Raw genomic sequence first — 134,212 nt, 5'->3', positions numbered from 1 at the left:
TCAGTTTCTCCAAGCATCTGCAGAGATCTGGAAGGAGGAGAAGTGGAGAGTGACGGAGATTCTCAAATCACAGAATCGTGGTATAGTTTGTGTTGGAAGGGACCCTAAAGATCACAGGGAAGCACTTCTAATATCTCACCGCAATCTCCCCTCTGTGAGCTTGAACACATTCCCCCTTATCCTGTCCTTACAGGCTCCAGCCAAAAGCCTTTGGGGTTGCCTCCCACCTTGTGGTACTTCCACTCCACTGCATCCTAAATCATCCTGGAGTTATAGAACAGGGCCTACTCAGGGTTCCTAGCTGTGTTCCTAGATTAGTGTTGCTGACTTCAATTAGTTTAATAACCAATTATTAATCTTTATACTGGACTAGTGGCATTTATTAGTTCTTGAGAGACCAGGACGAGGGCTGAAAAATGTGTCACCAGAAGTGTTCAAAGTCAAAACAGTCACAAAAAGGTGAATAAGAAACAAACCCAGTGTAAGGTAACAGATGAGCATTTGAAATTACTTTTATTAGGATACAACTCAGACTATGTAATAGGGAAGACTTGCAGAAACATGGTTATCGATGCAATTTCCCCTGACAACACAGGGTTCCTGGTCTTAGACACTTCCCAGTATGAAATAAGCTGTCTTGGGAGAAACACCTCTTTTTAAAAAACTGCTTTCACATTTGAATTTGAACTACATAGCTGTGTTCCTAAATGAGTTCACATTTTTTATCATTCTGAATACAGGTGAAACTTAATATTTGCTGATACAGAAAAAAAAAGTAAGTTATCCTTCCTTACACCATTAAAACCTGCAGAGCTTTTATGCCACTCTTTTATACATAGAATCATAGAATAGTTAGGGTTGGAAAGGACCTTAAGATCATCTAGTTCCAACCCCCCTGCCATGGGCAGGGACACCTTACACTAAATCATATCACCCAAGGCCTCGTCCAACCTGGTCTTGAACGCCACTAGGGATGGAGCATTCACAACCTCCCTGGGCAACCCATTCCAGTGCCTCACCACCCTAACAGGAAAGAATTTCCTCCTTATATCAAATCTAAACTTCCCCTGTTTAAGTTTTAACCCGTTACCCCTTGTCCTGTCACTACAGTCTCTAATGAAGAGTCCCTCCCCAGCATCCCTATAGGCCCCCTTCAGATACTGGAAGGCTGCTATGAAGTCTCCATGCAGCCTTCTCTTCTCCAGACTGAACAGCCCCAACTTCCAGCCGGTTCTTTATCCACTGAGTGGTCCAACCATCAAATTGATGTCTCTCCAATTTAGAGACAAGGATGTCATGTGGGACAGTGTTGAACGCTTTGCACAAGTCCAGGTAGATGACATCAACTGCTCTACCCCTGTCTATCAGTTCCATAGCCCCATCATAGAAGGCCACCAAATTGGTCAGGCAGGATTTCCCCTTAGTGAAGCCATGCTGGCTGTCACCAAGCACCTTGTTGATTTTCATGTGCCTTAGCATGCCTTCCAGGAGAATCTGCTCCAAGATTTTGCCAGGCACAGAGGTGAGACTGACTGGTCTGTAATTCCCTGGGTTTTCCATTTTCCCCTTCTTAAAATGGGGGTTATATTTCCCTTTTTCCAGTCGTCGGGAACTTCACCTGACTGCCATGATTTCTCAAATATGATGGCCAGTGGCTTCGCAACTTCATTTGCCAGCTCCTTCAGGACCCGCAGATGGATCTCATCAGGACCCATGGACTTGTGCACATTCAGATTTTTAAGATGTTCTCGAACCAGTTCCTCTCCTACAGTGGGCACAAGGTCTTCATTCTCACAGTCCCTTTATCTGCCTTCCAAGACTTGGGTGGTTTGGTCAGAGCCTTTGTCAGTGAAGACCGAGGCAAAGAAGTCATTCAGAACCTCAGCCTTCTCCAAATCCTGTGTAGCCAGCTCTCCCGAGAGCTTCCAGAGGGGGCCTACGTTCTCCCCAGTCTGTTTTTTATTTGCTACATACCTGTAGAATCCCTTCCTGTTATCTTTAACACCTCTAGCTAAGTTTAATTCTAACTGGGCCTTAGCTTTCCTAACCTGGTCCCTAGATTCCTGGACAACATCCCTGTACTCTTCCCAGGCCGCCTGTCCTTCCTTCCACTTTTTATAAGCCTCTTTTCTCATTTGAATTTTCCTCAGGAGCTCCTTATTCATCCAAGGAGGTCTCCTGGCCCTCCTGCTGCACTTCCTTCTGGTTGGGATGCAACACTCCTGAGCTCGGAGCAGGTGATCCTTGACTATCAACCAACAGTCTTGGCCCCCCCTGCCCTCTAGGGCTGTATCCCATGGAACCTTACTAAGCAGGTTCCTGAAGAGGCCAAAGTCTGCTCTTTTGAAGTCCAGGGCAGTGAGCTTGCTGCACGCTCTTCTCACTGTCCTGAGGATCTCAAATTCGAGCATCTCATGATCCCTGCATCCAAGGTTGCCCTGGAGAGTCACATTTCCAATGAGCCCTTCCCTGTTGGTGAGCACGAGGTCAAGCATGGCACCTTTCCTTGTTGGCTCCTCTGTTACTTGCATGTTTTAGAAGTGTGAAGGAAATTGATTTAAATCGTTTCAGCTGAACTGGACGGCAGGCAAAGGGGTTTAGGCAGCTGTAAAGATAAGGGTAATTCTGCTCTATATGAACTTTGTCAGAAAAGGAATACCTTTTAGTGTCTGAAACATGAGATATTTACAACAATATATTTTTTTCCTGAATATGAAGCTTATGTTCTGTGTCAGTACAGCAGGTTTGGGCAGCATAGAATCATAGAATCACAGAATGGTTTGGGTTGGAAAGGACCTTAAGTTTCGACCCCTGCCATGGGCAGAGATGCCTCACAGTAGACCATGTTGCCCAAGGCTCTGTCCTGCCTGGCCTTGAACACTGCCAGGGATGCAGCATTCACCGCTTCTTTGGGCAACCTGTGCCACTGCCTCACCACCCTCACAGTAAAGATCTTCCTTATGTCTAACCTGAACTTCCCCTGTTTCAGTTTAACCGTCACCCCTTGTCCTATCACTACAGTCCCTGATGTCAAGAGTCCCTCTCCAGCATCCTTGTAGGCCCCCTTCAGATACTGGAAGGCTGCTATGAGGTCTCCACACAGCTTCTCTTCTGTAAGCTGAACAGCCCCAGTTTTCTCAGCCTGTATTCATATGGCAAGTGAACCAGCCCCTGATCATCCTCATGGCCTACTCTGGACTTGCTCCAACAGTTCCAAGTCCTTCTCATGCTGATACCACAATTGCACACAGTGCTCCAAGTGGGGTCTCATGAGAGCAGAGGGGCAGGATCACCTCCTTTGACCTTCTGGACACACTGAACTACTCTCCATCACTTAGAAATGGGGGTGGGAGAGGGAAGGGAACTCTGAATTCGTGTCTGATAAACAGTGCCACAGTCATTTGGAAGCCGCTGGTTTTCCTTATGGCCTGATTTCCCCCTATGCCTGAATCAGCAACAGCAGTCATTTAAATACCTTCATGTTATGACGTGGGGGAATAGCCAGTTGGGAATAGAATCTTGATTGTTTGCATCACTCTGTGATTTCATATTATGCCATTGATCTAAGCAGGTGTGTGTGTACATACATACATATTTAGTTGTCATATTGTTCAGTCCATCCCTTGGTAGACTATTGTTTATTTAATTACCTCTCTGTAAGTAAACCCTCCCATTCTCCCTTGGTTTTTGGAATGCACCTTCGTCCAGCTTACATTCATCCCTAATTTCTTTTGTCTTTAATGTCTGCAAACTTGAATAACTAAATTTGTTTTTCTCGGAGACAGGACACCTTTTTAGCCCTTTACTACTCTAAATTTCTGCATTCATCTGATGGATAAGCCAGAGAAAATACATTATTTTTTCCTGGAAATCTTTTTAAGACAGCAAGATGTTTTTCCCTTGAAGAGCAACAGTTGGAAGATGGTATCACTAAACCCAAAGTAATATTTTCTGCATTTCTGAGTGATGTTACACTTTCTTTATCCACAACAGCCTTGTGGACTTCAAAATTCTGGCATTACAGAGGGAAAAGCTATTTTGTGCAGCCAGAAGTTTTCAAAGTTCAGAGATATTTTTCTCTATGTCCAAAACTTGAACACTTAACATCCAGTTACAGAGGAAGCAATAAAGAGCAAGGACAATCCTTGTTCACATTGATTCACTTTCCTACGATTCCTATCACAGAAAACAAGGCTAGGTTATAAGGATGAGGCAAATTCATCTGGAGACAAATGTGTTGTTATAAAATGTACTGGTTTCGTACTGCAGCAGATGCTGTGCTTCTTTCCACCCAGCCAAACATGTTTCCCTTTAAGCACAATCCACTTGAAGTTAAAGCAGAATACAGGCTCCTGTAGACTGCAGGGGGCTTACTTGGGTTCCGCACACTCATCCTGGGGTTAAACTTCCCACTGGGAGCTGACTTTTCTCCCCTTGCAGCTGGCTGTGAACTCACTGCATTGCCAGTGGCTCTAGGTCCATCAGATGTGTTGAGGCACTTGAGTAATGCTCATTTTTGCCACCCTACAGGAAGTTACAGAATCTCTAAAGTAACCAGGAGGGGAAGATCTCAAAGCAGCTGAGGTTTGTATTGCTCTCCAAAGTGCTCACCTCTCATTGTTCAGTCTGTCAAAGAGCAGGGATCAAATACTCATTTCCTACCTGTCTGTAGTTCTTTCTGCCATGCTCCAGAGTGATCAAGTGATAAAATAACAGTGACAAATGCCTCATTCAGTGAGAAACTCCCTAGTGGCCCTTCTGTCCCGTGGGTTTCAAACTATCAGCTGTAGCAGCAGGATCTTACATTGCATTGCTTTCTTCTGCCTTCTCTGACATCTGGAAAGCCACTTCGTAATCATTCTTGTCTCCTGTGGGAGATTTCACACCAAATAAGCAAGAGAACCTTAAGAAAAACCGAGCTAACTTCAAGCTGTACCTCTTGTGGACTGGAAATTCCAACTTTTGGGTAGAACAGGCATGGTCAAAATCTGAAGGACAGGTGTTTGTGGGATTTGGAAAGTATTCTGTGCAGAGCTCATAAAATCACAGACAACATGTCCTTCTTCCATGCTGATACAGCTTTTCAAAGCTGTCTGTCTCATGCTTCTCCAACTAGGACAAATTCATCCCTGTGCATTCACTTACCACTGACTGGCCTTGCTGTGAAGTACAATGTGATTGTCCTGGGTTCAGCAGTAGCAGTCATTTTTAATCCTTAGTAGCTGGTGCAGTGCTGTGTTTTTGACTTTCAGCCTGGGAACAGGGCTGATAATACCGATGTTTTTAGTTGCTGCTCAGTAATGTTTACTCTGACCAAGGACTTTGTGAGTCTCCTGCTCTGCCAGGGAGGAGGGAAAGCCGGGGGGAAGCAGAGACAGGACACCTGACCCAAACTAGCCAAAGGGGTATTCCATACCACAGCACGTCATGCCCACTATGTAAACTGGGCGCAGTTACCCAGAAAGGGTAGATCGTTGCTTGGTCAGGCTGGGTATTGGTCGGTGGGTGGTGAGCGGTTGTATTCTCTTCCCTTGTTATTTCCCTTATCATTATTATTATTGGTGGTAGCAGCAGTGGGTTTGTGTTATACCTTAGTTACTGGACTCAACCCATGGGAGTTACATTCTCAACCCATGGGAGTTACATTCTTTCGACTCCCCTCCCCATCCTTCTGGGAGCAGGGGGAGAAAGGAGAGGAAGTGAACAAGCAGCTGCGTGGTTCTGGGTTGCCGGCTGGGCTTAAACCATGACAGTTCTTTTTGGCGCCCAATGTGGGGCATGAAGGGTTGAGATAACAACAGATCTGACCAGAGTGTGTCTGATCGTATTTGTGGTAAGTGTTCATTGTTTTGGATTAACAGTCACTCATCACAATGCTGATTTATTGGCTCTCAAAGTTGTTGCTCTTGATCTCAGAATTTCAGCATGTTGTACCTTACTTAAAGACAGTTTTTGTTGGTTTAGTGTTTATTGGCTGGGGGGGGGCCTCGGCTAAGATTCTAGTTTCACTGTACTTTATGGTAATGATTTGCAGTACAATAGATTAATTGATCATGAAACTGGTCTGGCTTGCTTTCCCAGTGTGGTCATCAACTCTATACTTTGGGAGATATAGAAGGGAAGTGTTTAGCAATTATACATCTTTTTGCCCTTCTTGGGTTGTCAACCTATGAAGCAGACATTCCCTTACAGTCCCAGCCTGCCCACCATACTATTTACAGCATCATTTGAGAGTCCTGAAGGTTTCGGATGGCCTTTGGGTACCCTTGAGACCTGCCTGCTGACTGTGATGGGGATCACCATGCTGGCACACATACAGAGTGTGTTTTACCCACAACCATTTCGTCTGATCTCAAAAGTTCAGCAGAGTTGGGTTTGGGTCTCGTCTAGGGTTAGACAGCAATATAGGAGGACCACGAGATTTTTCCTGAGGCTGGACAGTCATGAGTGGCAGGGCGTGTGGGACAGTATGAGCAAGTATCTAGGTCAGTGGGCCCCTCCAGTGCTTTGGAACTTCACCACTGAACAAATGCAAAATCCAGAAGAACTAGTGAAACATGTAAAATAGATGTGTTGTCATCCTGGTCATACCAGAGAGGGACAAATCATGGCAACGTGCCGGGGCTTGACCTATGCTTACAGAGCCGTGTTCAACACTACCCAGAACCTTCAAAGGGAAAAAGATGACTCTGGAACTGATGGCAAAGCAACAGACAGTGCAGCTACTCCAACTCCAAATACAGCAGATACGCCAATCCTAGCGACAAGTACAGCAGCTACTCAAAGCCACGTCTCTGCTCTGACTGCGGCTGAGTGAGCCCGGCTGCCAGTGCCAAACGCAGCTCTGGGCCCCCACATCTGAGCCCTAAGTGCAGCTATATGATCCAGGTGTGAGTCCCCAGAGCACAGGGCTGGTCTCTGGGTCAGGCACCACCCAACAGGACCCAGACCCTGCTCTGGGCACCAAATCACAGCTCTTGGTCTCTTTTCTCAACTCTGAGCCCCATGAGCCCGTTTTTTCAGCCCCCCCCCAAACACAGCATTTAGCCTCATTGTGTGTTCCAAAATGCAGGACTGACTTACTTAATCTCTGGTTTTGAGCCCTAAATCTGGCCAAATGAGCCTGGGTTTGAGCCCTCCAAATGCAGCACTTACTAAGTAGGGTTTTTTTGTGCATGAGCCCTAAAACTGGCTGACTGACCCCAGTTTCACACCAAAACTACGACATCTTTGTTTCTGAGCCCTGCACCTGGCTTCCAAACCATGGGCTTAGTCTCTCTTTCTGAGCCTTAAACCTGGCCAAATGAGCCTTGTTTTGAGTCCCCAAAATGCAGCACTTAGTTGTTTTTTTTTCATTAGTCCTAAAGCTGGCCAATGAGTCTGGTATCAAGCTCCCAAACTCAGGACTTGGTCTCTCTGTGAGCCCCCAAACTGGCCAAGGGAGCATAGGTTTGAGCCCCCCAAAGTTCAGGACTTAGTTTCTGGTGCTGAGCAGCAAAAGGCAGGACTGGTCTGTTTCTGAACCCCAACAGAAGCCCAGTGAGCTGCCTCATGTTTAGACTCACACATGACTGCTTCCAAGCTCTAAACCTGGTTTTTGAGCAGCAAAGCACATGACTTGAGCTCTATTTGAGCCCCAGAACTGACCACATGAGCCGGGCTCAGACACGTGAGGCTTGGTCTCCATTTCTGCGCACCAAATCTGGTTCTAGTGACCCCGGTTTCGAGCCCCCAAACCGCAGGACTCGGTCTCTGTTTCTGAACCCAAAGCGGCCCCAGGAGCCGGTTGGCTTCCAGACTCCAACGCTCAGGACTTTGTCTCAGCTCCGAGCCCGGTTCCAGGCCAGGCTCAGCCCTCGGTCTCCGCTCCCGAAGCATGTGCCGGAGCCCGGGGTGCCCTCCTCGGGGATCAGTCCCATGCTCTCAGGGAGCCGGCGTCCAGCCCCACAGGGCTCGGTTCTCCTGGGGAGCTGGGCCCGAAGCCCCGCGGCAACCACGTCCCGCTCTGCTGAGCCGCAACCCCCTCTGAAGCTCCAAACCAGCCCCAGTCCCGGGCCCTGGCAGCGCTCGGGACACGACCGGGGCCTGCAGACGGCCGAGACAACAGCGCCGGACCCCGTCCCTCCGTGCCCTCTATCCCACGAGCCTCCCTCACCCCCGCTTTGCCCGCACATCACCCAGTCCCACCTCACCGCCCCTCCTCCTGTAGCTGTAACGCCACCACTTCGCCCCGCCCCCTAATTTCACAGGCCCTCCCCGGGGCCGCCCCGGGTCCCGCCGCCCGCCCCTGCGTCCCTGCAGCCCCGGCCCCCGCAGCCGTCGTCGCCGTACTCGTCGGCGCATCTCTCCTCTTCCTTCCTACCCGGGCAGAACACGCGGAGCTGGGGGAAAGTGTCCAGCCAAAGCCCCGGCGACGCCGGTTCCACACCGGTTTCCCCCAGGAGCGCTCCTCTCTTCCCGTTTAACCCGGCTATGGCTCTCCCTGGGAGGGCGGCTTCTATCCGCCCGACACGGCCCCGGGACCCTCCACCGGGACCCATCACCGCCCGTCGCGTCAGCCGGAGGCCCACGGGGCCGGTTCTGGGCAATGATTCGCTACGGAGTGCCCCTGGCAGCAAAGCCCCTGAGATGCAAAGCATCTCCTCAGACACAGATCACATAAACACCAGTGGGCCTCAGGAACCGCCGTGCAGCACCAGCCCCGCGGCCCCTCTGCTCGGTGCCGCTGGTTCCGCAGCAGGGTCCTGGAGCGTGGTGTCCCGAATCGGCCTCGGGCCAGGGCCCACAGCACAGCCCACGACGGCTCCTTGGGGATGGTGGGCACGGTGCAATGCTTCCCATGGCCGACCCCAGCAGCAAGGAGTCGGCTCGGCCCAGGCACCAGCCCACCCCCAGGGGTCTCACCCTGACCCCGTTAGACCCCAGCAGACCCAGTGCTCAGGGCAGTGCTCTCAGGCAGCCCACAAACCAGCTTGCTAAGCACAAACGTCCAGCACCTGCTGCTAAATCTAAGCTGCCGGGACAGAAAAATGGTGTTGGGCATCACTTATGCACAGTGACCTCTGAAATAGTGCCACCAACATGGATATCCACCCTTGTTTTGCCACCGAAGACTTTTTCTGTATGCTGCCTATATAGTGCGCACTCTCAGGCACCCCATAAAACAGCTCTGTAAGTACGAATGTCCAGACTCTGCTACTAATCCTAAGGTGCCCATACAGATAGCTGGTGTGGGGCATCACCTCCACATGCTGCTCACTGAAATGGTGCCACCAGCATGGCAATCCACCCTTTCGTAGCCACCTAAAGCTCCATCTGTGTACGGCCTCGCAGGGCAGTACTCACAGGTTCCAGACACCAGATCCTGAAGTGTGAATGTCCAGGCCTTGCTCCTAAGCCTAAAGTGCCAGGACAGAAAGATTTTGCTGGGCATTACCTACATGTGGTGACCTCCAGAACAGTGCCATCAACATGACAAAACACCCATGGCTATCACCTTGAGTTTCATGGTGAGGAGCCTTGTCACACCGAGCATGGAAAGTCACGTCCTCCGGTTCATTACAGCAGCTTAGCAATGGTCTGGGGCAAGGGGAGCATGGGAAGGTCTCTCTTCTGGAGAGACGATGAAGTCCTTTGGTATAGATGCTAGAATCCAAGAGATCTTGCACCCGTCTGAGGGTGATCATAGTTTTGGTATTTGGGTCCAGGACCTGTGTACCATCAAATACATGAGATTAATTTATTGAAATATACTATTATAATTTTATTTCAGCAATACCCATGCAAGTTTCATGTTTAGTGCAAAGCAGTCACCCTAAGAGGAGGGAAAGGAGGAGCCATGACTGTTCCCTACAGAGTAAATCACTGTTCTGTTATCTGTGTGTACATGTGGGTTGAGCACCTGCCCAGTTTCAAAGGGGTTCTGTGGTTTCCTCACCGTGTGGAACATGGGTAAAAGAACAGGCTAAAATATTGTATGTTTTACCCAAAAGAAATGGCATAAACCCTATAAAATTAATGCCAAATGACAAGCAGAAAGGTTATTACTCATGCATCTCCTTCAGCAGTGCACAGACACCACAGTTCTCCTGTCCCAGATGCTGGGGACCCTCCAGTCCTTGTTCCACCCAGCTGGAAGTTTTCTGGGTGATAGCACAGCCAAATCCTTTTGGAACTGCAGTCATCTCCAAGTGCTGTAAAGCATCCCTGGGGTGTGTGGGTGGGGTTCCTGCCTTCACTCCACAGGAAACTAGGCAATCCATGTGTCTCTCAGTGAGATGCACAGCATCTGGATGGACTGAAAAAAATAGGGCAAAATACAAAACACACAAAATACCTCCTCACCCGCACCCTTTTTTATTTTTTAGAAAGTTCTCTACTGTGACAAATCTCTGTCACTAAAAGTAATCTCTCTCCAGGCAGCCTGGGAATCATCTTCATCTATGCAGAACATGCTCCATAAATAGGGATGGGGATTTCTCTTCTGTGTTAGCACAGTCACAGGCACCTAAAACTAAATCATTCCAACAAAGCCCCACTGCTCAGAACCTGAAAGACAAGTAATAAATCAGAGCAGATACTTCTGTGGGTTGGCAGATGGGGGTTTATTTGAATAATAACATGTGATTTTACTGATTGATCCTTCTAAAGTCTTGTTCGTCCTGCACACGATCTTTCACGTACCTCTAATTTCCCAGCTCTGAAAACCCAAAATTGCTCTCTTACCTTCTTCATTCCTGCTGGTGCAGCAGCAGCTGCCTTTCTTTCTTCCAGGGAATGAGGGAAAAATTAGGAAAAAAACCTACATGAATGAAAGTGTGAAGCCCCCAAAAGAAACCAGACCTGTTTTACACTGCATTCATACCAAGTTATTGTTGTGGTTTAAGCCTAGCTGGTAACTCAGAACCATGCAGCTGCTTACTCACTGTTCCAGAGTTCGAGGATTCCGGATAAGAGAAACGAGACACAAATAGAGAACTCTCAACTAGTTTATTAATACAGGGAAAATATAGAGGTAACAAAAGATACAGTAAAGGATACTTCTGGTGTTTGGTCATCTCACCAACCCCAAGGACCTTGTGATGACGATCAGGAAAAAAGCTCTGAGAATCCTTACTGCAGTGCGGGGTGGCAGGCTCAACCTTAGTGGGTGTCCCCGCGGAGCCAACGCTGACCTGGGTGGTACAAGGGTCTGCCTCCTTGCATCACTTGAGGCTTGGGCTTTTATACTAACGAAAATGCACACACATTCTGATGCAGGCGGCCAGCCTATGTCGGAAGAAGTGGCCAGCAGTATCTAGAAAGGCCTCCGGGGGTCGGGACTTTTCCAGGGATTTTTAAAGCAGGACCTACTGGAGAGGAACTACCACAGACAAACAGTACCTTTTGTTTTGTATGTTCCACCTTTCACCACGGACCATTATCTAGTGTCACGGACACACTCATCCCCCCCACTTCTTCCACCTCAAAGCTCCCAGAGGGATGGGGAGGAGAATTGAAAGAATGTAGCTCCCACGGGTTGAGATAAGAACAGTTTAGTAACTAAGGTAGAATACAAATCACTACTGCTGCCACCAATAATAACGATAAGGGAAATAACAAGGGAAGAGAATACAACCGCTCATCACCCACCGACCAATACCCAGCCTGACCAGAGCAGCAATCTGGGCCTTCTGGATAACTCCCTCTGGTTTCTATACTGGCCATGATGTGCTGTGGTATGGAATACCCCTTTGGCTGGTTTAGGTCAGGTGTTGTGTCTCTGCTTCCTCCTGGCTTCTCATGTCCCTCTGCACTGGCAGAGCATGAGACTGAAAAAGTCCTTGAGCAGGGTAAGTGTGGTTTATGATGTCACAGACTCCATGGAGGTACAGAATTGTTTATTTAACAAAGCTGCTTGATTATATACTTTAAATTTACAAGGGTGTCATGACAACCAATAAAAACCCACCACACAAATATTCCTCTGCAGGCTACTCAACCACCACTTTTTGTAATCATTTCCTTGTTACTGTTTCTAGCTGATATGTGCTTTAGATGTAGCAATTTATGTTATTCCTTAAGCAATCACAACTCTTACAGACTATGTTCCTTTTTATGACTACCTAGCGGTTAAGCACAAGATAAATTCTGCTCCCAGAACTTCCTATTTGAAACAGTCTACGAGGAACAAACATTATTTTTCTCTTTGGTCTGCTTACACCAGCACTTTGTGGTTAGCCTCGCAGGGAATTACAGACCCAGGGAATTACCCAGGGAATTACAGACCAGTCAGTGTCACCTCTGTGCCTTGCAGGATCATGGAGCAGATCCCCCTGGAAGGCATGCTAAAGCACATGAAAATCAACAAGGTGCTTGGTGACAGCCAGCATGGCTTCACTAAGGGGAAATCCTGCCTGACCAATTTGGTGGCCTTCTATGATGGAGCTATGGAACTGACAGATGGGGTAGAGCAGTTGATGTCATCTACCTGGACTTGTGCAAAGCGTTCGGCACTGTCCCACACGAGATCCTTGTCTCTAAATTGGAGAGACATCAATTTGATGGATGGACCACTCGGTGGATAAAGAACTGGCTGGATGGCCGCACACAAAGAGTTGTGGTCAATGGCTCAATGTCTGGCTGGAGACCAGTAACGAGTGGTGTCCCTCAGGGATCAATGTTGGGACTGGTCTTGTTTAACATCTTTGTCGCTGACATGGACAGTGGGATAGAGTGCGCCCTCAGCAAGTTTGCCGATGACACCAAGCTGTGTGGTTCAGCTGATACGCCGGAGGAAAGGGATAGGATCTAGATGGACCCTGACACGCTTGAGGGCCAATGCCAATCTCATGAAGTTCAACCAAGCCAAGTGCAAGGTCCTACACCTGGGTTGGAGCAATCCCAGGCACAGCTACAGGTTGGGCAGAGAAGAGATTCAGAGCAGCCCTGGACTTAGGGGTGTTGGTTGATGAGAAAATGAACATGAGCTGGCTTCAGTGTGCGCTCACAGCCCAGAAAGCCAACTGTATCCTGGGCTGCATCAAAAGGAGTATGACCAGCAGGTAGAAGATCCTGCCCCTCTACTCTGCTCTCGTGAGACCTCTGCTCTCGTGAGGGTGGTGAGGCACTGGAATGGGTTGCCCAGGGAGGTTGTGAATGCTCCATCCCTGGCAGTGTTGAAGGCCAGGTTGGACAGTGCCTTGGGTGACACGGTTTAGTGTGAGGCGTCCCTGCATATGGCAGGGGGGTTGGAGCTAGATGATCTTAAGGTCCTTTCCAACCCTAACTATTCTATGATTCTATATACAGCTGCATTGTGTTCTTAAAATGGTGCTCAACAGGTAAGCGTTACCTGGCAACACCTTAAAACATCAGTGTGTTATCAGTGTTGTTCTTAGACTAAAGTCAAAACCACAGCACTGCACCAGCTTCTAAGGAGAAAAATGACTGCTACTGCTGAATCCAGGACCTAAACCAAACTCCCTTCATGCCTTTGAAAGACCTAGTAAAGACTTCTATTTCAATAGAGATCTTCCCAAGATGCTGGTTAAAGCTGCTGGAGTCTCTGCCATGGTTACAATTTCAATGATTCCAGGCTCAAATTGTCTTTTCAAAGATATTTAACAGGAAGCTCTCATCTGGCAACACGCTTAAGTTGCAAGAGCAGCTCAAGTTTCTATTTCCCATTCAAACAGACACCTACCAGGTATTGCCATTCCAGAAGTGGAAAAACAGTGTGGTTTACAAGTGCTGTTATTGACAGTTACAAGCCATGTACCCTAACAGTCCACATGCTGAGCTGGAATTAAGATTGGTTTTTAGCACTCTCAAGTGACTCTTAAATGGCACTGTAAGACTCTTGCTTATGAAATACCAGTATTGGTGCTCTTGATGAGAATTTGAGTTCAACTGGACACTTACTGCAGATTTACTTGCCCAGCTCAAAACTGTCAAGAACATAGAGGATGTAATTTTTGGCAGAATCACATACTGGTTTAGACTGTCAGTTTAAAGCCATTCCCCCTTGTCCTGTCCCTACAGGCCTGTCTCAAAAACCCCTCTCCAGGTTTCTTGTAGCCCCTTTAGGCACTGGAAGCTGCCCTAAGGTCTCCCTGGAGCCTCCTCTTCTCCAGACCAGACAAGCCCAGCTCTCTCAGCCTGAATGTAGCATGAACAAGGATAGGTACAGGAATATTGTATAGCAGAAGTTCATCTGAGACCTGAAGCCAAACTGAGTGATACAAACTTCTTTTGTCAATGCAATGGGTTGGAAATTTATGTTGTATCTTCTCAGTATTAATTTTCTGGGTTTTGTTAAAAAAAAAGGGGGCAAAAGAGGGGGTTTACTTGACAGAACTGTGTGGAATTCTTCTGTCCTCCCCCAGGCTGCAACAGTCATGCCTGGGATATAAACAGCCCTTCATTTTGCAGAAGACACAGCTTGAAAACGCAGAAGCTGGATCCTCCCATGTGAATCAGACCAGAGAAAGTCATCCTATGTGAAAGATTTTATTGTTACGTGCTCCCCATACAACAAACAGTGTCAGTCAGTAGTGTACATTTGACAGAAAGAGAAATTAGCTAGGTAGAAAAGAAATCCAAGAGGTACAAGGATTATCTACACCCAAACTGTGTACGAGTAAAAGACAGAGAAAAGAGAATTTGCCTTTGGGGGAATTGTAAAGAAACAGAAACATTTCTGTTTCTGTTTGAGGCTCTGCACCATCTGCTTAAAGCTGATTTCTTGGCCCTTCAAAAGTCCTGTTGAAAGGCAGCAGCAGTTCTGTAGGGGTGTCAGTACTTTGGTAGGTTAGATGGCATACTGCATGATGTACGCTATGACCCTGGGCTTCCGCCAACAGCATCAACCTACCGATATTCTCCTTTACTTTGAAAGTCTTCATCCTTCATTTTCCACAATTTTCATCCTTATTGCTTCCTGGCAACTCTGCATAATCACTACTGATGTTTCTATAATGTCATCTCTGGGGTCCTGATCCACTTGATAACATTTTAGGGGGACATACTCATTGGCATTTTAAATGGGTGGAACATGAGGGCTCTTTATGGGGAAGCAAAAATTGCACATGAAACTTTAATAACCTGTTCAGAAATTAAAGATGCTTGGAATAAAAAAGCTGTCATAAGACTTACTTATTTTTAAAGCAGAAGATCAACGATTTCTCTACAGTAGTTTAGTTAGCTTAAATTTCTGTTCTATCCATATGACATAAGATGTACACATGGCTAATTACACATCTCTGTTTTATCTTAGCAAAAAAGAATAGGCAATTGCCCTTAGTGTAAATATTTAGTACATAAAATACTATCAAGAAATCCACTTTTAATAAATATCTTTAGTTCTCAATCCTATATACAAGTACTTTACAGCAACACACAAGAGAGAGTGTGATTGGGTGGACTGTGAACAAGATGGGTATTGACATAAAGTACTAGCACGTTCTTGCAGTCAGATGCATTGTGGTTGTGGAGCTTTGAGGTGAACCCTACTGAAAAATAAATACCTCTCTCACCTTGAAATCAATGCTTCCAGTTGGAAAAACAGTAATAAATCTGATTTCTTCTCACAGCTATTTCTTGCTAGTGCCTATTCTAGCTCTGTGATGCTTTTTCAGCTTCAGAAATTACAAAGAGATCAGCTGGAGAACAGAACTCATGTTTGACTGGTGAACACCACAGTACTTACAGTATTTACATGGCTTCTTCCTACTCCAGTCCGACCCCTTCAGGAAAGGGAGACCTACAGGACAGCACCACTGCCCTGACACCGAGGCGATGCCAGGTCAGTGCTCATCTCGCAGGCACATAAAATGCTTTTTCCAACCTGTGACTGGAATTACACTAAAGTTTCTAAACCTACTTTTCATGGGCTAGAAGTAAACCTTTAGGTTCATGCATTTTCCCCAGTTTCAAAAGAAAGCATCACACTGTTCGTAAACACCTTTTCCTAGTGTCAGGAGATATAATTAATCTGAAAATGGAACTCCTCCTTTCATGACAATGCTGCTTTACACATCAGCTCCTGGAATGGCAATAAGGCAGCACTCAGTGGCAGGCACCTAGCACTTGTCTAGAATGCAACATAGATCAACAGTTGTCTGACCGCACAAACCTCTTAAAAATAATACTGCTTTTCTGTAATATACAGGATTTACACAACGGTGCAAAGTTGCTCGTACAAGATCCGTCCCTACAGATAAATTAGCAAAACAAGTCTTACAGATTCCCTTGTTCCATTGCAAAAGTATTTTGTAGAGTGTAAACATCTGGTACCTCTTGTGGTAGGGCCTTTTCTATATGGGAGTGTTTAGAACCCTGAGGTCAGGGCTGCTTTTCTGTACTAGAGCTTGACTGATGCTCTCAGCAACATCTGCTCACCATGAGAAGTATCCTTTGGTGCATTCCTCCAATGTGTTCAATCCAGCCAGGTAATGCAGGATGGGAGAAGAACAGGAGGAGCAACTAGAAAGTGAACCAGCACTTCTCGTTCTTTGTATTTACAAGGAAAATGAGTTGATGACCTGCAGTGTCTTGCTTGTGGAAAGCAGCATGCACCATAGTGTCTAGAAGTAAGGAAATGAAACCCAAAGCACCAAACCAAGCGCCTTTCCAATGCTATCCTTCTGAGGCATTCAGATTCATCGTTCCACAGTGGAGGACCTTGAAGGCCATCTTTTCTCAATATGCTTTGCACTCTTCCTTGAGGTTCTTGATAGAGAAGGAGCCCCTGCTATGGTGTTATTAGCTGCCACAGCAGGAATGGCCGCTGCCAACCCAAGGGCATGGTGAGGACTGAGACTGCTGCTGTTGGCAGGTAACTGGTGCAGCAAAGCCAACAGCCTAGAAGTCTTCTTTGCTGGAGGGACTTTCCATTGCGGGAACTCAGCCCCACTGGGCTTGGTGTTGGATGGGGAGATGTGTGGATTGGCATCTTTGTCTCCAGAAGGAAGCCTGCCCAGATTGCTCCTTCCAGACAGGAACTGTGCATGGTGGGGCACTACCAGCGTTGGCATCATCAATGCCCCAGGCAGGTGGCCCTGATCAAATGTTGCTTCCTCTTCAGTTGCAGCAACTTCAGTGAGGATTGGTGGTGGGAGGGTGCTGCTGCGTTTACCACAGGACTCACAGCACAGCTTGTTGTAGCCAGGGATGGAACAGTATCGTGCAAGCACCTCCATCTGACAGAAGATGGATTTGTCTCCCAGGCAAGGCTCATCTGCAAAACAAATGTCATGTTGATGGCAGATCTAGTGAAGGGCACTGAAATTCTCCAACAGCATGTTTCACAAATGATAGTCTGCTCTAAACAGACAATCTGAGATGCTTCATGCCCTGAACCACCCTCAAAACTAACCCTAGTTTGGAACCAAAGAAATTGGTCATCACTTGGAAAACATCAGGTTCCGCACAGATCAGAAGCGAAGAGTTGTGGAAAGGCATATTATATTTGGGCTACAGACAATTTCCAGTGCTGACCTACTAGTTCCCACATACCAGGCCAGATATAGTTCTACCCACCCCCAGGTCACCTCTAGCCTTAGAACATACCTAGCAATAGCATTCAAAACAATTAAATCATCCCCTAAAGAAGTAAATCCCAAGAAGTATCTCTCAAAGATGCCTTTTAGATGATGTCTTAAAATGTCATAGTTGGATAAAGCTTGTTTGCATAGTCTGAGTTTTTCAGTGACTGGAGAAGCGAAGGAAAGATCTTAACAGATAGGGGAGATGCACGATGCCTTGAAGTTAAGTGTATGGCATTGCTTTCAGTCAGGGAAAAGATCTTTCATAGGTCCAAGATCTGTCAGAGATCCCCAAAATGTCAACATTTCTTTAGGCATTTGCTGGACACTTGTTCCACAAATGGAGAAAAGTACCAAGGTACAGTCAGTCCATACACAGTCAGTACCCCATACTCTGGGCAGTTTGGTATTCTGTATGGGAATGTGAGCTGAAATTTAAACTTCACTCTCATTTCACAGAAAACAAGTCCAATTCTCAGTTAGTATGTGAGCAGAGCTGTGTCGCAGCATGGAGGAACCTGGAAGGTTGGCTCTGGGCATTTGAAATGAGCTGCATATTTTACAATTAGGACGTTTAATACTTCCTTTTTATTCTCCTCCTTGACGCTAACTCATCCTACTGCTCATTTAGGCTGTTATTTATCGATGCAGTTCGGAATACTGTGCACCTTGGCAGCATGAATGCCGAACTGAGTGACGAAGGAAGGCCTCTCAGAAGGCCACCTTGTCCAGGCCTGCAGCAGGGTCAACACCAAACAGAAGAGCATCTTCCTGTTTTAAAATCAGTAATTCCCTTCCCACAGACCTCTCCAAGGACCCTCAAACAGGCTATGTGCTGCAGTGTCGGGTTTTACCCAAACATGTCTCCCTGTGAGAGACCAGCAAAGAGCTTTCACTAGCAGAGTTTTTCCCAGATAACATGGCTGGCTTGAAATGCTGTTGATGGATTTCACTTACAATATAGTATGCAAAATTCTAATGTGGAAAGCCAAAAGTTAACCCCAGCTATTGAGAAACTCTGTTCCAAGTTTGCTTCCATTCACTGTTAGCAGTTATGTAGTCAACATCTCACTGAGCAACAGATGGCATGTGACACGGCTTATTCAGCTCTGAAATTAAATTTGCTTTCTGTACTGTGGTATTTTGTCACCTGTGTACAAATGCTGCCTCACACATGTCAACACTATGTGAGGCGACCAAGTTTTCCTGTTTTCCTGTATTAACTGGAGCCCAACCTCTCCGTCAGTGTCAATCAGTTTTAATTCCACTGAACTCAGTTGAACTCTACGCATACATTACTGGGGTTGTAGGATCTTCTTTAGAAATAGCAAATTATATGACTGGCAAGTCATATAAAAATTACCCTTGCTTCTAACCTTGATGTGCTTCCTTGGATAGATGTTTGGTGGTTCTTGCAAGCTTAGCATTAAATCCACAGCTTTGCACAGGGACATACTCATTGCTGACAATTTTCAGCAGGAATTTCGCATGAATAATACAAAGGCAAGGACACCTTTCACTAGAGCAGGTTGCTCCAAGCCCTGTCCAACCTGGCCTTGAACTCTGGACAGGGATGGGGCAGCCACAGCTTCTCTGGGCAACCTGTGCCAGGGCCTCAGCACCTGCAAGAGGAAGAACTTCTTCCTTACATCTAAACTAAATTTCTCCTCTGCTACTTTAAAGCCATTCCCCTTGTCCTGTCCCTACCCGCCCTTGTCAAAAGTTCTGACAACACTTAAAGTCAGATTTTTCACGGGGAAAACCAGGGGTCTGAATCTTGTACTTGTTTAGTCACAGGTAGTGGTTTGCTCCCACCTAGTGGGTAAAACATTCTATAACTTTTTAGAATTGTTTTCTGCCTGAGTTCTTTCACTGGCAGAAAACAAGAGCAAAAGCAGACACCTTGACCAGACTTAGGGAAACAGTTAGAATCACTCTTTGGGAAAGCACGTTGCACCTTCAAAGAATCCTTACTCTATTTTTTAATACCAGCTAGTGATGACTACCATGAGGGATTTAAAAACCAACTAACCCCCAAATCTCAGACAGTCAAAGGAAGAAAGGCTTTGTTGTCATCAAAAGCTTAAAAATCTGTTCAGAAAACACTACGACAACAATGTAATGAGATTCCCAGGAACCTTATCAGTGCTCTGTGCCTCCGTTTTTATGAAGGTTTTTTTTTTTCATTTCCTCAATTGGTGGCTTGCAAAACTTATCCTGGGATTTAGATGTCAAGCAGGGTTGAATTTGGATTGACCTTCACCAACATTTCAGCCCATGCACCTCGGGCTGATGTGTTTGACCCCCTATTTTATCATCTTTACAAAACAAGTGTGTGAGAAGCACAGGACACCTGCAGCTACTGTATCAGTAATGTGCTGGACTAAACAACAGGGAGCCTTTAGCCGGAAAAAAAGTGGGGTAATTTCCAACAAAGGATGCCTAGCATCTCTACCCAGCACTGTGCTCTCTTGACAGGCTGCACTGACGCAGGAATGTCTGTGACCCTCATCCTATAAAACTGCTACCCACCACCCATAAAATACCCACAATCATTTTGAGACATTCTCTTACCATTACAGGGAGCGAGTTTACAAACCCTCACTGCTTCTGGCTTTTCTCCATTGCACTGATCACCGGCACGGCATATGACCTGCCGGCTCTCAGTTCCCTCCCCACAGGTCACGGAACACTATGGAACACAAGACAAGACAGGATATTGAGCTTTCACAGCCATGTGCAAAAATTCATGTGTCTGAAATAGCCCAAGGTTGGCTTTCAGGTCAGGCTGCACATTCCAGAAATTGGTTTCGAAAGGAGACTTGGGTGAAGGCTGACATTATGAAGAAGAAGGCAAAAGAGGATGATTTTTCCTTTGGTTCTTGCTTTCTGTAATGTTAAATTTATTATTAGAGCATACTATGAATTTTCCTACTTTTTCTTCCTCTAAACCAATCCCTGATCTTGACAACACAAGGTAAAGAGAATACAAAGGGCAGAGAAACTCAGTGTTCACTGAGTTAGCTGTAGGGTTCAGCTGTTTGCTCTGAAGTCATTACAACAGTAGCAACACTTGCAGAAACTCTGATTCCAGAACAGCCGAAGTGAGTAAAAAATGCTATGTGACCCTCAGAAGCAGGGAAGTGAGAAGTAGGCAACTTGAGAAAAACAAGCAAACTTCCAGCATTCCTTTTGCAGGACTGTGTATCTGACGATACACAGAGTGTTTTGGGTTGAAAGGGACCTTAAAGCTCATCCAGTTCCAAGCCCCTGCCACAGGCAGGAACACCTTTCACTAGATCAGGTTGCTCCAAGCCTCGTCCAACCTGGCCTTGAACACAGCCAGGGATGGGGCAGCCACAGCTTCTCTGGGCAACCTGTGCCAGGACCTCACCACCCTCACAGGGAAGAACTTCTTCCTAAGAAGATCTTATCTCAATCTCCCCTCTGTCAGGCTAAAGCCATTGCCCCTGTGTCCTGTCCCTGCAGGCCCTTGCCCAAAGCCCCTCTCCAGGTTTCTTGTAGCCTCTTTAGGCACTGGAAGCTGCTCTACGGTCTACCCGGAACCTTCTCTTCTTGATTCTGAACAAGTCCATCTCTCTCAGCCTGTTTCCAGAGCTGAGGTGCTCCAGCCCTCACAGCATCTCCGTTGCCTCCTCTGGACTTGCTCCAACAGCTCCATGTCCCCCTCGTGTTCCTGCCCCAGGGCTGGATGCAGGGCTGCAGTGGGGGGTCTCCCCAGAACACAGTAGAGGGGGAGAATCCCCTCCCTTGACCTGCTTCTCACACTGCTGGGGATGCAGCCGAGGACATGGTTGACTATTGTGAATGTTTTCCTTGCTGGTTTCTGGAGAAGTCTGGAGAGCTATAGAAGCCCATGAAGCTCAAAGGCATTATCTGCTGCAAATTTCCATGTTTTTGGAAGCTGTCTGGCACAGACCTGACTTGGGATGGATGGGATGTTCACCCAGGTGCGAGGCCCGCTCATGGCTCACATACCTCAGACCAGGGTCCAGCCTTCCACTGTGCAGGGCATGGTACACGGTTGCATGGCCGGCGGCTCTCGGGGCGGTCTCCACTGCAGTACTTGGAATGGACGGAGCGGTTCACACCATCATGAAGGGGCTGGATGCAGCGCACTGTACGGAGCTGGTACCCAGAATTCCCACAGCTTTTGGTGCAGTGCTCCCACTCATCTGCTGCCCAGCTGGGAAGAAACAAGGAAGAAGATGCCACAACAAACTGCTGCCAGGTTGGGCAGCCATTAGTACACAATATTTTTGAGATGAAACCATTCAATAAGATAAATAACCTTTCTTCCATAGAAAAAAACAACCACAACGCAACTCCAGCCTAGAAAGCTATCAGCATCCTACCTACCCGATTTGGCCTGGGTCACCTTCCGACTGCAAAGCGCAACCATTTCTATCCTTAAGTACTTACTTAAGGCATACTTACAGAGGCTGGGTGCATTCCTGCAGGTTGCACATTCTACGGATGGGCTTGGGCTTTTTGCTGGCTTCACAGAAGCTGCGATGAACCATTTTGTTATCGCTTTTCCTGCGACACCCGTATTTGGTGTACTGAAACCCTGAAAATAGTTCAGAAAAAAAAAATTAGGAAAAACAGGTCCTCATTAGAATTTATGGCTTAAATATCAGTTTCTGGACAACTGATAACATGACACTGCAACAGGTCTTTAAGGCCAGAAGGGACAGTTATGACCCCTTAGAGAAACCTCTGCACTACACACAAATCACACCACAGCAGGGGAGAAATTACCTCCTTAACATCAAGCAGTGGGTCACCAGCTAACATGGGAATGAACCCGAGTCTCCTTTTAGTACTTTCGCTACCACAACACATCATCTGTTCAACACAGCACTGCACCAGCTACTAAGGAGAAAAATGACTGCTACCACTGAACCCAGGACATGTATGCAAGAATTAAAGTTATTTTGACATTTGCATTCCGTATTCTTTACCCAAGAGTGATGTACATGCCATAACTAAAGTGAATCCTCAGTAGCATGAATGTCTGAGTCTGTACTTCCACAACAGATTTGGGTATTGAATTTAAACACCTAAGAAAGACTTTTTCTTCCTAGACTGCAAATGTGACACACAATTATCAGCTATGTAATAAGATATTTTAAGCTGGGGCATGCAAAATAACAAACTACTTTTAAAGAAATGGAAGGCCAAGAGTTGTAAATTATTCGCTTCCCCCACCTTTTACTTTTCCGCTTTGGGTAACTGGTCATTCATGACCAGAAGGTGCTAAACCATCTGTTTACCTCCACCACAGGGTTTGGAGCACTGTGACCAACTCTTCAATGCCCACTCAAAAGTATCTTCTTCCTGAAGGACATTGTTGCTGTTGATAGTTGGTACCGAGTCCTCATGAATGATGTACTTGTAAGTCAGGCTGGATCTTGTGTCATTCTCCCGAGGAATGATCTATTAATAACCAAAAGTAAACAGTGGTACAAAACCAGAGCTATTATTTATTCCTCTGCAAAATAAAGAAAGCGAGGCCTGGCTTTTTGGGGAAACATGAAAACTGCTAGTTAACTCACTGGGGAAGCAAAATTGGGGTTTGTCTTGACAGTTAGAACTAACAAAAGTAAGATCAACATAGAGCCATTTAAAACGAGACACATTTCTAGGCTAGAGTTCTAAGCTGGTCAAGTGGGAGAGCATTATCCAGGATGAAAGGAGGGCCACAAAAATGATCCTAGGGCTGGAGCACCTCTGCTCTGAAGGCAGGTTGCGAGAGCTGGGTTTCTTCAGCCTAGAGAAGAGTAGGCACCAGGGAGACCCTAGAGCAGTTTCCAGTGCCTAAAGAGGCTACAAGAAACCTGGACAGAGGCTTTGGACAACAGCTTGCAGGGACAGGACTAGGGGGAATGGCTTTAACCTAACAGAGGGGAAATCGAGATGAGACCTGTGGAAGAGGTTGTTCTCTGTGAGGGTGGTGAGGCCCTGGCACAGGTTGCCCAGAGAAGCTGTGGCTGCCCCACCCCTGGCAGTGTTCAAGGGCAGGCTGGACAGGTCCAGGTCTTGGAGCAACTTGGTCTAGTGGAAGGTGTCCCTGCCTGTAGCAGGGGTTTGGAACTGGATGAGCTTTAAGGTCCCTTCCAACCCAAACCCTTCTGTGATTTTATGATTCTGTGAAAGGGTGGTGTAGCCCCATCATTATCTGCCAACAGAGCAGGGCTGGTCTCAGAGAGGGTTTGACATGCAACGTCCTTTTTCAGTCCACTGAAAGCATCCCAGTGATGTCCAACAATGCAATATGTTTGGCTGCTGCTGACATGCTACCACTGCACGAACAGGCAGCAGTTTAGATGAGGGTAACAACTCATGGGAAAAGGCTTCAGGGTATTAGCCACCTCCTTGCATGCACTCTTCAGGAAGTCATCACACCACAGAGATTTGTCTCAGCACAAACTCCATGCTGGCCACCCACTTTTTATAGAAGACAAACCCACCATATTCTCACTCTGTAATATGTAACCTACCAGCACAACCACCGCATCATGCAAGGGCCCATCAGTGTGGACAGTCTCAATGTCATCTTCGATGTTGTACTCCCACTCCACACCCAGGTCGATGAAAGATCGGGATCTGGCCTCCTCCCCTTTCCCGTTCAGAATGTAGTGTCCTGTAGCCTGGTTCTTAATTGCTAAAAGGATTGAAAACAGGGCCAGTCATGCCTCCCGAACAAGTCATCATGGGCCCTTATGTGAAACTTGACAGGAGATATTACAGCAGGACTTGTGCAAAAATACCCCAATGTGCTAGCAAGCCAGGTCTGGACTTTGAGCAAGCTGGTCTAGTGGAAGGTGTCCTTGCCTGTGGCAGGGGGATAGGAACTAGATAAGCTTTAAGGTCCCTTCCAACACAAACCACTCTGTAATTCTATGAACTGCTATAGATGTCCTGGCTCAGAGAAAGGCCCCCCAAGGCTGTCTCATGCAGCCTTCAAATCCCCGTTTGATAACAGATGTTTTTGTGTGTTTGCTTCAATTCTGTATCTCCTTATCCATGTGAATTAGACACAGATCTAGAGCTAGAGCTAGACTGAAGCACCTCTTCCCATGTAATGTTCACATTTCCCATACTAGCTTAGCTCCTGAGAAGCATGGGTAGTAGCAAGGAACTCAGGTCAAATCTTCACGATCACCTGCCTTCCTTATTTGCCCAAGACCAAAATCAGTATTACCCGCAATGTGCAGTAGTATAACAGACACTCAGCAGACTCCAAGTACATTTCTTATTTTCCTCAGTTTATGAAAATGACAGCTTCATCATGTTGTAGTTTCTTTTGTATACATATATGTGTACCAGATGCTAAAATCAGTAAGTAAAGAGCTGAGGCATTGGAACTGCTGGGAAACTATGTGGTTTTGGGTTCCTAGACCACACCTTGAAAATTAGGTAGTGTGGGGATGATGATGATAATGATTAGTAGTAGTAGTAGTGTTATGCTCCAATCAGAAGCCAATACATAAGATATGTGAAAGACAGACTCTTATTTTTTCTTTTGTACAATTCTTACCAATGCATCATAAAACATGAGAAGACAAACTATGCAGAAATCTTACAAGTTCCTATGATTATCATAATCCAAATGCAGGAGCTGTGAGTACCTGGTGAATAGCTTCACGAAGCCACTTACTGCCAAAGCAAAGCTATGCTTCTCTGAAAGTTACTATCAGGCTATGCTTGGTCCAAAATGCCGCACTTGGATCTCAACATCAAAATTTCTTTATTTTTCTTTTTTTTTAATTTTCCCTCTTTTCTTTTCTATTCTTAATTATTTTTAGTTACTAATCCAACTCTGCCTGAAGGGTTTACAAAAGACATTGCCCTAGCACATGGACAGCTGATTAAAAGACCATTACCATGGAAGATCTCACTCTTCTCCCTTAAGAATTAGGAAATGGTAAGTAGTAAGATACAAACTGATTGACAACACTATGAACCATCCTACGTGAGAAAAAAATAAATAAATAGACTGCAAATATAGCAGAAGTTCCTCAATCTTCATTTCATTAAACCAGCTGTTGCTTACAATCTGCAGCAAATAAGAATAATTACAGATATCAATTTTGATTCACATATCAGTAAACAGAACTTTTACCCTGGAAGTGCCCATTTAAATGTGAGTGATGACAACCTTTTGTTAGTAAACATGAAAACTGGGATCAGTTTAATATTTCAAAGGATTCAAATGACAGGTAAATTTTTGCTTGCTGAGCTGATGCTGTAGAATGCAGTCCTTAACATGCAATTCTGAGTGTATGTATTTACCCAGAATACTTGAATCTGATTATCTCATTGCTCAAGCTCTTCTGTATGACTGCCCTGTGCTTCTCATCATGCCTCAAAGCCAACCCCGAGGAGACAAACACTTACCAAGAAAATGAGGAGAAGCCTCGTCTTCTTGGATAAACACATGTCGAGCACCGGGAGGGATGTCAAACATCTTTAGGTACCCTTTGGCATGTGTAGTAGTCAATGGAGAAAGCAGAGACGGAAAGAAAAAGTGACAGCTATGGTTAGGAGTGTGCTACGTGACCCAGATTCTACTTGCAGAAGAGGGCATCCATCACCAAATGAGAAGCAGTGTCAGAAAGAAACAGAGCAAATAGTTTTGTAACCTGTTTGGCAGGACTTCCTTGTGTTTTTCCTCTTTCAGAGGGAGAAACCAGTTACAAATCTATTTGTCACTTGACTAGCTACACTGCTATAGGCTGCGTCAACCAACAAGTTAGGCAAAAATGTTTCCTATGCTTTCTCAGCACACAAGGTGAAAAACACAAGTCCTCCTGTTTATTTTTTCCAAATCACTCATCAGCCAGGCTGTTAGAGTGGAACTGACTTATTGACATATTATTAGATGTTAATGTCTGAAGTGTGTCTGCTTACTTCTGAGACATCAAAGAGTGGAGGGAGGAGGGTGTAGCATGGAGGGTGTAGCATGAAGTGTGTTGCCCCTACACATCAGAAAAGGCTCGTCTGTATGGAAGCCAACACAAGTTATTTACAACTGTGAATGTAAAATTGTCCTGGGTTCAGCAGTAGCAGTCATTTTTCTCCTTCTTAGTAGCTGGTGCAGTGCTGTGTTTTTGATTCTCAGCCTGAGAACAATGCTGATAACACTGATGTTTTTAGTTGGTACTCAGTAATGCTTACTCTGATCAAGGACTTTCTGAGTCTCATGCTCTGCCAGGGAGGAGGGGCACAGGAAGCCGGGAGGAAGCAGAGACAGGACACCTGACCCAAACTAGCCAAAGAGGCATTCCATACCACAGCACATCATGCCCACTGTATAAACTGGGGGCAGTTACCTGGAAGGGTTAGATGGGTATCAGTCAGCAGGTGGTGAGCGGTTGTATTCTCTTCCCTTGTTATTTCCCTTATCATCATTATTATTATTGGTGGCAGCAGTAGTGGTTTGTGTTATACCTTAGTTACTGGACTGTTCTTATCTCAACCCATGGGAGTTACATTCTTTTGATTCTCCTCCCTGTCCCTCTGGGAGTGGCAGGGAGGAAAAAGTGGGGGAGTGAGTGAGCGGCTGCGTGGTTCTAGGTTGCCGGCTGAGCTTAAACCACAACAAAAATGCATCAATTACTTTGCTGATTCTTTAAGTGAATTCAACTCTCTACAGCTAAAAGTAAAAAGCTGTTCCCAAAGAACATGATCCTTATTTCAAATTACAATGATTCATCAGTCCAAACCATTGGTTATTAGTATAACATTAAATACTGTCATTAGGAAAACTAAAATCTCTCCTAGGGATATGTCAAAAGGTACTGCTACATCAAGTTTTACTCAAAAGCATCACAAGCACTCTCAGTGCACAATATTTTAATAGTTCTATTATTTTCTGTTTACCAAATGCAGATTTAATGGTGATAAATCTCTGCAGATCCCTTTTTAAGAGCTGAGCAAATTTCCCTTCTGTTTTTTACTCTGCTCCATTTCATACTGGGGATCTTGAGACTAGTGAATACACTGGTAGCTTGTTGTGCACCTGTCATACTACAGCTCCTTGGAAGATCTAAGTGACAAAAAGGAAGAGCTAGGAAAATGTAAAATCATGCTCTTGGCTGATGAGTGACTGTGCAAACAGCACATGCCAATCTTTTCACTGATCATCCTTTAAGCATATGAAACATAAAGCTTTTGCCTGATTTGGTGTTATCTGTCAGTGTCAGAACAGAGATGTGAACTGCAGCAAGAACGAGAGTTGCCATGGATGCCTCTCATCCTACAAGCCTTTTAAACTTACTCAGCATGTTTTTATACTCTTGTTTCAGAGAGGGAAATATTGTGAGCTCCTTTAGGCAATGTAAATGCTCCTCTTGTCTTCCCTTAAACAGAATGCCTGTAATTAGTGCTATGGGAGCCAAGGCTTGTGGTTTCATTGACTATGTTTCTCAGCCAGATGGTCTTTCCAAGTGTAAAGTATAAGTGACATTGTGTATTCAAATGAGTTTTAAGCAGAACTAGACACATCCAGCAAACATTAATAGTCAATGAAGGCCAGACCAGTCAAAATTCAGGTAGGTGATTTTAAGTTGGATACTTGCAGATTTCATTTTCCAGAAACTTGAATTCTTTTTGGCACCTCTTGCTTAAATGTTTTCCTGTTGGAAGAGGTCAATTAGTCTTTTTTAACGACTAGATTGCCAAAGTTATGGTAAAACAATAAACATTTCATAAACACTATCACTTCCATAATAATTTGCAACTAAGTGGCTGATTAACAGCACTCTGCCCAGCTGTTTTAGTCTTGAGCCTCACTATGAGGCATAAGTTACACTCTTAAGTGCATAACTCCCCAAGTCTGAATAATTCTTGCATTATTCTGTGTCCAGTCCACCAGCCTCCAGGGAATTATCCTTTTCCGAAAGGCTCTCTGCTGTAATTTTATAAGTACAATCAGTAAATCTGAACATTACAATCAGTATTTTTTTCCAATTGGTTTGTAATAATTAATAAGAATTTCAGCAGCATATTTTATGTATTTCATTTCCAGTTGCACACTAACTTATCTTGGTCCAAGTTTAATTTAGCTGCTTGCTGTCTAAATTTAATTATTAATGCTTCACGGCAGCAATTAACCAACATCTAAACCATTAATGCAGATACTGGTGTTATCATCTTGCCCTTAGCCTTTCTCTCCTGTCTCCTGAAATACCTGCTCCCAGCCATACAGAAGATACATTTCCCTGAGTAGCTTCCTTAGACTGGAAAACAATAAAAAGCAATACAGGAAAGCCTTAAAATAGAAATATTCACAACAAAATGTTTCCTTTAGTCCTCCTACAGACAGAGGCTGTAGTGTCAGATGATGTTTTCTGCATTTCACTGCTCATTATTGTTTAGCAAAAATCTGTGTATCCTTACTCATCACAAACATGGTCTAGTTGGGCTTCAAAACTTCAAAAGAAGAACTAAACATGCTCTGCATGGTGAGTATTTCTCCATACACTGAGACTGATGAAGCTTTCTCCTAACAGTTCCTTTAAAGGACAGAAATACTGTCCTGTCATTTTAAAGACAGCATTTCTTTATCAGGGACTAAGCTGGTTTTGCACATCAGCTTACAGCTTGTGTTTTGCTACCTAAAAGCAGGTCTGCAAAGACAGTAAGTATGACAGACACACCAAAACTGTATCCAGATGCAGGAAAAGGCTATTCCTACCAAGCTTTTTGGGAGTGCGGGTGAAAGTTCTCTTCACAGTCCGGCAATGAGAATTATCCCCGCCGCAGACGCCGCACTTATCTTCAACCTTATTGGAACCAATTTCCTTGTCACAACCCACTTTCTGCGGAAGGAAGAGCAAAAAAACCACAAAAAATCAAAGAAGGTTTTGTCACTGGTTGTCAGTTTTAGCTATGGTGGGAAGCAATCCCAAAATTAATGCAAAGAGGGAATTAACCACCCAGCGCTGATCTATTTTATTTAAACACCAATTACTTGCAAATCTAGTGCTGGATAATGGGTTTCATGTGATAAACAGGAGGTGACTATTGCTTTATGTTCACTACCCATCAAGATGTGAAAGACAAAAGAATAGACACAATTCTTTTCTGACATGAAACAAAGCGTGAAAAAAAGGGAAAGGAAGTGATCAGTTGAAGAAAAGTGGAGTGTTTCCATGGACCAGGTCTGTGCCATTGCTCTAGTTTAATTAAAATCTCAAGGCCTAATGAGGAATATGATGCTGCAAATACTTAATTCAGAAACATTAGCAAGGTTTATCTCTGCACACTGAGCTGTTGTGATTGATTCTACCCACTGTGTGCCACAGCCCAGCTCCAACTCAGGGATGACCTTGGGAAGCATCACTCACCACACATTCTCCACGAACACAAATGCTGTAGGGATCTTTATAGGAACAGCGAGTCCCATCGTGTGCCAACTGTTTCATATAGGCAACACCTCCAGTTTCTTTGGACTGGCAGTACAGGTGGCATCTCTTATTAGCTGTGTAGCAAGGAAAGGGAAGGAACTGCATAAACTAAGAGCAATCTAGATGTACTTCAGAAAAATATTCCACCCAAGGAGTGAAGAGAATTTAAGAGAGCTGGAAAGGACCTTTAGTAGACAGGGAAAAAACCAGCTGAGAATTATATGCTACCACTTTGAGATGCTATTCCCACAGAAATCAGTGCCCTTAGAAAAACACTCTTAATAATACTTTCATCAGCTGCTATAAAATGTTGACACATTGCACTCAAGTGCAAGATGAAGAGTTGTACTGAAGAGAGGGTAAGAGACCCAACCAGCAGCTTTCCAAGCTTTGCCCCAGTGGCAGAGAGCTGGATCTGGGCAGTGCAGCATGTTGCATGCAATGGGCATCTACTAGCTAGTCCAACAGGAGCTGTGAGCTTCAAGCCTCTTGCTACACCATGTTCTCACCAAGAGCAGGATGAAAGTGAAGGGAAGCTAGTTGGCCTAAGGTGGGGAAACTACAACTGTTTCTACTCTTTCCTTATGGAGCCATCTTTTTTACATAGAATCATGGAATGGTTCGAGTTGGAAGATAGCTTTACAGCTCATCAGTTCCAAGCCCCTGCCACAGGTAGGGACACCTTCCACTAGACCAGGTTGCTCCAAGCCCTGTCCAACCTGGCCATGAACACTGCCAGGGATGAGGCAGCCACAGCTTCTCTGGGCAACCTATGCCAGTGCCTCACCACCCTCAGAGGGAAGAACTTCTGCCTAATTTCTAATCTACTTTCTGCTTTTGTTTTTCTGCTCACCTATACAAGGCTCATGCATCAATTATTTTTGTTCTCTGCGTGGCTCAGGAACAAGACTCATGGGGATGCCAGGACTTACTTGTAATCACGGCAAATAACAGAACTTACAGTCGGGGTGCTCGTATGGCAGCCAGTGGTGCTTGCTGCTCTGATACTCAAAGTGGGAATTGCGTTGCTGGCATTGCTGCGCTCTGAAGTCCTCGAAGTGCTTTGGACACTCCTCTGTATTGCAAAGTTGAAACTCAAAGTTGACGCCAGCACAATCCTCACCTCCATTAATGGGCCTGTGATGAGAAAACATTCAAAACATTCTAAAACCCTCTGGATATGAGCTCTGGGGATTTTTCTTTTGTCTTAGGTGAAACTTCATACTCTAAAAGAGACAGTCTCACAAAAAAGGGGTCGGAAGAGACAGGAATGGGAACAGAGAAGTTACACTGTGGTGTAACCTCAGCATGTGCCCATGCATCCCCAAGGCACACACTCAAATGCACCAGTGACATGTATGCACATCTATGCTATCAATAATAGTTAATTTACAGCTAGAGGTTAACTAAGTTGGTCCTGCAGCTTGCTGAGCTCACACACCATGTACTCTTCACTCTCTTACGTATCAGCTAAATCTTTGGGATGGTTTTCTGCAGTCTTTCCTCTGGAAGTTCTTGGATTCACCCAAAATGATCCTGGCTCCCTGCAGAAAGGTCCATTTCAAGGGGCTTGAACAGAATATGAATTTGGGCAGACTCCATCCACAATGTAAATGCCATTTAAACTGCCACCTGTAATGACTGCCCCCTCACTGGACCTGCCACGAAGCCAGAGGACCTACATTGGATTGTTGCACTGGCGAGTCCTAAAGCGAACTCCAGTCCCACAGGTCCGGGAGCAGGAGCCAAATTTTGTCCAGGGTCCCCAGTTGCCATCCTGCTTCAGCTGGTTAGCGTTCTTCCACATGCAGTGACCTTTATAGCACCACTGGCAGACATCAAGCAAAGAGAAAGAGACGAGATAAGAAGAGAAGCAAACCCCAAATCAAATATGTAATTGCAGTGACATTTAAAGCACACAGCAGTGAGCTCATAGGCTGGGAAGGGGCATCTCAGAGAATCAACTGCAAGAAGAGACTGTCTTGGGGACAGAGGGATGAGGGTCCATGTACTCTGGCCCCTCCCTGAAGGCCTTCTGCTCCATCAATGAGCAGGCAGTGCTAATAAACCCAAGCCTGAACCCTGCCATGGGCAGGCGTGCGAAGCTCAACATGTTCCACCCTCCTCAGGTCTTTGTTTTATCTGACTCTCAGTCACTACCACTTTTTGGAAGGGATTTTAGTGTTCTGAATATTAGCAGGATAAAGGTTTTGCTGAGGATTAGCTGATTTCTTTCTTTTTTCTTTTTTTTTCCTCATACTGGCCAAATATCACACTTATCCAGCAGACTGGAACAGAGGGCTAGTCACTGGGCAGGATGTTGTTTTGCTGCTGGCAAGGGCACATTCAGATGGTCTGAGTGGCTCTCCTGTATCTCAGAATACATGGAGTTTGCTAAACAAACATTTATCTGAGTGTAATTTTATAATTAAAAATAAATTAGCAGCAGAACACCCACTAATGGGCATATTAAAAGAGAAACATAAAGAACTAATCCTAAGCCTACACAAACATGTAGCCACAGGATGTCTGGACCACAGGCTTTAAGAAGTGGTCCTACAGTGATGGCGTTATCTGCTACCATGGATTCATAAAGACACTTTATGTACACTTTGCAGATGAGACAAGAATAAAAAAAAAAGATAACAAAAAGGCCACAGAAGAGGCTGAGGGTTACAGCTCAATTGGAGTTTCTATGTCCATGATTTACTTCCTCTGGCTCCAGAGGATGCCAGGCAATTCCCTGTTTTCCTCTGTGCCCTTTAACCAAAATGAATGTAATTGGCTCTTTCCAGTATAAACACAGTGAAAACACCTCACTCACTTTTCCAGGGGCACATTCAGTCCCATCAAGTGGAGGTCCCTTCTTAGTCTTACAGAAATATGGGTTATCTGGATGGCTGCACCACAACTGCTTGCATGGATCAAAGGTTCGGAACTGAAATGCAGGACATTTATGAGATGAAATTCAGTGTTAGATTACTAATATTCTTCAGATAAGGATTCATCCCACCCAGTCAATTCATCTCACATGCACAGCTGTCGGTAAGTAGAGTATCTTCAGGGACAGAAGGGCAAACGTATCTTCAGAAAGAGAAGGGCAGTGCTTATCCCCTGCATCCTCTAGCTCTAAGCTGGTGAGAAGAGGAAAGGAGCAGACACCCAGAAATAGGAGAAAAATGAGATTTTTTTTCCCCTTCTTCTTTGGGTTCACTACCACAAGTCTGTGTCACGTGGACTGTGCTGCCATCCACTTGATCGTTAAACCAAATGACCCATACGACTGGGTTTCACCCATAAATATCTCACTCCTCTTCCTAGATCTGTTTAAACTACTCCACTAAGTGCTCTTCAGTTATGAGAAAATGCATATACTGCAGCTTTTAACTAAGACCAAGCACCAACTTGCTGCCTGGCCTTTTGTCTTTGCAAGGACTTCCTTGGACGTACCGCTGTGCACATTTTGTAGCCAACACCAAAATCAAAGCGGCACTGTTCATCCATGGAATAATTGATGCCTGGCAGTTCAGGAAGCTTGGGCCAGTCATGTTCGAAAGGGTCATCAAGAAGACAGTCATAAGAGCTGTGGAAAGGCAGAAATAAAAATAATGAGATGTAGTGATTTGGGGGTTTTTATCAGCACAATTGAAGTACTTATTTTTAGCAAGGCAATATTAATTTTCTCCAACCTGTTTTCTGACCTGTTGACACAGGTATTGCTCTCCAAAGCACAGAAGGACTCTTTCCACTGACTTGATGGAGCTCTGAAACAGGACAGTAGCCTGAGAACAGGCCTTCTTACCTGACATCTCCTGCATTCATGGGGATGAAGCCCTGACTACACCAAGAGTATGAATGAGGCTTGCTTTCTTCTCATTCCTGTTTAACTCTGGTGCCTTAAACCAGGAATATTGGTGGGCTGGGATATTTCACTTGAAGCTCTAAGGTCTCAACCTATTACTATTTTATGCTTTATATTATGCACAGGGTTTCTTCTGTAGGAGATGTGGGTCAACCCATTACATTTTTACTCAGTTTTTACTGACAAAACCAGGTATTTGCACTGGAGAAGGAAGCCTGAGTAAGAAATGGATGAACAGGTACATACATGGAATGATACTACAATAGTGTAGATATTTGTAGGAATTCTTTTCTCCCTAATTCAGACATGTGCATACATGTCACCACCTATCTTCCACAACTTTTGTAAGCTCCTTTTCTGAATTTAGGGCTTCATCCCGACAGTTTCACAGCATAACTCCTAGAGAAATCAAAAACCCTGGGAAAACACCAGCTATCTGACATGGAGCCTCCATCACTGTCATGGAGAAGGCAACAGGCTTTGAGAGCAGCCCTATGTGAGGAAGCCTTACAGCTTTTCTAATATAGATTTGAAGGGGAAGAGCATGGAAAAGAAGATGATTAGAAGTGATGGTGATGTCTTGCTGCTGCCCCAAAGCCCAGAGCATCCTACTGGGGTGCCTTTAAAGGCAGAATCCCTTTGGGCCACCCTGGGGTATCCCATTCCTCAGTACCCCTGTGTTTATCAAAAGGAGCTCCCACAGCCAAGGGTTCCCTTTATGATGCTTGTGCCTGTTCCATCACACTGGGATGGCCTCTCCTCTCTGCTGGCTAGCAGAGGGCAGCACACTGGCTCCACATCCCAGAACTGCCAAGACTTTGATTTCCTATAGGAAAACAACTACCGCCAAGTGCTGTCAGGTCCTTACTGTATGTATCTTTTGAGTTCTTGGCCGCTGCATCTGGACCAGTGGTAACGATGAAAGGCAGCCTGCACCAAGGGAGCCATCACACTCCCCATGGCTGTCTCATCCCCACATCTGTTCCCTTGCCCATCGTGCTCCATTCCCAGCCTGTAACAAAGAATCAGCCATCAGACCCCAGGCAGTTCCTGTTCTTCAATGTATAAAACAACTGCGAAGAGAACAGTTTCTCATGCACAAGTAATCATGCAAAATGAAATTGTTTTTTGCATTCTACATACACCACATGCATTTCAAACTGATCTTCTCTGTTACCAAAACATATGGATTCTCTCAGTACTCTTTAAGTTATACTTTGTTGTATTTGTGATTTCATTCAGGAATGAAATCACTAGATGATGATGATGATGACGACTTCTTATGCTTCAGAGAAAGAAAAGCAACAATTCAGCTCATTAGGGAGCTCTTCATTCAGACACTGAATTGTTCACATTCGTATATTCATTGACCCAAAGCACCTAATTAAACACAGGGTTAAGAGTTATCCTTTTGCATTTTCAAAGAGCTAATGCAGTTACCATGTTTCATCTCCAAATGTGAACCTGAAACAGGTTAATATGCAAGTGGTCTGGTCATCTCCGATGGGGCTAAATTCCCCGCAGTGAACTGAATAAGCAGCCTGTGCTGCTTAAGGAAGACAAAAATCAGATCCTCAGTACCCTGACGTTAATTCATTCAGACAGCTATCAAAGACCTTTGCTTAACCAGTTACCCACATTTTATCATTCCTGATGAGATGCCAAATCTGACAAATTAGCACTTTCAGTCAATGAGAAGAAAGAAGTTATGGATGCTGGATAAGCTTCTGAATCCACTGCCTGGGCCTTCCACATTCCTCACCCACCTTTGCCTCGCCCTTGAGAAAACAAAACTCCCCCTCTCTCTTCTTCTTCCTTTCTTTCCTGACTACCTCTTCATTCCTTAAATCCCTATGCATTCCAAGGGAATGGAGATAAAATCAGGATACCTTTCATATGGACATTAAAATTAAACCACCTGATGCAAGCAGGAGATGCAGTACCAGATTTTGTTGGCAATCTAACTGTAAAAGTTAAGACTTACACATGACCCGTTTCATGAGCGACAACAAAAGCTGATGAAAACCCATCCTCGTGGTTGAGGGTACAGCTTCGGACCGGGTGACACATGCCAGTAACAGGGGCATATCCTGTTGAAAGAAGTCACATTTGATTCTTTTGCCCATTATATTTACTGTAAACGAGACCCCCCCCCCATAATCTTACAAAGTAAGAAGAACCTAGGACTATTTTCTGGACTATTTTCTTTTGGTGGTTATTTTTTCTCTGCCTTTGCAATTGCTGTCAGAGTAAATGGCTAAAATCCTTCTGAAGTCTGCCTGACATCTCAGTTTCACTTCAAAGCCTGGACTCAAAAGAGAACTCAGACCCTCATCTCCCCTGCAAGGTAAAGGGACCTCGGAAGTACCAAACACAACTGGACAGCCAAAACATGGTCTAATCCAGATTCTCCTTTATCTGCATTGATATAAATCACATGCTGTGAATTTACTTCCTCTTTCTTGAGTCATAAAGATTAATGCAGGTACCAAGTAGCTGGTGTGCTGTCTATAAAAACAAATCTACAGCCAAAACAAAACAAAACAACAAAACAAAAGCAAAGTTGAATGCAAAGTGCTTGGAGTGTTCCTACTGATCCCTGCACACACACACACACAAACACCTGGTGTTTAGAGACAGTAAATAGCTGGTTTTATACAATGTAAAGTAGCTTTTTATATAATAATAGTTGCTATTTTTATTATATCTAATAATAACAAGAGCCTTTTCTAAAGCCAGATGAGGAAACTGAAAGTTATGATCAGTCTATCTGCTCACCCCAACAAGATCAATCTTCAGTACATCTTTAAAATTGAACACTTAAGTATTTGCTGAATAAAAGCCTACATTGCTTTTTGCCTCAGGATCACATAACAGCTTTGATGCTCCCAACACAAGAGAGACGTGGAGCTGTTGGAGCAAGTCCAGAGGAGGCCACGGAGATGCTGCAAGGGCTGGAGCACCTCTGCTCTGGTGATATGCTGAGAGAGCTGGGTCTGTTCAGCCTGGAGAAGAGAAGGCTTCAGGGAGACCTTAGAGCAGCTCCCAGTGCCTAAAGGGGTTACAAGAAACCTGGAGAGGGGCTTTGGAAAAGGGCCTGTAGGGAAATGGCTTTAAACTGACAAAGGGGAGACTGAGATTAGACATTAGGAAGAAGCTGCTCCCCGTGAGGGTGGTGAGGCCCTGGCACAGGGATGGGCTTTAAGGTCCCTTCCAACACAGACCAGTCTGTCATGATTCTGTAATAACACAACTGTCAAATCTCCCTCTTTTCTGACAGATGCTAGGCAAGAAACACCAAGCCCAGACAGTTCTGCTCCAGGTCAGCATTACCTTGCATACCAGCAGGCCCAAAATCTTGCCTGGTTAAGAAGATGGCATGATCGTGGTGCTCAGAGTGGTTGGGGTCCGACTTCTGCTGCTGATGTGCCCAGCGGCAAACGTTCTCCAAGCTTCTGGAGGGATTCCCCCTTTCAATCAAGCTAATGGACTGAAAAAGAGCAACACATTAGACACAGAAGCTTCTAAGGCAGGGATTTCAGACAAGTCTGGATTTTCTTGGAGCACCAACCATGTCCTCATTTCTATTTTCCTAGTGCCCTATCACTGTAAAGTCATGACAGTCTTCTTTCCTGTGAGAAAAGAGAATGGGTATCTTAACAGTGACCATGCACATGTAATAGTACATCTTTAGGGCTTTTTTTTTTGTCATGGTTTAAGCCCAGCTGGTAACTCAGAACCACACATCCACTCACTCCCCCCACCGCGGCCCCTCCCTCCCCCAACTCCCGGAGGCATGGGGAGAACTGAAAGAATGTAACTCCCATGGGCTGAGATAAGAGCAGCCCAGTAACTAAGGTATAACACAAACCACTACTGCTGCCACCAATAATAATAATGATAAGGGAAATAACAAGGGAAGAGAATACAACCGCTCACCATCTGCCAGCCAATACCCAGCCCGACCTGAGCAGTGATGTGGGCCTTCTGGGTAACTCCCCCCGGTTTCTATACTGGACATGACGTGCTGTGGTATGGAATACCCCTTTGGCTAGTTTGGGTCAGGTGTCCTGTCTCTGCTTCCTCCCCGCTTCCCCTCCTCCCTGGCAGAACATGAGACTCAGAAAGCCCTTGGTCAGAGTAAACATTATTTAACAACAACTAAAAACATCGGTGTTATCAGCGTTGGTCCCAGGCTGAAAGTAAAAAAACCACAGCACTGCACCAGCTACTAAGGAGGAGAAAAATGACTGCTACTGTTGAACCCAGGACAGTATCCACCCCTTATTCCATACCATTCACGTCATGCTCAGATCCCACATTTTTCAATATACCATAAATCACTCTTGTCTCATATACATATATATACATATATACATATATATATATACACATCCACGCAGACACAAAGAGAGAGATATTCCCTAGTGCATGGACCAATCCCTATAAAGCTGCTGAGTTCATCTGGTTCATGATGTCAGGCTCCGTCTCTTGTAACAGTCTTTCAGAGCAGGAGAGACAGTGTGCAGTGTGGGATTGTTGCCTGCTGATGACATCGCAGAACTTGTCTGGTCACTGCTGAGCTCCTCTGGTTTCATCATTCTTTGTTGGGATGATGGTCGAGGGAAGTTAGGGCCAGTCACTGGTGACGTGAAGACATCTAGCTGGTGGGCCACAAAAGTGCTACATAGCAGGCAAACAGCATACAGTTGAGTTCATTGGCTGTTTTCCCCTAAAATCAAATCCCCTTGAGGTACACATCGGACTTCCCTAGCTTCCCACATTACCCACCAAGTATATCCGGGTCCCTGAGCAAAAGCAATCCCACGAGTGGGTTTGCCTTTACCTGAAGCAGGAATAACCCAGACTGTCTTCCCCAGCAAATTCCTTATGTGCACCACAGGTCACTTTATCCCCTTCTACAGTATGTAAAAGTTCTGATGGGGCTGGACCAGTGCTGTTGGCAGATCCTCTGATGTTGACCAACCAAGTGGCCTTTGGTAAATGTGTATCCCAGTGTTTGAAAGTTCCACCATGTTACAAAAATCTACCCAATCTGTTTTAATTGATTTTCATTATAATTAATATCGAGAGACAATAAGCAAGCAGCGCTGGGTGCGCTGGGGAGTCTCCGCTCTGTCCGAGACGCACAAGGGGAACTTCTAGGGATAGTCTCTTATACTTTTTGGTTTCCCGGGCTTCTTGGGTTTCAGCCAATCCTGTTGTCTTCTTTTCCCGGGCTTCTCCACCTGTTCTTAGGGTCTTGTCTCCGGGTGAAGAAATATTATGTCTATCACAAGTCTGACTGCCATCTTAGCCCCCATAAATTCCACTCCTTATGTGTTTATTTATTCAGCAAACAGATTTCACAACATTCTGTAACAGGACATACCTCTAAGTTACCTCCCCCCCCTCCCCCCCCAGAACATTCATGCAATTTAAACAATGAACAAAACGTTTCTCTGCACAATGTTGTGGTTGACCCAGGGGAATTATTCCCTTGTTTCTTCTTCCCCCTCACTGTGGGACACATCATAGCCTTTGCACATAGCACAGTGATCACAAGGGATTCCATCTCCACACAAAGTGCAATGATCACTAGGACCCCTGAGTTGCTGACATGAATCACTCTGATGTAACTCACACACCACCCATTGCTCTCAGTGTAGTTTTTAACAGCCCATTGTACCGTTTGATTTTCCCAGAGGCTGGAGCATGGTGGGGGATGTGATATACCCACTCAATGCCATGCTCTTTGGCCCAAATATCTATAAGGTTATTCTTGAAATGAGTCCCATTGTCTCACTCAATTCTCTCTGGGTTGCTGTGTTGCCACAAAATATGTTTCTCAAGGCCCAGGATAGTGTTCCGGACAATGGCGTGGGGCACAACGTATGTTTCCAGCCATCCAGTGGTTGCTTCCACCATGCGCTTGCCTTGGCGGGTTGGGGGCAGTATGATATAGTCAATCTGCCAGGCCTCCCCATATTTATACTTCAACCATCGTCCTCCATACGAAAGAGGCTTTAACCACTTGGCTTGTTTAATTGGAGCACATGCTTCACACTCATTAATAACCTGGGCAATAGTGTCCATTGTTAAGTCCACCCCTCGATCACGGGCCCATCTATATGTTGCATCTCTGCCCTGATGGCCTGAAGTGTCATGGGCCCACCGGGCCAAAAATAATTCACCCTTGTGTTGCCAATCTAAGCCCATCTGAGCCACTTCAATATTAACAGCTTTATCCACTTGTTGGTTGGTCTGGTGTTCCTCAGTGGGCTGACTCTTGGGGATATGGGCATCTACATGACGTACCTTCACCACCAGGTTCTGCACCCGGGCAGCAATATCTTGCCACACTGCACAGACGAGATGGGTTTACCTCTGTGTTGCCAGCCGCTCTGCTTCCATTGCTTCAACCACCCCCACAGGGCATTTGCCACCATCCATGAGTCAGTGTAGAGATAAAGTACTGGCCACTTTTCTCGTTCAGCAATGTCCAGGGCCAGCTGGATGGCTTTCACCTTGACAAACTGACTCGACTCACCCTCTCCTTCAGCAGTTTCTGCAGCTTGTTGTTGAGGACTCCATATAGCTGCCTTCCATCTCCGATGGTTTCCCACAATACGGCAGGACCCATCAGTAAACAAGGCATATTGCTTTTCACTTTCTGACAGATGATTATATGGTGGGGCCTCTTCAGCACGCAACACTTCCTCCTTTGGTGACATTCTGAAATCTTTGCCCTCTGGGCAGTCCATGATGACTTCTAGAATTCCTGGATGACTGAGATTTCCTATTTGAGTTTGTTGTGTAATTAGTGCAGCCCATTTACTCCATGTAGCATCAGTTGCATGATGTGTAGAGGAGACCCTGCCTTTGAACATCCAGCCCAGCACGGGCAGCAGGGGTGCCAGGAGGAGCTGTGCTTCAGTGCCAATCACTTCCGAAGCAGCTCGAACCCCTTCATAGGCTACCAGTTTCTCTTTCTCAGTTGGGGTATAGCTGGCCTCAGATCCTTTATATCCCCAACTCCAAAAGCCAAGGGGTCCAACCTCGAGTCTCCCCTGGACCTTTCTGCCAGAGGCTCCAGGTAGGATCATCCTCGCTGGCTGCTGTGAAAAGCACATTTTTTACATCTGGCTCAGTCTGGAAAGGTCCAAGGGCTACTGCATGAACTGTCTCGCGTTTAATTTGCTCAAAGGCTTGCTGTTGCTCAGGGCCCCATTTAAAATCATTTTTCTTCTGGGTCACATGATAGAGAGGGCTTACAATCGAACTGCAATTTGGGATGTGCATTCTCCAGAACCCCACAGCACCCAAGAAAGCTTGCGTTTCTTTCTTATTAGTTGGTGGAGACATTGCTGTTATCTTGTTGATCACATCTGTGGGGATCTGTCTACATCCATCTTGCCATTTTATTCCCAAAAATTGAATCTCCTGTGCAGGTCCCTTGACCTTACTCCATTTTATGGCAAATCCGGCTTTCAGCAGGATTTGGATTATTTTCCTCCCTTTCTCAAAAACGTCTTCCACTGTATCACCCCACATGAGAAAGTTGGGGCTGTTCAGCCTGAAGAAGAGAAGGCTGCGTGGAGACTTCATAGCAGCCTTCCAGTATCTGAAGGGGGCCTATAGGGATGCTGGGGAGGGACTCATCATTAGAGACTGTAGTGACAGGACAAGGGGTAACGGGTTAAAACTTAAACAGGGGAAGTTTAGATTGGATCTAAGGAGGAAATTCTTTCCTGTGAGGGTGATGAGGCACTGGAATGGGTTGCCCAGGGAGGTTGTGAATGCTCCATCCCTGACAGTGTTCAAGGCCAGGTTGGACGAAGACTTGGGTGAGATGGTTTAGTGTGAGGTGTCCCTGCCCAAGGTGATGATCTTAAGGTCCTTTCCAACCCTAACTATTCTATGATTCTATGATTCTATTGCCGGTGTTCTGGAGCTTGCCCCTGTTCCACTGCAGTCTGGATCAGTCCATGGCAGATGGTAAGGCCGTGTTTCCACCCCTGGGGCAGTCAGTTCCACATGTATTGGATGCCCCTCCAAGTAAAACTGAACTGTGGCCTGCACTCTGCACTCAAAGGAATTGAGAAAAATGCATTGGCAATATCAATTGTGGCATACCACTTGGCTGCCTTTGACTCCTGTTCATAATGAAATTCTAGCATGTCTGATATGGCAGCACTCAACGGTGGTTACGACTTCATTCAGGCCACAATAGTCTACTGTTAGTCTCCACTCTCCGTTAGGCTTTTGCACTGGCCATATGGGGCTATTAAAAGGCGAGCGGGTCCTCTGATCACTCCTTGGCTCTCCAGTCTACGGATCAGCTGATGGATGGGAATCAGGGAGTCTTGGTTGGTGCGATATTGCCGCCGGTGCACTGTTGTGGTCGTGATTGGCACTTGTTCAGCGGTGAAGTTCTGTCCTGGGTTCTGCAGTAGCAGTCATGTTTTTCCTTTGTGTTAACTGGTGCAGTGCAGTGTTTTGACTTTCAGCTCGGGAACAGAGCTGATAACAAGAATATTTTGGTTTGGCCAAGGACTTTGTGAGGCTCATGCTCTGCCAGGGAGGAGGGGAGGCTGTGAGGAAGCAGAGACGGGGCGCCTGGCCCGGGCTAGCCGGGGAGGTATTCCATACCACAGCACGTCATGCCCGGGGTGAGGGGTAACTGGGAGTTACCCGGAAGGACAGGGGCTTCCGGGTGGGACTCGTTTTCTTGGCCGGTGGTATCGTATTCTCTTCCCTTGTTATTTTCCCTTATCATTGTTTTAGCTGATAGTAGCGGTGGTGATTTGTTGCTGGACTGTTTTTGTCTCAACCCGTAGGAGTTGCACTCTCTCGATCCTCCTCCCCGTTCCTCCGGGAGCGGGGAAGGGGAGAGCCCCGGTGCGGGGAGGCGGTGGGGGGGAGACGGACACGGACCTCGATTGTTGTCAGCTCGGCACCACTCACTGGGAGTGAGTGAACAAGCTACCTGACTGGGTTTAAACCACGACAGTTCGTTTTGGCGCCCAACGTGGGGCACGAGGGGTTGAGATAAGAACAGATCTGACTGGATTAATAGTCACTCGTCACAATGCTGATTTATTGGCTCTCAAGGTTGTTCCTCTTGATCTCACAGTTTCAGTATATGATATCTTACGTCCATCCGGTACTTGCTGTATTAGTGTTTTTCAAGTGTGGGGCTTGGGCTAAGGTTTTTATCCCAATGTACTTTATGGTAATGACTTGTAATACAATAGAATCATTGATCATGAAACTGATCTGGCTTATGTTCCCAGTGTGGTCACCACCTTTATACTTTGGGAGGTATATGATGGAGGTGCTTAGCAATTACACATCTTTTTTCTCCTTCTCAGGTGCTCAACCTGGGAAGGAGACATCCTTTTACCCTCCTAGTCGTCCCCCCAGACCATTTACATTTGAGAGTTTTGAATTTTTTGAATGGCCTTTTAATGCTGTTGAGACTTGTTTGCTGATGGTGATGGGAATCACCATGCTAACACACATACAGAGTGTGTTTTACCCACTACTGATTTCAAGAGTTAAGCAGATTCAGGTTTGGGTCTTGTCTGGGGTCAGACGACGATGTAGGAGGACCGAGAGATTTTCCCTGAGGCTGGACAGCCATGAGTGGCAGGGTGTGTGGGATAGTATGGGCAAGCATCTAGGTCAGTGGGCCCCTCCAGTACTTTGGAATTTCACTACCGAACAACTGCAAAATCCAGAAGAATTAGTAAAACACTTAAATGAGGTGTGTGGTCATTCTGGCCATACCAGAGATGGACAAATCACGGCAACGTGCTGGGGCTTGGCGTACGCTTACAGGGCCTTGTTCAACACTATCCAGCACCTTCAAAAGGAAAAGAATGTCGGCGGATCTGAGGGCAAAGCGACAGTCGCTACTCAAACTTTGGCTGCAATGAACAGCACAGCTACCCCAGTGGCAAGTACAGCAGCTGCTCAAACTTCAACTGCAACAGACAGTGCGGTTACCCCAGCTCCAAGCACAGTAGCTACACCACCCCCACAGGATATTGCGATATTGCTACCGGTGCACAGTGTACCCTGATGCCATCAAGCTGTCAAGGGGTGGAACCCATCTATATTTCTGGAGTAACAGGAGGATCCCAAGAGTTGACTGTGCTGGAGGCTGAAATCAGCCTGACTGGGAGGGAATGGCAAAAGCACCCTATTGTGACTGGTCCAGAGGCTCCATGCATTCTCGGCATAGACTACCTCAAGAGAGGGTACTTCAAAGACCCAAAAGGGTACCGGTGGGCTTTTGGTATTGCTGCTTTGGAGACTGAGGAAATTGAGCAGCTGTCCACCTTGCCTGGTCTCTCAGAAGATCTCTCTGCTGTGGGGTTGCTGAAAGTTGAAGAACAACAAGTGCCAACTGCGACCACAACAGTGCACCGGCGGCAATATCGCACCAACTGAGACTCCCTGATTCCCATCCATCAGCTGATCCGTAGACTGGAGAGTCAGGGGGTGATCAGCAGGACCCGCTCACCCTTCAATAGCCCCATATGGCCAGTGCGAAAGTCTAATGGAGAATGGAGACTAACAGTAGACTATCGTGGCCTGAATGAAGTCACACCACCACTGAGTGCTGCCGTACCGGACATGCTAGAACTTCAGTATGAACTAGAGTCAAAGGCAGCCAAGTGGTATGCCACAATTGATATTGCCAATGCATTTTTCTCAATTCCTTTGGCAGCAGAGTGCAGGCCACAGTTTGCTTTTACTTGGAGGGGTGTCCAGTTCACTTGGAACCGACTGCCCCAGGGGTGGAAACACAGCCCTACCATTTGCCATGGACTGATCCAGAATGCACTGGAACAGGGGGAAGCTCCAGAACACCTGCAATACATTGATGACATTATTGTGTGGGGCGATACAGCGGAAGAAGTCTTTGAGAAAGGGAGGAAAATAATCCAAATCCTGCTGAAAGCCGGTTTTGCCATAAAACGGAGTAAGGTCAAGGGACCTGCACAGGAGATTCAATTTTTGGGAATAAAATGGCAAGATGGACGTAGACAGATCCCCACAGATGTGATCAACAAGATAACAGCAATGTCTCCACCAACTAATAAGAAAGAAACGCAAGCTTTCTTGGGTGCAGTGGGGTTCTGGAGAATGCACATCCCAAATTACAGTTCGATTGTAAGCCCTCTCTATCATGTGACCCGGAAGAAGAATGATTTTAAATGGGGCCCTGAGCAGCACCAAGCCTTTGAGCAAATTAAACGCGAGACAGTTCATGCAGTAGCCCTTGGACCAGTCCGGACCGGACCAGATGTAAAAAATGTGCTGTACACTGCAGCTGGGGAGAACGGTCCTACCTGGAGCCTCTGGCAGAAAGCTCCAGGGGAGACTCGAGGTCGACCCCTCGGCTTTTGGAGTTGGGGATATAAAGGATCTGAGGCCAGCTATACCCCAACTGAGAAAGAGATACTGGCAGCCTATGAAGGGGTTCGAGCTGCTTCGGAAGTGATTGGCACTGAAGCACAGCTCCTTCTGGCACCCCGGCTGCCCGTGCTGGGCTGAATGTTCAAAGGCAGGGTCTCCTCTACACATCATGCAACCGATGCTACATGGAGTAAATGGGCTGCACTAATTACACAACGAACTCGAATAGGAAATCCCAGTCATCCAGGCATTCTAGAAGTCATCATGGACTGGCCAGAGGGCAAAGATTTCGGAATGTCACCAGAGGAGAAGGTGATGCGCGCTGAAGAGGCCCCACCATATAATAAACTGTCAGAAAGTGAAAAGCAGTATGCCTTGTTTACTGATGGCTCTTGCCGTATTGTGGGAAACCATCGGAGATGGAAGGCAGCTGTATGGAGTCCTGGACGACAAGTTGCAGAAACTGCTGACGGAGAGGGTGAATCGAGTCAGTTTGCCGAGGTGAAAGCCATCCAACTGGCCCTGGACATTGCTGAACGAGAAAAGTGGCCAGTACTTTATCTCTATACTGACTCATGGATGGTGGCAAATGCCCTGTGGGGGTGGTTGAAGCAATGGAAGCAGAGCAACTGGCAACGCAGAGGTAAACCCATCTGGGCTGCTGCACTGTGGAAAGATATTGCTGCCAGCGTGCAGAACCTGGTGGTGAAGGTACGTCATGTAGATGCCCATGTACCCAAGAGTCGGGCCACTGAGGAACACCAGAACAACCAACAAGTGGATAAAGTGGCTAAGATTGAAGTGGCTCAGATGGACTTAGATTGGCAACGTAAAGGTGAATTATTTTTGGCCCGGTGGGCCCATGACACTTCAGGCCATCAGGGCAGAGATGCAACATATAGATGGGCCCGTGATCGAGGGGTGGACTTAACAATGGACACTATTGCCCAGGTTATTCATGAGTGTGAAGCATGTGCTCCAATTAAACAAGCCAAGTGGTTAAAGCCTCTTTCGTATGGAGGACGATGGTTGAAGTATAAATATGGGGAGGCCTGGCAGATTGACTATATCACACTGCCACCAACCCGCCAAGGCAAGCGCCATGTGCTTACCATGGTGGAAGCAACCACCGGGTGGCTGGAAACATACGCCGTGCCCCATGCCACTGCCCGGAACACCATCCTGGGCCTTGAGAAACAGATTTTGTGGCGACACGGCACCCCAGAGAGAATTGAGTCAGACAATGGGACTCATTTCCGGAATAACCTTATAGATATTTGGGCCAAAGAGCATGGCATTGAGTGGGTATATCACATCCCCTGCCATGCACCAGCCTCTGGGAAAATCAAACGGTACAATGGGTTGTTAAAAACTACACTGAGAGCAATGGGTGGGGGAACTTTCAAGCATTGGGATACACACTTACCAAAGGCCACCTGGTTGGTCAACACCAGAGGATCTGCCAACAGGGCTGGCCCAGCCCAGTCAGAACTGTTACATATTGTAGAGGGGGACAAAGTTCCCGTGGTGCATATGAAGAATTTGCTGGGGAAGACAGTCTGGGTAATTCCTGCTTCAGGTAAAGGCAAACCCATTCGTGGGATTGCTTTTGCTCAGGGACCTGGATATATTTGGTGGGTAATGCGGGAAGATGGGGAAGTCCGATGTATACCTCAAGGGGATTTGATTTTAGGGGAAAACAGCCAGTGAACTCAATTGTATGCTGTTGCCTGCTGTGTAATGCTTTTATAGCCCATCAACTAGATGTCTCCAGGTCACCAGCGACTGGCCCTGACTTCCCTCCAGCCATCATCCCAACAGAGAATGAACTTTGAACATCATGGACCGAATGGACTCGGCAGCATTATAGGGATTGGTCCATGCACTAAGAAAATGATTTTTTCCTCTTGGTCTGTATGTATATGGATGCATATATGTGGGAGAGCGATGGTGTATTGAAAATGTAGGATCTGAGCACGACGTGAATGGTATGGAATAAGGGGTGGATAATGTCCTCGGTTCCGCAGTAGCAGTCATGTTTTTCCTTTGTGTTAACTGGTGCAGTGCAGTGTTTTGACTTTCAGCTCAGGAACAGAGCTGATAACAAGGATATTTTGGTTTGGCCAAGGACTTTGTGAGGCTCATGCTCTGCCAGGGAGGAGGGGAGGCTGTGAGGAAGCAGAGATGGGGCGCCTGACCCGGGCTAGCCGGGGAGGTATTCCATACCACAGCACGTCATGCCCGGGGTGAGGGGTAACTGGGAGTTACCCGGAAGGACAGGGGCTTCCGGGTGGGACTCGTTTTCTTGGCCGGTGGTATCGTATTCTCTTCCCTTGTTATTTTCCCTTATCATTGTTTTAGCTGATAGTAGCGGTGGTGATTTGTTGCTGGACTGTTCTTGTCTCAACCCGTAGGAGTTGCACTCTCTCGATCCTCCTCCCCGTTCCTCCGGGAGCAGGGAAGGGGAGAGCCCCGGTGCAGGGAGGCGGGGGGGGGAGACGGACACGGACCTCGATTGTTGTCAGCTCGGCACCACTCACTGGGAGTGAGTGAACAAGCTACCTGACTGGGTTTAAACCACGACAAGTTCCAAAGCACTGGAGGGGCCCACTGACCTAGATACTTGCCCATACTGTCCCACACACCCTGCCACTCATGACTGTCCACCCTCAGGGAAAATCTCTTGGTCCTCCGATATCATTGTCTAACCCTAGACAAGACCCAAACCCAACTCTGCTGAACTTTTTAGATCAGACAAAATGGTCGTGGGTAAAACACACTCTGTGCCAACATGGTGATCATCACCACAATCAGCAAGCAGGTCTCAAGGGTACCCAAAGGCCATCCAAAACCTCCAGAACTCTCAACTGATGTAGTCTGGTGGGGGATCTGGGAACATAAGGGAATGTCTCCTTCATAGGTTGACCACCCGAGTAGGGAAAAAAAGATGTGCAATTGCTAAACACTTCCATTATATACCTCCCAAAGTATAGAGGTGATGACCACACTGGGAATGCAACCCAGATCAGTTTCATAATCCATAAGCCTATTGTATTACAAGTCATTACCGTGAAGTACAGCGAAACAAGAACTTTAGCCCAAGCCCCCCTGCTGATAAACACTAAAACAGCAAATACCAGCTCTAAGTAAGGTACGACATGCTGAAACTCTGAGATCAAGAGCAACAACTTTGAGAGACAATAAATCAGCATTGTGATAACTGACTATTAATCCGAAACAATGAACGCTTATCACAAATACGATTAGACACACTCTGGTCATATCTGTTGTTATCTCAGTCTTTTGTGCCCCACACTGGATGCCACAAAGAACAGTCAAGGTTTAAGCCCAGCCAGTAACTCAGAACCACGCAGCCATTCATTCTCCCCCCCCAGCCTCTTCCTCCCCCCACTTCCAGAGGCATGGGGGGAATAATCGAAAGAATGTAACTCCCATGGGTTGAGATAAGAACAGTCCAGTAACTAAGGTATAACACAAACCACTACTGCCACCACCAATAATAAGAATGACAAGGGGAATAACAAGGGAAGCGAATACAACCGCTCACCACCCACTGATACCCAGCCTGACCTGAGCAGCGATCTAGCCCTTCCAGATAACTGCCCCCAGTTTATATAGTGGGCATAACCTTCTGTGGTATGGAATACCCCTTTGGTTAATCCGGGTCAGGTGTTCTGTCTCTGCTTCCTCTCAGCTTCCCCTCCTCCCTGGCAGAGCATGAGACTCAGAAAGTCCTTGGTCAGAGTAAACATTACTGAGCAACAACTGGAAACATCGGTGTTATCAGTGTTGTTCCCAGGCTGAAAGTCAAACACACAGCACTGCACTAGCTACTAATAAGGAGAAAAATGACTGCTACTGCTGAACCCAGGACAACAGTTCAATGAGCTTTCATAACATCTATGAAAGTAACTGTCTTTTTGTGTATAGCCTGTAGTGTGCATGACTTGATATTCGGACTGAATAAAGACATTTCTTTCACTGGAACTTGCTTTCATTCTGGACTGTCCGATGCCAATGTGACTCAGTTGAGGTGACTGAGCACATAGTGACATACAGCCTATGTGGAAGAAGCGAGTAACATAATATAAACACACAGGACAATGCCTCATCTGGTGTGAAACACCCCAAAGCCAGTACATGTGTGCTGGTGAGCCCAGATTAAACATCTGGCGCTGTGAAACTTCTGCTACAACTTACTGAGCCTACAAGCTCAGTAAATATAATTACAAGGGAAGCATCAAACTGGTCTTTGACATGGCCAAATACAACTGGTTCAGAAGCTTGCTTACCTTTGCGTACCCCAACATGATCATCCGGACCAGCATGACATTTATGTGAATGCCGAGGGATTCATCATGGTAAATTTCATTCACCTGAGGAAAGACAAAAAAAAAAAAAATTAAAAAGAAAATCCCCATTTATGATACCAAGGGAATTTCCAAGACCATGTAGATGTTATTTCAAGTGCTTATACCATTACGCTCTTCTCAGAAGAGGACTCAAGTCTCAAACCATTTCCATGCAGTGAGAAATGTAGATGACACTTCCCATCATCACATGTCAAGACTTCTCTCAAGTAAAATGGCCTTTGGACCAGGGCCACTAGAAAAGGTGATCAAGGAAAAGGAGACTTCAAGTTCAAACCCTGCACATATGTATCTGAATGCCTGATGTTACTCATTTGATAAACACAATGAGGGAGATGAGGTTATTCCTGAAAGCAAGGTTATACAGTGTGTTCAAGTTCCCTGAGGGATTTAAAAGCAGATAAGAGTTTGCTTTAACAACAGATAAACCCATCACCATCCATCACACGTGGCCACCTCTGCTGTGCCATCTGGCCACTCTTAACTGCAGATGAATTTCAGGCTCAGTTCCTATTTGTTTCATGAAACATTTGTTTCACGAAACATTTGTTTCACTTCCATCAGTTTAAACACATGGGATGAGTATTTTCACAGGGAAAGTGTGTGTATTTTTGTTCATTTTGTAAAAGATTCTGCTGCCAGCAGCTCTCACTCAAGAAAATGTGCTGTCAACTTCAGCGTAAGTTTGTCCTCAGAAGATACTTGAGGATTTGACTTAAAGCCATTTTTGTGTTCTGAAGCTCTAGGTTGGGAAGGCAGAATATTGAGACAATGGCATGAACAATAAAGCTCCACTTCATAGAATTACAGACTAATTTGGGTTGGAAGAGACCTTAAAGCTTATCCAGTTCCAAACCCCTGCCACAGGCAGGGACACCTTCCACTAGAACAGGTTGCTCCAAGCTGTCCAACCTGGCCTTGAACACTGCCAGGAATGTGTTTAGATTTGAAAATGTGAACAGTACTCCTGATTCTAAATCAATCTTAATGTTAACAGGCAAAGCATTTCCAAACCCCAGAAATACTTAAGAAATTTTCATCTGAAAGTTTTGAAGTCAACAGTGTTGCCAGAGACATTGACGCTATTGTGCACCTTACAGGGTAATGGTATCTCCAAACACACTTGATTTCTGCAAGTCAATGCCTGCCATTAAAAACATTAACTACATGAAAGCACATAGAGTTTATGCAGTCTGGAAAGACTGACTACATTGAAAACAACTGCTGGCCTGAGAAAACACCCATCCATAAGACAACCCCATGAGACCTCAAGACTCTACTCCTAGTTTACATCCCATCAGGGAAGAGCCAAGCCACAAGACAGAAATCCTGAGGTATCACTCCAGTTCCACTGCTCACTGAACCACTGAAATAATTCATGGTGAGTTTCACTTTGAAGAACTTCTTTTTTAGAAACAGCTAATACCGTTGTTCTACATTTTAGAGATAAATTAGAATTATGTGGTCACTTTTGTACTAAAAAGAGTGTTTGTGGAAGTGAAGCCAAAAAAAAAAAAAAAAAGCCAACCCAGAATTATGCAGATGGGTCAAAAATTGTTCTTCTTGAGGGCCTTCCTTGTGTCTGGGAAGATGAGAAATGGCCTGCCACCAGAGTATACATTAAGGGGCTAAAACATCTGCAGATTCTCAATAAAGTTACTCATCCCCTTAAAAACTAAATAAATACTATACTATGGGTAACTGGTGAAAAATAAATACTGCTGTTCAGAGGCTGGTATATGTGAGCAGGTTTAGAGTTTGATGGGTTTTTTTAGTCAGGCTAAACAGAATTTCCCCCCTTCCCCTCAAGGAAAAAGGTCATTCTGAGCTGTACAGACTGTGAGACCTGGCACAATGATTTTAACCCATGGGTTTTAGAAAGGCAATCCCTTTTAGGACCAGCTAAGAACCGGCTGTCAGCAGGGCAGTTTCACAAGGAATGAGCACAGAACTCAGCGTGCATGTCTTGTGGAGCCAGTATTCCGAAGTTTAATTATTCATCTCATATTTTCACCCTATTAACACAGCATTGCTCTCACAGAGGTCTGTGTCAGAAAAAAACATTCATAATTTACCTTATGCCAAGAAACAAGTCTCACAGGACTGACTTTCTTAGAGGCAGAATGGAATTAACCTAAAGAGTCAAGCTGCCTTCAAAATTTCTCCTCAACCCCATCTTATATCCCATTCTCTGTGGATTACTTGATCTACTACAGGGTTCCCACAAGGAGCAAGTTCGTATGTATGTTGTGACTGAGTCATAGAATCATCACAGAGTGGTTTGCGTTGAAAGCGAACTTAAAGCTCATCCAGTTCCAACCCCCTGCCATGGGCAGGAACGCCTTCCACTAGACCAGGTTGCTCCAAGCCCTGTCCAACCTGGCCTTGAGCACTGGCAGGGATGGGGCAGCCACAGCTTCTCTGGGCAACAAAACCACTCTATCATTCTATTACTAAAGTCTTGACAGCAACAAGTAGACTGCTACAAAACTGTTCCTTCCAAACCAGGCAAGGATCTTTACTGCAGTTAACCCACAGCTTCCCAGGGAAGCAGGGTTTTGGCTGGCAAAGGCTTGGTACTAAGAACTACTCCCAGCAGATGGAGCAGTAGGTGTTTAAGGAAAGCTGGAAGCGTTTGGGACTGTGTAACAGCTCTGCTATTTACCAAGTTAAATGCTTTTAAAACCAAAATTACAATATTCTGAAATCACCTTTAATGAAGATTCATTGCTGTTTCATGAGGTATGTGGTGAAAAGAAAATGATCCCCTGCAAGTACTGTACCAAGAGTATTTTGTTACCCACATGAAATAACAATTTTTCATCTCAAACTTTCTGGGTTCAAAACTTCATTTGCTTCCATGGCTGCCAAAACTACATTACCTCCTATTTCACATTCAGCAATAAAAATTACCTGTGGTGTTCGGGACAGCCACAAAGAAGAGGAAGTGATGGAGAGATAAAGAGCTGCAGGTAGCGTATGTGCATGAAGACCCATGACAGAATATTTAGACTTATCCAGCACTGTCTGTTCTTATTGAAACTCAACATGAAGCTCTCACTGACTAAAACCTGCTTACAAAGAAGGCGATGCCCACAAAACTGCAATGCTGAGTGGACAGTGATCACCAAAAGAGGAATTCTGTCAAAAGCAATTTGGAGTTTGAGAATGAATGATGCATGGAGGTATCATCTAATGGCTCTAATTAATCTAAGGATCATCAATCACTCTAATGGCTGATTTGGAGTTATTCTCAAGAAAAAAAAAATAAATTGAAAGATATAAACACTGCCAAGTCCAAAACTGCTTGGAATCCCTCAGTATGACCCACTGCCCTCTAAGTGTACCTTTCTGATCTCAGCTGCTTTCCACTGTACTTCTGCAGGGTCTCCAAGGGATGCTCCACGGGGGATTAGCAACAGTGCCAACACTGTTAACATCTGGGAGATGGAGGCTACAACTCCCCATGTGCTCCTAGAAAGGTAAAATCAGGAAATGGCTGATCCTATCACCTCAAGGAATTCAGCTGCAATGCGCCTGTGACGGGCAGGCCATTGACCTACCCAAAACAACTCCTGTGAATGCCATTCTCTCCAACGGGTGATTTTAGCAACCTGGGCTGTGGGATAATGGTAAAGCTTCACCAAAAAGCTAGGGACCACACTAGATTTCATTGCTTGATTCATTATCACATTTGGGCTTCTGACTCCCAGCGTGGACCAGTAACACCCATGTCAGACGCTCTGCTGATGCTGCATTTTCCAGCCTGTTTCTCAAGCCAAGAGTGCGTAGGAATGTTGAGCATAAAGAAACACCTCAGGAATTTCTTCAGCTGAACCTGAACCTCCAAGACCTGAAGTTCTCAAGGGCATGGCAGGGTTGGTTTCAGCAAGCCAGCTCTGGCACTGAGAACAGTGTAGTTTTGTTGACATGGGATTGTGACCAGGATAACCACGTTTGGCACAGGGTTGAAGGAATACCATTTAATGCAGCTTATTTGCACTTCATCATATTTGTTCTTTTGAAGCCAGCTTGCATATGCTGCAGTACATGAGGCAAAAGTGCCCTTAATCTCCCTGCTTGGGAAGACAAGTCCCAGCGAGTTACCACCAGCCTGGCAGAAATCCCCATGAATACTCGTTACACCAATCACAAATTGCTTTTTGTCTAGAACCTCCCATTATTAAGAAGAGTAAAAGATACAAGTTTTAGGTATGCAAGGTTTGGTTCTTAGACCTTCACACCACTAGATCCAAACCTAAACCTGAACCAAGTCAGTTTCATGTCTATCAATCAGGCAAATTGTGCTGAAATGAGTGGAACTGACTGCACCAGCTGCAGTCCTAGTGGCTGATGATCTTCTAGGAATATGCAAAGACTTGCTCATGCGCATTTTTGACTCCCTCAACCCTAAAAAAGAAGCTTCTGCTAACAGAAAGATAGTTACTAGATGTACATTCACAGTCATGAAAGTCTTGTGGTTGATTCACCAGTATCTCAGAGGTGATTCACAGAGCATTCTGGGTTCAGCAGCTGGTTTGTCCTCAAAGACCTTCACCCCGACCTTCCCAACACACCACACTCAAAGGCTTCCTGTACGTGTGTCAGAGGAGGGGAGGAAGTTACCCTTAAATGCACAGACACCACTCAACATCTCCTTATCATCAAACAGGTTCTACAGCATCCATCCCCCTCTTGTTAGAGAGCAGCTTCCCTGGCATGCAAAATCACCACAGTGACCTAAACCACAAAAGCTCTCCATTGCATGAACAGTAGGAAAGGCCCAAGACCGAACACAGCTCCAGGCTCTAAACCCAGCACACTAAATTCTGGTTTTCAGTTACAATGTGTGTGTATGTCTTAGTCGAGATTTATAGCACAGCATAATTCTGTACAGAGTTATTCTAATTCTACACCGAGTTTTGCTGGTTTAAATTAATTTGGAGATTTTTTTCCTCTTCTCAAATCCTATGGATTACATTTTTAAACTGCTGATCCTCATTATTTTGGAAGCTAATCTAATATCTAATCTAATCCAAAAGGAGGTGCTGAGGTTTGGCATCTCACTGCACACCCCTGCAGGCAAATGGGGCAAAGCTTCAACCACAGAAAGGCATTAGGAGCAGAAGATGCTCTAGAAAAAATTATCAGTGCAAGCACATGAACTAACCACAAATCAAGGCCTGAAGGCCAAACACACTCTATATGCTGGCTGTCTCTCCTGGAGGGGAATGTTGTGTGCTAAAAGGAGCTGAAATGGGGTTTGGAGATGATGGGTAGAAGTTGTTTTGAATGCTTTGCAATAGCAAAAAGGATTGAATTCTCTCAGTTAGAAATGATGGTGGCTGATGGGACGTAAAGAAATGCCATAAAGATTGTTTGTAAGCCTAAGGAATCATTTTTAAATTATTCCAGGAATACAAAGGTGAGTGTAAAAAATACAAGGATTTCTACATTCACCAAGTCATTATTAATAGTAAACCTACTTATAATCTGTCCTTAGGATATTGTTTTTAATTTCTGGCAAACCTTATGATCCCCACCACACTGAGATGTATCTATGAAAGTTTGACACTTACATGCTTAAGAATAGGCCACACATTGCAAGGGATTATACATCCCCTTCACATTCCTTTCATGCTTTTATTTCAGATTTCCTCTAAGATAGGAAAAAACAGAAAATGTTTAAGCTTGAGCAATTCTAGCACTGAATGCTGGTATATTAACTGACTTTCAATGCACAGTGTGAACTGTGCTCTTCTGTAACATGCATTTCCATAGAATCTGATCATGTAGCTCCAGACTCTTTATCTTTAAATATGGTATTTTGCCATTGATTTTAGAGCCAGAAATGTACATATAGGCAAAAAAAAAAAAAACAAACAAAAAACACAAAAAACCAAACAAAACCAAACAAACACCTTGCTAAGCCCATGAGACACTCCATGATAAAGCAGTTCTGTAGGTGTCTGCTCTTTTGCAGCTGCTATATGAACACCGGCATTGCCACATGAGTTAAGGAACAGACACGGCTAGAAGGTCTGTTTTCTTTCAAAGAGCCATTGGGTGTTTAAAACACGTTTTTGCACAGCATGTTTATCCTTTAACCAGGCTTCCTTCACAACTGTGTTGCAGGAGAAGCCAGGATTTATTACGCATGTATCAAGTTTACATTATTTCCCTACTGTTTCTCAACTATTTCCAAATTCTTGGAATTATCCTAGAAAACTACTGTGAAAAAGATCAAAGGGACATCTTGAAAAGAGAGAACTGTACCCAACAGCAGACAAAATGACCATATTTATATTTTTACCATGGTCTCTTAGATACTCCTAAAGAGTCAATAAAAGCCTGTGTCATTCCAAAACAAACAGTACAGCACTTTGGAAGATACTCACTATGTTCATGAGGGTGAGGAGATAGTTTTGAACGTGTTCTTTGCCATGGAATCGGATGACAGAGTCATCCACGCCAAGCAGCACCTCGATGTTGTAGTCATCATCACCCGCATGCCTGCGTCGCCTCAGGGTGCTATTTAGCTGCTGCTCCACTCTGCTGGATAAGGAACTCAGCTCTCCAGGGACACCCAGAAGAGACTCTGCAAGAAAATGACAGGCTGAGAGCTGGGCTTGTGCAGCCTGGAGAAGAGAAGGCTCCTCGGAGACCCCACAACAGTCTTCCAATACCTGAAGGACTTAACAAGAAACCTGAAGAGAGGCTTTAGACAAGGGCCTGTAGGGACAGGACAAGGGGGAAGGGCTTTAAACTGACAGAGGGGAGATTGAGATGAGATCTAAGGAAGAAGTTCTTCCCTGTGAGGGTGGTGAGGCCCTGGCACAGGTTGCCCAGAGAAGCTCTGGCTGCTCCATCCCTGGCAGTGCTCGAGGCCAGGTTGGATAGGGGTAACCTGTTCTAGTGGAAGGTGTTCTAGTGGCAAGGGGTTGAAACTGGATGAGCCTTAAGGTCCCTTTCAACTCAAACCAGTCTGGGATTCTATGAAATGTTAAGACATTAATGTCCATTCTGATTCTGTTTCAGAAACATCTTCACCTGTGTTTCAGAAACATCCTCACCTGTAGAGTCATCATTTCCTTGGATAAAATAAATCAAGAACTCTAAAGAGATTATTCTGGTGGTGCAGGAGGAAGGGAAATCACCAGATACCCAGTGAAAAAACTAATTCAACTATGTGGTTCTATAATATATCACACACTTGTGATTTCAAGCATAAAATTCATCCCTAAGGAGATCTAGGCCAAATACTTCCCCTCCTAACCCAGAATTACCCCCGCTGCTTTTCTTGCCTCAAATCAGGCCTTTAAATACACTTCCCTGTCAATGTCACAGAATACTGGGTGGGTTCTTGAAGACACTGGTCAAGGGGTAGGTTTCAGATGAACCATTCTGAACTGGCTTTTAAGGGGTATGTTCAACAGCCTATAGCTGTAATCACTCAGAAGCTGTTTTTTCCACTTAGTACAGCAAAGCAAAACATCACCATGGACTTTTGAAGGCAAAAAAAGTCACAGCTGTTACTTAGTTCTTCCTAAACCTAAGCCAGCACACCAACAGGCAATAAGGAATTAACAGATGCCTGTTTGGACATATTATAGTGTCCTCACTGGGAACCGGTGTGTTCTTGTGTCTGGCTCCACGACAGGCAAGGAGCATCCTCATTCCCCCACTCTTCCATTTAGAAGAAAGAGATGATACAACACTTAAATACACATTTCTTCCTGCTCCATGAACCTGGCAAAACCCCCCTGCATCCCATGGATAGAAAGGAGTGTATGGTTCTGCCTTCCACTTGTGTTGACTTGTACTGAAAGGGAGCATTTCCCCAAATGAGAGCAGAGCTTTTGAGCCCTTTTCCTCTATGCTGGAGCTGATGAAAGCCAAGGTTGTTGCAAGTACACACAGACTGGCCCTTCACATGCTTCCAGCCAAGACTTCCAGTAAAGTGGATGTAAGTTTTGCTTGTGGAAGGACAGCAGGACCAGGCCAATGTTGCAAAACATGCTGGATGGCCACACCACTGGGAACATCAAGCTCTGAGCCTTCCACCTCGTGAAATGTAATTTACGTATTTCTTTCCACAGAAATCCCAAACCTCCCCTGACTGGACTTGGTGGTGAAAACTCAACTGCTTCACCCGGCCTGGCAGGCAGTGTATTCCACGAGAGGTACCAGGACTCCTGAGGATATTCATAGAACCACAGACTGGTTCTTCTGTCTTCTATTGGAAGAGACCTTAAAGCTCATCCAGTTCCAACCCCCTGCCACGGGCAGGGACACCTTTCACTACACCAGGTTGCTCCAAGCCCTGTCCAACCTGTCCTTAAACACTGCCAGGGATGGGGCAGCCACAGCTTCTCTGGGCAACCTGTGCCAGGGCCTCACCACCCTCACAGGGAAGAACTCCCTAATGTCTAATCTCAATCTCCCCTCTGTCTGTTTAAAGTCCTCTTGTTCTGTCCCTTCAGGCCCTTGTCAAAAGGCCCTGTCCAGTTTTCCTCTTGGCCCCACTCAAGCTACAGCTTGTTGGTAAGGACCCAGCAAGCCTCATACCTCACTGGGAAGTGAAACAGTGGGATCTTCTCCCTAAATTCACCTACTAAACTGCTGTGCCCCATCCAAACAATCCAGGGTAGTAAAAGTGCTCTATCTGTTCTCCATAACCTAGCACTTAAGGGGGTCAAACAATCAGAACCAAGCCTCGGTTACATGTACTAATGACAGCTCCTTTGGAAAATGCTGCAATCTGCACCCATCACCAAGCACTTAACAGGACATAAGGGCAAAGAGATGACAGCGTGACACAGGAGAAAATAGACCAAAATGACAAGATGCAATGTTCCCATAGCCCAGTCATTAAACCACTTTCCTCGTGCTGTTGCTCATGATTCAGCTGAGTGTTGGGGCATTAGTGGAAATTTTAGAAGAGCTCACAGAGTCAATGAGTCTTTTCATAGCATTAAAGTCCATTCCAAATGCTTTGACCAACTTCAAGTTATTTATCATAATGGATCACAATTAATTCTGGCTGATTCCTAAGAGTCTGTTCTGTGTTTGCTGGCTTCTGCTGAGGCACATGGAAGGGAGAGTAGCAGATAACTTTAGTGAACAGCACAGAAAGCCTCCTCAGATGTGTTCTGTTCAGGAGATGGCATTATTATTCTTATAAATGCAAAATGCACAAATCAGAACATCCCAGGCAGGTGGACACAAACACTTTAGATATTTTACCTAATCCACTCTACAGAAAGCTGTCCAAGTTTGCATCTGGACTGTGAATCACAGTGCTCCAAGTAAGACTAATTACAAAGCCAACCCCAATGTTTACTATGGAATTGTAGTGAAAAGTATCCTCTATCTCCTTTCCGTACTGAGACCTTCCCAGGTTTGGAAGGGAAAGACATCTGCAGTGCTAGGAAATGGGCTTTACCTATTGATACTGCCACACACTATTGGATCTCATGTCACAAACCCCAGCTAAGCCTCTGGAGGTCATTAGACAACGGTTACAAAATGCACAGGCTGGGACTTCCGCTGGGCACGATTACAAGTTTTGCATTGAACAGAGTGTAAAGAAAATTGGCATTCGAAGGAAAATGCACAATAATCTTTGCGTGTTAAACCATGGCTTAGGAAACCCTCAGGTACTTGAAGGTGGCACAACTCTACTGAACATCTGCAACTATTTACATCCATGGGTGGTTTCAGCACTAAGATGAACAGCTGACAGGTAGGCAATGCTGCAGATGTGTTACCTGAATGCCACAGGAGTGCCTTTGGACACCCCCTTACCTTCATGTTGGAGCTGCTGTCACCACATGGTGGAGAAATCCATCTTTCCTGATAAAACTCTTCTCTACAGTACAGAATAAGCAATTCAGACACAAGGAAAAGTTCAAGGAACAACCCCCTTGCTATGAGTGGGGAGAGATCACAGCAATGCTTACTGAAGGGAATTATTTAAATGAATCATCTGAAAACAAAAGTTCTTTGCAAGTTAATCTATCCGGTAGTGCTGAGTGTCTAAAACAGCCAAGAGGTGACTGTTACCAAAAAGCAATATTCTCTGTTACACACAGAGGAAACCAGTCTGCCTGTCTGGGGATTTGTGCTAGACAGACTAATCCTTCCTAATCCCATTCTGGAATTAGCTGTTTCGTTATCTCCTCTTTTTTCTTGTTTTGCTGCTTACCTGCATCTTTCACACCATGGTCTCACCTGTCAGAGAAAGATTTGTCTTTCCTCAAGTGAATCAGTCCTGCAAACATTTGGGTAGGAAGGGAGAGCACAGAGTGATGTATGCACATGTTCAGGGAGGTATTTCTTTTCTCACACATTCCTTTTTTTTCAGAAGGAAATCTCCCCCACATCCTTTGTCACTGTGTTTTGCTGAAAACCACGGCTGCTCCTCTAGAGACCTAGAACCACACTGCTGGAATCAGATGGTAACTTTCTGTTCAGCAGATATATCTGTGAACCCTTCTACAGGCCAGGAACATTTGCCTCCCTTCTAAATCCTTTTTCAGAAACAACTTTTAACATAAACACCTACATCAAAAATTGGGCATGACTGTATCCCTGCTATATGCTTTCCTGTATTAAAAGAGGCCAAAAAGATATTCTGGGTTACAGCACGTATCTTTCCTAGAGTGTAATTTTAAAAGAATGACTCTCTGCCTCTTCCCCTACTCTTACATAAAGCTGGGATCTGCTCAAGTCTAATTTCATGAGTTGTCATTGAGCAAACCTAAGAATACCTAAAGAGAACCCTAAGCATGGAAGATTCTTACAATCTGATTTTATATTGTAAAATATATGGGCTGAATTTTGTGATACACTGCCACTGATACCAGCAGTATAAGTACACTGCACTGATACCTCTATCTATCCATCTACCTATCTATCTATCTACCTATCTATATCTGTCTCTGTATCTCTACCTATCTCTGTACCTAACTCTGTTTGTCTATCCCTGTATCTATCTATCTCTGTATCTCTATGTATATACGTTCCTCATATATGCTTACTTGTTTAAGGAATAACAGGGTCTATCTTCAGAATCAGATGGCTACAGCCCTGACTGCTTCCCTCATGTCTAAGAAAACCCAGCAAATAAGAGAACACACAACCTCTGAGATGTACATCCGAGTACCAGCAGAGATTAGTGCAGTGTCAGTATAAACCTGCCCACAGTCATGGTGCTCATTCCCATAAAGCTCATCCAATTCCAACCCCTGCCATGGGCAGGGACATCTTCCACTAGAGCAGGTTGCTCCAAGCCCCGTCCAACCTGGCCTTCATGTATCATTAAATCAATCTGAAAATAATTTTTATTCCACAAAGGAGCACACTTAGAGAGTCTTTGGATCCATAATTTCAACAGTGCATTGTAAAAGGTCAGGGCAATTCAGAAAGGGGGAGAAAGTACCTTGAAAGCCCACCACATTTTGAAAACACAGGTGGCATTCATAACTTATTTGCTAACTCAGAACTTTCTGGAAGAAGAAATGCTGGATAGCTTGAGCTGTCTGCAGTTTTCAGCAGCTTCCCTGAGATCCATAAAGCTTCAGAAGATTTGGCATCTGAGCCAGCTGTCAGCTATGTGGGGAAAGAGGAGTGGAGGGCACTGGCAGGAGACCTGTGGTCAGGTCTCTGCAGTCCAAAGTGACCAAGAGACAGTCACCTAATGCAGACTAGTCCCAAGAAACATCATATGCATGCACCTCTGGGCACAAAGGAACAGAGAGCTCTTCCCAGTAAGCTTCGGACAGCAACCAGAAGTCATAATTATCATGTGGCTTAGAGGCAGATTATTTCCTCATCTCAAACCTTGACACCAGATGTATTAGCAGGAAGCATCATAAGCCAGCCTAGAAATTCCCACACCATGAGAAGCAGAAGCACACCCATCTCACATCTGGCTTCTGACCATGGCTAATTGTGAAGTCGAAGCACTGCATGGACAGCAGAGGAACAGTCCCCAAAAACTATCAGTAAATACATGGATAACTAGAGCAAAAAATAGAACCCGAAGGCATGCAGTCACATTTTACAAGACCCTGCATATATAAACACATTTAACACCACAGAACTTATATCAGAAGTTTGTCTTTCTTAGCTCCAGAAAAATCCCTTATGATTATCTGACATTTAAAATGGACCACACCATCTGCTTTGTCACTCTTGGACATGTGTCACAAATGACCCCCTTAAAATACATTTCTCATTAGAGAAGAAAGGTCCTGCTAACCTCCAGTTCACCACCTGCTAGTCCTCTATAATAGAAAAGGAAAACTGGTTTCTAATATGCAGTATTCAACACTGTCAGCAATCAGCTCATATCTTCCTTGCTAACCATCCTTTACTTAGATCTTTGTACCCAGGATTTTAGCCACCATCTCCTTAATAGACGAAGAATTCCTCAGGTCCATTCAGATAAGTATTTCTCATTATTTAGCATAATTAGTTAATTTGTTGTAAGGAATCAAACTGCCAAGGATGTCTACCACTACTGTCTATAATGGCAGCTTTTTTCCCTCTCCAGTATGGACAGACCAGGGGACATGAGAGGACAGGATGGACAGGGTGCTGGAACAACTAATCTAGGTCATGCTTTGCCTAGAAAGATCGGACCAGGTGATCCTTAAGGTCCCTTCCAGTTGGGATTCTATGAGGACTTTCTGAACAGATGGCAATCTCCTTGAAGGACTGACAGCTGGCTATTGATCGTTTGATGCTACCTGCATTAGTCAGACATTTATTCTGTTTTATTCCAGTTCTGAAGGGTTGACCTCCCTTGTAAACCTTCTAAGCTAACCTGATAATGGATCCATGAAGAGATGAGGGGTAGCCATGTCAGGACTGACCACCACTGCTACTTTAGCCCTCCCACTGGTCTCAGAGTCTGTACTGGCAGTGGAAGCTCTAAACCTCTGGAATAACAGAAGCCATCAACAAGGGGAAATTTTCCTAATAAAATCAGGAAACTGATTTTTTAAGTAGGTAAACTACAGGAGGCATGGGAAAGAGGAAAAGCCAAGATCAGGAGAACAGTTTCTTAATCATAAAAGCTTAACAATACTCTTCTTGGAATAGACTTTCTTAACTATATTCCCTTATGTATCATTTCCTCTCATCAAAGCTGCTCTTCCGTGTTCTGCTTTGTTGGACACCTAACTACTACTTAGTTAATTTTACTCAGATCAAGGGAGAGATCTGTCTACATACAGCTGCTTAGTTTTAAATGCAGGGAAAGGAATTTGTTTCTACACACATGGAATGTGTTACTGCCAGAGTAAGTCTGTAACAGGAGCACAGCATGGCTGGTGCTCACCCATACTCCCAGCCACAGACATTACCTTTAATGTCTACTGTCAACAGCAATTACTCTTTGATCATGGCAAGATCTTTATCTGCCTTAAGCCTCTCAAAGTCTGCCAAGCCTACTACACAGTCAGGATGGAGTACCAAGACAGAACCAGCTCCATTTGATACAGGATTATTTGGAGCAAGGGAGCATGCCCTACTGAAAGTAGAGCAGTAGTAGATAGACAGCTGATTCTCCTTAGCTCTTGTGGATGAAAGGTGTGGAGCTTGGTAACTACCTAGGGCTTCTACATGCCACCAATGTGAAATTTAAAAGTGCATTTCAACTACACACCTTAAAATCTGTGCTTTGGAGCAGCTCTGCAAATGACACAGAAATCTGATCCATGCAAGGAGAAAGCTCTCATCTGCTCAGGAAAGAGTTCTTGCCCTTCTCCAGGACAGCTCCTGTATTCTCCTACCCATGGAGAAGCAGAAGGAACGTTCCCCTTCACTGAGTACCTTCAGCCGATGGGCTCTGTGTTACCAACACAGCCCAAGCCAGAACTACTGTCCAGCTGGAGAGGGGAGCTACAAATGCCAGAGCTGAAGCAGCTAAGATTTTCCATTAATGTAATTATGAACAGTGCAAACACATCATAAAAATCCAAGGAAAAAATGTCAGTTCTGAAGAGGTGGGGCATGGCAACTTGATATTTGAAAAATGTTGAGGTACAACAATATTTTGATGGCAACATACTGGAAAACCCAAAAAGGCCTTTTAAGGATTTTCTGCTGTAAAAGGAAATAGACATGAATACACTTCTCGCTGCCTTGCACTCTATTTCTTTCTAGCTCCCATACATTCACATCTGTCCACAGAAGAGGTATAACAGAAGTAATAAATGGGCCTGTTTTGCCTCTAAACTGAATACAAGCAGGTATAAAAGGCAAAATTACTATTTAGCACCTTAAGTGTCTCTTCTTATAGGTTACAGACACAGGGATGGGTTTGTTGGTTTTTAATGTGTCCAGGTATCGGCTGTGACTGACCTGGTTGCACAGATGTGACTCTCATCTTCCTTTCATACAGAACAGCTCTGGTAGATCAGGACATACACATCAGGCACTGGTCACAGTATTATTACTGTATTATTAGAAAACAGATTTTGTTTCAGAAGAAATATTTAAAGCTGCCATTTTAACACAATTGTACCTACAGAAATGAATGGGGTAGATAATGTCATGTCTGTAAGAACAGCCTACAATAGGTACCCAGCAGCTGCAGGAGCAATCACATCCCAGTTTAGATCAGGAAAAAGTACTCTGATTGACCAGTCTTTTTTTCCCTTTCATCACACTTGAGGTTTCGACTTACTTTTTGTGTTAGTAAAATTAATGAAAAGAATCCAGTTTCATTTCTAAGGGAAAATAAGAAAGAGAAAAATCATCCAAGCTGAGCTGGTAGAGCCAAAAGGATAAAACAGTTAACCTGAACACTGAGAAAGATGTTCCCACAGAGTATGCTCATATGGACAAGAAGAGGATTAAGCAAGCACCATGGCTTGGCTAATGTTAAAACAGAACTTGACCACTGATCAGCATCACCTTAGTGCTCATAGATAAAGATGGTGCTTCACTCAAGACATCATGGATGAGAAACAGTCCTTTGAAGAGCAATATATAGAGAAGTGCTTCACTGAGCACTGACAAAATTAAAGCATTGGAGCATTACCGCTACAGATAAAACCTGCTAGTTACACCAAGTCATTAATTCATTAAAAGACAAGAGAAAGACTTAACATCCACTTGGCATAAGCTACAAAATGTTGACATGGAAAGAGCATTAAAGGGTTTCATTAAACATCTGTGTTGTCCAATCTGCGTTGTTTCTTCTGTGCTCTGCAATTCATTCTATGAATGATTTTGAGACACACCACCTGGTACACAGTGATTTTCATCTCCAAATGCTCAATGCGCCACTGCTTTCCCAACCCCACCCCAGAGAGTATTTTTCCAGGGGAGGTTTCACGGAGCAGCACTCACTCTGTGACTCCATGTGTGCTTCCCTCACATGGCCACCAGCACCGACTAAAGCTGAGGCTGCAAACAGAATGGGCAGACTCAGCTGTTGGATGGCTTATGAAGAGATAAGTATTTAAAGGAGAGAGAAGAATGGAATTCATAGTATTCAGTCACATAAAAGGAATAACTGAGTGTGTAAAGCTGGAAAAAAAATGTGTAAAGATATTCATACAAAGGAAAGAAGTTTAAACACCCTTCAAATGATGCCACGAGTCACAAATCGGGGGTTGTTGGACAATGGGTCATTTCCTTCCACTATCTTACCACCAGTTACTCATGAATGTAGCTGAAAGCATAACTGTCCTTCATTGTTCTCTTGTCACTAAGTGGATTCCAACCATCTGACATGACAAAGTCCCACAGCTGCTTTCTGGAAACTGGCCTTTGGAGGAGCCCATGCACCTGCAGCAATTCCAACCCTAGTCTGAGGCAGGGCTCCTCCATTGATAACAACCTCATGCTGCTGAAGGACGTAGGGCTGTGAGCTCTCTGTGTGTACCCCAATGGATGGCAAGTAAGGACAACTCTGGCAAAGCTCTCCTGGCAGTGGAAAAATAGGTTTAGCCTGGAATATGGCAATTCCTACCTCAACATCCCCAGCTAAGACTGATTTGGGCAATCTGTGAGACTGTGGAGCTCATCTAAAGCCCAGTGGCTTCCCTGCAAAGACTACTGGTGGGATTGGGTCAAGGCAGTGCACATGGACTGTGTGTGTGAAGATACTGAGTGATGCATTCCAACATCCAAACCATCAACATCTCATCCTGTAGGAAACACTGCACATTGTTACCAAAGCTGGCTTTCTTCAAGAGCACCATCTTATGTACTGCACACACATCAGATTACATTTAGGTATTAAGCTGTATAAAGCTGAATTTTTGAAGACTGCTTCGTTTGGCTGCCAACCCTGCCTCAAGCCGAAATGCTTCATTTTTGAACTTGTGCACAAGAAACTGCTGGAATAATGAAGATGGAATAACTCTTTTTGGAAAACCAACTAACCAACCAACCCCTCGCAAACTTCAAGATTAAAAATATATTCCAGATAGCCCTTCCAGGTTGATAATTCTGATTCTTTGTTACAAAATACTACTCCATGTCCCAACACAGATTTTTTGTGAAATCATATCAAGTCAGTTAAAGCCTCTCCTGTGCCCCAGTTATAGAATCATGGAATCATAGAATAGGTAATGTTGGAAAGGACCTTAAGATCATCTAGTTCCAATCCCCCTCCCATATGCAGGGACACCTCTCATTAAACCATGTCACCCAAGGCTCTGTCCAACCTGGCCTTGAACACTGCCAGGGATATGGCAGCCACAGCTTCCCTGGGCAACCCATTCCAGTGCCTCACCACCCTTACAGTAAAGAACTTCTTCCTTATATCCAAACTGAGCTTCCCCTGTTTCAGTTTTAACCTGTTACCCCTTGTCCTGTCACTACAGTCCCTAATGAAGAGTCCCTCCCCAGCATCCCTACAGGCCCCCTTCAGATACCAGAAGGCTGCTATGAGGTCTCCACGCAGCCTTCTCTTCTCCAGGCTTAACAGCCCCAACTTCCTCAGCCTGTCTTCATAGGGGAGGTGCTCCAGTCCCCTGATCATCCTCGTGGCCCTTCTCTGGACTTGTTCCAACAGTTCCATGTCCTTCTTATGTTGAGGACACCAGAACTGCACACAATACTCTTAAGTGAGGTCTCAAGAGAGCAGAGTAGAGGAGCAGGATCACCTCCTTCGACCTGCTGGTCACGCTCCTCTTGATGCAGCCCAGGATACGGTTGGCTTTCTGGGCTGCAAGCGCACACTGAAGCCAGCTCATGTTCATTTTCTCATTGACCAACACACCCAAGTCTTTCTCCACAGGGCTGATCTGAACCTCTTCTCAGTTGTACATTTTCTGTATGAGAGAACTTTGAAATGGGAAAGGAGCAGTCCTGAGTGAAACCCAGTTCTCAAATCTCACATTCCTTATGGAGCAGAACCTCTCCCACTCACAGTTCTGGCTATAATAATATAGAATATGACCCACATGTGACATACAAAACCCAAACAGTTTGACATGACCTACATACTGATGTCACAGTATTTTCAGTGAAAAACCAAGCAAATAAGCACCTTTTGAGTTTCAATTTTGCCTGTCACACCACAAAGCTGGTTTGCAAAGAGGAGAGAATCCCACATTAGCTTTCCTGTTTCCCCTCAGGGAGGGGAAAAAATGTCTCCTGCAAGACCCCAAACATTGCACCCTCACTAATGGCCACAGAAGCTATTTCATGCTGGATTCATTACCCTTCAATACTTTCTTTTTTCATATAGACTCTTATACAAAGCTGCACTTTTTTTTTTTCCATCTCATCAAAATCCCACTACTGAGCCAACCTCAACTGTACCTCGCACAGATGTGTTATGAATATAATTCACAGTGTTTCCACACAGGATATTTTCATCATTCCTCTCTCCTTCTCCCCATTCCAACCCTCTCCAAAATAGCATAGTAATAAATTCTCACATTCCAACCTCCATCTCTTTATGCCCTGAAGGATGGTGCCATCAATGTGTGCTTGAAAAAGCAACAATTTGAATACAACATTTGAATGTTATTGATAGAACCTCACCGTAACGTGTGAATACCCCACATGCCATTTATTTGTGTCTCTCTCTATGAAGCTGCTCTGTGAAGCCAAGGATCTGACTGCTGGAGGAGTGTTGGCAACTTTATCTGGCAACCAGGGTCCCATTCTTGCACCTCTCTCCATTTCCTGTACGATGGGCTTTAATAAACCCTCCTCCTCCTGGTTCATTAAAAAGTCTGGTGGAAAGCTAACAGAGACAGCTAACTATAATAGTAACTATAGTAGTAGTAATAATTAATAATAATAATGGGTCTGACTATAAAAGAGAGAGTCCTTCTCAAAAGGCAGATGTAAATGCTAGAGAGAAAGCAGCTGTAGGGTCTCTCCTCATACATACAACATTGCTGACAGACACAGAAGGAGAAAAAAAGCTTTTAAATTTAAGCCCAGGTATATTCTCTTTTGGGAGTTTTCCTGGGAAGGTTAAACCCATTTTTATCCTCAAGTAACTTCTAACTAATACTGATGAACGGCAAAACTTCTGAATTCTCAGACTGCTGCACGTTAACATAGATACAAGCAAAGGACTCTTTAACCATACACACTAAATGTGTGTATTTGGGAAGATGAGTACTGCTAAAGCTCAGTGAACTGAGATTCTGACCTATTTTTCTTTTCTGACTGAAAAGTCACTTTAAAAAGTGTGAGTACTTGATCTTAAAAAATACATACCTTGAGTGAGTAAGGCAGAGAATGAGCTGAACAGGTCCATATGGTATTTCTGCTCTTTGTTTTTGAAAGACTCAATATAATTTCAGTACTGTCATCCAAAAATAAAGACTCCAGTTTGGATTCAGTTACTAACATATAGGCGAGCTTATCCCCACTCTGGTTTCAGATTTGATTGTGTGGTTGCACTGGTGACATCCCCAAAGGAGGATGGGACTGTGAGTATCGTCAGAGTAACAACCAAAGCTAGGAGAAAATCTGTTTAAAACAATGAGCAGCCAGAAGAATAGAAGTGGCAGGACAGCAAATAATACCAATTTTTAAAAATGTATCCAAGTGTTAGTCACAGATAATGAGCCTCTCCTTCTTCCACATGGAATTTTAGCCATTTTTCAAAATTCCACTGGCAGAAATATAAAGGAAAAGCTCCAACTCCATCACTGAACACTGTTGAACTCAGGCTCCTGCTTTTTTTCCATGAATGCACCGTAAGTCAGCATTCCAAGACCAACAAATGTCTCCAAACCTGGGCTATTTCCGAACAGTTCATGTACCACGATATGCTCCAAGATAATGACAAAAATGTGTACAAAGCCATTCTCCTTGAACACCACACAGAAAGGGGAGGGGGTGCTGACAAAACACACTGATCTGCACAAACAACCTCCTGGGTTTAAACAAGGCAGACAACAACTAGAGCAAAAAGATCATTTATAACAAAAAAAAAAAAAAAATCATGTTTCTCAACTGAAAAAAACAACTCAGCTCCTGGTTATGCCAGTTGAACTTCAGTGTTGTCACTAGTGAGACAAAGCATCTGCTTGGAACTTCATAGAAGGTGCTGAGGGCAGCTTATGATGTCCCAAGTAACTGAAAGGTGTCATAGAGGCTCCTGCTGCCCAACTCTACTATTCCAAGGAAAAGCACCTGAGGGAACAACCTGCCCAGCAGAAGAGCTCGCTCTCCTTCCTGGAACCTGGCTTCCCCTGCTGTGGAAACAACTGCTGCCTCAGTTTCCTTCAAATTGGATCCAGAATTCCATCTTTCCCACCTGTTCATTTAGAATCATAGAATCATAGAATAATTAGGGTTGGAAAGGACCTTAAGATCATCTAGTTCCAACCCCCCTGCCATGGGCAGGGACACCTCACACTAAATCATATCACCCAAGGCCTCGTCCAACCTGGCCTTGAACTCTGCCAGGGATGGAGCATTCACAACCTCCCTGGGCAACCCATTCCAGTGCCTCACTGGCACATACATTTACTTTATGTATGTACTGGTGTGGAGATATGTTTTTATCAACTAATTTGAAATGCTTGTGCTTAAATAGCTAGAAAAAATTTATTTCAGTGCCACAATAAATGTGTTTCTAAAGTCATTCCACACTGCTTCTACAGTCAGAACACAGTCTGCTCAGACTGTGATACGAAGGAAATGATTTAATGTGGACAAAAACGGGAAAAATATAATGGCATGGTACCTGACAGAGCATTTGAATAAGTGTCATGGTTTAAGCCCAGTCGGTAACTCAGAACCATGCAGCCACTTGCTTACTCTTTCCCTTCCTCCCCACCCCCGCTGCAGGAGGGATGGGGAGGAGAACGGAAAGAATGTAAATCCCACACGTTGAGATAAGAACAGTCCAGTAACTAAGGTATAATAGAAAACTACTACTGCTACCACTAATAATAATGATGATAAGCAAAATAACAAGGGAATAGAATATAAAACTAAAAGGGGAAAAGGAAAAGAAAATAATAAACACAAGTGATGCACAATACAATTGCTCACCACCTGCTGACCGATACCCAGCCTGACCAAAGCAGCAGCCTCAGCCTTCTGGATAACTCCCCCCAGCTTATATACTGCGCATGATGTGCTGTGGTATGGAATACCCCTCTGGCTAGTTTGGGTCAGATGTCCTGTCTCTGCTTCCTCCCGGCTTCCTGTGCCCCTCCTCACCGGCAGAGCATGAGAGACTGAAAGTCCTTGATGAGAGTAAACATTAATTAGAAACAACTAAAACCAGCGTTATCAGCCTTGCTATCAGGCTAAAGTCAAAACCACAGCACTGCACCAGCTAGTAAGAAAGAGAAAAATGGCTGTTACAGCTGAACCCAAGACGAAACAAGAAAACACACAAGGATTTAAACATCATGGGTCTGTAAACATGATGTAAAAATCTTGGCTTTGCTTCATGTTGAATGTTACTGGGTTTAAGTTCAAGGTAGACCCAGTTGAGTGGTTTTGAGACCATGAGGCAAGCTCTGGGTAAAGGAAGATTTGCTGACAGCATTACCATCATTCAAGGTGTCGTATGACACCACAGGAAACACAGAGTTAAATAGAAGCATTCTGTTCAAACGGAAATGGATTTCCATTTTGAAATTCTCCTCTATGAGCCTTCAGAAAAAACTTAATTTTCAGTCTAATTGCTTACTGATCTTCCCTCTTCGGGGAAAATCCCAACCCAAACATTATTAGTGCATCCAACAAACTCAGGAATAACCTTCAAGCAATTAAATATTTGTACAAATCAATAGGTCATGGTTAATAAAGGAAGGAAATAACACTGAAATGAAGTGAAAGCTAACATCAAGCAGCAGTTTTAAATCCTATAGGTACAGACGACAAATTACCTGATGGAGACCCTGCAGCTTTTCTCCATCATTCCCCCCCCCCCCCCCCCCCCCCCCCCCAAATGCCACAGTTTTATTCTTTACACAGGAACAAACATTAAGGCATCCTAAATACATGGTATAAAAAGCCTGGTCAAGAAACAGGTACTTGGTTTTAGTGCCTACTGAATTTCTGTCACTATCAGCAATGGTAAACCAGCCTGGAAATTGAAAGGTAATGCATCTGCTCACTGCAGTTCTGCTAAGAAGTTCCTAAGAACGATGCAGATGTTTCCAAATAGAAAGTGGATGAGATTCCCAGATGTCCTATTTTTCCAAGCAGCCTGACAAACTTCAGATGTAAAAAATTAAATATGAATGATGAATCTGTCTCGCCAGCAGAAATAAAAAGCCCGTTGGACAAAAGAGCAAACGAAGCAGATCTGCGAGGTCAGAGCTTTGGCAGCCTCAGGCCAATTAACTTAATGAATGATCAGCCACCAAAACAGGGGTGGCATGATGTGACCTGAACTGCTGGTCACTCGAATACCAGACTCTTTTAATTGATTTATCCCATCTTGTGTTCCCTATTAAAGAGCACCCAGTAACTAAAGGAAGATTTCTTTTTTTTTCTGGGCATCAGCAACTTGGAAGCTTTTGAAGTGCTAGAAGTAATGAAAACACATTGTTACTTATTCTTGGCTTGGAAAACTCTGCAAACTGATTAAGAAAAAGGACTTGAAATAAATCAAGCATCAACCTCATGAAAGCAAATTGAGAAATACCATGAAAATGCCAAAGCAGAGACTCAAATGCATCTGTTTGCAAATTCACTTGTGATTTGTGATTAAAACCCCCATCTAGTTGGCTGCAGAAGAATGTGGGCAGAACCCAGTAATGTGGTAGTGCAGTTTCAAGGGCTGCTAGGGCAAACTATTTATAAGAGTTATCAAAATTAATGACACAGTTCCTGGACACTCACTATGTGTTGGTGAAAAAATAAATGACGTTTTAAATTATTTTGTGAACTGTATTTCTGTTGCTATCGCAGATCTATAAAAGAAATCCACGGCTTTCAGTGGAAATCAACAAAATATGATATTATTCACAGAATCTGTGATGATATTAATTATGTTTTCTTCATAAGCCACAGAACATAATGAGTTACCGTTTCATTGTAGGATATTTTTCAGGGATTTTCAAAACAGCTTTTACCAAAGATCAAATTACAGCAACAGATATACTTGGAATTACTCTCTGTCTAGAAGAATCAGCTGTGTTTTCCAGAAATACGGCAAACTGAGCTTTGGTAATAGTAAAAGATGTATAAACCAAGTAACCTATCAAGAGAAAACAACACATGAGAATGAAACAGCATTAGGAAAATTAACAAGCAAACTCTTATCTGACACTTGGAATTTGAAGCAGCGCTGCTCCCTTGCAGGAGGGCTCTACAGCCAAAAACACAAGAAGCAAAAGACACTGATTTCTAGCTGGACTCAGGAAATCCAAGACCTAAGTGTCAATGAGAACAAAAGCATCAAGTTGTAGACACATTCTGTATTAGAAGAAAGGTAACGCAGATGTGATGTGAGAGAGGTACTTACCTTCGGTTTCCAACTGTTTCAGTTGTGAAAATCAGTTACTCATGTTCTCCATAAAATGAAATTGTCACCTTCACAATTTTTTTTTCAACAATACAAAAATCTTTCCTTATCGGACAAAATAATTTCTTAACTTAAATTTCGAAAACACTTTTAATAAAGTTCTGACTATGTTGCTTATTCAAGATTCTTGTGTCAGCTGGCTTCTCTGGAACTGCTTCTTGCCTTACTCCTGCCCAGCTTTCCAAGGTAGTTCCCTTTGTATTCAAGCACTGCCATAGATGCCCCAGGCACCCTGTCACTGAGCTGTATCCAGTAGTTGGAAGCTCTAGGCAGTAGAGCAAATACTGTATCCATCCCTGAATGAGGGAGCCTGGGAATCTGATTACCTGTTAGTGTTATGGAAAATAGTGAAGGATCAGAAACTATTCAGCTATCTAGTTGGAACTAGATGAGCTTTAAGCTCCCTTCCAACCCAAACCATTCTATGATGCTCTAATGACTCTAAAGGAATACTAGAGATAAAGGCAGGCTTTCCTGCTGCTGGAAAGGTTTGTTGGTTGGGTTTTGGTTCTGCACAAGCTGCTTTCAGAGTATTCTCACCATCTTCTCTTGGCGTCCTCTCTCATCATCTCAGAAAACCTTTCTTATCCTGGCCAAGCTGCTGGGAGAGCTCCAGGGTCCAAGCTGAGCTCTGGAGGCTTCTCATCACTCATAAAGCTCATTCCTGCTTGGTCCATGGTGGCAAACAGGAATGCTAGACTGCAGAAATCTGCATCCTAAAAATCATAGGTTTTCAGTATCTGCCTTGCGTGGATCTTCTCAGGCATGGGCACACTGCTCCACAGCATATTAGAAGTATGCTCAAGAAGAGGCTGAGCCTAAGGGAATAGAGTATATGTACTCAACTGGTAAACAATTACAACATCAACCTTCACATGAAAGGGAGAGGAAACACTCAAAAACTTCAGGCCCAGAGGATTAATGAGATGCTCCAGGGCAGGAAACAGCCACAAACCTGTCACTGACTGTCACACCGCTCTTCAACCTTTGTAAGTCATTAATGGAGCTACTACTACCTGTTACCTTAACATCACTAACATTTACTGTTGAGAAGAGAGAAGCACAACTATAATTCCTCCAGGAACATGAGCGCTTCCTAATGTTTTCTCCTGCCATCAAGGCCACAAGCAATCAGACTGTACTGGTGTCTCCGATGGGGGGGGTGGGGGGGTGGGGGGGGTGAGTTATCGGTCGGTTGGTGCTGAGGTGTTGTATTCTCTTCCCTTGTTATTTCCTTTATCATTGTTATTATTGGTGGTAGCAGCAGTGGTTTGTGTTATACCTTAGTTACTAAACTGTACTTAACCTGGGGGAGTTGCATTCTTTTTGATTCTCCTCTCCGTCCCTCCGGGAGTAGGGGGAGGGAAAGAAGGGGGGGGGAGGGGGTGGGGGTGAGTGAACAAGCTGTCTGGCTGGGTTTAAACCATGACAACAGGGCTGTGCCCAGTTGTAACCCTTTTCAGGTTCACCACTCAGTGATCCTCAGTCTACCTGCAGCCTTCACAAAGACATAAGAAGAGCATCTGCTGCCTGCCAGGACAAGAGCAACAAACACCCCAAAGCTTTATGCGGGAAAAATCTCCAATTCCCTTCTGTTCCTGCTGCAAATAGAAAGTTACTTAAAATGCCAGAACCCATCCATGTTTAGCTATAGCTGACTAGATCCCAAATAGAAACAATACTACCAGAGCTCCCGAGTCCATTCCATACTCTTACTCCCATCACTCCCTGTCCCCCCCAGAGGCATAAGCTCATGAATCCAACTTGATCCAGGCGCCTAGGATAGGATATCTAGGTCCACAGTTAGGTATCCCATACAGAAATATGGGAGAAGGAGGAATATCTTACATTTTCTACCACCTGATGGACAGAATCTTTTGTATTAACAAAAGCAAGGAGAGCTTTTACCTACATGTGAGTTTTGAACCTCAACTCCTCCTGAACCCCAGACAGTCATTTTTCCCTGACATACAGAAAGGCAGAGAAGAAATTGAAGGCCAGAAAACTGTCTGCCAATTCTACCTTCATTAGTCTATTGAGTCATTTAGGTACTCCATCCTGGTCTGGGATAAACCTGCTCTCTGACATGCATGTCACTAACTTTTCCAGTGCAGCAGCCTGCTTATTATCTGGGCGGAGTGTTGATACTCTGGAGGACACACCAGAGAGGCACCCAAGCCTGTGCTTGTATTCCAGGGAATGCTTAACAAAAGTTACTGCCAGTTGTAAGGCAAAGGGAGATGCACAAACAACAAGCTTTCCTTGGCTACCCCTGAAGGTAGGAGCCAGCTAAGCTCTTCATCACCTGCTGGGTTTTCTCCCCAAACCATGCAGTGTTTGACAGAGCTTGATTCAAGTTTCACCATGGTCAGGCTCTCCCCGTCCCTGCAGGAGAGGCCACCTTCCCTCAGATAGTAACTCGTTCTTTTCCAACTCAAACTGCAGACTCAGATTTGCGTATCTTAATAACCTCCAGAATCCCAACTAGCCTGATGACATTATCCCACATTGTTACAATACGCAAAAGAATTATTAGGAAAACTGTTTTGGCAAAAAAAAAACCACTGTTTTCAGAGCAAACAGCTGGTCATGCTGTTACTCCGTGGTGTTTTACTACTGCATTTTGGAAGGATTTATGCACTTCTGTAACCTACAAATGCTCCACTGGGAGCAAAGTTAATGGCAAGGATGATGTTCTCACGTTAGTCATTTCCTTACACATTCCCACCAGTTGCCCAACACTGTCATCCCATGTGAGACAAGCAAGATAAGCTTATTCTTATCATCTACTCAGTGGTTTAGTGGGACAAATGGAAGCAGGCAGACAAATAGAGCTCTAGGGGACATCTCGGGGCAATACCTGCAGTACGGCAGGACACAGAATCAATTTTCCTTTTTCTCTATCACAAACGAGGGATGACTATGTCATATCCAGACATTTTCAAAGATATAAACTGAATTAAGTTGCCTAGTTCCTTCTTGGTTTGGATTTTATAACCTATTTCTGCACTTCTAAAAGTCTTCTCAAAATACACAGAGCAACAAAGCTGTTAAGACCTGATTTCACAATGGGGAATTAGGCCAAACCCACACAAAATTCAGGAGAAGAAAACACAGCAACAGTATGAAAATGAACATTTGCTATGATGGCACAAACTGCTGCACTTTAATTCATTTTCCCATCAAAGACAGAGGTTATGAAAGTCAACTGTCAGAAGAAAAGGGTCCTTTCTTCCAGTGACAGAGTCTTTTGGTGCTTTCACGGTATTACACTTATTTTCTATGATGCGCACGTAAAACACACTCACAAGCGCCAGCCCCCACAAAATGTGGGAAGATTCATTTCCTCATATTCCTGACCTCTCATTTGCATAAATTGATAAGACAGCTCTTCTGCTTCCAATTAGAGTGTGATCTCAGACAGAGTCCATCTGGGTGCATACTATGTTTTATGGCCCATGGCAACTGAGTATAAGGAGGCAGATGCTGGACGGAGCTCAGGAAAGGAATCCTTCCTGCACACTGGGTACCATGCCCCTGGTCTTTCTGCTCCCATCCCTTCTTTACCCAGCCCACTGCAAAGCCTTTTTAAACACCTCGCATGCACATCTGTTTACCTGTATGAACGTTACCCTTCCCTTCGAAGCTTATCCTCACCTCCCACCTCAAACAGTGGGAATGGAACTGGCAAATGGGAATGAAGATGCTCTGAGGGCTGGAGCAGCACTGCTCTGGAGACAGGCTGAGAGAGCTGGGCTTGTTCATCCTGGATAAGAGAAGGCTTTAGGGAGACCTTAGAGGCGCTTCCAGTGCCTAAAGGGGCTACAAGAAACCTGGAGAAGGGCTTTGGACAAGGGCCTGTAGGAACAGAACAAGGGAGAATGGCTTTAACCTCACAGAGGGGAGACTGAGATAAGTTCTTAGGAGGAACCTCTTCCCCGTGAGGACGGTGAGGCCCTGGCACAGGTTGCCCAGAGAAGCTGTGGCTGCCCCATCCCTGGCAGTGTTCAAGGGCAGGTTGGACAGGGCTTGAAGCAACCTGGTCTAGTGGGAGGTGTCCCTGCCTGTGGCAGGGGTTTGGAACTGGATGAGCTTTAAGGTCCCTTCCAACTCAAAACAGTCTGTGATTCTATAAAATCTTGCCAAGAGTTCTTTCATTTTATGTTTCACTGACACAACTAATCTCATTTTGGGAATCAGGCAGCTCTAAAAAAGGATCATCTCCAGTTAGTTACTCAGAGCTTTCACACAGTACAATACCAGGTCTGGCCACTGCTGTGCTGGGGAGAAGACACAGAGTGCTCCTAGTATTTACCATTACAAAGTACCATGTGCAGGGTTTAACATCTTATAATTGGAGGCAATAGTGATGCTCCTCTCTGATATGACACTGGGGTTGTCCATTATGCTGAAGACATGAAGAAGGGCACAAAGAGTGCTCCTTACTTTGGCATGTCTTCACTTCTAAGGAGCTTTATGAATATCATCTGTAAAATGAAACAGGGTCCCTTCAGCTGTTTATAGAGCATTTAAAGAGCTCTGCTATCCGTTATTACCACTGTTTGTTGAAAGTTTTCCTCTTCCCATGCAATCTGGGGGCATAAGGAGTTTTTCCTGAGACACTGTATAAGCCTTGGATAGGCTGCAAGTTGCATGTACTGACCTTTCTCCATCTTTTTCATTTTCCCTTCATACAGATTTCTGTGTGTTTTACTACTCTGGCTTTGGGTGCCTGCATCTGGAATCAAGCCTTTACCCTCAGTTTTATTTAAGAACAATTTTCCTTTGTTATTGCCAAGAATTGAAGATGACTTAAGCAGATGGATGTCCCTCCTCCCAGCATCGGGAGGTGAGCACAACCTCCCCGACACAGAGAGAGCACATAAGTCACCTTCTAGTGCTTTTTGATCCATTCTTGCTCAAGTTTCTTTCTTTCTTAAAAGTAATTTACAAGCTTTTCCTCAGCTATGAAGTCTGGGTTTTCTTTACTCATACACAGAGCAAACAGGATACATGCTGTACAGCAGAGACTGTGGATCTTATATTAATTTTACAAATTACAATTTTCTGGCTACAATGAAAACACTCTTTGCCCAAGCACTGCATCACTCTGAACCTTACTTTCTTTATCACTGCAGTGGGTCTGAAGAGGTGCACTTTGTAAATATAATTTCTTGGCTGTACCTTGAATTTTGTTAGTTACATCTTACTAACCCTAATTTCTATTCCTAGCTTTGCCAAAGACCTGTTTGATTGCAGCAGGCTATGGTTGATTACACATTCAGCCCTGTTGTCTAACATGTCATGGAAGTGCTTGTTGTGTATTAACTCAACCTTTCATGTAGGGCAATTATTAAACCAAGTGTGAAAAGTCAAGGTTGGATGCTGAATCTGCCAGGAAACACTCAGCTACCTCATTGCCTACTGAATTTCTGGACACAAGTGATCACTACTGTTCAAAAAGGTTTTACTGAATAAGAGGTATTGGACACTAGTTGGAACAAGGGAAATTCCAATTAGGAGGGGAAAAATATAATGAGAGAAATCAAGTGCTGGAACACAGGTGCAGAAAGACTGTGGGATCTCCATGCTTGGAAACACTGAGAACACAACTGCTGAGTTACCGTGCTTTGATTCCATGAAATGCTGAGCCACAGAGGCCAAGCAGATAGGTGCACAAAGAGAACTGACAGATGTCCTAGAAGAAAGTATCTATTCAAGTCTACAGACAAGCACCTTAAATTTATTCCATTCATGCCACAAATTTTGGATGCTCACCTAAGGGAAGAATTGGATTGGTTTTACTCTTGAATCTGGATGTAAATAGCTGCACACAGGAAGATATTGGTGTTCATGACTGAGTTCTGGCAACTCATTGCTGAACTGCACCACCCCACATATAATATACATAGCTTCTGGGTTATGTTTTGTGGTCATCAGTTGATTCCACAGTTGTACTGGCTGATACTGATACCCAAGCAAGGGAGGTTAAATCTAGTTCAGGTTATGCGTAACCAGGTTGAGAGCACACTTCCGTCTGCACCGCGAACACATGCTCAAGCCCTTGGAGAGGGCTCCAGTTCCACTGCACTCAAAGATATTACTCATCTACTTCCATTTCTAGAAGGGCTTGATGGTTTTCTCATTATGTTTCCTCCCACTTCTCCTCCTCCTCCTTAGATCCCATCTCTTTTTTCCTCATCCATCACCAACACTCATTTTTCCTCTGTACCATGCTGTGCTATTCCTCTTTGGAAAGTACTTTTCTGACTACCTGTCCTTCGATGAAGTAAACTTCCACCTGGAAAAGAAAAAGGAAAAATCTAACTCCACAAACCAATATTAAATCAATAATCATAGAATACTAGGCTTGAAGGGACCTCAAGGATCATCTGGTCCAAAAGAACTTCAATGAATCCTATTAAATTTTGATTTTATCGGGGAAGGCTGATTTAAAAGCCAAAGCTGTAGCAGTTCTGTAAAAAGAGGTAGGATGTGTTTAGCTGAGGGCATACACAGGTTATCACCACCAATACAACTTACACAAGAACACCTACATTGAGCATGCTACAAGATGGGGTGTCCTGAGTCTCAAATGAAATCAATCCCCATTATTACTGATGCACAAACTTGAGTGCTCTACTGTGCAGTACCTAAATACCCTCCACCACAACACAGGTCACAAAAAACTGCTGAAAAAGAATTCACACACCTTCTGGCACGATGACGTCTGTAAGAAACACTAATGTGCTGTGGGAAGTGCTGAGACAGGTCTCCGAAGCACGCAACAGTCTTCCTATTCATCTACCTATTATTCTAGGGTTTCATTCCCAGGCAACCAGAAGCAATTCCCAAATAATTTCTTCATCCTGCGTTTCCCACCTAGGACAAAGACACTTGAACCCAATGCCATGGAAACCCCATAAGCCACACAAGCATTTTAGGTCTTTAGGGAAAATTAAAATTCTGAAAGGAAGCTCGGAGATAAAGGCTCCTATTCCTTGTTCCCACCGGTAGAAAGTAATTACAAAAAATACTTTAATCTCGAGTGCTCTTGGGGTGAATAGGTTGTCATTTAAAAAAAAACACTAAGATGTGAAGACCAAGATAAAATAGGAAAATGTGGAGTACAGTGTGTAACCCCAAGCTGAAGGTTGGCTGTCACCATTATGTTATATAACAAAAAACTGTATGGAAAGAAATAACAAGTGATCAAAAAGGAGGAAAGATAAATCAAACTCTTTGTGATCAGCTCAAACACAGTATGATCCAAAACCTGCCTCATCCCCCACTGATGGAAATCTGAGTCTTACCACTGACTCCAGTGGACTTGGATCAGGCTTTTATGTTTCTGAGAGTACAATTCGGATTTTATTTTACCATCCTCCTGAGCCTGACTGGGTAGAACTTGCATAGAAGGCCTCCTGGGTGCAAATTTGATGCTGAACTTGACAGTTCTTTGCCTGTTTCTATTGTTTCTTGCATGCTTTCAAGGAATAAGGTTAATGATCCCACATCTTGGTGATGTTTGTCACCTTATTAACAAAGGAGAACAGATTCTTTTCATCCTGTCCAGACAGAATAATATCATCATTACACTTGCAAAACCTTCCAGCTCAGCCTTTCTTTCCATTCCTAAGTGAAAAGCTATTTTTGTGATAAAATCCTGAAGATTTATTTAAATAATGTTTTAACATGACAACCGCATGCATTCCTCTAGTATTCTTATAGGCCATTCCCTCTCTGACCCCTAGACCTCAATATGGGGTCTTTTGACCTTTGTTTCTTTTTGCCCTTAGTAATAAGTATTTTTTCTGTAATAGCCATTATTTGGGAATAACACTCACGATGCAAACACTGACCATTGAGAATCTATAGCACCCAACTTGAATGAGAAGCACAGATGTTCGGTGTCTAAGATCAAGACTTGAATTACTGAGGAAGTCAAGCTTACAGAACGTCACCCCAGGGCAACCTGATGTGGAAAAGCTATTAGGAGATGAGTGTGCATATTTATTCCCATGGAGAACTCTGTATGTCCTGCTCTATGATAGGATTCCCAAGACTGTACCCAACCAGATGCTTGTCCCAGATGTTTAAAAATAAGTGTTCAGTGTCTTTACAAAAAAAACAATCAACCTCACCGCTACCTCCTCCTGGCCCAGCACAGCCACATTCTGAGCATCAATGCTCACACTGCAAGCACAGCACTTTCCACTCCCCATGGTGACCTTATAGAGCAGGGTACCGGCTTGGTGGCACCCTGCAGACTGCTGTCCCACAAGGTATGTCCCCATTAGCAGGGATGCCAAGTCACAGGGCTTCTGTATGACTTCTGCAGTATAACAGCTCCTTAAGACATTCTCAGAAAGAGTGTAGAGTCTTGCATAAATTGCCTCCACAACACAGTGCCAGAGATGGATGACGCTAAAGTAGTAATGCTCCAGAACAGGGTTATTCTTTAAGCAGCTCAATTATTTCAGTCTAACTATTTGGTAGGTTACATGTGGCAACCCATTGCAGCTCAACCTAGAAGTTCCCCCCCTTTTCATTCTGCTGGATTAAGGTCTGTCCTGGGTTCAGCAGTAGCAGTCATTTTTCTCCTCCTTAGTAGCTGGTGCAGTTCTGTGGTTTTGACTTTCAGCCTGGGAACAACGCTGATAACACCGGCGTTTTTAGTTGGTGCTCAGTAATGTTTACTCTGCCCAAGGACCTTCTGAGTCTCATGCTTTGTGAGGGAGGAGAGGAAGCCAGGAGGAGGCAGAGACAGGACATCTGAACCAAACTAACCAAAGGGGTATTCCATACCACAGCATGTCATGCCCGGTATATAAACTGAGGGCAGTTACCTGGAAGGGCTAGATCACTGCCTGGGTTGGGCTGGGTATCAGTTGGCGGGTGGTGAGCAGTTATATTCTCTTCCCTTGTTATTTCCCTTATCATTATTATTATTGGTTTGCGTCATACCTTAGTTACTGGGCTGTTCTCATCTCAACCCGTGGGAGTTACATTCTTTCAATTCTGCTCCACATCCCTCCGGGAGCAGGGGGAGGAAAAAGTGGGGGAGCGAGCGAGTGGCTGATTGGTTCTGATTTGTCAGCTGGGCTTAAACCACAACAAGGTCATAGGCTACTGGCACTGGAAATAATACCTTCTCCTCCTCTTGTGCATCTATCACCTTTGGTAAAGCTGAAAAGGTTTATTAGGATTGCTGCGCCGGTACCATCAATAAATTCATTTAAGTTGTGTTTCTCCTCCAGTACAAGTCACATAAAAGTATGCTGCATTACCTGGGAATACGGAATTCGAGAGCCACCTATTTCTCTATATTCCTACCAAGCCTAGTAACAAGGTCCTCTGCAGTCTGAGCAGCCCGTTTCTACTCACTGCCACTTGCTGCAAGAACGTACCTGCTCATTCATACTCTCCTACCATGTTCATGACAGTTGATTCCACCACACCATACAACAATTCGGACAGTACCTGTATTCCGGAAATGCAGGATGAGTATTCGTATTCCGGCTCATGATTACATTAAACATGAGCTGAGCAGTTCTGTGTGACTCCTGTTTGACCCAGTTTTCACAAAGAAGAATAGTCAAGAGTCTTTTCTGTTCCCAAGGGAGAAATCAGCCTTATGTTTGTTGATGCTGTGTCACATGCTACTGTGTTTAAGCAGTTTTCAATAGCTGGGACTTCCTGGGGGAGGCCTTGGCCACCATCCTGTAGGAGAGGAAGAACTTCCTGTCCAGAAGAATGAACAGCACTTACACCATCAAACAGGCTTGCCCAGTGCAATGGAGACCACGGGTACCAAAGTAAGTGGTTGGTTTTAAAATTATTTTAACATTAACTGGTCAAGAGCTACTGCTTCTTGCAGGTCCCTGCATGGCCTCACATTAGCATAAGAAAGATCAGGTTAAAAACAATACAGTAAAACAAGATCCTTTGAATTAGCAGAATATTCACGTTTCTTCCCCTCTTCTGCTAAGTGCTTTGAGAGACTCTTCCCTATGTTTAATGGGAAGACAAACCCCCAAAAATCTTAAAAAAAGACTACGTGTGAGGATTTCAGTGTGTGAAGATGCAGCAGCTCCCTCCTAGCACAGATACACAAAGGGAAGGAAAACCAGTGCTTATCCATAAACATTAACAGGTTTGCCATTCCACAGCATTCCTCAAATGAATGAGGCCAGATTTCCCATCTGATTCCTCAAGTGTTTCACGTAATGCACTCTTAAGGAAACCAACCTCCGACAAAGCAAATAATGACAATACACAGTTGCTCCTTAAGGACGCTACAGCCAGCCATGGATACCAGAAATAGGAATCAGTGTGGGGTGCTATCTCACAGGTAGGGTTATTTTGCTGCAAAATGGGAAAGACTAAATCCACGGTACCCAGTAGCTTGAGGCATTCTAACATCTTCTCCTGAAACCCAGATTTCTGGTTCCCACCTAAGAAAGTTCACTGAAACTTCATCACCGATAAATACAACAGGAAAGAGAAGTAGGTATTTATGTGTCCTTACTTCCATGAGAACACAGTACATGAACCAATAAATGTTCCACTGCACTGCAATCGTTACTAAAACTCAGAACTCCTATGCTCACTCTGTCCAATTATTTGAAACATGTCCAACAAATTCCCAAATGTTATAAAATCCAGCAGGAATGCCAGATGTCCTATCAGACCAAAAGCTTCTTTTCGCAGACCAAAAGCTTTCGGAAGCTTTCATGACAATAGTATCTTATAAAAGTGACTTCTTGTTGAGGGAGTACAAGGCAGTATGTCCTATGTCACTCCAGAGGAGGGCTCCTACACCACATTTCCCAGTTTTTGTAACAACTTTGCTGACAAGAGGAATTTTAAGTACTTTTTTATCTTGATGTCTTAATTCATCTGTCATCTATCAGTGAAACCTAAATATGTGGCTGAACTTGTAATCTGCCAGCAGCCTGTCATCAGCACTTCTGCCTCTGGCTGGGGCACTGGGATTCTGGGGTAGAAAGCAAGGGCAGTGAAGAGCAAGAAAGATGCTCATGCATCTACACAGCAGACTACTTACCACTGCAAACTGTGTCACAGTGGCATAATAGGCAGGACTATTTCCCAAACTCAGATGCATAAAACTTTAAAACTGTCAAAAGTAGGTAAGAAGAGATCTCCTGTGAACATGACAGGGCTTTGAGAAACTGTCTAGTCAAAGGTGCCCCTGCCTGTGGCAGGGGGTCAGAACTGGATGAGCTTTAAGGTCCCTTTCAACCCAAACCACTCTGTGATTCTATGACTCTATGACAGAGGCAAGAGATGCTGAACTCGCTGAAGGAGACCCAGAAGGTCCACTGTCAGCTGCTCACTCTGTCTAGTCACGGTCTGAGCCCACCAGCCCAGCTAACAATGTGTTTTCAAAGCAGAAACACAGCACTGAACCCAATGCCACTACCACAAAGGCTTATTTAGCACTGTTTAGTTGATCACACCACAGAGATGCATGAGCTAGATTTGAACAGCCTCATCAAGGTACCAAAAGCAAAGTACCTTTGGCAGCACAGGTCTCAGAGACTAGCAGGTTGATGAGCCTGCATGGTTCAGGCTGCTACTAGACCCCAAGCCTGCTGTGACCCTGCTGTGCCATACTGCCGTCAACAGCATGGACTTACCTTCTGAAAGACTAATTAAAGTCTGGCAGGACTGTATTCAAAGTGGCTCTCCATTCCTACTTGCTTTTTCAGAGACAAAATTCCAAAACCCCACCAAATAATTTAAATCCATGAGGACTGGCAATGAGGGGGCGCTTGACTTCTCTCTGCCTAATACTCCTTATCTAATTCTAGTTCTGTGTTGTATGTGGTTATTCTAGTTCTTCTCAAACACTTTTAAGTTCCAAGAACATGTGAATGCAAAGTACAAACAGGAATTTGAGAAGCTGAGAGATGTTGAAAAAAAGGTAGAGCACTGAAGGGGAATGGAGCTGCTCTTTCATTCCTGGCCCATAGTGTCAAAACCCTGACCGTTCACTATGTAATGTGTTGGCTTGTAAAGATTAATTTAGGATTAAAGGATAATATTAAAAGGAGGGAAATCTAAATATACAAGCAAATGCATTAAACTACACGATGATTATTCTCAGATAGACCAACCACATCATCTTCAAGAAGGAGGGGAATCCCTGGATATGTCTAAAGTACATATCTTATCAACACAACTGACTTCCAACTGCATTAATTGCAACCAGCAGAAGCAGGAAAACAGGAAGAGTGTCAGCCATTGGCACAATTGAGCTATCACTGAGGAAGAAATAAGACCCAAACTTTAAACAGAAGTTGTAGGGGCAGGCAAGCCATAGTAACAGCTTACAATATTGAAGTCAGATGAGTATTTCCATTAACATCTCCTGGCCCACAACATCTATTGACAAGAACACTTCATGGCTGAGCTCTGGTCTACACATGTGCTGCTCTTGGCAGAGAAACTTCACGTGTGACTGATGGTGGACCTCAGCAAAACATTTAAAGGCTTTCTTTTCAAACAGTTCAGTCAAAACTGCCTCTCTCAAAAGCTGCTTCAGGCTACAGTTACCTGGAACAGATCTGTGAGCAACCAACACAGGTACTGTACCTTCTGTATGGACATCAGGGAGCATATCAGTGGGATGATGTGCTACAGCTGATCGCCTGTACACCATGTGGATTCTCCCCTTTTCCTCTTCCATTTGCTTTCCTCTTTCCAAAGGCTCAATGAAGTATTCATCCTTATTGGTTCTTATCATTCCAGCCTGGTGAGGAAGAAAGAAAGCATGCCAATATGTCATTTGAGAGCCTCAAGACCCGGCCTGATGGTTTAAAAACAAGTATCAAGAGGGGTGAAGCATAAAACACTCAGCATATTGCTGTACTGTAAGACTCAAATTACTCCTGGCCTTCCTGTGCATGGACTTCTTGCCAGAGGCGATACCTCCTGTGCTCTGGGGGTGTTCCTCTGGCTGAAGCCACCACTCAGAGGCATGAAGCCAATCTTGCATATGGATGAGGTTCATCACCCCTTCAAAACCACAGCTAAGACCAAAGTCTGACCAGGGTTTACTGTCAGTATGCTGTACACAGCTATTTTGTAATCTACATTGGCATGGCACGTTGCTTAAACCTGTAACTGTAGCTCTTGACTACCCCTCCAAACCCTTTCTCTTTATGTCTTCTGTCTAAGAGCTGTGGGACAGGTCTGCAGATGAGGCAGATTTATCCTGGTGCTTGCTGGAGTAAGTCCCACTTGCTTAAGTCCAGTTGAAGGGAAAAGAGACTCATGTGCAGGAGGAAAAAAAAACCTCTTAGAAGGCACCTGAATATAAATCACTGTAAATAATGGTGAAGGAAATCTGGTGATACATTGAAGGAAACAGTCACTTAACTCCCTGCTTTTATCTAAGGGCAACAAGACTAAACTTCTTCCAGCAGAGCCAGTAAGAGCAAGAGCATCATGCAGAGGAAAAATGGATACAGAATATCTGAAAATACTGGAAAACAGCAATGGGATAGGTGTTTTGAGGAATCTGTAAGTTGTTATCAAAGATACTCATTCTTTGCCAAGATGGGTTGGACCAGATGATCCTTGAGGTCACTTCCAACCTGGGATTCTGTGATTCTATGATGGAGTACTTCACCACAAGCCTTCCATGCTCTGTGTGTTTTCTTATATCTACACTCAGATTTTCAGTTAATGAATTTCTTCAGACATTGGCTAAACTACACAAGTCTCAACACTCAATACATTCCTTCTTTGTTTTCATTAGGTGAGGAGTAGTAATAAGCAAGATTTGGGGTTGGAATAACTCATGCTGGCATCACAAGTCAGCTCTTCGTGTGGCTAGTACACATAATTAGACTGGAATTAACAAGTCCTCTTCACATGTTAATGGCTTATTTGCTTGCCATTTTCCTGAGCAAAGTGAAGTTTCAGCCCTACAGTTGCTATGTTACTGGTGCAGACCTTGTCTTGGCAAAGAGGTTTTTTGGTAAACAACCAATTTTCTATGAAGGTGTTGCCTATGAGTTGAAGGCAGTTCTATCCAAAAGCAATGCTCAGGACAAAATCCAAGCTTGGCCTCACTTTCCACCTTCAATGTGTGTGCTGCTGCTTCTTCTCTGTGTTAAATCTACAAAGGAAAAGCCACGATCATATTTCAGAGCATGGGTGTGCCTTGCTGTAAAAGCAATATAAGAATCATCCACAAGCATCAATGCAGTTTCCATTTCCACATCTCTCCATAAAACACTTTGACAGACCCAACACATTCCTTAAGCCACAACAGTGTCTGCTCCTCAAAAGTCACCCGACTCCACAGACACCAATAAGCCAGCCCTATTTATACAAGATAGTTGCTGCTTTAAAAGTCAAATTATTCATCAGGAGGAGCAGTACCCAAAGCAAGCATCCGATTTCACTTAATTATGCTAAACTAATCACGTGCTTCACTAGGAAAAAAAAAAACAAAATTTCCAAAGTACAACCATTGAGATAAATAACATCAATTCCAGGAGACACAAAACACACCTGACAGAACAGACTGAACCTCAGTCTACAAAGGCTTGGGAGTATCTGGCACAGGTACTGCAGCACATGCAGACAACGTGCAGCATTCTCCTTGCTTCGGCATACACCTGGAATCATGCCCAGCATTAGGTCCTGCTCTTTTCCCAAGCTGGAAATCAGACTGTACCTCATACTCACCTTTTTTTCCCCTTTTAAGACAGCTTTATTATTTATACAGACACAAGATGTGCCTCTACCATTTGTTCATCCTCACAGGCAGTGCCTGACTCCACTAATATCTGTGGATTTTTATGGCATTGAGGGGATTCGTACCCATAATCACAAGTGAACGTGACACAATTACTCCACAAAATCTGCACATGAAGCTGAAGGGCTGGATTTCAACCCGGTTGTCACCACCATAGGGTTCCTAGAAAGCAACATCCCCTAAAGAACCAGTGCAAGAGCAAGGAGCTGATCTCCCAGACAACTTGTAAATTCCCCTGGCACAGCAGAGAAGTTAATGAATGATACAAGCTGCCTTGGAGCTGCTCACACAGACCAGAGGCTGCGCTGACCACATGCAGCGAGTGCTTCATGGAAGAACAGTGATTCCTGTGGCCCCAAGTGAAAGAGGAGACAGGGCAATTTTGAGTTTGCAGTCAAAGGGCCAGGCCTGAAGGGCTGATGAAGGAAAAACATGGAAAGCAAAAAGAACAAAAAAAAAAGGGGGGGGGGGGGAGAAGGAAAGAAAACAGGGAAAAATGAGGAAAGTGGGGAGGAAAAAATTAAAACAGAGGAAGAAAAAGGGGAAAAAGGAGAAAAGGGGGGAAAAGGGGAGAAAATGAGGGAAAGAGGAGAAGAAAAACCGGGGGAGCAAATAAAAAAGGTGAAAAAAAAAGGAGAGAAAGGGGAAAAGAGAGAAAAATGGAAAAAAAAAAAAAAGCAGACATGGGTGATACTGACAAGGACACATCTGGGTTTTACTCATCAGCATTTCTCACTCACTTTGCTCCTACTCTCCCCCACAGCCTTTAGCCTTACTGTACTCTGCTTCATTTGCAGCTATGGTTTTGTATCACCTGTGTGGAAGGTGAATACGTTTCATATGCTGTTGAGTAATGCATTTGCCCACACTCTGAGATACTTACCTTCACTTCACCAATACAGTAAACAGTACAAACATTAACATGCTCTTTCTGACATTTAAAATATGACTTACAAATACTCCAGTGGGGTTATCTTACAAAGCATATTGTAAATGAAAGCAGACAAATTTTTATAAATACTGTTTGGTTTTTTTTTTTCCTTTTACTGGAATTTGAGCTTTAGAATCAACAGGGGCAGTTTGGGTCCATTTTACCAGCCTAGAAGCAAGCCTGAATGCACAAGCCAGCTTGCTGTCCATCCCACATCCCCATTCACCCCCATTTCATCAATAAAGAGAGCCTGAAATTTTCCAAATGAAAGGAGAAGGAAGGGCATAAGCAGGTATTGCATATTCAAGTCCACCTTCAATATAAACTCTATTTTCCTTTACATTTTCTTGCCCACCAGCATAACAGACAAGCAGCAGATGCTCAGGCTAACTTGGAGAATAGGCTGCAGTAGATTTTCAAGCAACAAATACGTAGTGCGATTTATTTTTTTCCAAAAAAGCACATTTATAGAGCAATACAGGAAAGCACAGTCTGAAATCCTAGAACGCCATTAATTTTACTACTTTTTCTTATAAATTAACCACACACCAGATTGCCATCAGCTGAAGGATGCAGGTTGAAATCTGTGCTTCTGGGAAGTTCATCTAGAACTGTCTTCATGATTCTTAAAGTGCTTCCCTGCCCTGAGGGCGTTCATAGGGGAAATGTCCAGCACCTTGTGGGCACCCATGTCACTGTGTAGTATCCATAGATATCTTTACATGATGACCATTAGTGTGTTTCATCCCTGCAGTATTCTTCCTTCTCCTCTACCCAGGCATAGAAAGCAGAGGGAAAAAAAACCTTAATGATGAATTAAACTGATGAGAGTCTTGCCTAGAGTTCCTAATAAAAGGTAACTGGGAGCAAGGCCAAATCTGGTCTGGCACAGGCAGCCCACCTAGGAGGACTTCCCAGAGGATACTATTCTTTGCTGGGCAACCCACTAATAGAGCAAAACCTGGAAAAATGCCTTTTCCTTTTTTTTTTTTTTCCCCCAATGCAAAGACACAGACAATAATAAGGGAATTACAAACAGTATAAAGCCTTGAGAAAATAACCTGCAAGGGCGGGTTAAACTAAGGAGTTGCGTCCTGAGCCAAAACAAACAGCATTTAAGAGCGAACATGATTCCATATAAATATGCATGGGGTATTAGCTGCAGGAGAGGAAAGAGCCATTCATTCAGGGAGCACAACAGAGAACTGTGGAGTGACCACTAAGAATGGACACATTTAACTCCAGTATTAGAGTAAACATTATGGGTGGGATTTTTCAAAGTATTTTAGGAAGTTCAATGCCCCATTCCTAGTGGTTTGCCATAAGGGCAAGTCATTTCATTCCCAGGTGTGTTTTGAAAAGGCCACCCTCAACCGTCAGAATGTGGAAGGGTTTGTTGAGCAAGAAGCAGAGCTGCATTATTGGCCAATATCAAGTAAAGTGCTGCTAATACTTGCCACCAAGCGTTACTAGAGAGTAGGTCATTCAAGTCTACAGTGCATTTGCTTTACAAACTAAACCTACAATAGAATATCCCCATCCTACCTGTTAGAATCACAGAATGGTTTGGGGTGGAAAGGACCTTAAAGTTCATCCAGTTCCAAGCCCCCTGCCACAGGTAGGGACACCTTCCACTAGACCAGGTTGCTCCAAGCCTCGTCCAACCTGGCCTTGAACACAGCCAGGGATGGGGCAGCCACAGCTTCTCTGGGCAACCTGTGCCAGAGCCTCATCACCCTCACAGGGAAGAGCTTCCTCCTAACATCTCATCTCAATCTCCCCTCTGTCAGTTTAAAGCCCTTCCCCCTAGAACTGTCCCTACAGGCCCTTCCCAAAGCCCCTCTCCAGGTTTCTTGTAGCCCCTTTAGGCACTGGAAGCTGCTGTAACATCTCCCTGAAGCCTTCTCTTCTTCAGGCTGAACAAGCCCAGTTCTCTCAGCCCATCTTCTCATGTTCAATTCAGTAAATGTTTTTATTTTTTCATTCCAGCCTCCACTGCCCACCGCTATTCCAAGTTCTGCTTTTTCCTTCTTACTGTCGTCTCATATCCTAGATATGGTGGCCCAAACAGGAAAGCTGCTTTTTCTCGCACATCTCCCCCTATGAAACACTCATTTCCTAACTGCCTATGAAGAAAGCTTAATGGAAATTAAGATTTCTAAAAAACCTTTCTAGAGTTCTGAAAGACCTCTGCTTACTGCACTCATCAATGATGTCTTGCTCTTCCCACCTCCCATCCTGTCCATATCTGCTCCCTCCTAACTCTCATCAGAATCATAGAATAGTTAGGGTTGGAAAGGACCTTAAGATCATCTAGTTCCAACCCCCTTGCCACGGGCAGGGACATCTCACACTAAACCATATCACCCAAGATTCCATCCAGCCCGGCCGTGAACACCCTGAGGGTTGGAGCATTCACAACTTCCCTGGGCAACCCATTCCAGTGCCTCACCATCCTTACAGTAAAGAACTTCTTCCTTATATCCAATCTAAACTTCCCCTGTTTAAGTTTTAACCCATCACCTCTTGTCCTGTCACTACAGTCCCTAAGGAAGAGTCCCTTCCCAGCATCCCTATAGGCCCTCTTCAGATACTGGAAGGCTGCTATGAGGTCTTCACGCAGCCTTCTCTTCTCCAGGCTGAGCCTCAGTTTTCTCAGCCTCTCTTCCTGTGGGAGCTCCTGATCATCCTCGCGTTCTCCTCTGGACTTGCTCCAACAGCTCCATGTCCTTCTTATGTTGAAGATACCAGAACTGTACATTGGTAAGCTCTTCACAGCAGCAGCTGCATTCATGCATCTAGCATGGTGGCCTCTTGATCCATCAGCAGGTACTACTATAATCCAAATATACTACAGGCACATTGTCACTGAAACCATTGTATCTGCGTACAAATGCTAGAAGAGAACTCCAAACAACTCAGCAGATGTGACCAAAATGATTCAAGGAGTCCATGTTTAGAGTAGATCCAAGTATGGGTGCTACAGTACCAGCAACCACTGAAACCGTTATCAGAGCCTACTAGTTTAATGCTACAAGAATTGCAGAAGTCTTTGGTACACTGGGAATGTGAATAAGTCTGTATCAGGAGTTGGGATCCAGGACTAGAGAGCATCATTCTTAGACTCTTCTGTCACAGAGCATTGGCCAACACAGGCTCCAAGGAAAAGAGTAAAGGAAGCAAGATGTGGTGTGGTGACTCTTCCACTTCCTTGGAAAGACCACATCACTCACTCTCACCAGCAAGGAGTGATGACGGAGGACAGTGACTGCAACCATGCTGCTCACCCCAAAGCTTATAAGAAAACCCTGAGAAGAGGGTGAACAGTGGCTTTGGAGACCAAGTGTCACAGCAACTCCCCTGGGGATAGAATTAACTCTCCCTTTTTCTCTACAAATCTCCTGCTATCTCTCCAGCACTCTCAGATGAGCAAGTAGTTTAAACAGCAGCCAGCCGTGCAGAGACCCCTCTCTGCCCCTCTTGTGAGGATGACACCAGCACCACCATCACAGTAAGCTCTACCTCCACTGACTCCCATTCATAAGGGTTTCTGTGCTACCCATTTTCACACCACTAAAAACCTATACATTTAAGTAGAATTACACTGAAGTATAGCTAAATAGTAACAGGTTCAACTCCTCTCCTTTAACTTAGAGGCAGTGACACAGTGCACAAAATAATTACTTTCAGTGAAAAATGCTTTCACCCCACTGTCTTTTTTTTTGGCTTTGCTGTTATTTTAGGTACACGCTTATCTTCACAATATTATATTTCAGCTGCTATCTATATTTTGAAACCCCTGCATTTTTGTAAGACACAATGAATCTACCACAGAGAAAGTAATAATAAAAATTACATTTTTAAACTGTGCTTAGAGCGCTTGTACTACAAAGAAAGGGTTTGTAAAACACTGACATGATCCTCTGGGATCCGAGGTGTTAAATAGCAGCTAATTCTCCTAAGCCAGCTTTGAATACTGACAGAAGTGAACATATAAAGTTGCTTGAAGTAAACTGGAAATGCAATACTGAAGTATTTGAAAATGGTTTTCTTTTTTCCCTTCCACCCCTTTTTTTAGTATCTTCCATTTTCTCTTAGGTGATAAATAAATGAGACCCCATTCTAGAACATTCATCACAAGGATAAACTGTTCCTTACCCCACACCTCCTCTCTATCCTCTACCTAATCTTTCTAACCAACTCCTTTGTCACCAGACTTGTTCCAGACTTCAAAACTCTAGTATTTTTGTTAATTTTGGTATTTTTTCTTTTCTCCCTTCTCAGCTAGAAACCAGGAGCAATATGTAAATACTTTTCCACCAGTTAATTGGGAATTACATCTTTAATCCATTATTCTTTCCATATCTTTTGCAAACTGAGGACAAACTGTGTTAGATACACCAGGCCCAGCAGGCTGGAGGCAACTCTGGATGAAGTCCTGCAAACCCTGTACAAGAGACATACTTTAGTGGCACCTAAGACATAAATCTAAAAACAGTCAGCCATCAAATCTATAATTGATGGCTATAATTAATTGCACTGCACCATGAGGGATGCATGATCAAGAGGACTTCATTGCATCCTCCTACATAAGCATCTTCATTTGTATTATAAGCACCTTTTACCTGATGTAAGATACACACACCCTTCTGTAAAACAGAGTAATTTGGAAATACCACGTCGTGTCTTTACTTTGAAGATTTGAAATAGAGACGTTTAAAGGATTAAAAATTGAAATTCAACATTGTGTTCAAGGCTGTACATTTATCTCTACATGAAGTAGGTTGTCAGTAATACAAAGAGCAGATTAATAAGTGGGCTGGAGTTTGCTCAGACACAGGAGGTTGTCCATATGGAGTTGAGATGCAGTAAGAGACCTTGCTAAGAAATGAGCAACTATGTAAAGAAATAAATCAGTAATAAGCTCAGGAATCCAAGGATGCAAAGATCACCTTCCCTCCGTAAGAACATCCAACTTGGAACCCTTGCGTAGCATATGGCTGCAAATGTGAAGTAATAAAGGGGGCCTATGTAGGTGGACTGTACCTGGGAGGGAAGTAGAAATAAGAAGACAGCAACTCTCACCAGAGCACACGTGTGATAGAGCCGGGCAGCTATTTGCCAGTCCAAGGGCAGTGAAGAATTCAGTGGCAAAAAAGGAAAACTGCCTATGCAAGAGCCACCCCTGGTTTAGGGGACAGACTGTGCTTGGGAAGATGAATCTGCTTGCTTAGAAGAGAACTAAATCCAATCACTACAACCAACATGGGCAAACACAGCGAGACAAGGTTTGTCTGCATGAGTTACAGAGCCCAGGGCTGTTCAGATCAATTCTCACCTGAGTGCGAGCAAAGGGACTGTCACCAGCTAAGGTCAGGAAAGCAGGGTCCAGACAGACTGAGGTCTGTGAAATGGCAAACCTCGCTGTTAAGTGCTTATGATAACTGTAGAGAAAGAAGTTCAGCTTGTGTCCAAAGAAGAAACAAGCCTACTCAGGAAGAGGTTCCTCCACCATCTTGACACCTGTCCTTTAAATGGAGAAGGAAACTCTTCCTTTACATGACAAAGGTAGGGCTGCTCAGGCTATGTACTGGTCAATGCTCCATATGAGTCCTCCTGCCTCACTTTCATCTGCTCCAAACCCAAGGCATTTCTTCATGCGAAACAGTGCATGCAACTAGGCACTTAGACACAGAAGTAGGATATGGGCAGCAGCAAATCAGAGAAAGGAGCAAGACAAAGAGTGACAGATTGTCCAAGCCTGCAAAAATGCAAAGGGATTACTCTCCTTCTCCTGGAGAATTCTCCAAATCTTTTTTGCTTCCTTTCCATTCTTCAAAGCACATGACAGGGCAAAAGAGGGCTTTATTTGACTGGGAGAAGGCGAGTATTGCTCTCTCTCATCAAGCTCAACAGAGGAGACAGATAATGAAGATGGGCACTGCATGTGCCCAGTCTAGTCCCTGGCAGTGTTCAAGGCCAGGCTAGATGGGGCTTGGAGCAACCTGGTCTAGTGGAAGGTGCCCCTGCACACGGCAGGGGGTTGCAACCAGATGAGCTTTAACGTCCTTTCCAAGCTAAAGTAGTCTGGGATTCTATGATTTGCTAAGAGTACACAGGACAGACTCCCAACAGCTTAGCTTTTTACACAGTAGCTGGATCTATCACCATGCATGCCTTAAAAATGAAATGCAGAGATACAGCATCCCTAAGTGTCAGAACTGGGATATCCGAATCTATTCCCACTTAGGGCCACCAACAAAATTTAACAGATTCTGCATGCATGATAACTTAAAATAAGAAAGTTGCTTGCCCTACCTGTGCAGTTCCAGCTACCAGCACCATTTATTCACCTACCACCAACGCTGACTGAGCCAGAACGGCAGCAAAAGGACTCAACGCTCAAACCAACACAAAGCTGTTGCCTCCCAAACAATACTGTCCTCTGATCACGCTATCCATGAAACTGGGAAAGGTTTCCAGGGCTCTCTCCCCACCCCTCTCATTTCTTTCTTTTTCCCTGTTGGACAATCACAGGGGGCTGACAGCTCTATCCTGCCGCTAACTCAATAGAAGCCCTATTGAAAAGCATCAAGAGCTCTGTGTTCGTTCTATTTAATATCCCAGAACCAGCCAAGCAGACATTGCATCCTGCCAAGACAAACATATGGGACCTGGCAAGCGGAGAGGGGGCAGTTTCTGGGAACAACCCTCCAGTCTAAACTTCTTAAGGAGTCGCTATAAACATGCTTTTGTAAAAGAAATGGTGCTGCCTCATCTAAACCCACAGATTCAGTGCAAAAACACTACCACCTTTCACCCTCTCTGTTAGTTTAAGGAGTGTTCAGTCCAGTGACAGTGCAAAACCTGCGTCACAGCAACCTGCTGCTCACTTTTTTCATCCAAAGGAGAAACCTTTTTGGACTTGCACTGAACACTGGTTGATTTATCGGAAGAAAAATACAAGCAAAAAGGATGCTTTGCCTGCAACCATTTTCCTTTGCCTGTCTCCGCCAAACCAGACCTGTGGTGGGTGGAAATGGATTATAAGTTTCCTATGTGTGTAGCTCTACGGTTGTACCTTCAAAGCACTAGGTGGATATTATTTCTCATGCCATGTGGGCTCCATATTTTGTCAAGAATCAACTGATCACAGATGGCTTGGGCTGGAAGGGACCTTCAAGCTCATCCAGTTCCAACCCCCTGCCATAGGCAGGGACACTTTCTGCTAGACCAGGTTGCTCAAAGCCCCGTGGCTTTAAACTGACAGAGGGGAGATTGAGATGAGATCTTAGGAAGAAGTTCTTCCCCATGAGGGTGGTGAGGCCCTGGCACAGGTTGCCCAGAGGAGCTGTGGGACTTCTCTGTCCATCCCTGGCAGTGTTCAAGGCCAGGCTGGATGGGGCTTGGAGAAAACTGGTCTAGTGGAAGGTGGCTCTGCCCATGGAAGGACTGGAACTGGATGAGCTTTAAGGTTCCTTCTAATAAACCAAGTCAAGGATTCTATGAAGTGGCAAACAAGCATATCTGCATTATCCTATGGCTCTATTTATTAAGCTAGCATGGATACACACCTGTCGCTCTCACACTAAAGCATGTCTGTCATCTACTGGGGTTAAAATGATGTGACAGAATGCCTATAGGTACCTTTCTGACAGTACACATACATTTTCATGCTAGATAAAAGATGTGGTAGATAAACAGTCTCCTTCTCCAGCTTCCCAAAGCATTGCTTCGTCATCAGCATCCATAAGCTTGGTGCTCTGTACCGAACAAGAATGATTAGCTCGGCCATTGGCACAACATACGTTGTAAATCTCAGTTCAGTGAGACTTCTGTGGGTAGATTGGGTCCAGCAACTCCATACATACAGATGAGTGCCAACAGTTAAATGCAAAACACACATGCCAAACTAAGGGAGAGTTCCCCTTCTTCTCATAATACTCCTGAGATATCTGTAATGCTGAACTGCTTTTTTAATCTTTTCCCGTTTATTCTAACTTCTTCAGTTTTTGCTGCCTAACTCACATATTTGAGCACAAATTATAATGAACCAAAGTGAAAGCCATCAAGTATCATACATTTTCTTCTATTTATAATGCTTCCAACTAATTCAGGCTCATCAATCTGTATTATTTTATCACAACACTGTGTACAACACGGTGCTGATACGATAAAAGCGACTACAGATAATGTAAAAATCATGTAAAGTACAGCAAAGATTTTATATCAATATAGAAATCATACCAAAGTGACAATAACATATTCACTCTAAATTCCAAGTGATTACCTCATATTACAGATCTTCTCTTAACCTCATTAAAAATGCCAAGAGAGATGTCCTCCCAAGGGGAAAGGTACAGGATATCACGCTGCCCCCAGCCCTGCCAAAATGCTGTTCCTCATCAGAAGCTTCAGGAACAGTCTTCCATGGTTTGGGTAGGCTTAAAAGAATAAAGGTGTCAGAAAATGGACCAGCAAAGTCCTAGAAGCATGCGGATGGGTCACTGGAGAGTTAAAATCCTGCAGCATGGACGCACAGCTTCATTCCTTAATGCAGATCAAACATACCCTTCCCCCATGTGCTTGCTTGTGTAGCTGGAAGTGTCACCTTGATTTTGATGATACCCATCTAAAAATGTTGCTATCACATGAAGTTATGAGCAGACAAAGCACACACTTAACAAAGGCATCTTGGAAGGAATTTGTTAATCTGGGAGATAGCAACAAGAACCAACGAGAGTCTGCAGCCCCTGCGGCGGTGGGGGTGTCTCCACAGAGCTGAGGTTGGTGGCAGGTTGCTCAGAGGCTCATCTCCTGTCTCAGCAGAACTTGCTTCTCAGTCATGTAAGGGGATGCAGGCCCCTGCCAAGGTCTGTCAGGCAGGGCTGGCAGGGAAGGGGAAGAGCTGTCCAAAAGGACATACTTCTCTTGCTGCACATCTTCTGCATGTTAAAGTATTTATGACCTCGACATACTCAGCATGTAAAAAAAAATACTACACATTAGAAGAATACTGGAAAGAAGGAATATGGCAGGGCTCAGGCATTCTGAGGGGCAGATGTTACTGATGCAGCCACTGGGTGCCTGCACATGGATAGAGGATGTCTGCAGAAAGTTCCCCCCATGGATATGCCACCAATCACACATACCCCCTGAGGCTCATATAGGAAGCAGGACTTCACCAGCTCATTCTTCCGCTTTGGAAGATGAATGTGATATAAAATCCATGTTATATCACATTTTTATCTGCAGCAGAACTCCTGGCAAAGCATTTCAGAATGAAAGCAAGAGCTCCTAAATCATTTTAGCCTGAATTCTTGCAGGCTATTAAACACACATGGCACAGAGCAGCATTAAGGTTTTTCTTATCAAGTAAGTGCCAAGAGCAAGATGATAGTATTTATTTAAAAACATTGAAGCCCGTTTTGAATCAAATGAAATATTCAAACAGCACATGTTGCTCAGCCAGCTGCATTATCCACACAGCACAAGTTTGTGACCAATTATCAAATACCAGATTTTTAAAACAAAAAAAAACCAAAACCATTTCTGCAGATACAAAGAGAAATACTATTTATTCAACTGAATACCAGGATGAAGATTCAGAAACAGGATGAAAACATAGGAATGTTTAATATCCTCTTCCAAACTACGGACACAATTCAGGAATGAGAAGCTAAAATACTCTCGTACTAAAATACCCAGTGTCAAGCTGATCAGAAACAATACACATTTCCTTAACTAATGAGTGCTTCCTCTGGGTAATAAATTCATTTTAAATACAAACCTGTTCTTGATTTTAGACACACCTTGCACACACAGTGCAACCTGAGTAATTCATGCTGAAATTCCTTATGCTTGGTTTTAATCCAAATGCTGGGTTTCTTTTTTCCCCCCTTTCATAAAGGCTAAGGAAAAAACAAAATAAAATAAAGAAAATAATCTATGGAACCCCTTAAGAGTTATAGGAAAGCAAAAAAGGAAAAACAAACTTTGATTTTTATGTGGAAAAATATGAGTCTCTTTTTTGTTGTTGTTCTTGGAAAACAAGATTCATTTTAACAGCAAACTGCTGTGAAAAACTGGCATGCAAAATGCTTTGTCTCTAAAGAAGGAATTGTGGTTTTGAAGTATCAGTTACTAAAACCTGAAAAGTATGCACAGAACATGCTCAGTGCAGTCAAGTATCTCCCTGAGCCCAGAGTACCTCTGTGGAGCTAGTTACTGAGAATTCTGGTCTTGGTAGCAATGACAGAAGCTCTGTGCTAGTAACTATTTTATGGTGAAATAAGACGGACAATGGCAAAACTTGGTCTCCGAAGGGGACATGAAATGGGGGATTAGAAGAGGCACCCAGACTCTTTGCCACAGGTCAACCTCAGGGTTGCCAGTCCTTGTAGTAAACCTGGTGTTTTCACAACTCCTGGAGTCATGGGAGCACCTGATAGTCATAGCTTCCCCTAACAAGTGGAAAGGAAAACAAAACCCAAGGATATATGATAGCCTTCAAAGAAGGAAAAATAAGAACTTCAGTTCAGTATACTCCAAAACTACAAAGGAAATAAAATAACCCCAAAATAGGAGTATCCCATGATCTGGAGGGTGGAAAAGGGAACACCTGAGGTCAGCACCACCATGTCTATCATGGTGCACAAAAGCAGTATTTATCTGCTGCCTACACACAGCAGTTATGAATGATGACACAGAATCATCATGATAGCAAAGATGTTCCTGCTTATTCCAAGGTAACAGAAAATTCAATCAAAACTAAGGGTGAAAAACCACTGTCAATTACCATTTAGAGGAGAAACAGAAAAGGCATGTATTTTACACTGAATGGAAATAGTGTTGATCAAAAGCTAGGAAGCACCATTCCAAAAGTATGGAAATGCCAAAGCTTTTTACAGCTTTACATCAAATTCTTTGCACAAAACCCCCTCTCAACAGAAAAGTAGTTTTACACATTACAAATATAGGTATAAACCAAGAAAGCCAAATGACAGCACAAGGTTAGAAAGTTTAGTTGCTGTTGCATTGCTGCTGCTTTTTAAAAAGAGAGTCCAAGTAATTTATTAAAGTTATCAGCCAAGTTGCAGAAGTAGTCTAGGAAAAATAACTATCAGTTTAAAATGGAAGTGAAAGCAAGTATTTCACCCCATTAACAGGAGTTGCAGCTCTGTTCATCATTTCAAGAAACTCCTGAGGTAACATGAGGTCAGGAGGACAGAGTGACTAACTTCTATTTCCATGACTCTGTCAGAGCCTGAATCAGAGCATGGTGACTTAGGGTTGCAGTGTGACGTTCCCCTACCCCATAAAGGTAAGAACTGGTCTGTGGACGAGGAGCAACTACAACACACAAACCTATCTCCTCAACCTTCCCCTTTTCTCTCAATAACCCTGCATGGTATTTTCTTCCCAATCCTGTTTCTTGACTACTTTGCAAACCTTAGACCATGCAACTCTGAGGTCAGATTCCAGACACAACCAAGTACAGTGCTGAATAAACACAAGACATCAAAAAAGGCTCTTCTGAATATGGCTTCTGTATTTCTACCCTACAAAACACAGCCTCAAATTTAGTACAAACTCTACCATCAATAAGAACTTTTTGAGAGAGGTTACAACGATTAGGTTTGGAGAACATTGACTATTTCAGTATCTTGTTTACCTTCTCTTACTGAGACATGTACCACATGTGATAGGTGGAGGCAGAATATGAATGAGAGCCCAGTTCATATGCACTGTGTGTGTTATCAAGGGTCCACAGAAGTTACAAAATCTGTTTTTTATGACTAAAACTATAAAAAAGGGTTGTATTGAGTAATTTTAATAAGCTTAGGCTATTTTATGTGTTAGCTGTGAGACTTCAGGAATGAAAAAAAAATATAAATTAAGAAGTACATACTACTTTGTTAACAAAAAGCAAAAATCCAAAAATCCCTAGAGAAGATAACCTGATTAAAACACCTCCATATTCAGCATTAGCATAACCAGTGCAGCTTCATATTCAAACCGGCTCTTCTTCCCACCTCCACCTACTCACAATATACTGTCAAGTGTCTTACCTAACCTTCAAATATTCGCTCCAATCTAGAAAGACAGGAAAAGGATGACTAGTATTGGTGCTAAGATTTCTTAGCATCATATTTTCCACTTGTGGCTATGCAGCACATACGTATTTTGGCAGACCTGGGGTAGTTCTTCAGTTCCCAAATGTTTTGGGCTATTCCCGTTGGATGTTCCAGAGAGCCCCCAGGAAGCCCTCAAATGAAGTCCTCCTCTTCTAAAGATTTCATAGAGAACTTGGATTTCAACACTTCAGGTCACTCAGATGCCAATCTGAAATGACTTTACCTCCGCATCTCCTCCCTTCAGCTCTTTTTCTCCTCCCAAATCCTCAATATACCACTCGTATCTTCTTGCTCTCCAGAACAGCAGCAGCACCTGGCCCATCCATTTGGCATTAATGCTTCTGAAAACCCAATTTCCAAGGTAGGAGCTGTATCACTTGGTGTGGCAACAGCTCCTCCTGCCCTTTGCTTCTGATGGACTTTTTGTCCAGGCAAAAAAGTTGGCCAGTTCATTATGCAGATGGTCATTCTGGAGTTTCAACTTTCTACAACCAGATGAAACACTACCCACAGCAAGCTAGACAATGATGCCTTGCTGTGAATTCCAAGTAAGGCTTTTTTGGTTTCCAGCACACTTTGTTTTGTATCATAAACCAGTGTCACTGCACTTTCAGGCCAGACATCACTTTCACTGTGGCTACTAGAGCAAGAGACACACAGAAAGCCAAGGAAAAAAATCACTACTAGTGAAGTATTGCCTAGAAAACACCACACCGAACAGCTCTGGTGCCAGCCATCTCCTCTCTCCTTAACTCAAGGATGAGTAATTATGCAGGACTGTCAAAATAGGTAGGATTAATTCTACTTCCATCCTGGCTTCCAATTATTTAATAACCTGCTCCCACCATCTCCTGAAGGGACCCCAAATATCACCTGGTCTACCCTTTGAGACCTTGTTTTAAGACAAATATGAAAACTTTACTTCCAGTTATCAAAAACTGTCTACAAATGAGCCCTAAACCACCTCTACCATTTTTGAATGGATATAGATTAAGGGAGAAGACTGCAAAAGACCCCTGGAATCTGACTTCCTCCAAAACCAATGGAAATACCTAAAGCAGGTAACCAACAGGACAAGTTGTAGTCTCAAATCTCGTTGTCTTACTGTTACCCTCCATATACTGCACTGCTGGTGTGCCACCCAACGCCTTGTGCAGCACAAGGATGGAAATAACCCCACCTAAATCAGAATCCTCCAGTTCCACTTTGGGAAGGTACTTCAATAATAATATCCCACCACAGAAAAGCTGTATTTGATACACAGCTTAAGGATAAACCAACACACTCCTGCAACAGAAACAGACAGGAGGGACAGTTGGATTGCGCAGGAGCCCAACACCACCTCCAAACCTGACAGTGTTGCTAACTTTCAGAGCAGTCTGCTGGAAACTATTCCTTTATTTATCCCAAACTTATTTCATTCTGCAAGGATCCATCTGCAGAAGGGACTCCCAGAGGGAAATATCCTTTCAGCCTGACAAGAAAAAAAGGGGCAGGAATTCCAACACCTTGTACAACATTACTCCTCGAAATCCCTACATCCAGAGCCCCACCATTTAGTGATCTTTCAGAGGGAGCTGGGGATGAAGGAAAGCAACAGGCTGACTATTATATGTCATTTCTATATATGCCCTATGAGAAATTTGCAGTTTTCATCCTATCTACATTCTGAGCTTTGTCCTGGACTAAAGAAATCAGCTCCAGAGAGGGAAAACAGGAGAGCTTGGAGGTAGCATGCCTGCAGTGTAGGCTATTTCCAAGGATATTTTACTTTGGAAGCTCATTTCTCCAGTCCAATGCCATCAGAAGAAGAGGATAGACCTCAGACAACCCTGGCTCTTAGGTCTCCAAGTGAAGTTCTGGCTCAGGGAAAATAATTCAGAGGCCAGTTGCTCCAATGGACCCATGACACGGGACTATTTCCAGGAGTGTACTGCAGGACACACATGCAATGGTGTCTGTGATGTGCTCCTGAAAGTCATGCTCTCTGTCTTGGTGATGGTATAGCATCAGCAAGGGATGCATCCTACAATACTCTTCATCACCACTTCTGCCATAAAGTGAAGGCAAATTGCTCCTGAGGAGGCTGGAAGTCTGGGATGCTACAGCAAGTTGTTGCTAAATCCTGGAAAGCTTGATGGAGCTTCTTCCAGTAAGTGGAAGCAGCTCAAATCTCAGATCAACCTCATTTTTCAGCCACATGCTCCCTCATCACAAATGCCAGCAGACATTCATATACTAGGCAATAATCCTTCTGGAATAAACATGGATGAAACATTGAAACAGATTATTTAAGAACAGCAAGTGTCAGGATGAGGACACTCAATACTGGGAAGGTTTTGAACAAGATGCCAAGACACCAGAGCCATCACTGGCCATGCCAACCCCACCACACCCACTGCTGCCTCCAACAGGAATGGCTCAGTGTTCAGCTGCTGCTCTTCTGGCCTCTGCAGAGTCTGAAAAAGCTGGACTCAAGAGCAGACTCAGTGGTATTCTGGGGGTGAAATAAAGGGATAATGTTTTTGTTAGGTTATATAGAAACAGGGCAACTTTATCTTTTTTTTTTTTTTAATTCCCCCTCTGTAGAGCACTCACACCACAGAAATGCAACTAGAAGTATTGTCCTGGGTTTAGCAGCAGCAGTCATTTTTTTCTCCTTCTTACTAGCTGGTGCAGTGCTGTGTTTTTGACTTTCAGCCTGGGAACAGTGCTGATAACACAGATGTTTAGTCTGACCAAGGACTTCCTGAGTCTCATGCTCTGCCAGGGAGGAGGGAAAGCCAGGAGAAAGGAGAGACAGGACACCTGACCCAAACTGACCAAAGGGATATTCCATACCACAGCACGTCATGCCCGGGGAGGTAACTGGGAGTTACCCGGAAGGGCACTCTCTGCTCTGTCGGGCTTGTTTTCGGCAGGTGGATCGTATTCTCTTCCCTTGTGATTTCCCTTATCATTATTATTATTGGTGGCAGCAGTAGTGGTTTGTGTTATACCTTAGTTACTAAACTGTTCTTATCTCAACCTGTGGGAGTTGCATTCTTTCAGTTCTCCTCCCCAACCCTCTGGGAGGAGGGTGGGGGGGGAAGGGAAGAAAGGGGTCAGACAGGGAAGTAGACTGCGTGGCTGACTTGCTGACAGGGTTTAAACCATGACAGGTATACTCTCCATACAAGGGCAAAGGAACAGCTTAACAAATTTATTTCCCATTAAGATTAGCTCAAGAAGGGCTGTAAAACCACAACTGTTCTGCAGGAACATGCTGCTCTGAAGTCAAATGTACACAGCATGAAGTGATGTGTTCAGACTTATTTTACCTGGCTAATAATGTGGAATGATGAGCCCTGGGTTCAAGCAAGTAATTACTGTAATCAAAGCAATGAAAGAGAGAATTGAGTTACTTCAAAGGTAGGTTTCAAACACCTTGCTTGAGCCTGCTTATAGTCCCCTTTTCTCCCTGAAACTTCACACTGTGAAAAGCCTACTGGTGAGGAAGAGAAAAAATAATCTCAAATTTGTCCAGAATCCCTTCTTTTGGAAGGGGTTTCTTGGTCCTGATTCACTCCCCAAGGCTCAAAATAACTGCAGTCCCTCTGCTGATGTTCCCCAGTAGTCCCTGTGCTTTTTGCCATGGCAGAAGCTGGTCTCTGACTATCAGTCAGACAGACAGGGACGGTGGTGTGGGAATGTGCAATGTACTTAGAATCACAGAATGGCTTGAGTTGGAAGAGACGTTAAAGTTCATCCAGTTTCAACCCCCTGCCATGGACAGGGATACCTTCCTTCCACTATATCAGGTTGTCCCAAGCCCTGTCCAGCCTGGCCTTGAATGTTGCAAGGGATGGGGCACTCACTACTTCATCTGTTTTCATTGTTTAACCACGTAAGACTATGCTCCCAGTTTTTCCTTTCCCAGGATTCCTCCCAGCACCTTTTGAGGGAACCACAGCAGCAGGCAGGGCTGCTCCATCCCTCTCCATGCAGGAGTACAACAGCTCTTGCAGGAGGGATTTCTTCAGGACCTTTGCTTTTGTGCTCCATTTAAAATATACACGACGTCTTTTTCCATTTGGAAAACCTATTACCCAAACTGATGGCATATTTCTGTGCTATGAAAGATATTTGTGCAGCTCCTTATATCTTGGCTACATCAAATCCATAGCAGTACTACTGTATATCTGTTCAGTTTTTCCTATGACCATGCAATGCTTAGAACAGAGGGAGGGAGCTGAAGCCCATAGGAAAATTACCATTTCAGAGGAGACTTAGCAATTCAATCAGCCTTGAAAATGTAAAGCATACAACCAAGTGGAAACTCTGAGCATAACTCTTTTTAATACTTCCTACTTTGTACAACCTCTGAAGAACAGAGGTTCCCCCCATTCACCATCCTTGAACAGGCAGCAGAAGTTGGTGTGAAGAACAGGTTTCTAAACGTACCTGCTGAAGCAAAGAGATTTTCTTTGCACCAATAAAAAAAAAAAATCTTTTCAATTAGGTTTAATCTTGTTTTGGTCATGGGCTGAAGTCCCATAGGAGCAAGAGCTGAGCTGGGACTTTGATCTTCTCCCTGCTCACATCATCTTCTGCAAATGTGAATGCGGTATCTGTCTTGCAGACACATCCTTCGGCGGAAAAAAGCTTCACAAAAATGAGTTTAAATTAGAACTTTGGAAGAAAGGGGAAATTTTACATGGGGAAGGGCAATTTTTTTTCTAAGCAAGAAAGGGAGAAATGCAAGGCAGCAGGAGAGGAGGAGACACACAGGTTAAGTGAGGCAAATCTATCACTAGCCCAGATTTGAACTTTTAAAAATAAAGTAGAAATGAATTGAGTTGAGCAAGCATCTGCATATACTTCGTCTACACTACACCAATGAAACCTGCTTGTTTTGGGTGACAGCTTCAAGAAAATGCAAGCTAGACATCTAAAGTATTTCTGTATTATATTATTTTAAACTATCTTGACATTTTCCTTCAACCACCATCACCTCCCTTCTCAACACTCTTTTCCCCAGTGTTTTATGCAAGAAACCTGAAGACCTGAATAAGCAACAAGACGACACTGCATTTTCCTAAGTTTCCGGAGCTTCTGAACTTTGGGAAATCCTCTTTAATATGGATTACTACATCCAGAAAGTCGGTATTAGCCTCTGGGAAGCGCTGCGTGCTAGGGATGTGACAGGGATGAATTCCAAGTCAAGCCTGACAGTGACCAGCAGCTGCTTGGTTGACCAGGGAGGACAGGCTGAGGTTACCAGATGGGATTTGTCTATCCAAAGAGGCAGCTGCAACCCATCACGCCCAGTTATTAAGTCTGTGGGGCTACCAAGTACAGCAAAATGCAAGTGGCAAGCACAGGCACAGCAGGTCAAGGGAGTTCACTCAAGGATGTCATCACTGTGGGAAGCATGCAGTAGGGCAGGGCAGCATGGATGGAGACATTTACATCAGTCTAAAGCCCTGCTACTGTCTGCACAGGCCAGCACATGGTTTATTCTCCCTTACTGTTTATTCCATTTTTCTGTTTCATGGTCCCAGAAGACACCGGGTTGCCAGAGCTTTGCTCGCCACAGCCTGGGCAGTAGACATGAACAAGAAACAAGCCTTACTACTTCGATCTTGATGAAATAATAGTCATAAAAGATCATTTGAAAGAAACAAAAATTGAAACTGCTTAGACTCCAGTATGCACTCAATCACATGCCTGAATTAAGCATATTTTTAAGGCTTTTCCTGAACCAAGGCTTAAGTCTTCATGCAAGTATCTCCAGGCAGAGATACTCCAGCCTGTATTTCAAACAGATTTGCCAAAGGAAAGTTACCGTGTACACCTCTGTGACTGGAATGGAATGCTTCCATTCAGACACTTCAAATTATTCCCTAATCATGGAATCCCAGACTGCTTCAGGTTGGAAGAGACGTTAAAGCTCATCAAGTTCCAACCCCCTGCCACTGGCAGGGATGCCTTCCACTAGAGCAGGTTGCTCCAAGCCCCGTCCAACCTGGCCTTGAACACTGCCAGGGATGGGGCAGCCACAGTTCCTCTGGGCAGCCTCCATAAATACTGCGCCCACAAATACTGCTAGTTGACAGAAACAACAGCAGAAATACACAACAGAGACCTACAGAAGCACCAGCAGTCTGAAACACTGTAATAAAACCACCGGGCAGCTCCTACATGAGTAAGTGTTCTTCTGCCATGACAAGTGCATGGACATGCATGCAATTTTTTACATAAACAGGGTTATTTTCAAGGGATATAAAGCAGATGTGAAGACCGGAATTCACCAAACTGATGGCATGCAGATGACTGTTACTGCAAAAGTAGATATGCAAACTATTTCAAAACAGAAGTAGTTGCATATTTTGGGTTTTAAATGTAAATTTAGATTCAGGAAGAGAGCATAGGCCTGCTTTACTAGTGCAAATGACAATTATTCTATATATTTACAATCAAGCAATCAAAATTTAGCAGCCTTATCTTCCATGTTCCTCAGAGCCATACAATTAGTGTTGAGAGCAGACACTAAATGATACAAAATTCAGCAGTGTCTGTGAAGTGCACATTAGCACAACATACAACTTTGCCCAGCTACAGTATGTGTCTTATGAGTCTTGATTATGCACAAAATAAAACTCAGGGGTGGGGAGGTCTTTCACACACTTAGGTCAAGCCATAAGTGACTGAAAGCAAGCCATAAGTGTTCTTTTTCTGTTACTCATGATGGCAAATTTCTTTTATAAGCTACACATCAAGTGATTTGGTACTAGTGATTCCCTCCGCTTTCTCCTCAAAGATAAAACCCTACCTGATTACACTGGAGAGCGTTTAAATTCCTCTGAAGTCCAAAATAAATCTTTCCAACAGAGACATGGCCCTAGAATTTCTCACTCTTGTTCCAGTTTCTGTTAAGCTGTATTATCTCACCCTTCACATCTTTAGGATACACTGAGGGTCAAATATTCTAGCTTGGTTGAGAGACACGCAGTACAGCAATAGAGAAGCCAGAAATACTAACTGCAAGTTACTGCTAACCTTGGAGCTGGCAGGAGGGAAAAGAAACATAAATCTGCAATCCCATCAGTCCTGAGGATTGTTTATTTATTTCACACTCACTTGCTTAGTGCTCCAAAGGCCTGTTACAACAGGTAGGTGAAGTGAACAAGCCAAAGTGCTTAAAGAGATGTTTTAACACAGGAGCTGCTCCAGGGTGTCCCCAGCAGCAAAGCATGGGTAGGGGACAGTTTACCACAGCTTCGTAGCACATCCATGATCCAGAATAGAAAATATGCCCACACAAAGTGGTATTTCATCCTGCAGGAAATTTATCCTTAAAACTGATCTCTCACTTTCTGCAGAGACAGAAAAGCAAGCCATGATTTTTTTTTTCCTAAACCCATAGGTCAGGGTAATTAAAACAGCTGTAAACGATAAAGGTGAGAGCATGTGTTCATCTACTTAACATTTACAAATATTACCCTATTAAGAGTGTTCACCTTGATTATTAAGAGCCCATATTAATGGAAAAGAACTTACTGCTATTGGTTGAAAAACTCTGACTACAGTTATTACAAAACAGCTTTAAGATTTAAAAGGATTTTGTCCACCCGGTTTCCAACCCCACCACATGGTGGGTGTTTCAGAGGCTTAAGGAAGCCCCTCAAAGGTGGGACAAAGCAGCTTGGATTGAGATGAGCAAAGACAAGAGTCACCCAGGAGCACTGACCCACTCTCCTCCTCAAACAAAAAGCTCATGTTCTCCCAGTCCAGTCCCTAAAACCACAGAAAGCACATGAAGGGCTTCTCCTGGGTGTGATGTGCAGAGTGGCCCAACATAACTGACAAACTCCTTTACTTAGGAGCCCGCTGGTATCTGCTGTGGTCTTATACACATAGAGGTTTGTCAAGACATCAACCACTTCATTTCAGTTAGCTGAAAGCACAACACCAGCAGCTTGTCAGACACATGGCAACCTCTGCAAAAGCCGCTGTACTCCCAAATTTAATTCCATTTAATCCAGTTTATTGTCTTAATATGCTGTCTCACGAAACACAAGAACTGCATTCAGTATTACTGCTAAAACACAGCTCTCAGCCTGAGGGTCTCCATCTCAAGAACTACACTTGAAGCTGTATTCATCCAGGCAGATATCTGTGCTGCCTTTGTAAGCACAGCACAGTGCCAACAGATAGTCCTAAAAAAAAAAAAAACCCAAATAACAACCAAAACACACCAAAATGACATCAGTTGATCACCTCAGGTGTGAACACCACCAGTATTTCCTTTCTTTAAGGATAGTTGTGGAGCTTTCTTTGTGCATTCCCTCAGCTCTGACTCAGGACTCCAAGACAGTGATGCAGTTGCCTGTGCAGTGGCTGGGGCAGGCTGCAGAGGCAGGGAGGTTTCCTAGATAGCACTTATTGCCAAAGGGAATCAAAATCTTAACCTGTGGCACATAACAGGAAGAGGGAAACCCGTTACCAAGAAGGGATACTTGATGCAGACTTGTTCATGCAATTCCTCTCCAGCAGCAGAGCAACCACTACATTAATCTTCCTGGATGTTGCAGTCATGTTCCACCACTGCCCCTGCTACTTAAAGAGAACAAGGTGGGTATTGTTAGCTTCCTTTACCACATGATTGAATTAATGAATGGTATGCGTGCTCAGTGCATGCCCAGTCTTTCAATGTGGGATTTGTGCACCAAGCCAGTCACCCCATCTGCTAAAGCCACAACCAAATACCTCGTTTTTCCAAGGAACCCAGTGCAGTTTGAAGAGCCAACCGCTTATAGATGCGAGCCACTTGGTTCTCACACAACACCTTCTGATGAAACAGCATGGCATGTAAGCAAACAAAAGCCACGCTTATTTTATAAATAAACCCTTGAAAACTTGAATCTGTTGCTATTCTTGGGCTATGGGGCAGGCATGACTTTGCTACCTGAGAAGTACACAGGGCCAACTAGGACACCAAATTCTACATCCACTCACAAGAAAGTCATCTTTTAAGTCTTGAAATGACTTCATTATTCATTTTCCTATTTGTAACACCTCATGACAGTAAAAAGAAAGACCAGCAAAATGAAGGTTTCATTCCTCTCTCACACACCAGCAACATTAAAGACTTGGCTCATTAAACTTGGAGAAATTATCCCACAATAAAGCAGGAAATCTGTATACATCCATATATACGGAAGCATTTTCTAAGGGCTTTAAGAAATCAAGTTCTTTAAATGGTATCATGAGCAACATGTAGTTAAAAGCAACAAAATCTGTGTACGAAGTGGTAAATCACCAGACATCAATGCCATAGCTAGCCTTACCAGACCATCACAATTGCTGATAGCCACGGAAGCTCCGGGGATGTCCGTTATGTCTCCTACATATGCGCAGTTGGTCCACAGGGGCTCTCTCTTCCATAACCTCTCTGTAGCAGTTCTACTTTGATTTGCGTTACAAGCATCACTTCTAGTTTGCACAGAATCTTCGTACCACTCCACGACAGCCTCGGGAGCCACTAAACGAGTGTTGGGTTTCAGCCGGAGATGGAATTCCTGACCAAAGGCAGTGACATTAAAATACAACTGTTTGAGGCTCTGGGATACCTCCCGCGTTGACCTTCTTTGGTGACTTGCAGAGAGAATATTGGAGATGTAGCTTCCGTCTGCATTGGTACTGATTGGAATCACTAACCCATACGGTCTTGGTCTGCTTTTTCGTAATTCTGCGAACAGAAATACCCAAAACCAAGGAAAATTAAAACAGGAGCATGGAATGAGCTGAATACTCGACATGCAGCTACAGAAGTGCATGTTTCCAGGACAAACAATAGAATCATAAAATAGTTAGGCTTGGAAAGGACCTTAAGATCATCCAGTTCCAACCCCCCCTGCCATGGGCAGGGACACCTCACACTAAATCATCTCACCCAAGGCTTCATCCAACCTGGCCTTGAACACCGCCAGGGATGGAGCATTCACAACCTCCCTGGGCAACCCATTCCAGTGCCTCACCACCCTAACAGGAAAGAATTTCCTCCTTAGATCCAATCTAAACTTCCCCTGTTTAAGTTTTAACCTGTTACCCCTTGTCCTATCACTACAGTCCCTAATGAAGAGTCCCTCCCCAGCATCCCTAGACACAATGGGCCATGGGTTGACTATTGAGGGCTACACTCATTTGGAGAGCACTCCAGCAACTCATTCGATGCATAACACACCACAACTACTGCATGGCCAGGCCTAACACCAAATGCCATGTGCATAGAAACCCTCTTCATCACATCTCCCCTCTCAGAATTCTCAAGTTAGGATTCCTATTGGAGCTACTCTAAAACACTCCACCCAGAAGCTCAGCTCAAGGAAGATAAACCCACTGTAGCTTTGAAAAGGACAGGGGACAGTGCCACTTACCACACCAATGTACATTATATTAACTCCTAGACAGCTAGCCTAGAAGTAAGCACACCCAACCAGTGTAGGCAAACACAGAGTATGTGTCACTGCTCTCTTTAGCTGGAACACTCAGGCTTATAGATCTTCACTTGGGTACCTTCCAACAAGGCCTTTAACACTCCTAATTATTATTATAAAAATGCTTTGTGCTACTTTTACACAGACATTAAGAGGAAAAAAAGGCAGACATAGAAAAGTGTTTGACAAATCATCACATTGAGCAAGGAACAACAAATCTGGGATGACGTGAGCAAAAATTCAAATTTCAGGGAATCATGTCAAGGTGGACAAACACAAGCAGCTGTGCCCACCTCAAGCAAACACACACCACAGACACTGGGGTACACATGAAGCGCATGCAAAATACCCTCCCAAGTGCCAAAATTCTTAAGAAGTAGGTCTTTCATTACTCTATTTTCATAAAACTTACAGAAAAAACCTTGAAATGTTCATTTACATTTATCTGGGGAGTTTCCTACGATTTAGGTTTGCTTAACAGCCACAGAAGAGACAGCGACCATTTGAGTTCTCTTTTATGAAATACACCATAACTCCTTCATACGCCTTGATCAGTATTGATTGCTCTTGTGTCAAGAACTCCATTCAGATTTTGAAAACCAAGTGCCATACTTGGTTATAACTCCAACTTGCACAGACCTTTCTGTACTCTTAGAAAACAGGGAAAAGAATCTAGTGGATATCACATACTGCTGACAAATGAATCAATGCCAGGAGAGGTACAAGCAGTAACTTTTCCCTGTACAGATCTCCTCCAACAAATCCCCTTACCCAGCTACTTGCTATTGCCCTTCCTCTTCATATAAACTTGAGTAAGAGCTCAACAGAGAAGATAATTATGGAAAAAAAAAAAAAACAAACAACACAGAACTTAACAAATTTGTACCTAAATCCTGCATTACATAGAAGCCATAAAACCAGCAAAACCACACTGTGCTGATAGAACCAAAGAAGTCCTCAGGTAATACTAGAGAAGCTGAATGGCATGACCCCTAGCTAAGGGAATGCGTCCTAAACACAAGGTTTGCTTCCAAAAAGGTCACTGCTGTAATACCTCTAAATCAGTGTGTCACAGCATCCCGAGGTATCTGAACAGAGCAGCCAGGCCAGGATGTGGGCAATCAGCTGCCCTGGATGTCACCCCAAGGCCAACCTGCTTCAGCAGATGTGTTGGCCAAGAAACAGAGCCTCAGCAAAAAAACTTAACAGCACTGTAAGTCCCATTTGCCTATAATTTTTTGGTGGTTCCCACTGGTCAGCTAAGGATTCCTACCTAATAAGCAACATTAGCTGAAGCTGACTGGAAGACTTTCAATTGGGATCTGAATTTGCCTATGTGAATATAAAACCCTCAGCCCCCCAAAACCCTCTTTCTGTGTAGTCCCTTACCTGCATTTTGAAAATAGCATTATTAGCCTAAGAGAATTAGTTTCCCCTCTCCTCTCCCTGCTATCCTTAGGTACTGATGAGAAAAGGAAAAGAGTCTTCTCTTCTGCTTAGAGAAAGGTCATCTCCTGTTATTGCTTATCACCTCTGCAGCCCTATGGCAGGACACACACGTTTCCCATTGCCCTGAAGTAATTTCACACCACTCTAAAACAAGTCTGTCAAATGAGTTTATCTTTTCTGTGAGACCTTTGTAATCTGGAAGTAATCAGGACATTCCGTGTCTGACTTTTCATCTTGTAAAAGGAGAAGGAGAGACATTCCCAGGCCAGGTCAAGCTGTTGGTCAAACTGCTTAACTGTTGGCCTTACTGACTGCGTGTTAGATTATATGAGAGTTAAAAAGATACTTAGCACAGAAATAACTATTGCCTAGCTCTTATCCTCCTCAGAGAACTGGCTAAAGCAATAGTAGAGTGATATTACTGATGCTTTCAATTTAATTTCTTTTCATACCATGATTAGGTAGCTCAGATGCTCCTGCTGAGTGCTGCTGAGAATTCCTCAAATAAATATACTTAATTAAATGAGCTAATTTTTACCCAATCCCAGTGTGAATCACACTTGAGCTGGGAATAAAGTGGAAAAGCTCAGCAGCTCGCTCCTCTTTCCTCGTAGCAGTGGCTGAAGCGGAAGAGTGAGCAAGAGGCTGCGTGGTTTTGAGTTACCAGCTGGGCTTAAACCACGACAGGTACTAGTAGGATGTACATGGACATTTAAATTCCTGCACTGTAAATATCTTTACATAATACACAAATGATGCATCACAGGCAAGTGTAAAGTTCCTTATTCTGATGACGTTCTCCATGTCTCACAGGCACGAGTCATGGTGTAGTTTCAGCAGCAGCCATATACCTATAAAATCATGTTATACAGCTGCTATCTGAATTAGGACACTATCCCTAAAATAATTCCCATCTAAAACACTGGGAATTCAGAGTCAGGATTGCTAATCTCCGTCATTAGAGGAGGGACCAAATTAAAATTCTACACTCATTTGTATTAATTAGACAGGAGGCAGAGCTGCTGGGCTGTACATCCTAACTGGGTCAAAGCAACAATCCAGATCCCCACGCTCCCAGTGTTTCGGTGATGAGATTTCCTTCCAGACTGACTTTCCTCCTCTTACCTTGTCAAGACTCTGCATGGCTTTTTTTGGGTTGGTTTGAAAGCGGGATGCTCTGTACCAGAGATCACTGTCTGGTGATCAGATTCTGTGCTCCCTGCACAAGGGAGAAATTGCTCTGCACATTTGCAGCAGCACTTCCAGAGTTCTGCTTGCAGGGGCAAAAAATACAAGCTCTTTCGCTAATAACCAGAACAGCCAGCTAGCCACAAGAGGGTAGGAACAAAGGGTGGAAAATAAGAACTGTCAAGTTTTTGAGTCAGCAAAAGCCTTTACCAGAGCCTCTAAATGCTGAGCTGGAAGAGGAAATGCCTTTTGTTCAAACACAATTAAAATTAAATGTGACATGCCTGAATACTGAAGACATCTCAACTCCTCCACTGACTTGCATTACCCTGTTTCCATAGGCTGGATGGGCTCAGCAAACGCTATTCCAGCTGTAGGTATTCCCTTTCCTATGCTAGAATTTCACGGCTGTTTTGCTAACCCAAAGTTTACAGCAGTGATCAGAGAAGAAACAGAGCAATAGCAAAAGCACTTCACTTCAGATTTTCTTCTTTATCTGGCTTTAAACTGCTGCTCCTTTTCACAGTGTTTAAGTTCAAAGGAAGCACTTAAGGAAGAACATCACATTCTTTCATTGTATGCCAAAACATCATTAGTTGGAGAAGCCTGGAATGAACACGTGAACCCAAAGAATTCACACCACTGGCTCACTGCAGTTGTCTTTGAGCTGTACAAATGCAGACAAGGGAGGCTCAGAAGTCTTACATTTATTTTTTTTTCAGTCACCTGCATTTGGAAGAACATTATTTTTTAGGCATAAGATTTTGTGAAAGGCACCGATCAAAGGTTGTTCATGTCCATAGCAGAATTCCAAATGCACTGACATCCACTTCAGAACACAGATGTCAAAAGTACAGTCTAAGCTGAAACTGTGGCATCAGCAGAAAAGGAGGAATTTCTGTAAATTCAGGCAAATTATGCCTCTGTCTAAACCAAGCTATCCAAGTTTAATGATGTTACTTCTTCTTTTAAAAAGCATTTAAACCTCATTTAGTCCTCCTTGTTCTGCTTGGTTTGTGCTCACACTGCATGATTTTGATAACAGGACTCTCTTTTTTCCAGCCTTCTGTGTTGCAGAAAGAGGACTGACTTACGAACAAACGAACAATTGATCACAGGGGCTCCTTTACTTATCACTATGACCTGTGAAATTATGTCCATTTGGTCAAAGTGTTGGCAGTATCATTTTTTCTCCAAACATATTCTAAGCCACAGTAATCCAGTGGAGACTAATTACTCTGTGCAGTAACCAACCTTCCTCTCTATTGCTAGCAAATATTTCAATTAGGAATAGCAACGTGAAAACCCATTAAAGTTATCCCAAAGCATGTCTGGTTTGGTTTTCCAGAAAAAAAACAAAGCAGTTTTGGTCCTTCTCTTTCAACAATCTGGATCATTTCAGAAGTACAATCCTGCATTAATGCAGTTAAGAATGTAAAAGGTGGGACAAATCCCAATGACTGTTAAGTGTGAGCTAGCTGTTTGTGCTTCAAAAATACAGATGTGCCCTCAACAAGCCACTCACAGCCAGCCTGGTCTCAGTAAACACTGGTCTCCTGTTCCTGCTGGCCTGCACCAAAACCCATGGAGATGTCATGGGGCTGCACCAGGGAGATGCAGACATGGCAGCATCTTGCTCTTAGGCTGGGCACCAACCAACACCATGTCCCAACAAGGCATTTGGGACCAGAGTCTGTCCTGCACCATGCACCAACCATGGCTTTGTGCAGGGTGCCCAATTCACTCTCAGCCACTCCAGATCATCTCCCTCCACGGTTCCTGTTCACCTCAAATGTTCCCAACTATAATCCATGAAAGAAAGGAAGAAGTTAAAGGACAAAGTTGTTTTCCAGACTGAGGAATCTGGTCTGATATACTGTGTAATTTAAATTATGCATTCCTGTATAGCTTATGGTTTCTGAAATTCAAATAGAATTCATTTATCATGGAAACAGAAATAAAACACAGAATCAGCATACCACTGGAAAAAAGTCTGTTTGCTAGTGAGGTTTAAATATACCTAATGTCCCAGTTCCCAGTATCTACTGATCACAGCAGAAACCAACCCAAGCCCAGAACCAGCACTGCCAGAGACGAGATCTCCAAAATTTAGAGGAATATTTGAAATACTTCTATGAACAAAAGCTCAGATCAAAACCTGAACCAAAGCTTCAGAACTGGAGGTCTGATGGCACCTGGAAACAGAACTGCCTGGGGTCCAGTCCCACTCTGCCTCCCTGGCTTCCCCATCTTTCCCCAACCTCTTACACCAAGTGCTACACTAACATCTAATATTTTAGAAGGGAAGCGCAGATGTGTCAGGATGCAAAACCATGCAATGAGAGGACATGCAAACTCAAGAGCCACAGAATCCCAGACTGGTTTGGGTTGGAAGGGACCTTAAAACTCATCCAGTTTCAACCCCCTGCTATGGGCAGGGACACCTTCCACTAGACCAGGTTGCTCCAAGCCCCATCCAACCTGGCCTCAAACACAGCCAGGGATGGGGCAGCCACAGCTTCTCTGGGCAACCTCTGTCAGGGCCCCACCACCCTCACACGGAAGAGCTTCCTCCTAAGAGCTCATCTAAATCTCCCGTCAGTTTAAAGCCATTCCCCTTTGTCCTGTCCCTCCAGGCCCTTGTCAAAAGTCCCTCTCCAGATTTCCTGTAGGCCACTTTTAGGTATTGGAAGACTTCTATAAGGTCTTCCCTGACCTTATAACATGCCACATGACTGTGAGACTACTGGGTGGTGACACTGTGAGGGTACAGGAGGGAATGCTCACCAGCACACAGATCATTTTTCTGAAAATATACTCATTTGTTGAGTTTACTTCTTTTATTTCCATTTTGATAGCAGCAATATTTCAAAAGGCTTACCTATTTGGGTCTGCTGTTCTTTACCAGTCTGCAGAAGAGAAAACAAACACATGCAGTAAGTCACTAGTGTAGTTACTTAAGCTATGTGCCAGAGCTTCTAGTAACCTAAACATGACTTGGTCTATATTGCAACATTTGGTACATTTCTGCTTTTGGTTTCCAGGGAAGGCTTTTTCCTTAAACTAGCTGTTCCCATAAATATACTAACAAAGTCTATACTAAGTTGAATGTAAACAGAGCTACTAAGAAATCCTGTTTCTGAATGACCCATTCTACACACCGTGACACTGTGCCAAAAAGCAAGCTCAGTGGCAAAAGAAATGCCTCAATGCCCCTGACAGCAATGCGGGTGCCGGGTATGCCTGTTCACAGCTCTGCTCCTTTCCATGCTGGAGGAGAGTAAATTCAGCTGGATGTCCTGGCTGACAGCAGGAACAGAGACAGTGGCCTGTCCCGGACCTGGGGGTGGCACACGGAGGGAAATCTGACTGCTGTGGGGTTCGGTCTGACCCTGGGGGATGTTGTGGGGTCCAGAGGATGCACTGCGGTCCAGCTGTGCTACGGGGTTGCTGCGGGATCCGTCTAAAGGCTACCCCGGGTTCGGTGCCGTACCCATCAGAGAGGGCAAAGAGGGACGCAGAAATTCGGGAAGCGGCGGCGAATAGAAAACGCTCGGGACACGGCGGCGGCAGAGCAAGCTCCGGAGCCGCCTGCCCGAACTGTCACAGCTTCCGGGATCCGTGTCCCAGCCCCGCAAGCAGCGCTTCGGGCGAGGGCTGGGAACGACCCAGGGTGCGGTGGGGGGGCAGCTCCGGCAGCTTCCCGGGGCCGCGGGCAGAGGGACGCCGCGGGCAGGGCCGGGTCCCGGGGCATGTCCCGGCAGGAAAGAGGGGATCGGGGGTACCGAAGGGCCGCGGACTCCGGCACTCACCTGCCGAGCGGCTGCAGCACGGAGCCCCAGGAGCGCGGCTGCCAGTACCCAGAGGGGCGGGAGCACCATCCCGATTCCAGCCACCGCTGCACACGCTCCCGGCCGCAGCCGCGCTCCTCCGTCGTCGTTGTCGTCGTCGTCCTCCTCTTCCTCCTCCTCCTCCTCGCTCCCCCCCGCCCCGCCGCCGGGGCCGTCCCTGGGAGCACGGCTGCACCCCACTGGCGCCGGCGCCCCGGGGAGGCGGCAGCCGGGCGGGCTGGGGGCGGCGAGTCACCGCGCGGCTGTCTCCCGCCGCTGCTTGTGGCGTGCCTGCGCCGCTCATCCCGACCTGCCGCTCTAATAAACCCGCACCGGGCCCCGCACCGCTCCGCCCCCGGCACCGCCCCTTGTTCCGCCTGGAGAGCAGAAGGCGCCGGGGGCACTTCACAACAGCTTCCAGTGCCTAAAGGGGTTACAAGAAACTTGGAGAAGCTGTGGCTGCCCCATCCCTGGCAGTGTTCAAGGTCAGGTTGGACAGGCCCTGGAACAACCTGCTCCGGTGGAAAGCGTCCCTTCCTATGGCAGGGGCGTGGAACTGGATGAACTTTAAGATCCCCTTCCAACCCGAACCAGGCTGGGACTCTATATCTGCAAAAGAAAACATCACCAGCTGTGCACCCCATCAGCTGCCTAGGCAGGGACACCAGCTGCCCAAACCGGCAGTGACTCCATAAGGAGCTCCCCAACCTGTAACACATCTCCAAGTTTCCCTATCTTCTATTAACCCAAGGTGTCACAGCAAAAGTTGTGTTAGTAGTAAGACACCCACCAAGAGTCCCACTGACCATAGTCCAGTCAGAAAGCGACTTCTCCATTGTGGGGCTGGGACCTCAGCACCCAATCTAATCTCTGCTACACAAAAGCTAGCGTTGTCCAGCCTGGATGGAAACCCGCATCCACTCACATAGGCCTTCTGCAGCCAAAACCCATGGGGAACATAGAATCATAGAATGGTTTGGGTTGGAAAGGACCTTAAGATAATCCAGTTCCAACCCCTCTGCCGTGGTCAGGGACAACTCACACTAGACCATGTTGCCCAAGACTCTGTCTAACCTGGCCATGAATACTGCCAAGGATGGAGCATTTATCACTTCTTTGGGCAACCTGTGCCAGTGCCTCACCACCCTCACAGTAAAGAACTTCCATATATCTAACCTGAGCTTCCCGTTTCAGTTTGAACCCACCACTCCTTGTCCTATCACTACAGTCTCTAATGAGGACTGCCTCCCCAGCATCCCTATAGCCCCACTTCAGATACCGGAAGGCTGCTATGAGGTCTCCACACAGCTTCTCCAGGCTGAACAGCCCCAACTTTCTCAGCCTGTCTTCATACAGGAGGTGCTCCAGCCCCTGATCATCCTCATGGCCTCCTCTGGACTTGCTCCAACAGCTCCATGTCCTTCTTATGTTGAGGACATCAGAACTGTACACAGTGCTCCAAGTGGAGTCTCTTGACAGCAGTGAGAGGCAGGATCACCTCCTTCGACCTGCTGGTCAGGCTCCTTTTGATGCAGCCCAGGATACGGTTGGCTTTCTGGACTGCGAGCGCACACTGAAGCCGGCTCATGTTCGGTTTCTCCTTGACCAACACCCCCAAGTTCTTCTCCGCAGGGCTGCTCTGAATCTCTTCTCCACCCAACCTGTAGCTGTGCCTGGGATTGCTCCAACACAGCTGTACGACCTTGAACTTGGCTTGGTTGAACTTCATGAGATTGGCATTGGCCCTCAAGTGTGTCAGGGTCCCTCTAGATCCTATCCCTTCCCTCCACTGTATCAACCGAACCACACAGCTTGGTGTCATCACAAACTTGTTGAGGGCGCACTCAATCCCACTGTCCATGTCACCAACAAAGATGTTGAACAGGACCAGTCTCAACACCGATCCCTGAGGGACACCACTCATTACAGGTCTCCACTTGGACATTAGGCTGCTGATCACAACTCTTTGCGTGTGGCCACCCAGACAATTCTTTATCCACCGAGCGGTCCATCTCTCAAGTTGACATCTCTCTAACATACAGACAAGGATGTCATGCTGGACAGTGTCAAAAACTTTGCACAAGTCCAGGTAGATGACATCAACTGCTCTACTCCTGTCCATCAGTTCTGTAACCCCATCACAGAAGGCCACCAAATTGGTCAGGCAGGATTTCCCCTTAGTGAAGCCATGCTGGCTGTCACCAAGCACCTCATTGTTTTTCATGTGCACTAGCATGGTTTCCAGGAGAAGCTGCTCCATGATCCTGCAAGGCACAGAGGTGAGACTGACTGGTCTGTAGTTCCCTGGGTTTTCCATTTTCCCCTTCTTGAAAATGGGGGTTATATTTCCCTTTTTCCAGTCATCGGGAACTTCACCTGACTGCCATGATTTTTCAAATATGATGGACAGTGGCTTAGCAACTTCATTTGCCAGCTCCTTCAGGAACCACGGATATATTTCATCAGGTCCCATGGACTTGTGCACATTCAGGTTCCTAAGATGATTCCAAACATGATCCTCTCCTGCAGCGGGTCTAAGGTCTTCATTCTTATGGTCCCTGCATCTGCCTTCCAAGACTTGGGCGGCAGGGCTACAGCACTTGCTGGTGAAGACAGAGGCAAATAAGTCATTAAGAACCTCAGCCTTCTCCAAATCCAGAGTAGCCAGTTCTCCTGTTTCCTTCTGGAGAGGGCCGATGTTATCCTACATCTGTCTTCTGTTAGAAACATACTTAAAAAAAACCCTTCCTGTTACCTTTGACATCCCTGGCCAGACTCAATTCTAACTGGGCCTTAGCCTTCCTGACCTGATCCCTAGCTATTTAGACAATGTTCCTGTATTCTTCTCGGGCCGCCTGTCCTTGCTTCCACCTTCTGTAAGATCTTGGTCCTTATATTTTCCTACAAGATTTTACACAGTGGAAGCTGTGCAATAACAAGGTGGTAACAGATAGCACCAGAAGTACTCCCACGGGGCAAACAAGAACCTTGTCAGATACTTCCTAGGAGCCAGAGATAAATCAGTCCTAATCCTTTTACTTTGGCAGTGCCCAAAGTGAGGACCCAATTTTGTCACGGTTGGGATTCTCCCATGTTACAAAAGACGGTTCACCAGAATCCCAATGATAAATCACACTGCACTATTGTACCTTTTGCGTTACAACTCATGGTAATGCCATGACCAACCAAAGCAAGTTGCTGCTGGCCTCAGTCAAATAGGTTCTCACAATACGTGTGTGACAGCCAATAATCCTTTAAATTGAACGACAATAATCCTTTAACTTCAACTGCCTGCCAGAAACCATTGTATCTACATGAAAAAACACTGGTTCTACTAACCTTGGGTTGCCTCACAGTAGCCTTTCAGAGTAGGACACCTCCAGCCTTGATTTTCAGGAGACACCTTGACCATTTCAGCCATACCAGCCTGCAAAAAGAGCAAAAAAAAAGCAATGCTCCTGAGAAAGTGTGAACACCGGGATATGCACCTGTTAATCCCAGTGTATAATCATTTCTGCACATGGAATGCAGCCTGTTAGGCTCAGGATGCTGTGACTGTGTGCAGTTGTGTCCTGCACAAGAGCCACTTTTTGCAAAGACCGGAATGAGAAAGGCTGAAGCCCTGTAGATTCTTTCCCAGTGAGTTTGCAAAGCCATAGAGCCAGGCTTGCTCCTCCAGAGCCACCAAACCCAGGATGCCAGCCTAAAGCTTGCTTCTGTTAATTAAGGCCCTAACTGGCATTACTTGGTAACATTCCACATTTCCCACTGGATTTATCCCTCATCCAGTGCACCCAACAGGTGCCAGTCACTCAGTGTGCAGCTATTTCACATTTTATTTCCCTCTCTGATGTTAATAATGTGACCTCGGACCTTATCTATTGCACATTATTCAAGTCCCTAAAACAACACTGATTTCCTTATGGGTTTTCCATAATCCAACATAGCCAAGTGCTTTGCAAATGATTCTTTTCTGGGGTGAACTATGAACCAGTACAATGTCTGGAGCTCTGTGCAGGCTAATTACAGGTAAAATTCATTATTGGATCTTTGTGTCAGGGACACTAAATAATGGTCCCTGGTGAAACACACGAAGATAGAAAAGTACCGTTTGTCCACTTTGGCTCCTCCCTGGAAGGTCCTGCTTTGGCTACTCCCCGGAAAGTCCAACTTTGATTCTTACCCGGAATGTTCCGCGTCAGAAATCCCTGGAAAAGTCCCTACCCCCGGAGGCCTTTCTAGATACTGCTGGCCACTTCTTCCGACATAGGCTGGCCGCCTGCATCAGAATGCGCGTGCATTTTCATTAGTATAAAAGCCCGAGCCTCAAGTGATGCAAGGAGGCAGACCCTTGTACCACCCAGGTCAGCGTTGGCTCCGCGGGGACACCCACTAAGGTTGAGCCTGCCACCCCGCACTGCAGTGAGGATTCTCAGAGCTTTTTTCCTGATCGTCATCACAGGGTCCTTGGGGTTGGTGAGATGACCAAACACCAGAAGTATCCTTTACTGTCTCTGTTAGTATCTCAATATTTTCCTATATTAATAAACTAGTTGAGAGTTCATAAAATCATAGAATCATAGAATCGTTAGGGTTGGAAAGGACCTTAAGATCATCTAGTTCCAACCCCCCTGCCGTGAGCAGGGACACTTCCCTATTTGTGTCTAGTTTCTCTCACCTGGAATCCTCAAACTCTGGAACAATCTTATCACCGAGGTGCCATGTGGAGCACTGATGAACTAGGCTGAGAAGGGAATACCTGACTGCGGCAAGCCTGACACAACAGACACAGAACCCAACTGCTGGCATCTGGTAGTGCTGTTCCTGTGATCTTAAAAACAAAAGCCATGTGTGTTAGGTCCTATGTTGCTGAACTATTCCCAATTACCTAAAAAGGCTTCTAATCGTCCAGGAAACAAAGATACAGCAAAGACAGACCTGGAGGCCAGGGCAGATACTTTGCTCTATGGTCTTTGGGAACAAAGAAATGAGGTTTGACGGAACTGTAAGAGGGCAAAACTCAGGTGTTAAAAATAGGAGCCTCATCAGCTATTTCTAATAAGAAACAAGACTGAGTGCCATGTTTGTAGCAAATGTAAATCAAGGTGTTCAAAAGTGTTTGAAAGTTCAATTCAAGACATTTCTCATCTCCAACAGCCAAGTTTGGACATGCTGTTACCAAAGAAATCATAGATTTTCTTGTATCTCAAGTACGTATGTACTTACATATACCTGTATGTACCATATACACATTAAAAATCTGAAGTATTTGCAGTTCTAAAACTATCCTTGCAAACACGCCACCACCTTGGCTTGCAGACTCTGTGGTGGTTTGGTTGATGCACTGGACTGGCAGCTGCAAACACTTGATTAACCCAAGGTTTGGCACAGGGCTGGATTATAGAGTGTGAAGACTGTGGTAGTATTTGCACAGCAAGAATATTACGTATGGGAGTAAAACATGGCATTATCTGGTTATAAAGGCTATGGAATGTGGTCTCGATGAAATCTCACATTCTCTCCCAGCACAAGTGGCTGCTACACAAGAGAATTTCATTTAATTGGAAGAAGAATTCAAACTGAGAAACTTTAGAGAACAATATTCCCTCTATGGAACGGAGATAAATTAACTAAAGAGGAGTTTTTCCAATGCTGTTTCATGAAAGCTTTCAAATATATATTTTTTTGAAGACAATCCCCTAGCAAACTTAACTATATAAAAGGAGTAATAGACAAATCAAAGCCTTCACTGACTGTGTACACACACACAGTTTAACAGTCAGTTTTGCAGTGACATTTACTGATATTTAGGAATCATTAGGATTTACTGCATTTCTGACCTACTATGCTGTTCCTGATCTAGTACATTCTTGGCCAGTCTGCATCTGCTGACTTTTCTTAATTAGTGGCTGGTTTGGAAAGCACTAGTTCTCTTTCTTCCAAAACAGACATTTCCCTAAAAATCAGCTAGGGGTGCAGTTGCCTGTTTGTCAGGAACTGCTGCAGCAGTGGGACCTGGAGAGCACCTTTGAAGAAAGATAAGGCAGGCTGGGTTAGAGAAAGGTATGGGATAGTCCAGATAGGGGAGTTACACATTAATTAACTTTCTTTGCCACCTCCACCAAGTGAAGAACACATCCCTTGCTTGGGCTTTTCTTTTTTTAATCTCTTTTAATCTTGATCATTAAACCCCCAGTTTGTTATTTACTTCCAGATACCAGGTCTGCTGCAATTTGGCTTTGGTTTCCTTTAATGATTCTCTTCCTTGATGGAACATGCCCTCATCTCAGTGCAAGCAAAGGGCAGATCCTCTTCCGTGAGGCAGGGAGACTGGAGACCCAGATCCTGTTCCTGTGAAACCAGAGTACATCTACATGACCAGCTTGGGTTTCCAGCCTGACACCTGCTAGCTTCATGAAAAGGAGAATTTTTTTTTTTTTTCTCAAGTCATTAGGGATGCAGGAGGCCTACAGTGCAATCGCTAAACCCACAGCAATATAAACCAGTTCCTTAGCACAGGATGCAGCTGAAGAGAACACCCTCATTTTTGAACTTTGTTCCTATTTGCATTTCAGTGATGGCCCAGGTCCCATTCATGATTCATGGACTGGAGCCTATTGTAGCAGCATTGTGAGAATGCACAATAAAAAGGCCATGCATAAAGACCTTTCAGTTGAAGGGCTGTAGTCATACAACTGAAAAAAAACAAACCAAATCAAAAAAAAAAAGAAAAAATGAACACCAAACCTACCAAAACCATCCAAACCCCACAGTCTGGATATAGAAGAACCAAATCTTAAAGGAAACCTATCCTTTCCTGCATGCTTGAATGGCCAGTGGTACAACCACCCTCATGCAGCAGGGTCTTGGCTGCAGCCTAAGGGCAATCTGATCCATCACCATTGCAGGTAACGGAGGTGTCACAAGCACCCCAGTCCTTCTCACTGCTGCCGTGCAGGTGTAGGACATTGCCCCTGCAACCCAAAAGCCCACATCCTCTTTAGTTTCACATTATGATAGCTTGATTCATGCAGTCCAAACCTGCCCAAGCCTTTTTGCTGAGATAACACATTTAAAATTCTACGCATCCAATGATTTCTGTCACTTGATTTCCAAAGCTGCTCAAGAAGCTTTTCTTTGGTATTACCCTTCTTGCATAAGAAAGGAATTTCAGTACCAAGGTGTCAGACAAAAACTGCCAGACAGCACGTGAAACATGAGCATCCTATAAATGAAAATAGCTATAGTCTCTCCTTCACAGTGCACTAAAACTGGGAATATTAAACCGCACAGCCATATTTAATTGTTTTAATGACACTATTAATCTAGCAGGTTGCTAAATGAGGAAACACAGTAGACCTATAATTTTTAACAAAGCAGTGTGAGATTTATGGTCAAGATTTAACCACGGGAGAGAAAAATGTGAGACATGAAAATTACAGTTGTAAAATATGTTATGAAAAATAAGAAGCAAATGGAAAGAGGCTGTGTTTGTGACAGTTGCACAGATACGTCCAATAAAGTTGTTCCTATTTTAAGGTGGTTAATTTTGAAACCGTGTGCCAAACAAAATGCAATTAAAACCACCTTGAATCCTCAAAAGAAATGAATAAACAAATACCCATAAATCATTCTAAAAATAAGATCCAGTAAGTCCAAGCTTTTAATGGCTTATGGTTCTGATACAGAAATAAGTGGTTCCTGTGTTGCAAGAGGTTCCTGGAACTGCTGAGGCAGTAATCCTGATGTGCTGTACGGATTCCCAAATTATACCTGTGTGCTGGAGGTATGGAACTGTGGCGAGCTATCCGTAGTGATTTTTGCTAGCCTTTTCCTGCTAGTAAAAATTAAGAATTTACACTTTTATACATCCACCCTTCTGGTCAGCGGGGAGCTGTGCAGTCTTCTTGTACATACAGGCAGCTGGATGATGTACACTTAGAGATAACAGCTCAACACTTGCTGGATCAATGCCCAGGAAAGGCTGCTCACACCCTCTCTATAATTTTTCCACTGATAAGAGAAAGAGCAGTTATTGGCTTCTGGGAATCCACACTCAGAGCTCTGCAACAGGGATTATATTTGTCAGGGAATTTTTTATTTTCAATTCCCCCTTTTAGATGCCATTGAGTAGGCAGAACAGTATCTTTCCCTGCAAATCACTCAATCCCAAGACTCAAGGATGGCAGAACATGCTCTTTGAAGGGGTAGTCTCCCAGTAATGCAAAGTGGAAGAGCTGCTGTGACTTGAAGGACCACAGAAGGGCAGTTCTTCTCATAGCATTTATTGCAAGCTCAAGTGTGACAGCATGTTTGAATTTTTGGCATTGTCAAAATAAACCTTCATGTTAGGGCAGCCAGCTGGGCCTGAGGAACTGGATTTCAGTAATTCCCAGGGCTTCAGAACCAATGAATGGCATAAGTAAGGGAAGTATGACAAATGTTGCAGCGCTGCTAATGCCCGAAGGTAACTGCTTAGGCACAGACTTTTAGCACTTCTGTAGCCAAGTACTGCCCAACAAGACATCTGTGAATACACCGGAATACCAGTTCTTCCGCAGAGGTCATCAGTCACATTTGGAAAGACAGCACTTAAAACAATTACAGGAAAGAACAGGGAATTAATTATTGGCATATAAGCAGGTATAAGCTAAACTTGGGGTGAGGGGAGAAGGAACAGAGAAGAGGAAGGTATCAGGAGGTCTGATCAAATACAGAGGTACAAAGAGACTGTAAAGCCTTCCCATAAACGCTGTGCCCCCATGAAGCGGCTTGATACATAGTAACCCATAAAGTTGCAGGGTTAAATAGAATACAGTCTGAAGCTGATCAGCATCTTACCCTGTTGCATGTAGACCTCCAGCTGGCTTCCCCAGCTTGACACTTCTCCTTTGTAACTTCTTAAAAAGTGCTTTGGTTTAGTCACATTCTTAGAGAAATTCCTGGGGAGGTGGGTGACTGCAGAGAGAAGTGAACATTTTTTTTTAGTATTCTGACTCCTTTTCTGCCATTGATGCATGCAAAAAAGAAGAATTTCCATAAGCTGGGGGGAAGTTGCATACTGAAGCCTTCCTTCCCTTACCTGTCCAACAGAATGAAAATCAGCTACCCTGGCTTGAGTCCCTAAACCAGGAAAGACAAAAGCTGCACCACAGAAGTAAGTGAAAAATAGAATGTAAACATCAATAATGTTCCTTAGGCAAGCCAGTGAGAAAGTCTGGTTCACCTCCAGTTTGAAGGTGCCACTCCAACAGGCTATTTATGATGTTATCTCGTTACTGCACAAAATACCTCAAATCAATCATGTCAGTAGTTTTTGTCACTTCAGTTTCCTTCAGTCTGTTACAAAGGACATTCCATGTCACAATAACAGAAACCACAGCTTGAGGATGGTTGCCAGCAGGCCATTCTGCATCTTAATGATGACTAGTTAGAACCCCAGAGGCACCACCGCTCCTTTAAGCTGCTGATGGCTCCAAGGCCACGTTAACCAGGATCATGGGAAGCTGCAAGCTGCATCCCATTCCCTGCTTTTCAGCCTTGCATTAAATTATGTCAGTACCAGTAAAGAAAATGAGAGTAATTCAATCTCCAAGTCAAGTTTTAACCCCTCTAGTGAACCCCTCCACAGGTAGGATGGGCAATGCTTATTTAAGGAAGGAAAAAGCTCACCCTTCTCTGGGGTGTTTTATGTCACAGATAAACATACCAGAGCCACAGTACAAAGCGCTTTTGGTAAATCTAATGGATACTGACCCATTCAATTGGATTCACATAGGAGAACACTGCCTGCATCATGCATGAGTTGCAAATACGCACCTACATAATCACTTCTTTCTTAACTCTTCCAATTGACAGAAGACATTACTAAGCCTCTACTTTTAGTATGGACCAGATGTGACTAAATTGGAAATAGGTAAATTTTTTATTTGGAAAGCCTTGCTTGGAGGCTGTAACACTGCTGGCACTGTTGTTACTACAGATACTTGGATAAGACTGCTCAAGTTCAGAGAAATAAGATGTTAGAGAGCTTTATTATCCAACAGTTCTCTCTGAAACTTTTGAATCCTTTTGCAATCATAATTATTTAGGTATGGAGTCAGTGTTCGTATCTACTGCCTACCTTAATGGTCTATTTGTAGTAGTATCAGGCCTTAAGCCAGATGTACTAGCTACACTGTTGGTTGAGTTTTGGGATTTCCACCCGCAGCCCTTATATAGATGGGCTTGTAACAAGAAAAGAAACTGCTACCTGTGGCATCATCATTGCTTTTATGCCTGCTTAACTTAGACCAGATGGTGAAGTCACCACCTAACTCTATCACTATCAGCTGTATTTTGCCTAAATAGGCAGTTTTATGCAGAAACCCATTGCTCTCTCCCTGGTGCACAGAACATGCAGAACGCACTGCATGCTGACCCCAAGGCACATGGAAGGTTACCACAGACTGGATTTTCAAAGTTGAAAGAGGTTTGACCTAAGGCTCATTTAAATGTCATACTCAGTTAGCATTCAGACCATCAGGATGGAGAGGCCTGGCTTTTTTATGCCCTCCTGAAAACCCCATCCAGGAGCTTCCATCTCTTCCTTTGTGTACACAGATCATTCTGATTCACACGCTTCATGAAGAAGTATACAAGCAGGCAAGTTTTACCACTCTGCCTTGAATTTGCTGGGACAATTCCAAATGCTTCCATTTCCAGAAGGAATTAAAACCAGTGCTTTGTCTCTGAAAAGCAGCTTAAGCTAAATTCCTGATAGCACTTGCTGCTCTCACATGGGGTTATGGACATTAAATATTTAAGCCAAAAGAACAGTAAAGTGAGATGAGAGAGCAGCAATGTTTAGCAGATGAAACTCTGCTAGTCTGGACTTCTCTCTCTCTCTTTCTCTCTGAGGATACATCTGCTTTAAGAGAACAGCATAACCATAAGGGACAACTCCAAATACTGTTTAAAAACCAGAAGCTTAAATGAAAATGAGAACTGAGCTTCTGACCTTACCTAGGGTCATCTTACCACGTCAAGGCTGGGGTTATTTCCAGGGCAGCATGTGAGAGCTTTCACTGCAGCTGCTTGAATAGTACTTTGCCTGTGGATTAATGGATGACTTAGGCTTCTCTTTCTTACCAACCTTTACAATTCAGAGGAACACACACAGGATTTCTTCTGAAACAGCTGAAGTAAAAAGACAAAAGTAAGCTAACCTCCTGACCTGTAAAATAACCTTGTGTAAAAACCCATTCAATGTAGCTGCTTGCTGTTTCTGGGAAAAGGAAAAGAAGGGGTTTGCAAGAGGAAGCAATAATTTTTGTACTGTTTAACAGGGGAAACTACCACAGCAATTTATTTCTGATGTATTTATTTAGCATAGAGAGTAAATCCAATACAGACCAAGTGGTGCTAAAGTGTGTCATAGGGAAGGACTGGACAGATTTAAAGCAAAGGACTTCCACTGTTTTTACTGGCATTTAAGCCAAGGAAATGCTTAAGTGAGATGGCAAAGCAGCTTTTTAGAAGATAAACCTCTTCCTTCATCACTGGCCTTCTGCTTTCAAACCGCTAGCCAAGGAATATTTTTTCACTCAGGAATTCTAAGTATATACCAAGCTCAGAGGAAGGTGAGATCTGCTCTGGGTTCCTAGGAAGAGCAGAGCTCCCTGAAAAACTTAATTTTTCAAACCTCACATCTGTTGAGAGATGTCGCAAAACAGAAACACAAAACCCTATTCACTGACCCGGTGATGGTGATGTGATTCAACATGCAGCCAGACACAGAAAACAGCAACTTGAGAACAGCGCAACACATCAGCCCAAGCATCCATCTAACCCAGTACCTTCCTCTGCTAGTGGCCAATAGCCATGATTTAAAAGGATGATTTAAAAACCAAAGCCAGTGTCTATTGTGAAAGCTTTCCCAGCTGCCAGGCTGAGGAAGGGAAGGGCTGTGGGAAGAAGAGTGGTGATTTCTAAAACCTTTGTGGTTTGCTGCAGCATCCCACCAGCAAGAACACCTACTCTGGTGGGAGTGGCAGCTAGGGGCTCATGTGTGAAGCACGCTCCCTAGCTTAGAATCCAGTACTTCTGCTCTACTTCTAGGCACCTTTTAACAAAAGAAGGAGCACCAAGTTCCAGCCCTATGCACCAAAGAGGAAGGAAGAAAAGGGAGACCTCCGTGGGACTGTAATATGAATGGATGTGTTCAGCTTAAGTATATGAATGCCAGTGAACTTAAAGGAGGCTACGATGCAAGTTTCTTTTTGGCGTATGATAGAGTTTGTCATCATTCTCCAGAGCTATGCTATTGCACAAGGGCTGCAATATTGGTATTTTCTCTCTTGCATGTTTACCCAGGAATCCCCAGGACAGCTCAATGTTCTTATCTGCATTTAAAAAAAAAAGATTAGAAGACTAAATAGGTATTATTTTAGGTCTCTTCTGGGTTGATTTAATTTACATCCTAACCCATTTGCAACAAGGTGCAGGATGATATCTGAAAATCCACCTCAAGTTAGTAGCAATATACAGGTATGCATATCTATATACATGAAAATATATTGAAAAATATGTATAAACAGAGACTCAAATCTTATATATTCCCCAAATGAAATCACAGGACATCTGGCAATTTCTAACCAGCATAACATTGTCACTTTATCTGCCTTTCTTCCTAGCAGATTCATTTAAGTTCAGTTTAAATTCATAGAGCTACTACAATAATTAGAAATGAGAGATCTCACTTTTTAATGTAGCTCTAGCTTCAGATGTTTGTTGCTTTCTAATGTTCTAGTTTCTCCACTCTGCTGAGAAAAGCAGGAGAGAAGAATGGGAAGAAAGGCAACTGCCTGAGCACTGGAACTCATCAACCCTGACTTCCTGCAGGTTGCTGTCACATGGATGCTTGTGGGCACTGACAGCAGCTTGCCCTTTGACTGGCAAAGACTCTTTCTCAAGTCTCAAGTTGTGCTTCCTTTGTAGGAACTCCGATTGTGGGTTTATCAGCTTCAGCTGAGTGAATTCAGCAGTTGCAAAGGAACAGGAACAACGCTAACTTCGTAGGGGCCCAAGCATTCTGCTGGTTTCAATGGACTTCAAGTAACGATGAAGCAAGTGTGAGTAAAGCATATTCCTTACTTTACAGTTTCCAACATTAACCTGAAACCTTATCTTTCCCAGTGTCTACCTTCGGCCTCCTGTTCAGTGTTGACTTCAGGACAAGTGACAGGAGAAGGCCTAAAACTCAAGTGCAGCATTCAGCCTCAGGTGAATGCTCATCATCTAAGGGAAATTTCATCATCTAATGGACATTAAGACAAATTTAAACCATCAGTAACTGCTAGCACCCATTCAATTTGCTCATAGCAACCATCACGCACCCAGCCTTCCCTTGTCAGATCCATAGCAATGGTACAATGTCCTTTATTAAAACCCCCAAATAATTAGAACTTGTAAACTTGGCTTCTTATTAGCAAAGAACTGCAACTTGAAGAAAACATGTATGTAAAATCTTACAGGAACAAAAGGGCTTAGCCAACCACTATTCAATATAAAGTGCCTTAGGAAAGCTCTCATCTAATGATTCCTCTTGAGTGCCATGCAGCATGAAACATAATCCATTTCCTATTCAATTATTTGCTATTTGCTCCCTTGCTGCTTTGTTGGAAGAGACACTTGATATCACAGTCTTTTCATGGGCTTCATTCTAAGCTCAACTGGAACTTGGAATTCAGCACAGGAGAAAGAGGGAATTCAATACACCAGACAAAGTAAAAGTGCCAGCTCACAGCTCAATGAGTCCATGTTCAGAACAGAGTATATACTGCTGCAGTGAACAAATGCTTAAGGTCTCTCAACAGTTTCCTTCACTTAGGTGAATAGTTTTTATCTTTGCTGTGTTTCCATTCATTCAATTGAAATAAAACTAACCTATGAACATGGAGGAGGGGACAAAGACTTAGATATAAATTACAGACTTTTACACAGTTACTGGCAAAAAAAATATAACAAAAATTGGAGATATTGTTCCAATATTTTCCCAGACGTTTTAGCTAGAAGTGGAAACACTCTTTAATTCTGCCAGCACCAGGACATCAGCTGATCCTCTTCACTTACCATTACACAAACCACTGACACATCAGTCAAATCACAGCTCTTCAGTCTGGTTCTTCCTATGTAACAGCACCAGAGCAAATTCTGCTGAATGAGATTGGGTTCAAGATTAGCTAAGCAGGGACACTGCAAAAAAAGACAAGAGGTAATATAAGAAAGGCGCAAGGAGCTAAGGGGGCACAGCCAGCCAGGTATGGGAAGGAGGAAGCACGGAACAGATAAATATTTCATTTCACCTGTCAGAAGGCAAGGTTAGATACTTGCTCAGCCAGGCAGAGCAAGGGAAGTCACCACCTCTGTGGGATAGAGCCCTCCTATCTGATACATCTTTTCTGCCTCAGAGCAGGGATCTGCCCTGGATAAATGACAGGATAAGTTGCTCTAAAACTTCATGTGTACCAAAGAGCAAGTCAAGTGCCTTTCAGTCATCCCCAGTATGGGCAAGTGACACAGGACATGGTGTTTCAAATGGACCCAGAAGAAATACAGACATAAACTTTCAGTTTTCCTTAAAAAAAATCAAAATACTTTCTGAACTTTAGCTTCATATTTTACAACCTGGGTATTTATACCGTGTAGTTGGAAAGCCTAAAATGCAAATACATAGAATACTAAAATACAACTGGAAATTTCAGGACTTTCTGGTCATTCTGAGTACTTTGTATCTTGTTTCTCAAACTCTTTGTGGCTTGCAATCACATCTTATTTTATCTTTTCCTGTACATTAAATCCTTACAATAAGAAGTGCAGGATTTTATCAATTTTTCTTTACAACTATGTATTTCATATGATTTAAACAGCAAAACCACTCATCACCTCAGGTCATTGAAAAAGTTTTCAAGCATTAGACCAGGTTTATAGAAAAGCTTTCCTAAGCTGAGACTATAATGAAATATGAATGAAGTACATACAGTGTGTGGTTTAATTGTATTTTGTATAGTTCTAACTACTACCAACAAGTGGTTCAGGATAGCATTTCATTTTACATAAACTAGATTCTGTAAAGATATGAAGAAGTAAAGGTTTAAAAAACTTCTTACAGGCAGACAAGCTTGCAACTGCATACACAGCTTCCTCAGACAATCCCTGTATATGGGGATGTGAATCTGTGAATGGCTGGCTGATCCATAAACACACCTTGTGCTAGTGTAAAAAGATGGTACATGTGCAATTTGACATACGCCCATGCAAAAGGCGCTATTTGCTGAGTTGAATGCTGGAAATACAAGATGTAAACATTTTCCTGGTTACCTTAGGTGCTGGGTCTTCATAAGATTGCCCAAAGACTGTTTAGAGCTGCTTATCTCCAAAAGGAGCTGATGCCTTAATGTTTCAGCTTTTCTATACCACCCGGTCTCTACACTCAAAAGCTCTAACTCATAGCTATGCCAAGGTATGTGATGATGATTTAAAATCAGCTTTCTCAGTTGCCTTTGCCCTTTATCAGAGTGGGACAGCTCACTTCTGGCAAAGTGGAAAGTAATAAATAGGAACTCCTTCAGATCACTGCAGCAAGAGCTGCTAAAGGTCAGGAATCACAGCCCTGAAAGGCCTTCATTTACTGTCTGATGTTACACATGTGAACTGATTTAGTGGTTGCTCTGTATTGCCTACAAGTCACCTTTCTATATTTTACACGTTACTGTATGAAACACCAGCATGGGAAGCTCCATGTGAAATTTAATTGTACCTTAAATCTTCCTGAAGATGCACCCCAACTCCCCATTCGTTAAGAGCACCAATTTTCCTCTCTCTGCTCAGCTCTTCCAGTAGGCAAGTACGTCTGAGCAGTTTGGAAGAGAGCCTGTGGTTCCTTCCTTGTGTTAAGGACTGGACAGCACTGCTTGCTCTGACATGCTCAGACTCCACCTGCATTTCACATAGTTGATCTATTCAGCTGCAGCAATTACTCTGCTGCCAGTCCAAACCCAAAAGAAACGAGGCTATGGTTTGGCTTCAATGTATGTGGTGAACATTAAAAAAAAACAACCCTGTGACAGTGTGCAGAAACACTATCCCTTCATCTAGCCACAGGAAAAACCCAAGAAACCAGCACTGAAAATATCCTAAAATATTCTGGACTGACAATTGCATCTTTCCAACACAGTATTTATATTTTTGCCCCAAAGAGCCTCTAAAACGTTTGAAGGGTAAGTGACAGCTACCTAGTTGTTGGAAGCAAAGCTGAGTGTGCTTGGTGGGCCCAGAGCAAGGACCCCAGTAGGTATTGTGAGGCTGGCAACTTCTCTGGATTTGGACTTGACTCTTGATTGCTGTTAAGTGCTGACAGCATCATGATGTTTTATTCTCGTTTTTATTTGTGCTATAATATCATTCACAGCCCTTCTCTAGCCCCAGCCCGGCATCCTCATTTTTTTTCTCTCTAAACTCTCACTGATGTGATCCATCTGCACCTCTGTTTGCATCCAGCTGGCTGAGAACTGCAACTGCCCACCCTACATGAGTCAGCTAGTCATCAGTTACGTACTGTACTACTGCAGATTCCTCTTCCAAATATCCATGTAGTGATTGAGGTTAATTCCACTCTACCTATTCTAAAACATTCCTGTTTTTTTCTACAGCGATACAGGAGAAGGAGAGATCCTCAGTGAATCTACACCAGTGTAGTTCCTTAGGAGACAACTTGCTACC

At 44.2% G+C, this 134,212-nt stretch overlaps 1 protein-coding gene and 1 long non-coding RNA gene across 5 annotated transcripts; both read right to left on the bottom strand.

Annotated features, from left to right (window-relative positions):
• Positions 1-14,474: 14,474 nt before the first annotated feature.
• Positions 14,475-117,807, bottom strand: ADAMTS3 (ADAM metallopeptidase with thrombospondin type 1 motif 3). Of its 4 annotated transcripts, XM_062627780.1 has the most exons (23): positions 117,434-117,806; positions 116,503-116,530; positions 109,836-110,236; positions 85,260-85,416; positions 56,044-56,243; positions 49,568-49,651; positions 37,158-37,314; positions 35,809-35,914; positions 34,693-34,836; positions 33,413-33,545; positions 32,787-32,900; positions 31,645-31,790; positions 30,924-31,099; positions 29,903-30,036; positions 29,251-29,374; positions 28,133-28,189; positions 25,950-26,030; positions 24,050-24,213; positions 22,823-22,985; positions 21,984-22,116; positions 21,525-21,732; positions 20,100-20,217; positions 14,475-17,218 (listed from the first exon to the last, which is right to left on the bottom strand). In XM_062627780.1, the coding sequence occupies exons 1-23, from the start codon at positions 117,500-117,502 to the stop codon at positions 16,641-16,643; spliced, it is 3,675 nt and encodes a 1,224-aa protein (XP_062483764.1). In that variant the 5' UTR covers positions 117,503-117,806; the 3' UTR covers positions 14,475-16,640. The 4 variants fall into 4 exon arrangements, with proteins under 4 accessions (XP_062483764.1, XP_062483766.1, XP_062483765.1 ...); XM_062627782.1 differs by lacking the exon at positions 34,693-34,836 and having other exon boundaries at positions 117,434-117,807; XM_062627781.1 differs by lacking the exon at positions 28,133-28,189.
• An 8,264-nt stretch (positions 117,808-126,071) lies between these two features.
• Positions 126,072-131,683, bottom strand: LOC134168287 (uncharacterized). The gene is made up of 3 exons (XR_009966483.1): positions 131,564-131,683; positions 128,456-128,629; positions 126,072-126,409 (listed from the first exon to the last, which is right to left on the bottom strand). It is a non-coding gene; the product is annotated as an uncharacterized LOC134168287 (long non-coding RNA).
• Between the last annotated feature and the right edge of the window lie 2,529 nt (positions 131,684-134,212).

Source organism: Pezoporus occidentalis, unplaced genomic scaffold (assembly GCF_034315485.1).
Source record: "Pezoporus occidentalis ecotype Australia unplaced genomic scaffold, CSIRO_AGI_Poc_V1 ctg307, whole genome shotgun sequence".
Classification (NCBI taxonomy): domain Eukaryota; kingdom Metazoa; phylum Chordata; class Aves; order Psittaciformes; family Psittacidae; genus Pezoporus; species Pezoporus occidentalis.
The sequence above is the reverse complement of the archived record's forward strand: the minus strand, read 5'-3'. Positions and strand labels throughout refer to the sequence as shown.

Bases quoted from the DNA above. Each gene is read 5' to 3' on its own strand.
- ADAMTS3 (XM_062627780.1), bottom strand. From the start codon at position 117,502: ATGGTGCTCCCGCCCCTCTGGGTACTGGCAGCCGCGCTCCTGGGGCTC. The intron at 110,237-116,502 runs GTAAGCCTTTTG...TTCTGTTCGCAG, and splicing joins AGAACAGCAGACCCAAATAG to AATTACGAAAAAGCAGACCA. The intron at 28,190-29,250 runs GTAGGAATAGCC...CTCTTCCAACAG, and splicing joins CCGCACTCCCAAAAAGCTTG to GAAAACATTTAAGCAAGAGG.